The sequence below is a fragment of the Mustela erminea genome, chromosome 8, assembly GCF_009829155.1.
Source record: "Mustela erminea isolate mMusErm1 chromosome 8, mMusErm1.Pri, whole genome shotgun sequence".
NCBI lineage: Eukaryota > Metazoa > Chordata > Mammalia > Carnivora > Mustelidae > Mustela > Mustela erminea.
In genome coordinates, this window is record NC_045621.1 from 67,733,509 (window position 1) to 67,877,687 (window position 144,179).

Sequence of the window (144,179 nt, forward strand, 5' to 3'; positions counted from 1 at the left end):
TGTTGGTAGCCAGGGTGACACTGTGTTCTGGCTTTTCTGAGAGGGCCCTGGATATGCACGTGGTCTGTCCTCTTGTCAGACACTTTGGACTCAGATGCTTGGCATGAAAACTAGAAGAGATGGAAATGCTCTGAAAGCGGGGAGGAGAGAAGAAAGAAACCCCATCGCACCACACCATTGGCCCCAGCATCTTCTTGCTGCCTTTTGAAGAGTGGAGTTTAAGAATTAATGATCCAGGGGGTGTGTGTGCCTGGGTGGCTCAGTCATTAAACATCTGCCTTTGGCTCAGGTCATGATCCCACAGTCCTGGGATAGAGCCCCACATCTGGCTTCCCACTACTTCTCTCTCTCCCTCTGCCTGCCACCCTCTGCCCTCCCTGCCTCTACTTGTGCTCGTGCTCTTTCTCTCAAACAAATAAATAAAATCTTAAAAAAAAAAAAACCCACAACTAAAACCATGTAATGATCAAGTCCAGTCCTCTTCTTTTTATGGATGAGGAGGTAGAGGCACCTAGAGAGCCAGACTGGCCTAGGATCACCGCTGGTGAGCCAGAGAAGCAGTCTGAACCCTCAGCGCCTGGCTGCCAGGGCTGGCGTTCTCTCCTAGCGTCTGCCTCCTCTCTATGCTGTCTTGCTTTGGTCTCTGGCACAACTACGCAGGAGATAATGAATTCTCCAGGGCAACTCCTGCCTGGTAGACTTCCCAACAGCTGAGACTTAAATAATAGTAAATACTCAATTTGTACTTACATTGACTTGAATTCAGGTTCATATCAGAGGGTTTGAAATCTAGGGAAATGAGCCAGGATCTATGACTAAAACTATGAACCCATTATATACATTTAGACAGGATTAGAAGGGAACACAGAGAAATGGAGGTAATTTAATTTGATGGCTGGCAGGACTACGGGTGTATTTCTTTTACTTGTGCCAGATGTGAGGATGGCCAGCTAATAGAATTAACTGGGGTCCAGCTATCTTCTGTGCTTTCAATTTAACTGAGAACAGCTTTTTTTCTCTCTTTCTTCCAATTTTCTTTTCTCTTTTTCTAATTTCAAAGTTCAGTGATACCAAGGTTCTATCTTCTTTGAAGTTCCTTCTAATCTTCCCCTACCATTCAAAACCACCTCAGGCCTTTGAGAGTCTAACTCACATTAAAAATTTGTTATTAGTCATATCAGCAAAATGTAACCTGTAATTATAGGCAGCATGATTTTAAATACGGTAGAGCGTTTGCAGAAGCAAGGACCTTGCCTCAAGGGTTATAATGTACCTACTCCACATCAATATGAAGCATGAATAAATCCTTTTAGATAAGATGACTTTTGGATCTCAAAGGTAGAGGGTTCTTCAATTATGTTCAATAATAATATAAATCAATTTTTTAAAAAGAGACCATCCCCAAAGGACAGAGAACAAAGGCGAGGAGGCTGCTTTAAAGAAAGGCTTGAAGAGATTGGGGGAGGCATGACTCATTGCTCTAATGCAATTGAGAGCAAGCCAGGCTAAAGCTATGGGGCATAAAGTTGCCAGCATCTCAGAGATGCCATCCCTTGAAAGAGAGGATCTATGGTCTTTCTTCACAAGATTTGGGGACAAGAACCAGGAGCTGCATGTGTGTGAGAGAGATCAGTCTGATGTTTTCACTTCTTAAGCCTTAAGATCTGGGCAGTTTTGAAAAGCCATCATTTGCCAAACCTGCCAGATCACAGTGTGGGGCAAAGAGAGGAATAAAATGCTGCTTTCAAAATTTTTAAATCACAAGGAAATTTAAGAGTCAGCTTTGTATTTTTTTTAATTTAAAAATTTTTTAAATTAACATATAATTTATTATTAGCCCCAGGGGTGCAGGTCTGTGAATCACTAGGTTTATATACTTCACAGCACTCACCATAGCACATACCCTCCCCAGGGTCCGTAACCCCAGAGTCAGCTTTCTTATGGGCCTTGTTTGGAATCTTGTTGTGTAGACCTTGTTGGATGGGGGCCAAGGCTGCCCATAAGGTCGAACAGTTTGTGGACTGCGCCAAGGTGATAAATTCAGCCTGGCTTTCTTATTGAATTCCACACTGGTACCTTTCTGCCACAATAACTTTCCTTAATGGAAAACCTCTTCTGCCTCTCTCCTCCTTAGAACTCTACTGGTCCTGATTTGAGGTCAGAGATCTTCCTGATCTGGTCCCCGTACATCTCGCTTCCCACTGCCCATCCCCTTCATATTTTCCAACAACTCCCACCAGGAGGGCGCTGCTCCTCTTCGCGCCTTCCTCCTTGTCTTCTCCGTGTCTCTGTCCAGGATGTCTTGCTCTACTAAACTTGTCCTTCACAGTTTTGCTTCCCTGAGGAAGGCTTCCCTTACAGATTTACTCTTTCTTTTGTGCTAGCTCAATGGCTTGGACTGTTCAGGAACATAGTTCTCTACGTGTCAATCTTCCCTCCTAGATGGGGTTCTGTGAGGGTTAATTTCATGAATCATCTTGACCGGCCTGAGGGATTCTACACAGCAGGTAAGACATCATTTTTGGATGTGCAGAAGAAGGGAGTGTTTGCTTTTTTTTTTTGCTTCTGATTGGAGCTGAGCGGTTGAGCTTCTGCCTTCAGACATGGGTGCTCCTGGTTCCTGGGCCTTCTGACTCAGACTGGGACTTTCACCGTGGGCTCCAGTAGTTCCCAGGTCTTTGGAGATGGCAGATTGCGAGACTTCTTGGTCTCCCTAATCATGAGAGCAAACTCAAATAATAAGAACCAATAACAGAGATATCTTACTGGTTCTGTTTCCCTGGAAAATCCTGACTCATTACAGGCTCCATACGTCAAGGGTAAAGTCCTGGTCATCGATGTATAACTGATACTTGTCGGTTTCTGACCTCATCAGCCTGTGCCTAATTTAGAAAGTCATCTAGTGTATGTCCTGTTTTATACTCAAATGGTAATGGTTTAGGTCCCTTCCTGTCCACTTGCCAGAAATGGGCTTTCTTTCAAATGGCCCTTCAGGGATTTTTGAGGAGTTTCTCAGGGACTGCTCCCCTCTTGCCCTTATTGTGATTTTGGGGTGAAGAAGACCCAAGCAGACACCAGGCTACAACTGCTACCAGAGTAACCATCTTTAGCATTTTTATGCCGAATGGGATTTCAGAGCCCCCATCAAATCCCTAGAGAATCTCTCAGGATCTCCAAGCTAGTGATAGGCCATTTCAGCTATGAGCCGCCCAACCATGGGCTGGCTAGGACTAGCAGCCCAAAAAAGTTTTCCTGGGAAAATCAGGTGTTCTTACTTGGGACCTTGAAGTTCAAAACACTGAAATAGGTTGCCAGCGGGTGGCAGGGGGGAAAGGATGGAAGGATCCTAGGTGGTAGCTCCAGGACCCTAACCCACCAAATCGTGGCTAAATCCCTGAGGTTAGAAGCCAGCAAAACTGTGAGCGAGCAAGGGAAGTGAGCTGACAGAGACGGAGAAAGAAGCAGACACGTGGAGGGTAACAGCGCTGGGAAGGGTGGGACACCAGTGCAGGCAAGCTTAGGTCTTTTGGCTGCTAACCTCTCTAAAGGTGCCTAGAATCCAGAACACCCTGAAAGCCTAGTTCCCATGAGAACTGCTGTACTGTGGCTCAGTATGAGATCCTGTAACATCCCGGGGCTCCTTCCTTATCTTTTATTTATTCTTAGAGTGACACCCCCTCCCCCGTATTAATCAGGTTGAGCAGATGGCTGTTCCTTCTACCCCAACAGTATGGTCCCACTGTTGGGGCCCAATTAACACTCATTGAATTACACCATAGGGACTTAAAAAGGAGAAAAAAAACAATGTGAGTTGCTGTGGTCAAGCAAGGCTTTTTGGGAAATTTAAGGGTTGGGGGAGATATTCCAGGCTTGGGACAGAGCACGGGGAGTAATCCAAAACTATGCCAAGGAAAAGGCTGGTTAGAGAGCAGCGATTTGGGACTATGGTAAAAAGCTGAAGCTGGAGAGTCCTCTCGTGCTTTTTCAGGCTGATCCTCTCCCTCCCTCCCTGCAATTTCCCCAAGTCATCATTTGGATTAGCCTGACCCCAAAACTTGGGGAAGACAAAGGATGACTACTAAAGAATCACACTCTGCCGTGGAAGATGGAAAGGTAAAATTGTGCTGTAATAGTCCAGACAGAATAAATGTTGTAGTGGATTATTATGTTGTCTAAAAACAGTCTTTGTGAATGGTGAATGACACTTGGGAAATTTTCAGCGATTTACTTTGCAGTGCTTCCATTTCCATTCTATTTGGAGTGATGGTTTCTATTCCAAAGCCTCCCCTTTTCCTTCATCTTGGCAGTGGAAATGGCCTGACAAGGTGCATTCAGGAACTCTCTCAAGGTCCAGCCACTCAAAATTCTCCAGAATTCTGGAAAGTTCCACTTCTTCAATTGTGTTAGTGTGTGTAGGAGGGGCAGGGAGAGAGAGAGGATGGGGGGAGAGAGAGAGAGAGAGAGAGAGAGCGCGCACAAGCAAGAGAAAGAATGGGAGCCAAAGAGAGAAGAGGCAACACTGGCCAGCTGCCATGGAGACAGACATCAGTGAAGAGGCATTTATACAGAAACATCCCAAGGGTGGGGGAGATGCTTGAGGGCAAAACCCTTTAACTGCTTGAGCTTTGTACAACAAACCTAAATGTGGCTTATGCACCCTTCTAAATCTAAAATTTCCCATCATTTTCAATGAATTTTTAATATTTCATTTACTTTAAAAACTCAATAATGTGCTCCTGGCACAACATATAATATTTATGTGAGAGTTTGTAGTGAAAATGAAATCACTTTCTCATTTCTATGCCCCAGTTCATCAGGATCTCACGATTTTTCTTTGGAGACAAGCTTTAAGGTGTGTGTGTGTGTGTGTTTTGTTTGTTTTTACTTGACTTCCAAAAACAGCCCATGCATCAACTAGCAAAAATATATATATCCCTTTTCCTCTCCTTTTAAAGGTGAATGATAGCATACTATCATTTTCATTAATTAATATATATCTTGGAGATGTAATTCCAGGGAGTATGATTTCAGGACTTATAATGCTGCTTTATTTTTTAATGACTACACGGTATTCTACCATAAGAATGCACCACTCTCTGTTTACCAGATTTTCTATTAGTGATGGTACGGGCTGAATTTGTATCCCCAAAATTCATAGGTTGAAGTCCTAATGCCCAGTGCCTCAGAATATGACTGCATTTAGAGATTGGACCATTAAAGAGGTAATTTAGGTTAGTTGAGGTTGTTGGGATGGGCCCTCCTCTTATGTGACTAGTATTCTTTTTTTTTTTTTTTAAAGATTTTATTTATTTGTCAGAGAGAGAGAGGGAGCAAGAGTGAGCACAGGCAGACAGAATGGCAGGCAGAGCAGAGGGAGAAGCAGGTTCCCTGCCGAGCAAGGAGCCCGATGTGGGACTTGATCCCAGGACGCTGGGATCATGACCTGAGCCGAAGGCAGCTGCTTAACCAACTGAGCCACCCAGGCGTCCGGTATGTGACTAGTATTCTTATAAGAAGAGGAGATTGGAACACAGACACACAAACAAAGGGGAGACCATGTGAAGACACAGAGAGAAGACTGTTCTCTACAAGCCAAAGAAAGAGAGCTCAGCAGAAACCAACCCAGCTGACACTTTGGACCACTAGCTGCCGAATCCTAAGAAAATAAATATCCTTTTGGAAGCCACCCAGTCTGTGGGGCTTGTTATGGCTGCCCTAGCGAACACCAGTGGGTAGCCATGTTGCACTCAATCTTTTGCTATTACAACTATGCTTGAATAATTAACACTGTTTATATATCTATATGGTAAGTTCTAGAAGTAGAACTGTCAGGTCAGAGCAAACCTGGGCTAAAATAAATATACTCTTATTTATAGAAGTATGTGAAGGGAATTCAGAAAGTAGATAAGCCCATTTTGTTATATATGTTGAGGTCCTGTTTAGTTAAAAAAAACAAAAGACAAAATATGAAGTCCACCAAGAGCCAGAGTGTAGGGAAAAAAAGAGGGCATTATAGTTGATAGAGTGTTAAAATGGAAGAAAGACCCATAGAAACGATGTAGTTTCAGTCCCCTGATATACAGACAAAGAAACAGTCCTTAGATGATCACAGTGTGAGCAAAACTGGGGCAAATCACAACACCAGCCTCCCCACTCCACACTACAACACACCACACAACACAGCCAGGACTCTTGATGTCCTGTTGGCATGATTTTCCACTAGGCTCTAATCAATCACCTGAAGTTTATTTGGGGGGAACATAAGGGATGATTTTGCTATGGGAAGAATACGACCGTGGAGCCATTCTAAAATTAAGTCATGAAACGTCTCTTCCAAGGAAATATCTACAGGTCCACACTTCAAGCCTCCAAATGAAAAAGCTGCAATATCATTCATCAAGCTCAAAAGCCAAATTTCTTGGAACAAATGTAACAGCTCAGCACTTTGACAACAACTGTTAAGATCTACTGTTTGTCAAGCACCTGCTGTAGGTCAAACGATGCCAGGCCCTCCTGTACACTTTTTCTTGATCTCATCACCACCAAAACTCTCATCTTCGGCTTCTTCGTCTGTGAACAGGAGACGGCAAGGGTGCCTACCTCATAGGTAAGGCTGGCCTTAGGACAAAATGAGGTAATCCATGTATAGTACTTAGTAACACGGTGGGCAGCGCTTGGTACTTCTAAGTGTCAGTTGTTCCTATCGGTATCTCAAGTGTTTCTCAACAGAATGCAGTGAGGTCGGGACGTCTGTTCCTGTTATAGGGATGAGTAAACTAAGACTCAGAAAGTTAAGTAACCTGCTGTTATGTTGTTTCTAATTATTCTCATAACTTCATTATAAACAGCCTGATGCAGTTGCCTATGTGAGATAAATTTCATCACCCCTAGGCATTCTTGGGGAACCCCAAAAGCACCCCATTGGAACCCTACCCTCTAAAGCTGGCTACGGCAGGGGCTGCAAATATCGTTATCGATATCCTCAGCAGGGCTTCTGTTACTGAGTGTAAGACATATCAGAAATGGGTTTTCATTGGTGAAACGAGTGGCATGCTTCACAGTCTGTAGGACAGAAGGACTGCATTGCTCTTTCCGCTGCTATAGGAACAGGATACGGAGCTGGCTGGGCACACCCAGTGGCCTGACACTTATTTCTGGGACCCTCATATTCACGGAAAACTGTCCCTGGGTCTGTGAGAAGATTGGCTGACCTTGACTCACAATGGTTGAATTTGCGTTGAATGAAGTATCATTGGAAAATCTTGCAGGTGCACCTAAGGACATCATCCGTCTTTAGAGGTGTGGGCTGTGTGACAGCTTCTGTCCCCTGTGTCAGGAGTGTGTGTGTTTCTGCGGGTTGCTTGCCCTGAAGGATGACGTGTGGGAGGAGCCATGGCACCCAGCCACCTGTAGGAGGGGCAGGCCACTGGTGGCCAGAGCAAGTGTTAAATGGCCTTACTGCCTTGGATTACAGATTGTGGCAGAATTGGAATGAGAGCCTCAGCCTAGCTGACTCCAAAAGTGTGTGTTCTCAGCAAGCTCATCTTTCTACTTGATGATGGAAATGAGTGAGGACACTTCTGATTGTTCAGTTCAGGGTCTTGCCATATAAAAGGGCAAAAAATATATCATAAAGTACTAATAGTTTCTCTGAAGTGGGAGTTTCTCTATCTGAGCATCAAGGATTTAAGGGGCCCATGCTAAGTTTCGGAGTTCCAGGAATTCCTGAAAATTGTTTGTAGCAGTTTTCGAATTACGTAACTACGTGGAATCATTTTTCATGATCAGAGTTCATAACCTTTCTAGATAATCTCAAAAGGGTCTGTGACTCTACTGCCTAGAAATGTTTACTGTGGTTTTAGAAATCAGTTCTGGACCTTTCATCTGCCCTCTAAAGACATTTTCCTAGACATGAGCACATGAATTTTCTCACAATTTTGTTAGAGATAAATGGAGAGGGTCATTGTCCTCATTTGGCTTGGCAAGGAATGGCCAAAAAGCTCTGATGGTTTGGGTCCAGGGGTCGAGCTGCCTGGTCCTGGCTCTGGAGTTGCTCTGGAAGGAGTCCATCATCTCTGGCTTCTTAGCTCCTTGGTGACACCGTTGATTGGCTGGCCTCTAAGTCTCCCCAGAGAGAGCCTCCCTTGGTTCTGCCTCTGTGTTTCCTGCTCAGGCGGCTTCCTTTGCCCAGAAGACTTTCAGTTTTTCTCCTCCTGCGAGGCCTGCCTAGAGCTCACCCCTAAGGAGCAGCCTCCCTAACCCCCGGGGGAAAGCGCTGGTCTCTTACACTGTACCCAGAAAGGCTTAAGTGTGTATGAGTGGCTGAGGGTGAAGTGTTAACCATGGACTGCCTTGGATTGTTTCTCATATTCTTGTTTTCAGCTCTCACTTGCATCTTGTTTGTTATTGGTGTTTGCTGGATCACCACAGTCCGCCATGTTTCTGGAAAGCTAACAGTGTTGTGTTTCTTAGGCTCCATCCTCACCTGGCAAGGCAGGTCCTTCTGTCTCCCTTCAGGTCATCCTTATTGTTTCTGAGAGTCCCTATGGTGGCCCATGTGTGGCCTGAACACCATCCCCACCTTTCTGCACTGACTCTGGCCAATGGTGACCTCAGCGCCACAGTAACTCTGACCCTAGGTAGGGCTTTGAGCCAAGAGGTCTGGAACCCAAGCCCTATAGACTGCAGACCCTTGAGTAAACCAGAGGCTTCTGGTATGACCTCTGCAGAGGCCCTCATGCTCACAGAGTTCCTGAAACTTGCTGCCAAGGAGGCCTGCCAGAGCCCATTGGCACCAGAGCCACCAGAGGAGATGACTCTGCCTTTTCTGTGCATACTGCGGGAGTCCCTCAGAGGCCGACTTGAATTGGCCTCTCAGCTAAGTGGGGGCTACCCCTGATCTTCAACTCTGTGTTGTTCCTTGTTTCACGAGTCTTGAGCAGTGAGGCTTTGCTCCCAATGGCTTTTGGATTTTTATCTAGAAAGCTCTCCCCTTTTCACTTGCCGGTCCCTCTCCCAACATGCAGGTGGAAGGCTGTGGGGGTGGGTTCTTGGGCACCCTCTCTTTCTCTTTGGGTAGACTCTTTGTATTTTCGCAGTCCCTCATGGAACCCTTGCAGTAAACTTGTGAGTTGGGCTTCCCCTGTATCTGGATGAGGAAGCCAAAGCCCAGAGTGGGGAAATGACTTGCTAAAGTTATCTAGAAAATTAGCTATAGAACCCAGCTTTCTGACTCCCAGCCTACTGGTTCTTCCTCAGATCAGTGGCTTTCCAGCTTACTTTCTTTTTTTAAACCCAACATATCTCTTTCTTTAAATGAAATCATTCGAGAAGCACAAGATGTAAAAAAATATGGCAGCAGCTGCTGTGGGCGAAGATGAGGAGAGCATGGCTGTTCCTTCAGCTCAGCTGCCACTTCCTCAAAGGCAGCTGGGCCCTGAGCTTTGCCTGAGGAGGGACTCTGAACACACTACTCCCAGAGTCCCTGGTCTCACCCAGAACACCAACCAAGCTCCCCGTTCCATCTGAAAGGGTCATTTCCTACCCCCGAGGGGATGCAAGTTCATTTTTCCACAGGCCAGTAAGAAATGCAGTGTTTTCTGGTGGTGGTTTATTCTTTCTTTCTCCCTGCCATGTCTCTCGAGTCCCATCTCCAGTACTCTGAGTCTTTAATCTTTCACTTATCCCTCTTCCCCATGAGCTACTTTAGCCCAAAGGCTTTCATCCTGGCAGATGATCACCACAAGCCTTCAAGGGGTGGTAAAATGATATGGAGAAATAATCAGAGGCCCCAAGGCTGCTCTAGGTGATGTTTGTCCAGTCTCACGCACCCTCCCTCTGAGCTCTGGGTTTTCCATTCAGGCTCACCAAAGCCACGCCCGGGGCATTCCAGCTGAGCTCTCTGTAGCCGAGCCAGGGTTTGTAGACAGCTGGAGAAAAAATGTGCTGAAGAAGCAAGACCTCCATGTTGTTATCCTGTTGGGACTCACCCCAGTAACTTCAGTCAGGCTGAGCCTGACCAGGTGCTGAAAACGGTCTGCCCTGGATGGTGACAAATGTGAGGCTAGTGAGCGGGACCCAGCGCCTTTGGCTTCCGTCTTCCTCCCTCCCTGAGTCAGGCATGACTGCAGGATGAGCAAGCATTAAGGCTAGAGGAAGGACCTGCCCGAGTGAGAGAGGTATGTGTGAGCCATTCAGGATGACTCACGAGCTTCCCACCTGATAGAGGAATGTCCGCTCTTCCTGGATATGCTGTAGGAGACCATCGCTCAACTCTTAAAAACCCTCCCAGATGCCGGTCTGCTCCTGTTTTCCAGGTAGGGAAAGACAGGACTACAGAAGGGAAAATGGATTCCAGAAAATGACATTTGGAGACACCTTCATGCTTCGGGAGCAGATTCTAGGTTATAATGGCTGTTGGCCCCAGAGAAGATAGTTCAAGAGTGGGATCACCTGTCTGCTCTTCCTGAGACTACGCATTCCAGAGTTGACAGCTATTTCTGTTTCCAGATGATAGCTCCAGGGACTTGAGGAGTAACCATAACCCACATGTGCCTGGCAGTTTCTAGATCCAGAAGCACTTTTCCATATATATATAGCAGACAGAGTTCAGCACAGGCAGCAGAATTGAGTTGTTGAAGCAGACAGAGATTTAATATAGAGAAGGAGGTGCACAAGGAGTAGGCTTCAGGCTAGTCGTCCAGGAAGGGGTCCCAGAGCTGGCCTGCTCAGAGAGCATCTCCTTTTGGCATAGTCAGGAAGCCACTGCCAGAAATTCTTGGCTCCAAGAATATGCTACCTTCCTTATAAAGTGGGGGTCGGGGCTGTGGCTGCAGTGTCATGTGACTCCAGGTTTGATTGGTGCTAGCAGGATGCATACCTCATGTTCACCCCTCTCCCTTCTTAACTTTTTACATTCAAGCCCAGAGCGGGGACGTCTGATTGCTGGAACCCCAATCACATCTGGGAGCATAGCTGCAAGGGAGTCCGGAAATGAGATTTTTTTTTTTTTAGCATTGCATTGCAGGAAGGCACATGGAAAATTGGAAGAGACTTCTCTTCTGTATCTGCCCACACAATATCTCACTTAATACTCACAGGAAGTCTGGAAAGTGACAGAAGAAAGGGTACCCTCATGCAGCCCATGAAGAGAGGGCTCATGATGATGTGGTTAGAGAGAGAGGAACAGGGAGGGGAGCAAGTGAAGTTTGTGTTGAGGTCTCCAGAATGTGAAGGCCTCAGCTCAATGAGGGGCTGAGCAGGGAGAGTGTCCCGGGCCAGCCGACTAGCATGCAGAAAGCTGCTGAGCTTGGACGGAGGTGCAGAGCAGAACTGGAAGGAGCAAGTGGGTGTGCATGAGGGGGAAGGGAGAGGAGGACATGGAAAGAGGCTGGAGAGGTGCCAGGGACAGATGGGCAGGCCCTGGAGGCCCCATTGAGGAATTTGGTCTTGGACCTAAGAGCGATGGGAAGCCACTCAAGGTTTTTACAGAGGGGAATGTTTGGTGAAGTGTGCATGGGATGAGATCGTATTTAATTTTGCAGAGGTCACTGGCCGCCATGTGTCCCAATGTCATGCCTATATTCACTTTCCAAGGTCCTCAGTTTGCCACCCAACCAGTACTCTCCTATATTCTTAAGGGGTTTATTTCTACCTTGTTCCCATTCTTTTATTCCAAACAACAGGAGAAGGAAACAACAGCAAGATGACGTCTATAAATCTGGGAAGGTATTTATAGGTTTTTTTTTTTTTTAATGTTTATATAAATAAAAGGCCCTGGAGAAACCATTAATTTCCTTTGTCGCTGCTCTAGGAAGGCATTCAGTGTGAGCTATTTGAAATGCTTCTGCAAGTTGTTCCATGAGTTCCTTTCAGTAAGGTGTGGAAATGAATCAGTGGGCGAGGCTCCTGATGTGCCTCTGGGTCTCTAGAAAGTGGTGAGCTCTGGGCTACTATGGCCCCCGGTGGGTGATAGCTTGGTGGGGGTGTATCTCCTCTCACAGATCAGCAATTCGGGGGCTTGCCAGCCCATAGTCGGGGGCCCACTTCAGAGATCAAAGGGCAGACATTTAAAAAATTGGCAGATGCAACCAGGCTCTGGAAAAGCCACTGGTTTTAACGCAGTTGGTCGCTGAGACTCAACTTCCTCCAGAGCCTTTCTTCCCACAAGAATCCAGCTCTGCTAGCACCTTCCTCTAGGAGGTCTGGAGACCCAGCCTCTGGGTCCTAACTTCCTAAACAGCCTGTGAGCTCCTTGCGGGAAGGGATCACATCTTTTATATACTTTTGTATTCCTTACCACATTCATTTTGGTTGGTTCATGGTCTGAATTCAAAATAGTCACCAATGAGAAGACCACCATTTTTACTCCCTTTGGGTCATGGCTATGGGATAGGGTGTCCACGGACCACAGGTTCAAAACATTTAAATCCTCAAAAGGACGTCTTAGAAGTTAACTTCTTTCTGATTCTCCCAAGCCCACACCCTGGGGAGTTGTCCACACTGATCCTGAGACCAGTGGTCAGGAGCAGGCAGTGAGGTTGTGAGGTGACCCCCAGGATGGTGAGGGGAAGCAGCTGAGTCCTTGTGGGCATGGTCTCCCCCTTCCTGCAGAGCGGTGCAGAGCCAGAGTTGGTCTGCTGGTGCATTTTGAGGCAGACTATTAACAACCATTCAATGTGTGGGCCAAAGACATTGATGTTGATTACTTACCCTGCTTTCCTGTCATTGGTTTTCCAGAAAAACTGCCAAGGTAGGAGGCCTCCAGTCGTGCTATGGCTCACATGCCAATTGCCTTTCAAAGCCACCATTCTCCACCGGGGGAAAGTATTGGATTGTAGGAAACTGTTGTTTCTTTGTATGAGCGATCACAATGTGTTGGGTTGGGTACTCAGGAGCTGACCTCTTTGCTCATTTGGAACACTCCTTGGTCATCTCTGCTTCCCCATCTATGGCTACCCGATAGGAATAAAAACTCCAGAGAACCAATTCTATGTATATTCAGGGGATTCTTGGTGGGGGGGGAAGACACCCAGGAGCCATAGATAACAATGAAGTGATAAATGATTAATGAAGTAAAACATGATGGAAGATAGTTTAGTCAAATTCATAGGGATGGAAAGTAGACTGGTTGTTACCAGGGCTGGGGGGAGGGGAGAATGGAGAGTTGGTGTTGAATGGGTGCAGAGTTTCAGTTTGGGGAGATAAAAAAGTGCTAGAGACGGATAGCGGTGATGGTTGTACAACAGTGTGAATGTCCTTCATGCCACTGAACTGTGCACTAAAAATGGTTAAAATAGTCAATTTTGCGTTATGTGTATTTTGCCACAATGAAAAAAAAATTCAATAAAACCATTTGGACAGTGTTGTCTCAATGAGGAGATGCTAAATTTATTGACTTGAAGCTGGGGTGCTCTGTGTGTGTGTGTGTGCGTGCGTGCGCTCGCGTGTGTGTTTATATTAAAAGTAACCAGTTTCCTGAAAACATATAACGTACTCCTGGCCAAGAGGCTCTTTTCCTGTGCCTGTGTGCATCCTGAAGCTGTCTCCACTGTGAGTTGGTCAGGAAGTGAGTGACTCATGGGACCTTTATGACAGATCCCTGAGTCACACACACACACACACACACACACACACACACAGTCACCTCCCCCCACACCCACAGGCTTCTAATACAGACGGTGATTAGGATGCCAGAGACCTGTATCTGGGGCATGGCAGAGGCTGCCTGGTGTGGTGGCCACGCATGTTCTTGAGTTGCCCTTCCGGAGCTTAGCAGCAAACCGCAGCTGTGGCCATTCTTCTCAGCCCCAGGCTCAGCGTTGCCTCCCTCTCCGTCTCTCTTTAAGGCCCAGCAGAATGGCAACAACCAGGGAAAGCAGTTGGTACCAGAAGTGCCCGGTGGCCACCTGACCACTGGGGTCACGCCTGTTCTAGGGGGTCTCTTTATACTCTTGTGCAAGGGACACTGCATGTAGGAATATGAAACAGCAGGTGTATGGCAGGTGCCACAAGGATAACGGTCAGGTTAACCACAGGGCTGGTGGGACATCTCAGTGGTCAGGAGTGGGTGTAGGAGCTACTCAGTGATAGAAAGAAATGGAGGGCTGAGCTCGATGTTAGGAGACCCGGGTCTAGACTGGGCTGTGACACTAGTTAGTTTCATTTCCATGGTAAGCGTGTAAGTTCTCAATGTCCTCCTCGATCAGGATGGGCGTTCATAGCGCCTGTGTGGCTTACCCTCCTGGACCCACAGCAGACACCGTTGGCTTCTCACAACACTTTTCCCTTGGAGCCCGGATGTCATCTTGTGGTCCTGCTCAGACAGCTTCTCTTATCATTTTCACTGAATCAGAATAAGCATGTAAAATGACACCTATTTGCCATCTTAAAGGCTAAATTGTTGGTTCTCTATTCTGACTACACATTAGAATCACTGAAAAGTGTCTACAAAGTACAGATGTCTGAACCGTACCCATAAGGGTTCTGATTGAATCAGTCTGGGATGAGACCCACACACTGATCATTTTAAAGGCTCTCCAGGTGATTCTGGGGCATAGCCAGGAGGGCCACTGGGTTAGATAATCACTCAGGCCCCGTCCAGAGTTCACATCCAATCACTCTACCAACAAGTGTTGGAACTAAGAAGGCAGACATGATTGACCAGCTGAAGCAGGAGATCTTGTTTTTGTTTCTGGTTTTTCGCTCCTGATTCACTTGCGATCTTGGGTGAGTGTATTTATTCTTTGGGCATTTTAGACTCCACATGCATAAACTGGGAATCATAATCTCCTGGGCTTCCTATTTCACCGTATTTTAGAAGGTTGAAATGTTGAAAGATGTATGAGGAGAATGCTATGTAATATACTACATAAATCATTCCATTTTTATGACACGGATGCCCCCAAATACTTCTTTAAAATTTTATTTTTTAAACTTTTTTAAATTTTTAAATTTTAAAAAATTATTTATTTTATTTTATTTTTAAAGATTTTATTTTAGTGTAATATTTGTCTCCAGAATAAGAGTTAGCGATTCATTTCCCTGTAACCCCCAGTGCTCATCACAAGTGCCTTCCTTCATACCCACCACCCATTAAGCCCTTCCACCTCCCCTCCAGGAACCCTCAGTTTGTTCTCTGTAGTTAAACAGCTCTTATAATTCACTTCCCTCTATTTTTCTCCTTTCCTTATGTTTCTCTGTTTTGTTTCTAAAATTCCATATATGAGCAAAATCATGAGTCTTTCTCTGACTGACTTGGTTTCACTTAGCATTATACCCTCTAGCTTTATACATACCCTGCAAATGGCAAATTTTATTCTTTTTGATGACCGAGTTTTATATCTATATATCTATATATCCCCACCCCCCAACATCTTCTTTGTGTATTCATCAGTCAGTAGACATTTGGGCTCTCTCCAAATAAGCACTAGTTTGGCTATTGTTGATAATGCCGCTATACACATTGGGGTGTATGTGCCCCTTCAAATCAGTATTTTTGTATTCTTTGCGTAAATCCTAGGAGTATAATTGCTGGATGGTAGGGTAGCTCTATTTTTGACTTTTTGAGGACCCTCCATAGTGTTTTCCAGAATGGCTATACCAGCTTGCATTCCTACCAGCAGTGCAAGAGGGCTCCTTTTCTCTGATCCTTGCCAACACCCATCATTTCCTGTTAATTTTAGCCATCCTAACCAGTGTTAGGTGGTAGCTCATTGTGGTTTTGACTTGTATTTCCCTGATGATGAGTGATGTTGAGCATCTTTTCATATGTCTGTTGGACTTCTGTATGTCTTCTTTGGAAAAATGTCTACTCATGTCCTCTGCCCATTTAGTAAATGGATTATTTTCTTTTTGGGTGTTGAGTTTGATAAGTGCTTTATAGGTTTTGGATACTAACCATTTGTCAGATATGTCATTTGCAAATATCTTCTCCCATTCCGTAGGCTGCTCTTTAGTTTTGTTGATTGTTTCCTTCGCTGTGCAGAAGCTTTTTATCTTGATGAAGTCCCAATAGTTCATTTGAAAAAATTTTTAAATAAACATTTGAATCTATCCCTTATGATGATTTTGTAGAGAACTACTGAGATAAGTATATACAGCCACACCCAGCCTGGGCCTGCTAGCATACAAGGAAAGAGCTTGTTTGAAAAATTTTTTAAAGAGATTTTATTTAAGTATTTGTTTAGAGAAAGAGAGAGCTTCACTGTGGGGAAGGGGAGAAAGAATCTCAAGCAGACTCTGTGCTCCACGTGGAGGCCATCCTGGGGCTCGATCTCACGACCCTGAGGGCATGACCTGTGCTGAAATCAGGAGTCAGATACTTAACCACCTAAGCCACCCAGATGCCCCAGTTGTCTGAAAATTTTGGTGGAGATTACTATAACAGTAAATCACAAAGGGAGTTTTATGTGCCTTCAGAGGAAGGATAAGCTCATTTCTGTGGTTGCTTTGCTAGAACTGGAACTGTATTAGATTTTTCCAAGGTAAAAAATATGAACGCTAATGCCTGGAATATTCTCATTATAAAATATGCAAATGATAGAGAAGTAAAATGAGCAAACTATGGAAGTCCTCCTTGTCTCCCCCATCCACTCCTCCCCTCTCTGGAAGTGGTCACCAATAGTAATTGAAGTGTATCTGTCTGGGCCTTTTTCTCACACACACACACACACACACACACACACACACATGCACGCACACTTGCAAATATTAAATCTTTTTTCCTAACAGAAATGGGATCTATAGAGTATTCTCTAATTTGCTTAACAGTGTGTTTAGGGATCATTCCATGACTTCTGGCACGTTACTGAATCTTCATGCCTTTGTTTCCTCATCCGTATAACATAAAACTGTTTTAAGGACTGAATTGGTTGAGGTACATAAAGCGCTAAAAACAGTGTCTAGCACTTTTCTGTGGTTAAGCTCACAGTAAATCTTACGGAAATATATTTTATTAAACGACTATTTACTGGATAGGAATTTAAAAATAAAAAAATTCTTTATCTTCATCTGTGCTGAAATTGGGGCTGATGGTAAAAAAGTAACCAGCCCCCACTTCCAGCATGCAAGTTGAAATTTGATTAGTAGGTTGTTCTAGAAGTATGCGCACCCTTTACTGATTCTTCATGTTTCACACAATGAATGGTGGGTACTGGAGACTCCAGTGATTTTATCTTTTTTTTTTTTTTTTTTAAGATTTTTTGATTTTTATTTTAGAGAAAGAGAGAGAGTGAGAGTGGGGTGGGTGGTTAGAGGGAGAGAGATAGCATCTCACGCAGATTCCCTGCAGAACATGGAGCCTGGGGTGGGGCTTGATCCCACAACCCTGAGATCAGACCTGAGCCAAAACCAAGAGTTGGATGCTTAACTGACTGTGACACCCAGGTGCTCTCTTCTGTGATTTCTTTTTGTTTTCTTTCTTTTTTTTAGAAAAAAATTTATTTACTTATTTGACACAGAGAGAGAGAGAGCGAGCATGAGTGAAGGGGAGAGGCATAAGGAGAGGGAGAGGCAGACTTCCTGCAGAGCAGGGACCCAGATGCAGGGCTCAGTCCCAGGACCCTGGGATCATAACCCGAGCTGAAGGCAGATGTTTAACTAACAGAGCCACTCAGGCACCCCCTCAGGGATTTCATCTTAATGGATATTTTGATCTTAGCCTTTTCCAGTTCTATGTCTCAGTTTCTCCACCAGAAAGCTAGGCACAGTATTATCCAGGCAAGAGGTGACCAGAAGAAATGGACTTGAAGTGGTTACAGCTTATGGTGGTTTATGACATTGCAAGGTGTTCACCCACACTGCTGGTGAGCAGAAGGTCATGACCTTGTCTTTAACTTCTCTTTGGGTTTTGTTAGAGAAAGTACAAGAGAGAAGGTGTTGGCATTTTGCCTCTAGGAAGAATTTTGATTAAGGATAAACATATTCCAAGATGCTGTGAAGTTGAAGTCACATGAATGCTAAGTGATTTCTTGGCATCAAAAATCAATCTCTTTCATGTCAGTCCTAAAAAAAATAAACACTTTTACTTTCTTTGGTACTGGGAATAGCCAGGTTGGCTTCAGCTATTACAGCAAAAGCTTTTAAAATAATTACTTCTAGAATACGATAATATTAATGATTAGCTTTGTGTTAAAATTGAAGAGATAAGTAGTTAACTACGAGGAATAATAAACCTTGGAAGTGTCATTGTGTAATAAGTTTGCCCTTTAAAAGTATCATTTTTCAATGATTTTGCTCATCGTGAATAGTTCAGGAAAAATTAAATCCCTCACTAAATAATCCTTTTTCTATAATCGAGGTGACTTCTTAAAATGATCTTTGATTTTTCATACATTACAGTCAGTCTCCTTCAAAACAACAGTTTTTTTTTTTTTTTTTTAAAGTAATTACATTCTCGTTTTTGGAGTACCTTCCCTGGGCTGGGCTGCATGCCGGCACCATCTTATTAACTCTGCAAGCAGCCCAGTGGAGTGATAATGACTATTATCATCCCATTTTAGAGATGGAAAAAACTGAGGCTTAGAGAGGTTAAGTAATGGGCCAAGTGAACATAATACATAAATGGCAGACCTGAGATTTGAAGCCAGGTCTGTCTCCTTAGGAAACAAAGTATCTGACTTGTTGCTCCAAGATCTAGAGAGGTCTGTTATTATGAGGCTAATTGCCGAAGGAGTCTGGCTTTATTACAAGCCTCATCAGTCCCCAGGAACATCAGAAGTATGTGTTGTAAGGAACATCAGAAGTACGTGTTGTACAAAGTGTGTGTGTGTGTGTGTGTGTGTGAATGCGCATGTGTGTAATAACGTGAAGGATAAATGGAGTGAGAAGAATGGGAACCTGGTGGGCTTATCAAATGTAAGTCTCCTAGGACTTGTTTCTGCCTGGGCACAGACCGACCGGCAGAGGGTGGAGGACAGCGGGCAGTTTCCCTCAAAGGGGGCCTGGCATGGACTGCTGGGAGGCCCCTGAGAAGAGCAAATTTCTCTGCTGGGGATGTTTTCTGTAATTAAATTAAGGGTCAGGGAGACTTTCTTGAAAATTTTGTTTGGTGGCTGAGAACTTAAACTTCACACTGCTGCTTCCCGCTCTTTGATTATTGCTGCAACTAATATAATACAAGCCAGAATTTCTTTTCTTCTTCTTCTTCTTCTTCTTCTTTTTTTTTTTTTTTTTAAGATTTTATTTATTTATTTGACAGAGAGAGAGAGAGAGATCACAAGTAGGCAGAGAGGCAGGCAGAGAGGGAAGCAGGCTCCCTGTTGAGCAGGGAGCCAGATGCAGGGCTTGATCCAGGGCCCTGAGATCATGACCTGAGCTGAAGGAAGAGGCTTTAACCCACTGAGCCACCCAGGCACCCCTCTTTTCTTCTTTTCAAAAACATTTCTTAGGTAAAAATTCAGAGAGGTCTACATTTGCTTTCTTTCTCTCTCCACACATACACACACACATACACACGTACATAGGCATGCACACACGCATGCACATATACACACATGGGAATTGATGTGTTGAACTGTCTCCCCTTCATTGTTTATCTCCTAAAAGCAAATTAATTCTCCTATGATCTCTTATATTGATCACATCCAGTAATTTAAACATTGATCTATGAGGAGTACCATTATCCAATCTACAGTCCAGATTGAAATTTCCCAATTGTCCCAATCATGTCCTTTATAGAATTTGTCAACAACTTTCTCACTCAGGATTCCACAAAACTTGTACATTGAATCCTTTCATCTGCTACAGTTCCTCAGCAATTTTTTCCCCTATTCTTTATGTCATTGACATTTTTGAAGTGTCTTAGTGACTCATTTTGGGAAAATGTCTATCATTTTGAATTCAACTGTTTTCTAGTGATTAAATTAATGAGACCCAGTTGAAAGAGTCCAGTGACCCAGCTGGTGTTTTTATATTATATTTAGGTATTATATATATTTATGGGCAAATAGAATATATAAATATATATTATTAAAATCATATAATTACATAATTAGAAAACATAAATGGCTTTAAAAATTACAATGTAGCAAATGAAGTTCCCCTGCCCCTGTCTCTTTCCCTGAGGTGACACTGTTGACAAGTATCTGATTTTGTCCTGAAAAATATCTATGCGTACACCACCATATCCATCTCCCTGTTTATATGTGCTTTTTTATTTACCCCAAAGAAGTTTTCATGCAATGAAAAGCTTAGACCTTAAAACCACCTTTGTGTTTCAGTGAGGGAAATTTCCCAGGATGAAATGAATCTGAAGGTTGTTCCCTGGTTTGAAGAAAATCTCCGTGTGATCGCTTTCCATCACCTTTGTGCAAAGCCTTCGTGGGCTTCCATGGAGACAGCGACCTTTGGATGATTAATACAGACCAAGGTCACTGTACACAGTAGTTGTCTGGTATTGGCTCACTTAATCAGATGGTTCCTTTATGGGGTTGATTGGGAAAAATTGGTCGTTGATTAACTCAGGGAAGCTTTTAACAAGGCTGAATTCAGGAATGAAGGGAAGGAAAGTCTCTGCTGAAGATGATGGTTAGTGTGGCTTCCTTTTTTTTTTTTTTTTTTTTTTAACCCATTTGGCTCTTTTAAAAAATGTGGTAAAATTCACATAAGATAAAATCAACCATGAGTGATATTTAGTAAATTCACACCCTGGTGTAACCATCACACCGTCCGTCTAGTTCCAAAACATTTTCGTCTCCCCAAAAGGAAACCCTGCATTCTTGAGCAGTCAGTCCTCACTTCCCCCCTCCTCAGTGCCTGGTAACCACAGATCTGCTGTCTGTCTCTATGAATTTGCCTATTTGGGATCTTTCATATAGCGGTTTCATGTAATAGGTGACCTTTTGTGGCTTCTCCCACTTAGCATGACTTTTTCAGTCTTCATCTATGTTGTACGTATCAGAGTCTTTTTTTTCCATTTTTTCCTTTTCCTCTTTTTTTCCTTTTCATGGCTGGGTAATACTCCTTGGATGGTTGACCGCATGAAAGAAATTAATCTGTCGACAACCCACTTTTGAATATTGCTGCCGACCTTGGACCTAAGGGACCCTCCTGTGTGGAACTGCTTTAAATGGTACAAACCATGAGCCATGCCAGTAATTTCCTTGGGTCAAGAGTTGGATAGGCCAAATAAATTATGGAAGAATCATCAGGTCTCTGCTGACTAATAGCTGATTGTCTCTGGAAAGCAGGGGAGAGAATGACTTCTTGACTGGAAGCAGAGCCTCTAAGGTTTGTGATGAGTTCTTATTTGCTTCCTATTCTACAAGCCCGTCTACTGCGGGCCCCGCTGGGTGATAGGCTCCCCTAGACCTCACGCTACTCAAATAATCGCCTGAGTCAGGCGTAGGCTGGAGTGGAACAGTCATTCCTCACAGGGTAGCTTAGGGATGGGGCAGCCGTGAACACAGTAGCTGAAGCCAGCTCCCTCGGCCCCACCAAGAACTGCTTCCCTTGCTTCCTGTCTGCTTATTACTTGAAACACCCAGGAAAAGTCCTCTTCTTTGAACAAAAGATTTCAGAATTTCTGCTGTCAGTAACCGACTGCCTACTATTTACTCCAGTCTGCATTTATACTGCGGTTGTGTGTGTGTGTGTGTGTGTGTGTGTGTGTGTCTAAAATCACCCAGACGGGGATTAGCAAGAAACTCCTTAAGAATTCATTTGATGGCTAATGATGGAAAATCCCAGGATTTAAAAGGAGCAGGAAAAAAAAAAAATAAATGCCCGCCTTGTTTTCCAGACAGATGCAAAACCTTCACCTTCCCTATAATTAAAGTCTCAAGGTCTAGCGTGGCGTGGGGGGGTGGGGAGAGAGAAGGAAATACAGGCCCTGAGAGCAGGAAGATAATGTCAAATTGCTGATCTCTCAGTGGCATGGAGCATTGTCTCACAGATGGAATGTGATGAGGAATAACCAATTTCCCCTCTCCCCTCCTCCCCGCTTCTACTCAATCTTTCCCATACTTAGCATTTTAAAGACTTCAGCAGGAAAGGGCATCCTGCAGGGAGCTAATGGGGGCATCCTGAAGGAATGCTCCAGGGACTGCCTTCCATATTTTCTGCATTGTAAATCCCCCTGTTCCACACACACACACACACACACACACACACACACACACGGGTTCTCTCCCCCCCCCCCCTGTTCCCCACCCCCAGCCATCTGAGTCTTTTGCACCCACTCCCCTCTCGATTCATTTATCCGCTCCTTTTCTTCATTTTAACTTTATTTATTGAGTTATGTATTTATTTATTTTTCTAGAGAAGAGGACACAGAGAGAGAGAGGGTGGGGTAGGGGCAGAGGGAGAGGGAGCACTGAAAGCAGACTTCGCGCCCAGCATGGAGCCAGATGCCAGGCTCCATCTCAGGACCCTGAGATCATGACCTGAGCTTAAATCAAGAGTTGGACACCTAACCAACTGAGCCACCCAGGCACCCCTTCCTCTTTCTGAGTCCCTCTCAGAAGCCTAACAGTCACACCCCTCCTTGCTCATGGCGTCATACCAGAAGTTGGTCTTGCTTTCTCTGTGGACCCCATGGCTGGCCATGACTGAAACAAGCCCCATCAGCTGTCCTTCCCAGGTCTCAATATTAAGGGCGGCTGGTGCAGTAGGAGGGAAGTATTTTGCTCATCATACAGCTTTGGCTTGGAAGGTTCTAGAAAGTTAAAAATGAACAGAACAGTCTTTCTTACATGGCATGTTTTTTGAGAATCTCTTGGGAATTTGGGTGGGGTAGGTAGGAAACAGGTGTCTGGCCTATCCCAGGGGATATTAGTCACCCAAATTAAGTTTCAGGATAAAAAAATATTAGACAAGTATGTACATGGTAATAACTGTCAGACTGGCCACTCCCTGTTGATGCTTGAGGTTTTGGAATTCTGATCTGCCTTCTCTCAAAGAATTTGTTTTTCAAAAAGTAAGAAGTACCACGGAGAAGTATCCTGGATTTTAGAAATGTGATTTCCTTACTCAGGTGTGACAACAGTTTAAAAAAAAAAAAAAAAAAGGTGGTGGGGGGGGAAGGCAGGGGAACACAGAAAATGCAGGCATGATTGAAATAAATGTAAACCCCAAGGGTAATCTCTGCCCTGAATTGTGTCTACCATTGAAATGCTGAGAGCTACTGTGGTCCTTGTGTATCAAGAGAGACTGAGAAGAACTACAGAGAAAGCAAACACTGAGACCAAAAGGGGCTTGGGGATGTGTGAAAGCAACTGTATGTTTAAAATCTTGGGTTCTGAGAGGTTGGGCCTCTTTATGGAACAGCTCGAAGATTTCATTAGGGATCCGGTCAGAGATACCCCGGGGGCCCAGACCTCTGATTCGCCAAATTCCAGAGACTCAGACAGGAAGTCCTAATGGGAATAACTCTGGCCCATTGTAAAAAAGGTTTCTGCATAAGAGACAACTAAAATGTAAAAGATTTATCCCAAATAATCATGCACATTGAAAAAGAGGACATTCAAGCCATGGGTGATAGATTCCTATCATCTAAGGATGAGAGTATAAGGAAAAGTGGTTTCTGTTAAAAACAAAACAAAACAAAACAAAACACAAAAAAACCCTCTCGTATCTTCAACGTTAGCACTGAGGTGGTTTTGGGTATTCACCCTGACCGTGCGGCTACACTTCACCTTCCTCTAGAGTTGTGTTCTCCTGCATGTAAGCCACTGGCCATACGTGCCTATGAGGAACTTGAAATAAGCTAGCTTTGTACTTCAAATATCTATAAGTACATGTGTTAATTATTCCCAGTTATTCCTCAATGAAGTTAAAAAATAAAGAAATGTATCTAGTTTGAATTGTGATGTGCTATGTAAAAAATACACACTGGATTTCAAAGACTTACCGTGAAAAAAGAGTATAAAATATCTTACCAATAATCTTTTCATATGGATAGATTAAAGTGATATTATTTCAGATCTACTGGGCTGAATATATACATCAATACATTAATTTCACATTTTACTTTTTTTAATATGGTGACTAGAAAGTGTAAAAGTTACCTGTGTAGCTTACATTTGTGGCTCACATTCTATTTTTAGTTGAGAACATAGTTTGGAGTCCTTTGCTAATAATCCCAGCGTGATCACGCTTAAGGGGGTTAATGATAACATTGGCCCGAACATGTATATCACTGACTTGTGGCATGGCTGGAATGTCCAAAACTACTGAAGGCCAGGGACACACCAGCAAGGCAGAAACAGAATTTTGTTGATGAAAACAAGGTTTTAAAAACCTTTCTTTTTGGAGCTACTTTAATTGAGACCAAGCTTCCCAGCTTGAGGGCATCTAATGGTAGTGTTGGATTCACTCTTTCTTTCTTTTTTTTTTTTTTTTTTTTTAAAGATTTTATTTATTTATTTGACAGAGACAGAGAGGGAATATAAATAGAGGGAGTGGGAGAGGGAAAGCAGGCTTCCTGCCGAGCAGGGAGCCCCGATGCAGGGCTCTATCCCAGGACCCTGGGATCATGACCTGAACTAAAGGCAGATGCCCAATAGCTGAGCTACCCAGACGCCCCATAGGTTCATTCTTTAAAGGCATTTAGAACAGTGCCCATGGTAAATGCTTCACAAACATTTGCTATTATTCATCCTTTTCTTGTGTGAAAATGAAACTCTCTAAATAAATGGGTTTCCCTGGCACTAATAATATTTCTTTTTAGAAATTAAAAATTAAAACAAATTTTTTTTAAAGATTTAAAAAAAACTGATTTGACAGAGAGCGAGAAAGAGACAGATCACAAGTAGGCAGAGAGGCAGGCAGAGAGAGAGGGAAGCAGGCTCCCTGACGAGCAGAGAGTCCGATGCGGGGCTTGATCCCTGGACCCTGAGATCATGACCTGAGCTGAAGGCAGAGGCTCAACCCGCTGAGCCACCCAGGCGCCCCCAAAATTTAAAAATTTTAAAAAAATCTTTTAAAAAGGATTTTATTGATTTATTTGACACACAGAAAACACAGGCAGGGAGAGCTACAGGTAGAAGGAGAGGGAGAAGCAGGCTCCCCACTGAGCCAGCAGCCTGATACCAGGCTTGATCCCAGGATCCTGGCAGATGCTTAACCAACTGAGCCACCCAGGAGTCCCGATATTCCTTTGTTCTTGCCCCAGTTTTTTAGTATGGGGAATAGTGACCTTTGCTTTCCCTATCTACCAGCTAGAAGGGCCTGCCCCCAACTGGTACATGAACCAATGGTGAAATATAGACCCCTTTTCTAGTGAGTAAGTTTCAGACATGATCTGTGGTTGGTTCCCCCATGTCCCTCTCTGGGTTTCTGGGTTGGATTTAATTTCTGGGGCACCACTTAACCAATGGGTGTGGTCCCCTGTCTCATTTCCCTAGTGTCCTGCCTACGCTCCTTACCCCAAACATCTCAGTCATGGTGTCTGGCATGTCTGGATCCCAGTTAGCAGAAAGTACCCTCCACCTCATCACATAGCCCATTTGTTAAATGTGATCAGCCTGAATGGCAACTACTTAAAAATTGTAAAGAAATTTGGTTTGGAAGCAGCTACTCGTAACTAGGGAATGTGGATCTCAGCTGTTCAGCCTCTGTTAAAATTATTTAGATCAATGGGAAAGCTTCAAAACAACCTGGGAGCATTTTCCAAGGACATACTCTTGGGGCCCATTTTTAGAAATTCTGATTTAGTGAGTCTGAGGTAGGGCTTTGGCATTAGCACTTTTCAAAAGCTCCCAAAGTGAGTCAAGCGAACACGCTTGATTGAGAGCCATTAGCTTGGCAATCATCGGAACAGATATTTTCCTACTATCTTAGGGAGTTAACCAAGTAATATATTTAATGTCAAGATTAGATGGTTAATATTTCAGTTCAAATTTAACAGGATACAAATTTGTGTGTTTATATATATTTCGTGTGTGTGTGTGTGTATTTTTTCATTTTACATTCCCAGCCATGAGCACACTGCCCGGCAGATAGCCAGTTCTAACTAAATGATTGTTGCATTGGTGACTGTGCATATCAAATATGTATTTGCAGAGAAAATATCTTTAAAATGTATTTCAGGGGATTTTTAAAAGACAGCCTTAAAATATTTTTTTAAATGTTTTGAAGGTTCCCATCACAGTTCATATGTTTTAAATAAATGAGAAATTCGCTTTGAAGGAGTCGGGCAGGTGGCGGCCGTGTGAATGCGGGCTTCGGGGTTCTCTCTGCACGGAAGACTTGGAAGGCGAGGCGCGCTGGTTCACGAACACACAGCAGGGCTGCCCCGGCCAGAGTCAAGGCCCTTGGCAACACCAAGCTCCACGTGGTGGCAGTTACTGGCTGCTTCCTGTCTCGCTAACCTGGGCAGCCCGGAGCCTGCTGCTTGCACGCCACTGGCCCTGTTTAAGGTGGGGGACAACCAAGAAGCCGGTCTGCGCGAGGCAAGTCTGCTGCAGGGATCCTGGTCTGTGGGGCACCCTTAGATCCAGGAGTGATTTCCACCCTCAGCCAAGCTCATGGGGCCGCCCCGTGCCGGGCACTGCGGGACCATAAATGCAGCCGTTGGCCTCTTTACCCGAGCTCACCTTTCTTGACCTTGAGATCTCTGACCCTGGATTGTTCTTTGGTGGTTAGGTCTGATGTTTCTGCAGGCCTCTTTGAGCTGCCCCTCCACACCCACACATTTCTTAGATTTTTCAAGAAGAAAAAACCCACAAACATTTAAAAAAACAGTTCAATGGTTGCGGAATTCTAAAAATGACTGAAGAAGAACACTTGCCGAGTATGAACCTATGTCCAGAGCGGCGTTTTCAAGGGCCCTGTGGGAAATCCACGCCCACATGGTGGGCGAGCTGCATCTTTCCACCTACCAGAGTGGGTGAGTTTCATTAGTTTTCAGTTTAGCAAGAATTTGTTTAGGGATGTTCCACTTTCACCACCAGTTTGTCAGAGTGGAAAGAAGGGCCATGTTCTCCAGTTGCTGGCCCCTTTCTTTGTTAAAAACCGTGTTGTCTCTTCCTTGCTCAGGTACTACCCTCCCCACCCCCAGACCCCCATGAGCCTTTGTACCTGCAGGGGAAGGAGGGGCCCAAAGTGGAAGGTCAGTGGAGGCAGAGAGGAGCTGGTGCAGACTTTGCACGGGTGACTTGCATGTCCCCGAGTTCTGCCTGGCACCACCAGTCCCCATCCAGGCTTCACTGTCAATGACAGCAGGTCGGTGCAAAATAATCTTAAGAACCCACAGGCTGCCTGAGGGACGGTCGGCACCTCTGGCTCGACGGAAAATTATTCTCTGCAAGGAGTGGGCAATCTATAGGCATGGATGAAAATTGGTCTCAGATTCAGAATTTGAGAAGGAGCAGGCAAGGAAGTCTTCGGGGATGCAAAAATATTGGAAAATCCTAACTTACAAGTGGGACATTGGCACTTTCTTCCTCTTACTGCTGGGTTTTGTGAGAGGGACGACTGTCCAGTCAGCACATCTTTACTGGGTGTCTGTTGTGTCGGGCTCTGCGCTAGCGGCTGGGGGCACGCTGGTGAGCAGGAGCCCTGCTTTCACAGAGCTCAGAGCGGTGGCCTCCAAACTTGTCTTTGTACATCCCTGTAGCATAAAAAAAAATTGAGCGTATCTATACTTTTTAAATTTACTTATAAATTATGTAATGTATTGCTATTATTTACATCATAAAATATACATTATAAAAAGGACATACAAAATAAATTAATTAAGATGATGTAAGTAAATATATACATAAAGAGAGAGATAAACTTCATACATTCTCCCCTCCCATGACTTATCTTGCACAACTTCTGAGGGTGGGGGTCAGGCACCCAGTACAGAGACCATAGATGGGATTAAGAGTGTGACCTGGAGTCAGATTTCCTGGCCCCAGAATGTACTTTTCATGTGGCCCAGGATTTGTTCTTTAATTTCTCCGAGCCTCAGTTTCCCCATTTGTGAAACAGGTGTTGTAATAATGACTTCCCCGGAGTTGCAGTGAAGATTAAATGAGATAATCCACATCAAGCACTTAGAAGGCTTCCTGGTATTTGGAAAGAGCTCAACAAATGTTAGTTATTATTATAATTATTATAGGCTCTTTGGGGGAGAAAAACATTAATTAGCCAACTAAGTACTTAATTTCAATTGTGATAAGTGTCACGAGGGTAAGTATAGGATGCCAGGAGGATGTGCACGAGGGGAACCTAACCTGTCAGCTTGGAGCTGTGTTCTCAGTTTAGGAGGGAGCCAGGGTTTAGAGCAGGGACAGAGCATTCTTGGCGGAGGGGTGAGCCTGGGTGAAGGCCTGGGGCAGGAAGGAGCTAAGGTCCTTGGGGGAGAGGGACAACCGCCCGTGAGAAGCGAGGACACCAGCAGGTACAATGAGAGTTGCACGCTGCCTGGAGATCAGGGAGGGCTCCATGGGCGTGGTGTCTCTTAAGGACCTTAGTTACCAATGACTAACCCCCTCACTGAAGCTGAAGTGGAAAAGGACTTTATTAAAGGGTATGAAGACTCAAAATCTCTGGGAGGGCCAGAGAGTCAGTCAAGTGTTGAGGTCAGGAAACCAGAAGAAGACTCAGACCAACCACATCCCTAGGGGGAAGCAGTAAAGGGCCTGTGCTGCTGCCTCCAGGTCTAGACCCCAGAGCCCAGCTCATGCTGCTGGTGCCCCTGAAAGCTGGATGCCCACCGCCACCCTTTCTAGGAAATGGATTTTGCACACTTGGCTTCCTCTATGGCTCATTTCCAAATGAAGCCTTGCGTAAGAATCTCTGACCGGCAGAGCCCAGATCCCTCGGGTGAGGCCTCGCTGCAAAGGGGTCAGGGAAGGTTTTTGTTTTCTACCAAGAGGAGGGGAGCCCTCTTAAGGTGGGACGTGCCTGAGATGGAGAAGCAATGTCAAGGATTTTGTACTTACCGGCTTTCATGTCATCAGCTGTTTGCTTGGCTGTGGTCAGTAGGACTTGAGAGGCAGAGAGATTCATGTTCTTTGCAGAAATGGAAGAGAAAAAAGTCTCAAACAACCAAATCCCAAAGGCGACCATTTAAGAAACAGAGAAACTACTACCTCCTGAAAACCGTGTTTCTTTATTTGCAATGAATTTAACAAACCTTTTAAAAGAGATGATGTTGAAGGGAGCGATTGCAGGGGTTTGGATGTATGTGAAACCAGTGCTGGACAGACGTCCCTGTTTGAAGGGTGTGTCATTCCAGTCTACAGTTTCTCTCGAGCCAGTTGTAGGTTGTTTTTCTCAAACTTACCACCTGGAAAAAGGCCTGCCTCAGGTGCCAACATTAGCTTTTTCTATGGAGTTCTGGGTCAAGAACTGGAAGGACCTGAAGGTACAGAAAGAAATATGAGATGGAGGCATTCGCATATCAGGTAGACAGGGCAAGGAAATGAGGTGAAGGATGAACCGGGAAGCTGCTTTCTTAATAGAAGCTGCTTCAAAAAAAATTTTTTTTAGTTTATTTTTTTAAGGATTTATTTGCTTTAGAGAGAGCGAGTAAGTGTGTGTCTGTGGTAGGGAGGGGCACAGGGAGAGGGAGAAACTTTTTTTTTTTTTAATTTTTATTTATTTGTTTGAGAGAGAGAGAACAAGGAGAAAGCATGAGCAGGGGGAGGGAGAGGGAGAAGCAGACTCCCTGCCCAGCAGGAAGCTCTGTGCTGAGCTCGATCCCAGGACCCTGGGATCATGACTTGTGCTGAAGCAGACACTTAAACAACTGAATCACCCAGGCACCTCAAGGAGAATCTTTATTTTTTTAAATATTTATTTATTTTTATTATTGTGTTAGTTAGCCACTGTGTAGTACCTCGTTAGTTTTTTATAGTGTTCAGTGATTCATTAGTTATGTATAATACCCAGTGCTCATCACAACACCCTGTTACCCCCTCCCCCACCCCACTACTATATCATTCTTTTTTTTTTTTTTTAAAGATTTTTATTTATTTGACACATAGAGAGAAAGATCACAAGTTGGCAGAGAGGCAGACAGAGACAGGAGGAAGCAGTCTCCCCACGGAGCCGAGAGCCCGATGCGGGGTTTGATCCCAGGACCCTGAGATCATCACCTGAGCTGAAGGCAGAGGCTTAACCCACTGAGCCACCCAGGTGCCCCTACTATATCATTCTTAAAGAGTCTATCCAACAAGAAAATCTAATAGTTGTAAATATCTATGCCCCAAAATGGGAGCAGCCAACTATATAAGCCAGCTGTTAACCAAAATAAAGAATCAGACGGACAATAATGCATTAATAGTAGGGGATTTTTAACACTTCACTCTCAGCATTGGACAGATCATCTAAACAGGAGATTAACAAAGAAACAAGAGTGTTGAATGACACATCGGACCAGAAGAACTTCTTAGATATATCAAGGAGAGAGAATCCTAAATGGGCTTGATCTCATGACCCTGAGATCATGACCTGAGCTGAAACCAAGAGTCAGACAGTTAAGTGATTGAGCCACCCAGGTGCCCCCGCCTTTTTTTTTTTTTTTTTTTTTTTTAAAGTATTGCTTAATGCTATCATTTTTTGTTGACTCAGGAAGCTGGTTGAGTTGGCAGAGCTTTTTTATATTAAAAGAAACAAATTACTGCTTTAGTTCAAGTAATAAATAATGCATTTCTAAACACAGAACAAGTATATATAAAAAATAGCTGAGGGAAAAAAGGTCAAAAGGAACCTGGGGCAGAATGATTTCTGCGTAGCTCAGTATTTTCTGCTTAGTGGTCTGACAAGGCCAAAAGTAGGATTCTCACTCAACTGTATTATTCAAAATAAAGTGTCACAGTGCTTCACCAGTGGAAGGTTGATCAATTCTCTAGGATAATATATGCCACTTTAAAATAGTAAATTTTAAGTCATTGTTTGAATGATTTGATTGTAATCAGAAATTCTCAGCTGATTATCAAGTTAAAAAGATACTACAAACAAGTTAAAAATATTACAAGCTGGTTGAACAGAATGAGTTTGTTCTTAATCACATATATACACAAACGTCTTTTTTTTCTTTTACTTTAAAGCATGCTTTTGTGGTCAAAGAAAAAAAAGAAAAGCAGATTGGTTATGTTTTTGGTATCAGCATCTCCCTGAGGCTTGTACTAACTTTGGTTTAGTGTTTTTCTCTTAAAACAGTGTTTCTTCAACTTCTGGGGGCTCATAGATCCCTTTGGTACCTGATGAACATTATGGACACTTTACCTAAAACAGCATAGTCCCACCTTCGTCCTGCAACAGATCGAATGGAAAGGAGTTTCAAGGACCCCAGGTTCAAGTCCTGCTTTAAATCCTAGCTTTCTTTCTACACATCCTGGGGAAGGGAGACAACAAGCTCAGGCTGCTGGGTGATGATGTCTGCCATGATTAATGGTGGTAGGGCTCCTTGTAGGTAGTCCCTGGAAATACTGGATTGGTGGTTCTGACTTAATGGTCAAGAGGAGTTTTGCACTAGGAACTAATCACTTAGTGTTTATGGATTGCAACGGGTTAGGTAGAATGGAAATAAAGAAGACCACCAAACTGCTTCCTCCCAGGCAGTCTGCTGTGTTAACGGTTTTGACTGATAGGATCTTGTTAACTTCTTAGTAATGGAGGATAGCTTCCTTTCTGAGTTTCTACATCCAGGTTAGGCCTGTGCATTTTGAAAGGAAGCAGACGTTAATGTCTTAACCCAAACGTGTATCCTCTCTAACAGGTCTGGTTGGTGGAACAGAGGCTGGGAGCAGTTTGGGGATGGTCCCTTTGTCAAAATCCTAAAACTCCTGAACTGAAGACAAAGGCTTATAGTTGCAAAATTACACAGAGGAGTGAAAATGAAATACCTTTTTGGACTCTTAATAGGAAATATACATTTCTACAAGGAGGAAGTGGCTGAGAGCCATTCTTTTTCAAAGAGGCTGTGGCATAGTGTCAGGGCAAGACTTCAGGATTGAGAGTAAAAACCTGGTTCAAATCCTGCCTCTGTATCTTAACAAGCTTCTAGGATCCTTGGAAAGTGATTCCACCCAAGCATATACATGCTTCATTTTTTTTTTTTTTTTAAAGATTTTGTTTCTTTATTTGTCAGACAGAGATCACAAGTAGGCAGAGAGGCAGGCAGAGAGAGAGGGGGAAACAGGCTCCCTGTTGAGATGAGAGCGCAATGGGGGGCTCGATCCCAGGATTCTGAGATCATGACCTGAGCCGAAGGCAGAGGCTTAACCCTCTGAGCCACCTAGGTGCTCCCACAGGCTTCATTTTGTGCCTTCGAGTTCTGAATGTTGCTGGTGAAATTGTGACAGTAGGAATGTCAACACTGCAGGCTTAATTTTGGGCAAGTTTCTCAACTTCCTGAGCTTAGTTTCCTTGTTTGTGAAATGAGCCTAACACCCGTCTCATGGTGTCGTTACATGGGATTCAACGAAATGACATATACTGTGAATTTCCTCAGTTCTAAGACACGTATTCCCCTCCCTCTGACCACCCCTGCAATGCTAAAAATTCTCTGAAATTGAGATGGCCTCTAGGAGTGGTCCAGGTTTTATGCCACCTAAACCATATATATATATATATATATATATATATATATATATATATATACCTTAGATTATTTGGGGACTTTATAAAAGAAGAGAATGTAAAATAATGCATACAAGATTAATTAAGAATGTGAATATTTTTTGAGATGAGAAAAAATATGGCAACAAATTAGAAAGTTATAAAAAGTTGACATAAATCACAAACACCATAAAAATCCACAAAACACCATAATATTTATATTAACTTCACATGTCTGACACACTTCTGTAATACCTCTTTGTCTTTTTTTTTTTTTTTGCTATATAATTGGTGATTTTGCCATGACATTTTCTATAGAGAGTTTAAGTAGACCAGTTCAGTCTTCCTTCTCTACAGTTAAGATTTTTAACCATATGTAATTTACAAAAGTGTCTTCCAGCTTTACTACTTACTTTAGGTAATGCCAGATAAATTTTCCAAAGTTGTCCTCAAATTTGGGAAAATCTCTGTGCATTTTCTTTCAGATGTGAGATGTAAGATTTGGAAGAATTTTTAACAGGTTGATTTTTGGCCTCTTATACTTTAAACCTTGTTCCTTTGCTGTTCTCAATGCTCAATGCCGTATATTTCTGGTGTGCATGGTGGGACATGTTTATATTAGATACAGTCTTGAGCCTGGCACCTCCCACTGTCAGGAGGGCAGACATGGTGGAAACAATTGCAAAACAGGCTGACTAGCAGTAACTTCACCATATGGATATAACTCTGACCACATAGACTTTATCCCACTGCTCCCAGACTAAATGCATCCCCAACTCAACTTCCTCTTTTGGAAGATCCCCAAAATTGCCCATGGTCTTGCCAGGCCGCCCAACATGAGGGGAAGTGTGGCAAAGGGGAAGTCAGAGTAGAAGGAGACAATGGTCTGAATGCAGTTAAAATATCTTTTGCACATTTTACAAAAACATATGGTCATGTGGACACGTTGCAGAGGCCCCTCTGGAAATCTTGGAAGCATCCGTGCAAATGTGGGGGCCTTGAGGCTTATTATTATTTCCTTAGCTTCACAGTGAACGCACCCTGGATGGTATCTTTCTGTTCACTGCTAGTGTTTTTGCTTTCCTGGCGACACGTGAGCTAATGGGTGTGTTACAAGTGATGGAGGCTTAGCTCCTACAGAGTATGTGTACAGCATCTGACACAGTGCCTGGCACACACCAGTGCATTAGTAAGTGTTCCTTCCTTCCTCCCTTAGTAAAAAACCAAAACACAGGGTTCCATCAGTGGCAGGGGGCGATGCCTTTCAAGAGTGTTATTGAAGAATCAGCTTTATATATGTTGATATACCATTAGTTTGCCTATAAAAATTTTAAATTGCAGTTTTTGAATTCATGTGTCTTCATTCAAAGTCAATAAAAAGTGATGGATGGGTAACCAGCAGGTGCCCAGGGACAGAAGAAGTCCCGTTGCTTTGCCAGTGGTCGATGATAATGTACTCGCTTCTAGCCGATTGCTAATAAGCCAGGCCCATTGCTAAGAAATGGGAGAAAAATGGACAACAATGTATTGAAGACACCTGACTTTTGCAGAGTGAAGGAGAATTCCCCCAGAAACAGTCTTGACCTTGCTCCTCCACCTTCCTGAGGGCATGTGAGGACAATCTGAGCTCAAGTCCAGTCAGGATGCAACGAAAGCCATTATGTTCTTTTTGTTGCTGTTTCCTTCTTCAGCTTCTCTTTCGCTTTTTCCTTTCCTCCATCCATTTTGCCCACATTTTCTAAATTGCTTACCTGTTGTCACTTCCGGAGAAAAGAGGAAGGATTCCATTTTTCATTGTGTGCTAGTGCTTGTAAGTATGCTGACTCGCCTGGCTCCCCACCCCTCAAAACTATATATATAATCTATTTGTAGGAGTACGTGGGTGGTTCAGTCAGTTAAGTGTCCCACTCTTGATTTTGCCTCAGGTCATGATCTTAAGGTTATGAGGTCAAGCCCCAAGTTGGGCCCCATGCTGGGTGTGGAGCCTGCTTGAGATTCTCAGTTTCCCTCTGCCCCTACCCCCTACCCTTGTACTCAGACTCTAAAAAAAACAAACAAAACCCAAAAAACAAAAAACAAACACCAACCAACTGTTTATAAAATTATATATATGTACACACACACACACACACACGAGATTAAGGCATGGAATACTGAAATACAGTGGCTTTGGGAAGTCCATTTGTGAGTCAGTTAAAAGGCATATATATTTCTTCCTATGGAACCAGCTCAAATTTGCTGTAATTCTGGGGCTGCCTGCATGTTTCGTGTAAGACCGTATGATGAGGTGGCCGCCAACCATGGCAACCTCACTTGTCCCGTACCCTGGGTCAAGCTCCATTTCAGAGTAGGCATAATTATGTCTGTGTTATTTCATGAACAACATAGGGATTGTGAATATTAAGATTCATTCCAGAATGAGCAAGAAATTTACCAGATTAAAAGGATAAAATAAAAAAGCAAGAGTTCTTTCAATTTTCAATGAGGAGTTTGGTGTGTCTGTAATCTGATTTTGTAACAGTTGTTTTCCTTAAAGTAATTAGGATGCTATGTTGGTTCTAAGTATTATGATTTCCTGTTTGGAACCCAGATACCATCTTGATATGTCCCCAATACTGTATTTCTGGAAATGACTGCAACCAATTACATTAGCTCTTACTCCCTCATTTCAGTGTGGTTCACCAGACAGGAACCAGGCTGTCCAAGTGTGCGACGCAGATAGTACAAGGCGAGGCAGTGGGTAGAAATAGTCTAAAATTATGCCAAGGTGCTGTGTGGTCTGAAGGAGGGTCTAAGTGGAGGACTGCGACGTAGCTGCAGGGTGGGGAGGGGGCCCTGTGTTGGATGTGTTGAATGTCTGAGATGTCTTACCCAACTGGGCTGATACTTCAGGGCTGATACTGGGGACTCTGTTTCATCTGATACCAGATCCACTTCTGGTGTTTGACTAGTGAGGATGACTATTACCACATCGATGATGAAATTTATCTTAAAAAAATTTCCCTTAAATGTAGTAGGTGTCTCAGCATTAGAACAAACTTGAGAAGTGTCTTTACAGTCCTTACAATAGTAGTGACTCCTTAATGTCACTACTGTTGTAAATTGTGATGCCTTACTTACAAAGCCCTTTTCCATACTATACAGCAGGTATCATCATTCCCATTTTACAGATGTTCAAACTGAGGCACAGGGAGGTTTGCTTATGTATTCAATGTGGCTTACAGAGTAAGCAGCGGAGAGGGGAACTGCACCCCGTTCCCTGACTCCATTTCATCCTGTTCCTGCTGTCTCCCCCATGATAGCACATTCCACACAGCAGCCATGGCAGGGGTTCATGGGAAAATGACATGGGTCTTTAGTACACACAGGGTCCCTCTATGCTCTGTGAATCTGCCAAGAAGCAACACCCTCCAGTGCTAAGGGGTGTGGGCCCTCTCCCCATATACATGCTGGTGGCAGGGGAACTGAGGAAAGTCCATGGGAGACGGATTTTTTTTTTTAAGATTTTATTTATTTGATGGACAGAGATCACAAGTAGGCAGAGAGGCAGGCAGAGAGGGGGGTGGGAAGCAGGCTCCCTGCTGACCAGAGAGCCCGATGCGGGGCTCAATCCCAGGACCCTAGGATCGTGACCTGAGCCCAAGGCAGAGGCTTAACCACTAGCCATGCAGGTGCCCCGGGAGACGGATTTTTATAACATCTGCACTGACCTGCTCAAAGAACCAGAAACATCTTCCGACTACCCAGGGTGAGCTGAGAGTTAAGGCATTTAGCATGGAGAAAACACATTCTTCTCGAATCCGTCTCCACCACTGAAAAAGGAGAGAAAGATTGAACAAACCTACTTTGGGCCAAATTAGGGTGTTTGTGTGTGCATGTGACTCTCCTTCTTCCTCCTCTGAAACAGAAGACAGGAGGCACACTTCAATGGTGTCTTGTCCTCCGGATACACAGAAGAAATACCCAGAAGAAAGGCACTGTGGGGATCTTGCGAGAAACTTCAGCCTAGGAACGGGCAGAGCGACAGAAAACAAGATACTCAGAAAGCACAGACATTTTCAACCCCGTTTGGTAAAAGTAATGCTTTCCAGTCCCACTTAGTTACAGGATGCAAGAGCCGGGAGACAGCTCACTGTAAAAGAAGTGGTTATTTACGGTAGATAATAGCCCGGCGGGTTTAATTTCCCCCAGTCCTATAAGAGCGTGTAACTTGAAACCGGTTTAATGAAATAACTCCCGGATTTCAATGGCTGATGACTGGGGGCCAGAAAGCCCGGAACCAGCACGGTTACTAAGGATGTGGTGGACAGGGGGCTGGGAACCTACTGGTTTTGGTAACCATGGGCCAAAGCAGGCCTTCTTCAACGATCCCTCCAAAAGTTTTCCTCCAGGCCTGGGAGCGGGGAGGCCTTTGAGAAGGCCAGGGAGGGCTGCCAGGAGTCACAGCTTCGGACTGTGTGACTGTGCTCTGTGCACGAACCCAGTCTCGTCCCCCACTCCGTGTTCCCCTGCGCGGAACACGGTGTCCCCAAGCTCCCCTGTGCCTGAACCCCTCCCCCCAACCTCTGCCAGTGCCCCCCGCGCCGGCACCCCATCACCGTGGGCCGTGGACTGCTCAATATAACTGTTTGGTGGTTCTCCCTGGGCTGGGGCTGCTGGGGAGGCAGGGAATCCTTGGGGCTTTGAAGGCCAACAGGTTTGGATTTGGCAAGGCTAAGAGGTCTCTGGATATAGTCCAGGGCACGGTGCTCATGTGTGGGCAAGAAGTTCTCACCTTGCCGTGAACAGGGCCGGGCGTCTCTCCTGCTCTCCCAGAAGGGTCCCAGAAAGTCACTGACACAACACGCTCTTCCTGGTGCCTGACGTCCAGGAGCTTGGAGCCAGAGCAACCAAATTTCAAAACCTGCTGCCCCCACCCAGCCCCTCAGAGAATTACTTAACTTTTTTTGAACTGTCATTTCTTCAACAAGAAAATGAGGGTAATGATAATTGACTTTGTGGAATTGCTGAGAAGATTAAGCAAAATAAGATATGGCATCTTATTTCGCTTCTATGGCCAAAAGTAGGCCTCTGCTCATTTTGGCCATGGGGAAAGATGCCCCCTGCTCAGCTGGTTGATGTTTGCCGGAAGACACCTTAATATGTTCATCTTTGTTAAAGGAAATTGGGAGCAGAGGGTCAATCCCCCATTTTTCATCAACTCAGTTTATGTGACATATATTTACAGCATCTTCTAGGCCAGGCACGGCGGGCCCAGAGATGAATAAGGCAGAGCTCTGCCCGTAGTAGGAGTGTAGAAGTACTTTCTGGCACGGTGGGTTTTAATTATGACCCATGGTAGGAAATATCACAGTGCAGTACACATTCACACACACGGTATTTATACGAAAGCTGAAACAAAAGTTTCTTGAAACCATACTTGCCCTTGCGTGCAAAGCACTATGATATTTTTATGCTCTTTTGTTTCATTAAAAATGCTGATGGTGACGCACTACATTGATTTTGTGCCTGCTTATGGATCATAACCTTCAGTCTGAAAAATACTGACTCTGACCTTCGGAACAAGTGGGGCTGGAGCCCTTGTGAAAACTGTATGGGAGTGTAGGAAGGCGGACACTCAGAGGGAGCAGAAGGGGGTCTCGATCTTGATGATTCTAAGTCAGTCCTGAATTCCGTCTCCTTTGATTATTGGTTGAGGGATGGACCTGTGACACTCTTCTAGCCAATGAGATCAGAAGAGACATCTTCAGATGAGCTCCCGGGAATGGTTTTCCCTGATCCAAAAAAGGGGCACAAGGAAGAGGCGTTCTATTTCTGACCCTGGGCATGGTTGTCTACATGTGTTGCCTGGACCTGGGGCGGGACCATAATTATATACAGAAACAGCATATGCAGGCCCCAAACCTGGTCATCACAGTGTGTGAATGAAAGGGAGAGACAGAGTTCCTGATGAATTCTGAGCCGCTGAATTATCCAACTTTGAAATGGTCCTTCTTTTGGACCAGTTATATGAAACAATGTCTTTTTTCTTATTGTTTTAACTCCTTTTAATTGGGGTCCTCGGTTGTTTCTATCTCGAACGATGGAGTGGTTTACCTGTCTCTTGCTTCTGGAGCATGTGCCTATGAATTTTTACCTTTGACTCACCTGGGAGTGAGTGAAAGTCCCAGACTTTTACTGGGAGTCAGTAAAATTAAGCTAAGGCCACTGAACTATTCCTTCAATGTTGTATTTAGTCAAGTTCACACCATATAAATAGAAACTTTCTAATTATTTCTTGTAAACTGCAAAATGACCAAATCAATCTTAAAATTTTAGTTAACCAATGCAACACTAATTCAGTGGTGTGATTTGGGGCAAGTTACTTAACCTCTAATTCAGTGGTGTGATTTGGGGTAAGTTACTTAACCTCTCTGTGTCTCAGTTTCTTCATCGGTTTATAAGGCCAGGTTATTTGACTAGAGAGGATTCTCACCTCTAAGATTTTGTGGTGCTATAGAGTAAGTGCCTGAATAAAATTCCACAAGGAAAGGAGTTTGCCTCTACGTGGCTGTCGTGACTATTAGTGGGGCCTTCCTACTCGAACAGGAAGTCTGATTTGGGAAGTTGAGGGGTGGTGGTGGTCCTATCTTGAGATTTGATAGGGTAGGGCTAGCAATCAGAGGATTTGGATTCTGTGGCCATAAAAATCTCAGAGGCTACATCGTTCCTGTGTAAAAACTGTCTTGGACACTTCACTCTTTTATGGGCATCGGTTTCCCCTGCCATTTAATGGTGATAAGGGTGCCTCATCTGTTGACTTTTCAAGGTGATGTAAAAATCAAATGAAGGAATATAAGGACAAGCACTTGGTCAACCACTAGTGTGTAATGCAAAAGATTTTGCTGTTTTGGTGACGTTAAACCATAAGTGTGCATCTAGCTTGTGAAATTCTGTGCTGTGTATGTAAGAGATTCACAGAAACTCTTTTGATCTGATTTTATACCAGGGGAAATCACTGTTCTCCTCGGCTGTGCCCTCGGACTCTCTTTTCTCTGTCTCCTTCTGGAACAGACTGTTGATGGCTGCACAGAAGGCACAGTCCCCTCATTTTATTCCACGCCTTATCTCACTTGCTCATAAATAACTTGCCTTATCTCTATAACAAGGGAACAGAGAAAATGGGTTGAGGGTTAGAGAGGTGTTTGGGGTTGAGTGTAGAATTGCCTGGGGTTGATTTTCTCTTAGAAAAACCCAAACTTTCATTCAAATACAATTTTGGCTCAGAAATCCAAACACCTGGTGATCCTCTGTAGGCAAGTCAATGAATTAGACCTAAATTAAAAAACATGTTGATTTGGTGATCCCTGACAATGTGGTCTGGTTTTAAAATAAAAGGGGACTAACTTAGGGGCCTCTGGGTGGTTCAGTGGTTAAGCATCTGCCTTCAACTCAGGTCATCATCCCAGGACCCTGGGATCGAGCCCCACATCAGGCTCCCTGCTCAGTGGGGAGCCTGGTTCTCCCTCTCTCTCTGCCTGCTGCTCCCCCTGCTTGTGCTCACCCTGTCTGTCAAATAAATAAATAAAATCTTTTAAAAAGCAGGGGTACTAACTTAATTATTTCAAACTAACTGCGTACATTCAAGCTCTTCCGTCCTTTCCTCCCCCAGTATGAAATTCTACAGGTCTTACTCATTCTTGTTGGTGATCTAATCTAAAGTACTGAGAGATTAAATTATTTCCCTAACTGGCGAGTGTCTCTTACAAAACCTGTCTGTCTTTCGACCTGAGGTTCAATGCCTGGGTTCTGCTCCTAATGACCATCCCGTATGTCTCTATAAATAGACCATTATTGAATGCTTTTTATCAGGCTTCAATTGGACAACAACCATGACTCTCAACTTCCCTTCCTTCCCTCTCATCTGATTTTAAATTATCTCCGACAGTCAGGATATGATAAGTCTACTGTGTTCAGAGTTCAGAGTTTTGAACAGATTTTTCCAACATAAGGCAGGCTAGAAATACATATTTTAGACAAAACATGGAAATCCTACCAAGTGGTGGTGAATTCCCTCTGAGTTTCTCTCTTCCCTTGCAGGAAATGTGGCTCAGGTCTCCCGTCCTTGTTAACACCAGCTTCTCCGGTCTGGCTCTAAATCATTGCCTTGGCAACGCCACTTCCCACGGTCCACAAAGCTTTGGACAGGCGGTCTCTATTTTGCCTTTGTCTCCTATTCATTGGCCAGTAGGGTACTAAAGCCTGTGACCTGGCTCATCCCAGCTTTGTTTTGTCCAAACTCTTTTGTGCAAAGTGGAAAACCAGGGTTTTGAAGCATGCTCTGGGCAGGGCTGGCACAGCACCCTGCAGAAAATCACAGCTCCTGGATTTTAGAGCAGGTGAACATAAACACTTTGGACAGAGGAGAATCTGGCCAAGACAGGACTGGAGTGGGACAGGGTCATTCTTTTAGAATGCCTCTTCTCTGTTTTTAATATACCCTGAGTCCCCCTCCCTCCCAGGCAGCTGCTGAGATGAAGGTGTCCCACAGCACGCGTCCTGCTCACAGGCCTGTGCTGATGCTGCAGATCGTGCAAAGACTGTATCTTTCCAATTGACTTGCACATAAGGATGATTTATCATGAACTCTGCAAAAGTCAGGAGAGGAGGCTTAATTTAGTAAAATTAATTATAACATAAACACTACATAAGTTTGTTCTAATCAACAGTTTCATCTTCATTGAGCGAGGCTTTACAACTGGTTCTAGAGGGGAAAAGAACTGACATTTCCTGAAAGACCCCTAGGTTCCAGGCTCATTAATTCTCCCAACAACCCCATGAACCCCTCACCCTTTTGGAAGTCGTGCCAAGAGTCTGTGGCGGTAGTGGATGTTGATGCTGGCGAGAAGCAAGGAGGGAATTTCAGAAGCAGTATCTGAGCTGCAAGACACTTCATTGACCTGGGAGTCATCCCTGTTGAGTGGTTACACCCACCGGGACTCCGATGGCCAGGGGTACTGGCATGACTTCCCATAAGCACTTGGAAAACACACTGTATGACCCCTTTGAGTTATGTTGACCTCAACTGCATGCCTACATTGTGGGACACAGTTGGTTCAATCAACTGTATCTTAGAGTAACACCATGACTTTTTAAGACCTTTATCTTAGTTTCAGCTGCTGTACCAGAAGGCCACAGCCTGGTGGCGTAAACAACAAACGCTTATTTCTGACAGTTCTGGAGTGTGGCAGGTCTAAGAGTAAGGTGCTGGCAGACCTAGTCTCTGGTGAGGGCACCCTCCTAGGTTTGCAGACATCTTCTTGTTGTATCCTCATGCAACCAACAGAAAAACCATCTCTCTTGTGTTTCTTTTTATAGCAGTATAAGCTCATGCACGAGGGCTTCATTCTCATGGCCCCATCTCTGAACACCAACACACCACGGCAGGGGGGGTGGTTGATTCCCACGAATGAATTGTGGTGGGGACACAAACATTAAGTCCATGACAATTTGGTTTCAATGTCTCTGAACGTATCAGATTAATCAAAGGTACTTGAATACTTGAGTATGGTTACATCTATAAGACCTGACTTTCCATTCTGTCTGGCTGGTAAGAGCTTAGGAGTTGGAGTAGGACAAGGAATTTTCTTCTGTAGAAAAGTTCTACATGCAAGAGGCAATAGCGTATGGCACTTACTAGCACAGATTTGGGGTCAGTAATTTTGGATTTAGATGGAGGCTTCTCATCCAAATTCTCCCGCTTGTTTCTTGTGTGATATTAGGCAAGTTACTTAACCTATTGGTGCCTCGGTCTCCTCATCTATGAAATGGGGATAATGAAAATGATGCTTCCTTCCCACAGAAGTTATGAAGGCTATATGACATTCAAAGTAGCTCCTACCGTTTGGCAAAGCCTTTACATGTATTTGTTATTACTGTTGTTATGGCACCTGTAATGGTTTGCCGGGGCTGCCATAACAAAGTCCCACAGACTGGTTGGCTTAAACAACAGAGATTTATTTTCTCTCAGTTCTGGAGCCTGGAAGTTGGAGATCAAGGCTGGGTTTCTTCTGAGGGCCATGAGGGAAGAATCATTTCCAGGCCTTTCTCATTGGCTTGTAGATGGTCATCTTCTCTCTGTGTTTGTATATGGTCTTCCTTCTGTGCTTGTGTCTGTGTCCACATTTCCTCCTCTTATAAGGACGTTTTCCATATTGGATTTGACTCACTCTAATGGCCTTATTTTAACTTACCTCTTCAAAGACTCAATCTCTGAGTAAGGTTATTTTCTGAGGACCTAGGGGTTTGCAATTCAACCTAAACATTTTTGAGAGCTAGAATTCAGCCTATAATAGTGTCTACACAAGGTTCTTGGTCAGAGTCACATTCAGAGTAAATTTTATTCTTGCAAAGTTGCCTCCCCCCCCCCCCCGGTTTTGAGTAATCAATATAAATTTTCTGCCTTTCTCTTGCTATCTCCTACTTACAGAATACATTTTTTCAAAAGATTTTATTTATTTATTTGACAGAGAGAGAGATCACAAGTAGGCAGAGAGACAGGCAGAGAGAGAGGGGGAGGCAGGCTCACTGCTGAGCAGAGAGCCCAATGCGGGACTCCATCCCAGGACCCTGAGATCATGACCTGAGCTGAAGGCATAGGCTTAACCCACTGAGCCACCCAGGCACCCCATTTTTTTTTAACTTACATAGATATCTTTGTCAATGTTCCATGGGTGCTGGAGAGGATGGATTGAATTGTACCGTCCCCCAAAGAAAAGTCCATGGAATTATAGGTTAAGCAGTAACTCAACACCTAAATCTAGGGCAGGGACATTATAATATACCTAAGCCATTTTTGGTGGACTCAGATTATTATTTTATGAATGATAATTAACTATGAGCAATCACTTTTCCAAAGGGTTGTTATTCGTTAGGAAATATCATGGCAGTTGAGTCCCCAAATGCTGATGCCTGGCAGGAAGAAATACATCTGTGTGTGAGCTGGGACCCTTCAGGCATGGCTGAATACTGGTGGAATTTACCTGGGCTTTGACAGTCTTAGGTCAGTGATTTTCACACAGGCTGGGTGTGAGATTCTTTGGGTGGCAAATCTCAGAAAACACTTCCAGCTAGCTCAAGCGAAAAAAAAAAAAAAAAAGCTATTTGGGGAACATACTAGGAAAACTCAAGGAGTCCTGGAAATCCCTGAAATTCCTAGGATTCAGGAGACTGGGACCAGTCCAGGCCCATGCTTTCCCATATGCCCTTCCAGTCCATTTTCTTACCCTACTTCCTGTTTCTGTGGACCGTATCAGTGGGCTCTACAGACTACATCAATGGCCTCCTACTCTTTTGACGTTTGGTTGGGTTTGGCCAATGGTTTTTCCTGGAAGGAGCTCAGAGAAAGAAAGGAGAGTGAGGTCGGGTGTTGCTCCCCCTAAATCCTACCTTGGGGAATACCTTGGGAGGGCCAAGTCTCTTAGCCAGTAGTCTCAGGTCATCTGATGGTAGCCTTCTCAGCATGACTCCTTTTATGTTCTAGTGACCTTCTTTCCTTTCATTCCTTTGGCCTTCCTGTGGTAACAGCTCTGTTTCTACCACCGCCCCCAGGGAGCTGCGCTATCACTTGTGGTTTCCCTATACCTTGATTAGGACTGTGCTGGGCTGTATTGGAACTTGAGGCAAAAGGAAATCTCAGTAATACTGAGTCTGTCTTTACTTAAAATGTTGACATTCTGTTTATCATAGATTTTATTTTTTGGTGTTAACTTTGATTTTTTTTTTTTTAAGATTTTATTTATTAGAGAGAGAGGGAGCTCACAAGTAGGCAGAGAGGGCAGGCAGAGAAGAGAGGGGGAAGCAGGCTCCCCGATGAGCAGAGAGCCTGATGCCGGGCTCGATCCCAGGACCCTGAGATCATGACCTGAGCCGAAGGCAGAGGCTTAACCCACTGAGCCACCCAGGCGCCCCTTTGATTTTTTAAAGTACCGCATTAAAATATCATTTGTCTTACTTACTGAGGTTTTTGGTGTCCCCTAAATTTTGCCTCAGAGGCCAGTGCCTCGCTCACTTTACCCTAGTCCCAACCCTGCATTACATTTTTGTAAATTATCCTATTATGAAAATTCTCCTCTCTGAGCAAGCAATTTGTGTCCTCCTGGGACTCTGCCTGGTTTAGAAACCTTCTCAGAAGCACAGACTATAAATCATTGGCCCTCAGGCAATATTTTACCAAAGGTATGATTTATATAACCAGTGTAGTTCTGAAATTAAGTTGACAGGTTAAAAAAAAATTAGAAGGTCTACACATAAAAACCTAGATTTCTGGTTTCTCTTGGAAAAAAAATAAAATAATATGGCAACATTAGGCCCCTCTCCTGCTGGGCAATGATTGGCCAGAGCTGAGTGGAAGCTGCCCCTTTAGATTGGCATGTGTCTCCTGTTGGACATAGTCCCTACCACTCCTTAGTAGCCTCCCCAAAACAGAGTGTCAGTTGCCATTATCACAGTGGACTGTTGTGTTTATCACACAGTCCTGCTTTCCCAGCTAACCCCTAGAAGGTACTGATTTTGAGATACCTGTTCTAGCTTGGTACTAGACTCTCCCTGCAATTCCCAACCTCTGTAACTTCTGGTTCAAACATGACATTCCCAGGAGAGGGGATCGGATTGTCTGCACCTGAGGCAAGTAGCTGCCTCGGCACTTAGCAACTGTGATCAGAGGACCCGATCTTGTGGTTGAGTCCTTGCCGGGGGCCCAACCCGGGAGAGGAAGAGCAGAGATTTCCAGAGACGAAGAATTGTTCCCAGGAAGGAAGGACCCGCTACACTGCTGTGCTATTTCTTGGATCAAAGTAGTATTGTACGCATTTTAATCTTTACTCAAACTCTGTTATTCAGAGTGAGTGACCGATGCTGTGCTGTTCAGTGAAGTCTGCGGATTAAATGCTTCCAAGGACAAAAATGGCAAAGATGGGTGCCACAGGCTGGTTCTCCAAAATTCCATGTAGGACACAGATCTGTAGTGATCTAGTTTGAGGCTGATGGACTCACACGTCTGAAATGCCAGGCTAAGGATGGCAAGTGTGCAAGCCTACCATTCTGCCTTTCGCCTGGCCCATGGCAGACGTGGCTGGTAAGCTGCAGGAGTCTTTACCACTAAGGGCCAGAATCCTTCAACACGGCTGTCCAGGAAAGCTGCACTAAGCAGGTAGCACATGAAAAAAAGTAAAATATACCATTTGCCATTCCTGCCCAGAGGGCTCTCTGGGGGACCCATCGTGAAGCCTCCTTGAGCTGCTGGGGCCAGCATTTTATTGGCTCTTATGAGAGTTTGGATGGTGGCCACCGTTCTGAACAGATTAGAGCAGGATGCTCTCAAGTCATCAAGGTAGCTCTACCAGCTGGGATGTCGCTATAAACCCAGGGAAACCAGTCTCTGTCCTCTCCTCCAAGATGCCTCAGACAGACCTGGGCTGCCTCTCATTTAGTTGAGAGCACACACATGGTTCGGCTGGGCCACAGCTGGGAAGGTGAGGGAGTGGACCCTCAGAGGCCTCTGGGGTTAGGCTGGAAGGGGACTCTTCAGAGAGCCCAGAAGGCATGACTTCCTGGGGCCTGGGCTGGCCCAGCTGAGGAAGGGCCATCAGGGAAGCCTGCTTCTTCCCTCCCAGTGACAGGCTCTCCATCCACAGTGCAGATACGACCATTGCACAGATGGGTACAGAGCCAACCTGACCGCCTTATTCCCCTGGCCTCTTCCCTGTTTCCTGATAGTAAATCAACAATCAGATGTGGATTGATTTTGTTTGAATGAAAGCCTTGGAATTAAATGTCCCCGCAGACATTTGCGTGTCCTATCTAGGGCTCATGTCTTAATTTCATGGATCCTCTCCTGTGCCCATCCTTCACCACCCCTTGCTTTGAGAAAGGCTTTGGGGCAGGTAGGTATGAGGAGACTGGAGCTGTTTCTATCAGCCCGAGTGCCCCATTCGAGTGCCCTTGTGTCTCTGGGCCTCTATCATCTCATCTTTAGAATGTGGGGCTCAGCTGGGGTGCCTGGGTGACTCAGTTTGTTGGGCAATTGCCTTCAGCTCGGGTCATGGTCCTGGTGTACTGGGATCGAGTCCCGCATCGGGCTCCCAGCTTCACGGGGAGTCTGCTTCTCCTCTCTCATGCTCTCTCACTGTCTCTCTCTCAAATAAATAGATAAAATCTTAAAAAAAAAAATGTGGGGCTCGGGACTGGCAACTAATTTCCCCTCAGCTCTCATAGCCATCAGTTTAGCTCTGAGCTGTCATTCAATGCTCTGACCCTCTCAGTCACTTAATAATAATCATACTGAACAGTGATTGAGACTTACTGTGTGCTTAAAGTGCTAAAAGTTTTATATACATCCTCTCATGGAGTTCTCACAAAACCATGTTGGGGTAGTTAATAATGTCTCATGAATCAGTTACTATTCAGTTCAGCTGCTTATGCAGAAATCTCCTAAGCAATCATGGCTTAATTAAGATAGAAGTTTATTTTCCTCCTATGTAAAAAATAAATCATCTGGAAGTAGGCCAGGCCACTGTTGATATGGTGGTTTTGTGGCATCACCAAGATGTCATCCTTTTTCTCCACCGTCCTCAGCACATGGCTTCGAGGTCACTTCAAGGTCCAAGATAGCTGCAGTAGCTCCAGTTATCACATGTCTGTTTCAGATAGCTGGAAGTAGGAAAAGAAGATAAAAGGGTCACTTTTTTTGAAATGAAATTAAATTTTTTTTCAAGGGCCATGTTTTTTTATTTCTAGAAATCCCAACAATATTTCTGTTTGCATTTTATTGGTCAAAACTTAGTTACACCTAGTGGCAAGGGAGAGTAGGATATAGATAGTCTACTGTTTCGCAGCCAGCAATGTGAATATTTGAGTTCTGTTATAAAGAAGAAGATGAGCGAGGATACTGAAATAAATTCTAAGTTTCTTCCCATCATGTTTGACCAGGGAGCAAACAGGGCCCAGGGTGGTTAAAGCTCTAAGATGTAGAGTTGCTGGTGATTGAGGCAGGATTTGGAGCCAGTTCCTCAGCAGGCAGAGCCTGTGGGCTTCTGTGCCGTGCGTGCTGTGCTCTTAGGTCCTTCTGGGAATCCCCTTGCTGATTCTTTGACTTAATCAGGGGCTTCACGCAGCCTCTGCTCTAAGCTTTCATTCTCTTTCTGTGTCAGAAAAACCCCTCATTGAGGCCTCATGTCCAACCACCTCCAAAATGCAGAGAAGTTGGGCAGGGCTGCGAGCTGGGGGCCAGACTGCCCTTCATCAGGGGTCTCCTGTAGCCAGGAAGGCACAGAACACCAGTGGGGTCTCCTCAGCCCTGCAGGCCCAGCCTTCACCCCGGCAGCCCTTGGTCCCTCCCCATTTCTGCATCCCTGAGCTCCCTCTGTGGGATTCCAAATACCCCGCAGTGCCCTCCATTGCTGCTCCCTCCTAACTCCTGGAATACATTGGTGTCTCTCTTCTTAGAGGGTTCATAGTTAAGAACACAAAGGAGAAACTTTCTTTTAATAAAATCTCAGGTAAGTTTTATTGTTTTTGTTTTCTTTTCCTTTTTGGAAGTGGGAGGTGCTTCCTGAGCAAAGCCCTCAAATCCACTGTTGACATCTATTCAGGCTGTCTTGTCACCAAAGCCACTGCTGGGAGCGCCATCCCCTCCTCTTCTTGTCTGTTTGGTGTGGTCTAAGAGCTGGACCCTCAGGCTTGTTAGGGGACCAGCAGCTTTGGGATCATCGGGGAATTGCTGGAAGCACAGGACCTCACATCCCACTTTCGACTTCCTGAATCAGAATCAGATTTAACAAGGCACATCACAGGCCACCAAAGCCCTGGCCTAGGTCAAAGGGGATGTGGAGTTCTTAGTGAGTGATTATGAATTGAAGAAATTCACCCAAGTAAGAGTTTACTTATTAAATACGTTGCTTGCTTTGGAAGAAACTAGACCAAGAAAAAGAGAGCAAGTAAGAATCAGATACTGACATAAATAATTGCCATTTTTGGCACGGCCACAGACTTCTGTCTGCCCAGTGCATCACGCAAATGTCAACAGCTCATTGACTGATTGATATATTAGAAGGGAGAACAAGACAAGAGTAGATAAAAATTCTCAGGCGTAGATTTCTTCTTAAGATTCCTTTGAAAAATTACCCAAATCTGTGCACTTAAATCTCCAAATGGCTTTTGCAAACCCAATAGGCTTGGCGTTTTGGGTTCACATAATTGGCCGGGTTAGCTAAGAGACTGCTGAAAGCACCGTTGTCTAAACAACTATTTTAGTTTAAGGGTCCAATCTAGATTTAAAAGCCAACATGTGACTCACTTTAAGATTGTTAAAAGCTCAGAGGAGAGAGCTGTTGTATTCTCAATGTCTTTTTTTTTTTTTTTTTTTTTTTTTTATCCTATCTCTGTCCAGACACCTGGAAGAATAACAGAACAATTTACTTCTGTGAGCCCAAGCTTAAATTGTGGAGAGCCTCAAAGAATTTCACATTCGGTACTTTTGAAATGCTTGCCTCCTGGTTCTTCACGAACAGAGGCTCATGAAGAGATTTTTACTTAAGTAGACAGCATGACATAGTGGTTGTAAGTGTCGGTAGTCAGGACTCGACCAGCTGGGCTCCCATCGAAATTTACCAGCTCTGTAAGCTGGGAAAAACAACCTACTCGCTGCCACCAGTACTGAGTTAATACAAGTAAAGTCTCAGTACGGTGACTGACAGGTAGTAAGGATCATGTAAGCATTTCGTGGTTCCTCTGCCTTCCTACAGTATCTAGACCTTTGGCTCATGCTTTTTATCTTACAAAGGCGGAAATGGAGACCTAGAGAGATTCAGGGTCTATCTGCTTTGGGGTCCGGGTTGGGAGCCTTCCTTGCCCTCTCTGCTCTCTTGGGGGTGGCTCTTTGCTGGGTCAGCAACCCCCTCAGCGGCTCTGTGGGGGTTCTTTTCTTCCTTTTCCATTTCACACACGCGTTTCCGTGCCCTGGATGAGGGTCAATGGCAAGAACAGAATCTGAGGCTGATTCAGGTCCCAAGTGTTCCTTGTATGTTGCTATGTCTCATCACCCCCACCCACTCCAAGCCATTTTCACCTACTCACCCCTGACCAGGCAGGTACGGTCTTAGGAGACTGCTGGAAACCAAGCCGGTCTGTGACAACTGAGACGCTAGACCAGCTACGTCGGCTGTTAGTAACAGCAGAACTGTTTTAAGTGACTACACTCAAAGCTATTTTTTCCCCAGGGTTTTGATAATTCCTCCTGCCAATTATAGCACTTTGCTGAGTTTAACTAATTAATCCTCACCATATACCCAAGAGACGAAATTAAAGATAATTCTTTCACACATGTAAAGCACTTTTATCTAAGGATTACCAACACGGCTGCATTTGTCTCCTGTGACAGTATTGCAAGTCTCAGAGATGACAAGGAAAATCGTTACCATTTCCAGAACTGGGGACAAAGAAGACTCCCCTCCAGGACCCAGGGGAGGAGATGGGGGTCTCAGAACAGGTGTACGTCAGCAAGATGGGCACTGGAAAACTACACCTATGTTCCCGGGGTGAATGGAACATTCCAGGTGGGGCTGTGACCACCCTCTGGCCACCTTTCTTCCAGAGGTTCACAATTACCCCGGGAGCTACAGAACAGGAGCTAGTTCCCTGGGGGTATCCAAGCCTGTGTTTGGCTTCCTCCTCTCCCGCTTGTCTCCAGAACCTAGGTTCCTCGTCATCTCTATTTGCCAAGTTCTATTTGTGACTGAGATGAAGAGGAGCCAGTAGCCTAATCCTGCGGAGGACAGAACTGAAAAAGACATTGCAAATCGAGGACTTCAAAGGGGGGGGAGGTGGGCGGGGTGGCAGAGAGAAAAGTCAGTCTGCCAAAGCTCTGGAAACACCATTTGGGGAAGAGGGGAGAGAGCAGTCTGTACTTCAAGACCCGATGACAGCTTTGCTCTGACTTCCTTGTAATTTTTTGGCAGCACAGACAGTGGCTATGGACCTGCTGCTGAGTCGGGGGACTGTGTTGGGGGGGTCTTAGAGCATGGGGGCTCCTCTCTGGGGGGGGTCTCACAGACACTGACCCCCACACAAGGGCTCACTTTGGAGACACTTTCCCCATCAAGGCCAAACGATTGTGTTTCTTCTAAGCCTCAGATTATTGGCACAGACAGCACTCCTGGGAACAATTGGTGGTTTCCCCTCCTGATGACAGCTGCACCTGCGGAGCTCGGAACCCTGGGACCGCTGGGTCTGGAGCCCCCGAGGCTGCCACAACTCCCTCCAGGCCTCGGAGCAGTAGGGGTGTCAGAAGAAGAGGCTGTTGCTTATCTCAAAATTCAAGAAAGAGAAACTAAAAGAAATCTAAAAGAAACTCTCCTGGGAGCCTGACCTTATTTAAGGCTTCTGAGAAGCATGTAAGGCTAGGACACCCCTTCTTTTGTCAGCCCAGCATCGCTCTCTCTGGAAAACTGCCTTTTCTCCAATTATTGCTTCCAGTGGGGCTGCCAATCACAGGATTGTCCCCCTTTGAAACCCATTTGACGTCCCACATTCAAGGTCAGACATATGGCTCTGGCTAGGCCACTGGAATCTTTTGGTCAGAGATTTGAAACTTTGGGGACCTCCCCTGGGAGAGAAAGATGTTGAGTTGTGCAAAGAGAGAATGCCTGCAGGCTCTTATTACCAAGATCCCCAGGATGGCCCCAAGGTGGACCGTTCCGCTCTTCTTTCCATCATGTGGGTTATTTTCATCTCCTTCCAATACCGTTGTCTTTAGCGTATGTGAGCTGGAGTTCGCCAAAGAAGCCTATGTTGTAAACACCCCCTAGTTACAAATAGCTGGGAGTCAAGCCCCGGTCTTTCCCCACCAAGTCAGCTACATTTCAGCACAAGTAAATGCAAAGATGCACAGCGTCTTTAAGGAGGGAGAACTGAGCTGGTGTGTCAGAGGGGTTGGAAAGGGGGACAGTCCTGTGATTGGCAGCCCCACCAGCTTTTTACTACTTTACTACCATGTAAACGTCCTGAGTCTTTACCTATGGAAACACATATGCCCATATTAAAGCATAAGGCCCTCTCTCCCTCTTGTGACTGTTCTTGTACTTTCTGCAATGGCATTTAATTAAGGATGGAGGATCTCTTTTGTGAGCTGGATCTTTTCTAGATCAAACCTAGGAACACTGAACTCCTGAACGGTGAACCTATTTAGAGTATCTCTGGCCCAGGACTGGATCCCAAAGGGAATCAGAAGGGATCCTAAGACTTTTGAAGCTTTTTCTACATAGTAATTGGATGACTGAGTGAGTGGATGGGTGGAGTGCACAGAGGGCAATGCCAGGAGCCCAGAATGCTAGATCTGGAAGGGAACTTGCAGATCACTCAGTATAACCCTGCATTGGTTGTCTATGATGCATAACAGATCTCCATTGAATTCCAATTCTTGGGGGCTTACCACAATAATCATTTATTTTCTTTTCCCCATAGTTTCTGTGGGTCATGAGTTCAGACCCAGCCTGGCCAGGTGCTCCTGGCTTGAAGTCTCTCAGATGGTTGCCGTCAGACGTCACCTGGACTGTGGTCACCTGGCAACTCACCTGGGACTGGATGATCTGATTCCCAGGTGGCTTGCTCACCTGGCTGGCAAGGATCTTGGTGGGAAGTTTCAGGTCCTCTCCGTGTGAGCCTCTTCACAGAGCTGGGTGAGTGTCCCCTAGCATGGCAGATGGCTTCCCCTAGAGCCAAGGGCACAAGAACAAGGCAGAAACCATAGTGCCTTCTATGACCTAGCATCAGAAGTCATACACCAGCACTGAAGGGAGGGAATCACACAAGGGCGTGAATACCAAGAGGCCAGGATCACTGGACCATCTTGGATCCCTACAACCAGAAACCCTTTCTCTTAAAATATGACTGAAATTTATCACAAAATATTTTCAGTACATAAAAAGAATAAAAACAATTAAATGGATACTTATGGACCTGTTCAAGAAAGAATGTTCCTAACATTTATCAATTCAGTTGACACCCCCCGTGCACTCATCCTGAGTTCATATCTGCTTCTCCTGTCCCACTACCCTTAAAAAGTTAATATTCTGAATTTCATATTTATCTTTCCATACATTCTTTTATGCTTCCACAACAACTTTGTGTCCTTGAACACTATGTGGAGTTGTTTGGCATATTTTCAAAAGCTAGGTATGGCATCACCCTGTGTGACTCTTTTGCAACCTGCTCTTTTGTTTCCAGGGTTGAGTTATACATTAGCCTGTGTGGCTCTAGTTCATCTATTCTAGTCACTGTATGGCATTGTGTCACGTTAATGCATCGTTTACCCATTCTCCAGTTACGGACATTCGGGTGGCTTACATAGAGATATTTTTGGCTATTACACAATGTTTTTATTTGTTTGTTTCTTTTTAAAAGATTTTATTTATTTATTTGACAGAAATCACAAGTAGACAGAAAGGCAGGCAGAGACGGGGGTGGGAAGCAGGCTGCCTGCTGAGCAGAGTGCCCGATGCAGGGCTCGATCCCAGGACCCTAAGACCATGACCTGAGCCGAAGGCAGAAGCTTAACCACTAGCCACCCTGGCGGCCGTCTTATACAATGTTGAGAGAGTTCTTGCCAGCTCTCCTTGTACCCAGGTGCAAGAGTTTTTCCAGGGTATAAATCTAAAGGTAGAAGGGGTTAGCCCATATAGTATGTACATTTCAACTTTATTTGCTAGTGTCAAATTCTCTAAAACAGTTGCATTAATTTATACTATGACTAACAATGAAGGAGTTTCCTTGGCTGTTCATTCTATTCAAATTAAAAATGCCAATGCCCTCATGCCAAGCTGAGGGACGTGAAATCTGTCCATTTATGGTTTTTAATGCACCTTTCCTTGAAGACCCATGGGGTTTATGATTATTATTTTCAAATATGTTTGGTTTCTTCTTCTGAGCACTGCTTGTTTACATCTTTTGCCAGTTTTTCTATTAAGCTACTACTCTTTCTCATATTGACTTGGAAGAGTTCCTCGTAGATTCTGGATACCAACTTTTGTCAATCGTACATGTTCCTAACATTTTCTTTCCTGTCCAATGTTTGTCTTTTTTACCTGTCTGTTGTCTCTGTTGAGCAGAATTTTTAAGTTAATTTAATTAAGTGTATCCGTCTTCTCCTTTCCGTTGAAAATGACAGAGACTGCCAGCTGTCCACGCTTCTGCAACAACTCTCTTTTCTAGCACCAGAGTTGTGGCTGGTGGTGTGTGGAGCGCTTCTAGAAGGGATATGGGCAGCGTCTGCCTCACTTGCTTCTGAGATGTCTTTGTTTCTAGATGTCCACCCTTTCCCCCAGAAGCAGGCCAGTATGGTGATAACCGGAGAGCCAGGAAAGGCTCCCTCTGATGTCGGTGGACCTGGTGTCAGGCTGGTTCTTAGTTCAGCAGCCTGGCCTAGCAAGGTCATGCAGATATCCTCTATGTGTGCATCCAAAAGTTTTCAAGTTTTTCCTTTCACGTTTAGATCTTTCATCTGCTTGCATCTGTTGGGAAGGTCACAGATGATAGAGTCTTTTTTTCAAATGGATAAATGACTGTTCTGATACCCAACATTTTTCTTTTCTTTTCTTTTCTTTTTTAAATTCCCTATGTGAATGAATCCCAGAGAAATGAAGGGACTAGATCAAGTTCACACAGCTAATCAGTGAATTGTAGGTTGTGTGAAGAGCTGGCATTGACAATATCCTTCCCTAAAGCCCTGTGGAGTAGGAAGTAGCATTATTATCCCATTTGCCTCTGTGAAAAAGTCAATGCTACACCGCCAAGGTAAGCACATCATCTCCATGCCCTCATTCCTCCTGTTCTGGCCTTTTCCATGGTCATCATGCTTTAAGAGAGAAAAGCAGCTCAAGCAAATCCAACAAGTATTTATTAAGCACCTCCCACACGTAAATCCCTGTGCTAACATGCACGCCAGGGCGAGTAAGACACAGCTGCACAGCCCATGGTCTGAGGAGCTTACACGCTGGTCAGGGGACAAGGCCAAGCCACAGGTGTTAGTGTGTGCGTCCACTTAGGCTATCAGGAGAGGTCCTTCTAGTATTTGAGATTCCATCAGGCAGCCTGGGGGCAGGGGATTTCTAGGAGCCAGGAGCAGTCTGAACAGAAGCACACAGAGGGAAAGCACAGCCGTGATTGGGACCCAGCCAGACAGACCCTGAGTTTGACTGGTGCCAGGTCAGGTGTGAGGTTGTGGCCAGTGACCCTGCACCATTCCAGGCTGGATCCCCCACTGGGCAGTTTCTGGAAGGAGTAGTAATGGTGGCCAGAGAGGTGTGGGGCTGCAAATTACAGGGACTGTGGGGGGAGCACTCCAGGGGGAGTCTTGCCTTAACTGCCTTTGAAAATACACATGTCAAGTCTATATCCCTATATTCTGGCAGGGGTTTCTGAACTTTGTAGAACCTCCTATCAAAGGCAGTTAAGGAGGTTGCCAAAAATTTGAAAGAGCTTGGGATTTCTCTTCCAGAATCACTTTCCCCTCTTGGGAAAAGGGCAGAGTGTGTATCTGTAGATAGAGCCTGAGAGACATGGCTAAGGTCTCTAGCTTGATATCAACTACTTTCAGCAGAATTTCTCGGCCCTCTGAATTTCTCTACCAACTCACGCTTGTATACTTCTAAATGTGACCAGTCTTCTCCAGAAAACTCAAGGCGTGGAAATACTGCCTTATTCATGTTCTCTCTCCCATAAATAAATAAATAAATAAATAAAATCTTTAAAAAAAAAAAGTGCATGGAAGATTCATAATGACCAAACTCATAAGAACATGCCACTGTTCTTTGCATTTGAAGATAAGGCTGATTTTCATGCTGGCTCCGCAAAATTGCAGCCTGTAGGTTTTAATATCAGTATTGATACGTTTGTTCAAATGTCGTGTTTCTGTCTGTGGATCCCCAGATTCATGTGTCTGCCATTGTGTCTCACATCTGTGCTACATCTCATGGCAGGGACAGCAAGCTGTTTGCCAATATCTAGTATCTCTAGGGGATAAGAGGATAATAAGTTGGTGCTGGCTGTCAGAACGGGCTGCATGTTTTCCAGCTCCCTTTGCAGCTAGGTATGGCCATGTGATGCGGTTCTGGCTCATGGGATGTGAACAGAAGGGATATGTGCAATTTTCTAGTTGTGCCCTTAATTGGAGGAGGATGCCCCTCCCTTCTGCCTCTCCCCTCTCCTTCTGCCTAGCCTGTGGATCTAATGGGGGGAACCAGTGGATAAGGCCTCCATCTGGGAGCAGTAGGACAACAGAGCAGAAGGCACCTGGGTGTCTGACAGTTCTGGAGAACTGAGCACAGACTGACTTGGACTTTCACATGCACGAGAAAATAAACCTCTATTTTGTGGAAGGTGGGCCTCCACCTCCACCCTCCAACTCAGCATAAGGCAGCTATCTGGGCACCTGGTCTTGGCTGTCCTGGGCACAGCTGTGCCACGACAGCCGCTGTGTGCAGCTTCGGGGAATTTATTCTTCCATTCCCTTCTACCACATGTGTGTGGAGCACCTGTCTTGTGCCAGGCAAGTTGGGAACATAACAATGAATAAGGCAGTATTTCCACGCCTTGAGTTTTCTGGAGAAGACTGGTCACATTTAGAAGTATACAAGCGTGAGTTGGTAGAGAAATTCAGAGGGCCGAGAAATTCTGTTGAAAGTAGTTGATATCAAGCTAGAGACCTTAGCCATGTCTCTCAGGCTCTATCTACAGATACACACTCTGCCCTTTTCCCAAGAGGGGAAAGTGATTCTGGAAGAGAAATCCCAAGCTCTTTCAAATTTTTGGCAACCTCCTTAACTGCCTTTGATAGGAGGTTCTACAAAGTTCAGAAACCCCTGCCAGAATATAGGGATATAGACTTGACATGTGTATTTTCAAAGGCAGTTAAGGCAAGACTCCCCCTGGAGTGCTCCCCCCACAGTCCCTGTAATTTGCAGCCCCACACCTCTCTGGCCACCATTACTACTCCTTCCAGAAACTGCCCAGTGGGGGATCCAGCCTGGAATGGTGCAGGGTCACTGGCCACAACCTCACACCTGACCTGGCACCAGTCAAACTCAGGGTCTGTCTGGCTGGGTCCCAATCACGGCTGTGCTTTCCCTCTGTGTGCTTCTGTTCAGACTGCTCCTGGCTCCTAGAAATCCCCTGCCCCCAGGCTGCCTGATGGAATCTCAAATACTAGAAGGACCTCTCCTGATAGCCTAAGTGGACGCACACACTAACACCTGTGGCTTGGCCTTGTCCCCTGACCAGCGTGTAAGCTCCTCAGACCATGGGCTGTGCTGCTATGCTGATGTGGGGCTGGATCCCAGGACCTTGAGATCATGACCTGATCTGAAGGCAGACGCTTAACCGACTGAGCCACCCAGGTGCCCCTCTTCCATGTACTTCGGAGAGATGAAGTGGCCAATCAAACATGCTTCTGCATCACAGCTCTAAGAACAATAGTGAGGTGAAGGGGAGAAATAGTGCCCCATGCTTGGGTAAGTGTGTGCTGGGGCATACCCCTTTTTAAGTGATCAGCCCTCTCTTACCACATGTTTTTTTGAGGGGTTGGTGTTGGTATTGTCCACCAAAGCTGTCCTCCCCTTCTTCCTGGGTCCACGACTAGACTGTATTTTCCACCCACGTTGGATGTAGTTGTGGCAGCATGATCAGGTTCTTTCCGTGGAAATCTGAGCATCGTGTGTTATTCTAAGGCCTAGACCTGAGGACTGCGTGTGCCCCTCCAACATCTCTTCTCCCTTTGCACCATTGACAACACTGATGTGAAGCAATCTGGCTTTAACCAGATAGATGACAATGATGCTGTAGGATATGTGGCAGACAATAACCTGGAAGGAACTGGGCCCATGACTGACCTCATAGACAACAGTGGTCCACCAGCCTGCTATGCTCATCTGGGACTATTACATAAGAGCGAAAGAAATTTCTTAGCTTTCTACTCCATGCTATTGCTAGGTCTTTTGGGTATAGCAACCTAGCCTTTTAGTTTAACTAATACACATTTCATGCATGATCTCCCCACCCCTAATTGTGGGACCATGGATAGGAAGTTATCTGTCAGGGCTCTATGCTCTAATTCCTCTATCAGTGAAGGAATGAGGTTGTTAACCTGCCATGAGGTTGTTTACCTGCCAGGCACCCCTGTCCAGCTTTTTCAATTGTACTCTTGAAAAAAAAAAAAAATCTCCCCTCAAAAGAATTCACAGTAGCAGTAAAAATAAAGTACCTTGGAATAAACATCTCAAAGGAAGCATACAGAATTTATATGTGGCAAATGGTAAATACTTTGGGGTGCATAAGAGAGACTAAATTTAGAGATAGACCACATTATGAAAGATTCAGTTGTGAAGATGTACTTTCTCTACCTATTAATTTGTAAGTGCTAAGTCATTCTAATAAAAATTATTATGAGATTGTTTATGGATTATAATAACAATGATTTAAAGTTGTAAGAAGAATAAATGGAAGAGGATAACCAAGAAAATACAGAAAAATAAGAATTTGGGGGAGGGTTTTCCCTACCAGACGCCTGGATGGCTCAGTTTGTTAAGCATCTGCCTTCAGTTCAGGTCATGCTCCCAGGGCCCTGGGATCTAGCCCCATGTCTGGCTCTCTGCTCAGCCAGGAGTCTGCTTCTCCTCCCTCTGCTCCTCTTCCTGTTCATGCTCTCTCTCTCTCTCAAGTAAATAAATAAAATCTTTAGAAAAAAAAAAGCTAAAAAATTGTTAGAATGTTACAATATATAAATCAACATTGTTTCAAGATTGGACTTGCAAATTAATGGATATATGATAGAAAATCCTAATAATTGTGTACACATACACACACACTTATATGAATTTTGTGCATTTTAAGTGTATGCTTTATATTAGTAGGAAAAGTTTACACTCCTCAATGGTCATAGGATGATTATTGGTTGGCTAAGTAGAAAAAATTTATATACTTATCCCCATAAACAATAAGACTGATTTTTTAAAAAATATTTTTAAAATAAAGAAAATATATGTAAATCTTTATCTGATCTTGGGATGCCAGGGTGACTCAGTTAAGTGTCTGACTCTTGATTTCAGCCCAGGTCTTGACCTCAGGGTTGTGAGTTCAAGCCCCGCTTTGGGCTCCACACTGGGCATGGAACTTACTTAGAAAAAAGTATCTGATCTTGCAGTAAGAAAGCAAAAGATGAAATCATAAGAGAAATAGTGACATATTTGACGACCTAAGAATTTAAAAATTTGAGTAAAAAAAACCCATAAGCAAATCTTAAAGATAATTGACAACTGAGAAAAAACCCCAGAAAATAAGTAAAGAGCTTTTATATATAAAGAGCTCTTCACATCAGTAAGAAAAAACTCCATGAAAAAATGGACAAGAGACCTGATCAGACAGATTGCAATAGCCAATTAATGTATGCAAAACTCCACCTTCACTAGTGACTAAGTAAATGATAATTCAAATAACAATGTAGTATAGGGCTTCATTTATCAAACTGCCAAAAGTTTTTAAAAATTGTTACATCGGGTAGAGAAATGGAAATCCTTACACATACAGAGTTATAATTCATCAGACCTTTTCTGGGCAAAAGTGGCAATGTGTATCAAAAATCTTTTACATATGTATATTCTTTTTTTTTTTTTTTTTAAAGATTTTATTTATTTATTTGACAGAGAGAGATCACAAGTAGGCATAGAGGCAGGCAGAGAGAGAGAGAGGTGGAAGCAGGCTCCCTGCTGAGCAGAGAGCCTGATGTGGGACTCGATCCCAGGACCCCGAGATCATGACCTGAGCCGAAGGCAGCGGCTTAACCCACTGAGCCACCCAGGCGCCCCATATGTATATTCTTTAACCAAACAATTACCTGTCTAGGAATTTCCTATATGGACAAAATCAGAGATTGCCTAAAGATTTATGTGTTAAGCATCATGCTATTGATACAGAGAAAAATAATTTTTAAAACCACAATAGATATTGTTTGAAGGGCGCCTGGGTGGCTCAGTGGGTTTATTTGACAATAAGTCAAACAAAACAGGATACACACTGGCTTACATGCCTTCCATAATCTGACCTCCCCTGCACCCTCACCCTTCACTCTGCTCCTTACTCCCTCCACTCCAGCTACTCAGGACTCCTGAATCTTCTTCTGACAGTTGTGGCCCCAGGACTTTGTATTTGCTCTTTTTCCTCTGCCTAAAACACTGCCCCGAGATACCTTAGAGCTGCTTCTTCATTTTCTTGAGTCTATGGTAGAATCACCTTGTTGACCAGATCAGCCCTAGCTTTCGTATAAAAATAGTGGCTACTCACTTCTACCCCCACCCACTGCCACCCCATGCTTCCTGCCCCCACCCCCGACCTTATGTTTCTCTATTGCATTTATTGCGGTCTGTCACATGGCACATTTTCATGTTTATTTACTTATTGTTTCCCCATGAGGAATGCCAGCTCCATGAGGACAGGTGACTTGTCTGATTTGCTCATTGCCTCCTCCGCAGAGAAAAGTAGGTCATCAATAAATATTTGCAAGATGAGTAACTCTAGTAATGATATTATATGGCTTTGATACACAAACCTTAAGTTTTAGGTAGCTGCAGCTCTAAAGGACGAGGACAAGGCACACCAAATATTAAATGTAATTATTCTTTTGTGGGTGATTCTTGCCGGTGATTTTGATGATCTCTTTATAACTTTCTGTGTTTTTGCCACTGTTGGCCATAAACATATGTGGTAATAATGCGTTGTTATTATTTTAAAATTCCATGATTTGTAAAAATCACTCAATACCTGAGCTGGCCAAATGTTCCAAAGTGTAGAACAATTCTCTCCTTTTTTAAGGCCTTCTCACTTTTTCCATTTTACGAATCGTGCGCCTCTTCCACAGGCTATATTTTATCAGCCACTGCCTCCTGCTATTTCCTTCCTCTGCCTTCCCCACTGCAAAGAGCACCTCGATGATGTGGAATTTCTTTGGGAGCACTTTTTAGTTTACAGAAGCAACGGATTACTCTTTACATCCAATGCCCTTGGCCCCATGCCAAGCCTTCCTCCCGCTTCTCCTCTTCCTCTTCCTCCTTTTCCCCTGCCCAGCCTCTTCTTTAAGTTCCTTCCTGGGCCCAGCACTGGCAGGTGCCTGGAGGCCTGAGGGAGTGGCCTGTGGGACCTTTGGGTCTCCAAGGGAAAGAAAAGCTTACTTGAGGGTAATTAGCTGAGAACCAGAGAAGCCTGGTTTGGTGAGGCCGGCTTGTTTATCCCCTTAAAAGACGTCCCTGTAGGGCCTATCTCTGGAGTTGCACCTGCGTGAGGACGGGCAGCTAACTACTGTGAGGAAGCCGTGTCCCCGCAGCCATATTGATCCACAGGGGCTGGAGCTGGAAGCTTCTTTCCTTGGAAGGACGGTGACCCTTAGTCCCAAACCTCAGGGTTCCCTTTATTTGAACGCTCATGTGTTTCTCTAGTCTGGCGTACCTAGCTACGCATGGTGAATGAAAGGTTATCCCTCAGGAACAGGCAATTTTTTCACATCTCACAGCACCTCATTTATTTAAAAATAATTATCCAAGTACAGAGAGTGGCCACTCCTTGAAAACCAGAAGCACACCCACAATGACCAGTGGGTGCCCAGGCCTGTACTTGAAGGGAGGCAAACACCAGAACTCGACAGGGTGATGCTCCTTCCCCAGGGCACTGATGAGGACAGAATGAGGAGGGTGGCAAGCATTCTGAAGGTGAGGTGGATTGTGGGCTCAGCGGAGGCTGCCAGTGCCTGAGGCTGTCAGGGACAGCACTGGCTTTGTTCGAGGGAAGGTGACTGTATGCAGGCTGGTGGGAGGGTGTGCTCCTCCCCAGGACTCCAGGCTGTCTGCCCAGAGGGAGGGCTTCCGCTTCCCGGCCTCTTAAATATGGGTTCCAAGAGTGGTAGTTGCACCTTCTTAGACCGTGTCTCAGTGTGCTTGGCAGTTCCTGGTATTTCTGAACCACAGCTGCCCTGGAAAAAACCGGAAAATGCATCTACTGTCCTAGGTCTGTCCTCGCTGCCATATAAAAATCCTTGAACTGCATATGAGTGAAATTGTAGGTATTTGTCTTTCTCTGACTGACTTATTCCACTCATATGTGGAATTTAAGAAACAAAACTGATGAATATAGGGGAAGGGAAGGAAAAATAAAATATGAAAACAGAGAGGGAGGCAAATTGTAAGACACTCTTAACTCTAGGACACAAACAGGGTTGGTGGAGGAGAGGGGAGCTGGGGGATGGGGTAGCGGGGCGATGGGCATTAAGGAGGCACTTGATGGAGTGAGCACTGGGTGTTGTATGCAACTGGTGAATCACTAAATTCGACCTCTGAAACGGATAATGCAGTATATGTTAATTAAATTGAATTTAAATAAATAAATTAAAAAAATTCCTCAAACCTACATCAGACCTGTCATCTGCACTTTCTGAACATGGGGCATGTCTCTGTGTGCCGCTCACCATATATGAGTCATCTGTTCATATGTCCTTTTCCTCTCCTAGACACTCTCCACTCATATTTTAGGTACAGTGTTTGGCACACTTGAGGCGCTCTGTAAGTGTTTCATGAACCTATTTTTGGAGTCCTGTTTTGAAAGTTCATTGTAAAACCTTCCAAACCATGGTGATTCCTTGGAAAACATTTCATTTAGGGCAAGACTCATGGGGATACTTCTGGGGATTGACTTCTGAGTCTTCAAATGGTGAAGGGGAAGGGGTCTTCAAGGCATCAAGGGGTCTCTGAGGCACTCAGTGTCTCAGGTGGACTTTGTTACTATTATTTGATACAATGATTGTCACAATGGAAATCTCTTTCATGTGTCTAACACATCATAGTTTAAAACCCTTTTAATTTTCTTATCACCTATTATTATGTTCTGATCTCAGAGACATTATCTGGGGGGCCGTATTTAAAAATCTTATAGGGGTTCCTGGGTGGTTCACTTGGTTAAGCATCTGACTTGATTTTGGCTCAGGTCATGATCTCAGGGTAGTGAGATATGGCTCCCACTTGAGAGTCTCTCTCTCCCTCTCCCAGTGCCCCTCCCCCAGTTCCTGTGCATTCTCTTTCTCTCTCTCTCTAATTTTAAGATTTTATTTATTTGTTTGACAGAGAGAGATCACAAGTAGGTAGAGAGGCAGGCAGAGAGAGAAGGGAACCAGGCTCCCTGCTGAGCAGAGAGCCCAATGAGGGGCTCGATCCCAGGACCCTGAGATCATGACCTGAGGTGAAGGCAGAGGCTTTACCCCACTGAGCCACCCAGGAGCCCCTAAAGTAAATATTTTTAAAAAGTCTTACTCTTTGCAATTTATCTGAAAGCCTAGTTTTAGAATTAGGCACGATTTTTCAAGACACATTTATTGCATATCTGTTATGAGCCAGGCACTGTATAAGATGCTCATGATACACAGATGAAAAGTCACAATTACTGCTCAGGTTAGAGGCATTGATACAAAGTGATAAGGACGATAATGAAAGGGTCATTAAAAGCTCTGGGAACTTTGGGCAAGAATGCTTGACTCTGCCTGGAGAGCAGTGGGGAGAGGTGTCAGACCAAGATGATGTATATTAAGGATGGCAATGCGGACGGTGGTGGTGAAGACAGATAGCATCAGCAATATATGGTTCTTACCGTGTGCCAGGCACGCTTCTGGGTGCCTCACCCATATTAACTCATTTAATCCTCACAACCACCCTGTGAAGTAGGGGCTCTTGTTGTTTCCACTTTACAGATGAGAAGATTTAGGCATATGGAGATTAGAGAAATTGTTTAAGATTATATCAGAAAGGGGTGGACATTATCTACTATTCCTTGGGTTTCTGGACCAAAACCAGCAACAGTAATACTGGTAAAAAACAGGCTCTTTGGCTATCGCCAAACCCCACTTTCCATGGTTTCTTAGCTGAGGTGCAACCCACTTATTTCTTGAGCCAGTCCTTGAACTTATCCAGTACTCCAAGGGCCTTCCTATACAGATGGTAAGTCTGGTGTATGGCCCTGGCCCCATGTACTCAAACAGCCCCACAGGGAAAAAGAGAAATGGTTAAGATACGGGGTTTCAAATGAGACAACTGTGGCTGGACCTCTTGTCCTGTCAATTCTTAGCTATTGACCTGTGAGCTGTAGGTTCCCCACCTAAGAAATGGGGATCATAGCTGTATCTGTGCCTCTATGGCCTCACATGTCAGCTACTTCTTGTCAACCCCCTCGCCAAAGATGAGGCCCCGGAACCACACAGATGCTGAAAATGAGCCAACCTGGAAGCCTGTGGAGTTCCCCAGCATGACTGGAGCCATTGTTGTGTTGAGGGGGAGGGCCCTCTGGCTGGGGAAGCAGGGAGAGAGGCTCAGTGCCCTCAGCCGACATCTGCCTCAGAGATTTCCTCTGCCTTGCTGCCTGGAGGTGCAAGCTCTTCCTTCAGAGGCTGAAGGGAATGAGGCTGAAAGAAACCACTTCATGGAAACAACAGTTGTGCCGGACCAGAGGCCTGGCAAGAGGGTTGGAAGTGGGCTTTGCCCAGCCGTGTGTCCCTGGGGTACAGCTCAGAGAAACCTTGGGGCCAACAGCACACACTCTGTTTACTCAGGGGTTTCCTCGCTGAGCCCGCTGAGGAAACAGCTTTGTAAGGAAAGGGAAAACAGATGGGTTAGGCAAGGGACCCAACGGGCCTGACGGAGCCCAAGGGGCTGCCTCCAAGTCGCCTTCTACTTCCGTGCCAAACGGGGCAGAGTGCCGTGCCGGTCCCGCCCGCGGGGGGGCAGAGTGCAGTGCTGTTCCCGTGGGCGTGGGCGGGGGTGGGGGGCGGCTGTGGCCCTGCAGGCCCTTCAGAGGTGCTGGCCTTCTGGACGCCACCTCCTGGGTGCACCAGATGCTTTTTAGGGAGGGCCATGAACTCTTTGAAGCCTTTTGGCCCTTAAGTCATTTTGAGAGGAAGAAATTTGCCTGTCTGTGACAGAACTGTCTCTTCACTTCTCGGTTCCACTCACCCCCCGCCTCACAGTTACGCTGCGAAGGATTATGATCTTCGCAAGAGCCAGGTTTGTTTGTCTGATGAGGGTTGCGCTTGGAGAAGCGAATTCATGCAGCTCTTTGACAATGAAGGGCAGGCTCTAGGGGCCCCGCGGCTCTGGGCCTTGGTGGTGCTGGCGGTGGGGGTGGAAGGCAGAGGGCGTGTGGGAGGGAGGGAGGGAGGGAAACTGAGGAAGCAGGAACTTAGGCACATGTGGAGTTTGACTCTGTGGGGTCTGCAAGGCGACTCGGTTGGAAGGAAATAGATGACTTTGTCATCTTCTGGACTCCCAGCTACCTGTGATCAGCTATGAGAAACTTTGGCTTCTTTCTGGAATTGGACTGTTTTAGGGGAGAGTACAACAGACCTTAACGCAGTGGCCCCCGTATTCGCTGTGTGCTGGCTCCGTGCTTCTTGGGAGGAGAGATGGAAGAACATGTCAGGTGCTGAAGGGCTGGTGTACTTCCTGGAGGCGTGGGGGTGGGGAGGGGGGAGAAGTCCTGCCGTCAACAGCAGGAGCTAAGGAGCAGTGAGGGCCTCCTGTGGGTGATGGTCAAGGGAGGAGACACGGAAGAGGCAGGTCTCCTGGCCCTGAGGGATGACGGGACGGAAACAGGGAATGGGAGTTGGGGTTGGGCCAAGCACACCACATTCCAGAGCTGGCTTTCCAACCTGGCTGTAGCATAGCCTTTGAGGGGAAACTTTCCCTGCCTTCAGATCCTCCTTCCTGTCAGGGATTACTGTCCTCTGACCAGTCAGTGTGCAGGACTGGATCCAGGCTGCAACGGCATTGAAGAGCTTGACCAATCTGGGTTTGATGGCTCAGGGAATTCTCTGGACTCTGGACTCCGTGATGTTGTACAAACCCCAGTTGTACATATGTGCTGGGAAATGAGGGAAGCTTATCCCTGTGCCAGGAATATGTGCCTTATGCCTGTGCTGAGGAAGACACTGGCAGAAGCTCAGGAGGTTTTGGCTGATGGGAGAACTAAGCATGCTGCCCACTGGGAGTGCAGGCAGCATCTCCGCCCAGACCCACTGCTGGGGGGTTACAGCTGAGCAGAGAGGGTGGGCGGCGCGCAGAGCTTGAAGGCTGGGCTGGGCTCGAGCATGTGCTCTTGCTCCGGGAGGTTCTGCTGGTGCCCAGATGGCTACAGAGCGCTTAGTATACCGCTCAAGTTCTGATGTCCAAGTCTGAAGAACCTCCCGGTCCCTCCTGCAGGGACTTCCTCCAGATAGATACAGCATCACATGATCTGGACTGTTCTCCCCAAGACCAACACCCACCCTGCCCCACCTTGTTTATCTGCCCTCTGTCCCATGGGCATATTATACCTCCCGGAAATGTATTGCTCCTCCCCCACTCCTTTCTGCAACTATTTCAAAAATGTTCTCCCTTTTGTTTTCTCCTTCAAGAATTTCATAGGACAGAAGAATCTCAGAATGGTTGGTGCAAGTAAGGAGAAAAGCCCGATGGGCTGGGTAGTTACAATGTCAGGGGATTTGGAAGAGGAAATTCTTCTTTTCTCTTGGCAGTTCACGCAGCAGGTAAATAGCTTTAGCCACTCCAAAAATGGGAGTGTTGCAGAGGATTGAATGTGACTTGGTAGCAAAGCACATCATATATGGTATCTTGTATTCATAAGCAGATTTTATACATAATGAAGAATACCACTTTGAAACCAGGGCAAGGTGTCAGATTGATCTTACACGACTACAACCAGCGTTTGCTAGCATGTACAAGGCATCCTGAGGTCAGAGCTGAGAGCTCTCTGGTCTATAGCATCCAAGGGGAAGGATCCAGAGAGGGAAGATTAAAAAATTTTATTTATCTATTTTTAAAAAAGATTTTATTTATTTATTTATTTATTTATTTATTTATTTGACACAGAGAGAGAGAGAGAGTGTGTGTGTGAGGAGGGGGAGCAGCAGGCAGAGGGAGAGGGAGAAGCAGGCTCCAGCTGAGCAAGGAGCCAGACGTGGGACTTGATGCCAAGGACCCCAAGATCATGACGTGAGCTGAAGGTGGATGCTTAACTGACTTGAGCCACCCAGGTGCCCCAAGAAATCTTTCCTAGATTTTTTAGAGTTGAACAGCAGACCTTAGAATTTAGGACTTTATACTGGTTTAGTAAGACCATGATTGCCATATATATATATTTTTTACACTGTAGACGATGTAGAGTTTATAAGACGTGTTTTTAGAATGTCATTTAACGTGTGCTCTGATACCACACTATTTCATTGCTGGGTTTGTTTTTAGGATCTAAGTGTGCTTCGCTCCAGTTCTCTGTGGAGGGTCTCTGTTAAGGCCTTTGATACTTAGCATGTTTATTTTTTATTTCCAACCAGAAAATTCTTAGTAACAGACTCTTTTATTCTTTTTGTCCAAATGAAGCCCTATCGATGCAAAACTTTCAGCAAAACAGCTCCATTTGCTATTGCCACATTGGAATGTGCACGTGATCCGACCTCTACTTTTTCAAATAGTTCAGGTCCCTACCATCTCTCCCTTTTATTATTGTAATTACATGACTGCTTTTCTTACCTCCACTCTTATCCCCACTCTTGTCCATCAACCATACTGTTGGTAGGAGCTATTGAAATGAATGATGGTGTTTGGATGATGGCATCTGTAAGAGCCATTTGCTAGCTGCTACCTTAGAATCCATTCCTTTTTGCTCCCTCCTAATTAATTGTTGGTTGGTATTAACCCCACTCTCACCTCCAGGGAGTGAACCAGTTGGTGGGAGCTAATCAGTCCATCCTATTTCCCTGGCCTCAGAACTGTTTTGTGTAAAATGAAATCTTGTCCATTCAGAATGACTATGAGGCCGGAAGAGCTACAGCCATGGGAGATAAGCCTGGAGCTTCTAGGAGACCAGAGTGGTAGATGCTGGGAAGGTGCTAATCCCATGATTTGTGGCTGGAGGAAGGAGCCCACTGATGGCAAGCTAGGTGACTTGTTTCCACTGGTTTGAGGTAAGTTGTCTTACATTACCGGCAGGATCCTCAGTGCTGAAGAATGCTGAACAGCCTTGAAAGAAAATGAAGTTGATCTGCTTTTGTCCATGAAGAATTACCTCTGTGATTCTTCGTAGAGTGAAGGTATTAAACAATAAATAGAGAAGATATTCCCTTCTATATAAACAAAAGGCTGTGAGAATGAGTGCCTGTGTGTGTGTGTGTGATGTGTGTAAGTGGTCTCAGCTATCCATGCAGTGCCTTTGAACAAATTAGGAAAATGTACTTGTTCTGGTGAGTCTGATGAAGCCATGTCCACGGAGCAACTTGGCAAGCAAGTATGCAACGGGCTCATCCCCTGGGCTGGGTGGTTTTGCACAGTACACAATATGCTGTGGACCTTTATATATATGCTTGTATATACCTCTGGTAGAATATATGTGAAACTAGAAATAGAGGTTGCTTCTGGGAAGAGAAGACTCAGAGTTCCGTGCTAGTGGGGCAGAGAGGAGTCTTGTCCTTCCCTATTGCTCTTGAGGGGGTGCCTGAATTTTGCTACCATGTATACAAATAACTTTTAAAACCTTTCCTTTAAATAAACAAGTAGGAAAGCGAACGAAAATATAGGTTTGATCTTAGTTACTCCCTTGCTTAAGAAAGACCTTTAATGAATTCTTGTGGAGAAATGCCAGATCCTCTCAATCATCATGCAAAGCTTACAGCTGGCCTTGACCTGCCACCCTCCCTCCCTTGTCTCTGGCTGCTGCCTGCCCTCTTTCTCCCTGTGCTTCAGCAAGGCAGGTGTGCCCAAGATTTCTCTAACAGCACGCTCCTGGGCTTCTGTGCCTTTGCACAGGCTGTTCTGCTCTTCCCCAGGCTCCGCCCAAAGGATACTTGTGATCTTCTGGGGCCTGCTTCCTTGGAAGCCCCTGCAGACCTTGGTGCTTTCTGCTCTCTTGCTACCAATCGCTGTTCACTGTAATTAATTGCTATCTGTGAGTGAGCTCTTTGAGACCACTGACGGGACCTCGGATAGTCAGTGCTAGTGACAGGATGGGAAGAGGCACCTCGTAGCTGTTCTGTGAACAAAGGGAGGTCAATTCCAATTCCAGCTGTCTCTTCACTGAACTGTTCTATCTCTTTCAGGTTTCTCTTCTCTTGCGGCTGCAAATTCTCATCTATGCTTGGTCTCCTTGCCCCGTAGCAATTAGCCAGGTTGTAGCAGAAGGAAGGTTTCCAGCCCAGAGCAGACTGCATTTCCTCACTCTGAGTGGCTCCGCATGGAAGCCGAGGACAGGAGAAGAGCCTTTGTAAAGATACAGTCTGTCCCATCCAGCAGTCTGCCGGCTTGGTAAGCCCGGTGACCTGGAGACTTGTCCAAGGGCTATTACGATGGAGCCTCCATTCCTGGGAAATAATTACCGCGCCCAGGACAAATCTGCCATCTGCCCACCAACTCAGTGAGGCAGTGTCCTTCCAGGAAAGGGATGGGATGAGGCAACAGTGCACCCCTCACTGGCACACAGGAAAGAGTGTTCATTTCTCTGGTGGGCATGACCCACTGAGAGCTCAGCTCCCACTCAAGCTCTCAGCTGGGAGCCATCATGGAGCTTGTGAATGGCACAACCACACTCATGGCCCAGAAGGCATAATGCTGGGGGCATTTAAGAAAGGTGAGATGAGAGAAAAGTAAATTGGTAAGTGATTGGTCTTGCCATTATTTAGGGTTGTTTTTCTCAAAGTGCGGAACTCCTTATCAGAATCACCTCAAGTACTTGACAAGAATGCATATTTCGGGGACCCGCCTCGGAATAACTGAATTAAGCTCTCCAAAGGGTGAGACCTAGTAATCAGGATTTTAACCAGCACCCCCCAGACATTTCTAATGCCCACCAAAGCCCACAAATTGCTGGCTTAGCCACTGTTCTGTCAGAAGTCCTTGGGATCTGTGTGCCTGGGAACCTAGAACTCTGACTGGACAGAGGAACAACAGACTAGGCCTCCTCGGAGCTCAGCAGTGTCCTCTCATGGGTCCTTGAGGACTCCCTGAAGGCCGCTTCTCTGGAGTGAGGGGCTGATGTCATTGTTTGTTCTGGCACCACTGCTTGGCTCTTTCTAAAAAGCACTTTTAAAAGTATCAGCTTTTAGGATAAAAACTCTAGGAATCTTGAAACAAAGAGTGGGTAGGACTCATAATGCCACGCTTGTCCTTCCTTCTTTCTCAGCCTCAGGCTCATTTCCTGCCTCCTGGTCCTGTGGTAGAGAATGTTTCGCCCTGCATCCCTTTAAAGGAAGTCTTCTGGAGACACTTTGTTTCCATCTCCCATGAAGGTTAAATGATATCCTAAATTCCAAGGGGCTGATCAGTTTGCTTTGTTGAGCTGGTATTTCTGTCATTTTGAGTAATGCTTGAAATATGAATGTGATCTTCCACATCAGACCACCCCTCTTTTATTTAGAGAGTTTCGCTGGAGGGCAATTTTAGCTGAACTCACATGTACAGATAGATACCCACTGCTCAGGGCCACAGCTCAGCCTTCCTCCCTTGGGGGATGAAGTCATTCAGACACATTGTTCACTACTATAGAAGGAATGTTTATGTCCCCTCAAAATTCATATGTTAAGTCCCAACTTCTTATGTGATGATCCGTTGGAATTGGGGCCTTTGGGAGGTGATTAGGGCATGAGTGTAGAGCCCTCATGAATGGAGATGAGTGCCCTTATGAAAGAGATCCCACAGAGCTCCCTTGCCACATGCTCCCCACCCCCTGTGAGGACTCATCAGGAAGATGGCCATCTGGGAATCAGGAGCCAAGCTGTCAGCAGACACTGAGTCCACCGGCTTCTTGACCTTGGACTTCCCAGCTTTCAGAACTGTGAGAAATTGAATGTTTTTTGTTTAAGCCACCCAGTCTATGGTGTTTTTGTTACAGGAGCCCAAACTAAGACATTCACATTATTGTCCTTCTGTCAAGCACAGTGTCAAGATATGCTAGTGTGAGAAGTTGAGCATGTGCCCTGCCTTCAAGGTGTTTGATCTAGAATTTCACTAATACGGTAGCCACCAGCCACATGTGGCTATTGAGCCCTTGAAATGTCCCAGTGGAGATATGCTGGAAATGTAAAATACATACCAGATTTGAAAGACCTCATAGGGGAAAAAAAAAAAAAAGCATGTGAGAGATCTCATTAGCAATTGTTTTATATTGATTACATGTTGAAATAGTATTTTGGATATATTGAAATTCATTAGCAAAATTAATTTTACCTATTTCTTTTTACTTTTTTTTCTAAAGATTTTATTTACCTATTTGTTTTTACTTTTATTCCCTAAGGACTTCATTTATTTATTTGACAGAGAGAGAGAGAGTGCACGAGGGGCTACAGGCAGAGGCGGAGGGAGAGGGAGAAGCAGGCTTCCTGTCTGAGCAGAGAGCCCGACTTGGGGCTCAGTCCCAGAACCCTGGGATCATGACCTGAGTCAAAGGCAGAGTTTAACCAACTGAGCCACCTATATGCCCCTCTTTTTACTTTTTAAAATGATTCCACTAGAAAATTAAACATCACAGATAAAGCTCACGTTATATTATTATTGGATGGCACTGCTCTGGAGGGTGGGAAAGATAGGTAACTGACAATTATAAGGCCATGTGATTACTGTTGGGGGTAGTAGGACAGGGCGAGCCAGGAGCAGTTTGAAAGAGCCCTAACTCAGCCTTGGGAGCTAGGAAAAGGCTTCTGGGAGGAGCTGATATCCACCTGAGACCCAAAAGCTGAGTAGGAGGGATGTGCAGAGTGAGGTGGAGAGCAGTGCTGGAGGTGAAAAGAAATGGTACAATTGGGGAGCTGTAAGCCCTTGGGGGAGGCCGGCTACAGCTGGATGGTAAGGATGGGTGAGAAATCCACTGAGGGAGGAGGGAGGAGTCAGGCTATGGGGAGGGGGCACTGTGCTTCTTTCTGCATGGGAGCTCTGACCTCCTTTTCCTGGAAGTGGAATTGGAGGTGTTAGAAATGAACGGATATTTGGTTTCCTTTCCACCTGGGGTGGGCAGTTGGTGGTGGGGGAGGGGGAGGAAATGCTCAGCAGCGCTGAGGGTAGGAGAATAGTGTTTAAGTATTTGACTGTTTTACCATGTGTGGAACTGAGGAACAAGAGCAATTCTTATCAGTGAGAGCGTATATATGTATATGAAAGTGCTTTGTCCATGTAATGCTCCTGTATAATATTGCTTTATTAAGCTTTAGTTGGCCCTTGATCTTTCTATAAGAATGTTGAAATTATAAATTCTATGTTTGGGAAAATTGCAACATTTGCTTCAGATTTTAGCCCATTTTATTTTTAGAGGAGGTGATTTTCAGTAACAGCGATCCTAATAATGATCATAATAATAGCAATCCTTTTTAAAGCAAAAGAATCCAAAGAAAGTAACAGTTCTGATGCTGAAGATTCCCAGTGCTAGAGGAATGGCACAGGCCAGGTGGTAAACCAAGGATATCATGCCATGTTACCTTCTCTCATAAGGTACAGTGCATCCAGAAGTTCAAGACCAAAGGTTTTCACATAGAAGATCCATCAGAGCTTCTCTGTTCTTACACAGCTTGTCTTTACTCAGATGCCTATTGTCATCAAAATTCCAACAGAGTAGTAAACTGAATGCTTGGCGTGGGATGTTCAGGAAGTTTCGCTTCTGTGTGTGGTTTGGCTTTGCTCTTAAAGCACAGTAAAACTGTTAGCGTCTGGGAGCACACTTATCTGGAGGCGGTTAGTTTGCACATTGCCTTCTTTGCTTTGGGTTTTCTCTAGGGATTGGGGAAAGGCAGAATTTGTTCACAGCGGATGGCTTTCCACAGATAAATATCCTTTGGCCCCTGGAAGGCTCAGAACTGGATTACTTCCTCCTAAGAAAGGAGACTCTACAGAAAAGGAGATGATTTGGGCGGCTTGGTCCTTCACCCTTTTTATTCATTGAGCACCTATTATATGCCAGGGACTGTACTGGTCCCTGAGGAGAGATGAATGAAAAAGGAGCCCTTTCTTGGATTGAGCTCATAGCCAGGTCAGAGGGATGGACATAAATTCAAACAAGTCAGCTGCTCTGTGGTTTAATGTCACACTGAAGGTTAGGGCACAGCGCTGATGTCTGTGAAGGAAAGAAGGCACTCAGGTTCCGTCCGGATGAGGGCAGACAGGGCAGGAGAGCCTTCACCTGTGAGAGTACATGGCTTCTCTGGGGAGTTGTGGGCTGAAGGACGAAGGACATGAAAAGAGAAAGTGTCTGACAGGACTGGCCGGTACAGGAAGAACCAGGAAGAACCTGGTATATGGGCACGGACTTCTTCCAGGACCTTAGTCACCAAGTAGGGCTGTCTCGGTGAGTCTCAGTGTACAGCCTGCTCTGGCAGGTGGTGTAGGGCCCGGCTCTGGTGCCTGTATCTCTAGGGCCTCCGGAGAGGCCGGACACTCTCCTGGGTGATGGTAGGCCGGCAGGACCACGACTGAGTGGCAGGAACCTTGGTGAAATGGGAAGTTTCCGTTGGCTGCCGGCCACTGTTCCCACTGCTCGCTGACGCTCCACCCAGAGGCAGGATGCCCTGCCCTGCGGAGCAGTGGGAAGTGATAAATACATTTGTTTTTGAATTAGAAGCTTTCCTGGCACTGGGGGGAAATGCATCTGTGGCCGGCCTGGCCTCGCCGTCCCCTGGCTCGCTCTCCTGCACAATCCAGAGCCCTGGGTAATGATTACACAGGCTTTTGGGAGCCCAAACCTCCAAGGACGCTGGTACTGAGATGAAGGGCCTTGGGACGGCTTAAAAACATCAAAGATATCCTAATCACGCCGTGCTTGGTAATCAAAGCCTAGCCCCGCCTCTCCCCTCATTTCCCTTATTATGGCAATGCCTCTGCTTATCTCAACCCTGTGAGTGGCTGGCGGGAGGTCAGATTGCCCAAAGGTACTCATCCAGGCAGGGAAGCAGCATTATTTCAGTCGTCCCTCGCTTGGCCACATTGAGCAATCCAGTGCATTTTCTTAAAAGCACCAGAGACTTCTGTGATCTCTAAAGCTGTGGGGCACTCCTGAGAGCAGAATTGCCTTGGGCAGGAGCCTGCTGGCTGGGAGAGTTGAGCTTGCTCAAACAGGGGCAAGGGGCTCTTCCAGCTACTCGGCTGGGCAGCTGTCCCCTGCATTGGAAACTTGTCCTTGTGCAGCACACCTGTAGACAGATACTTGCCGGGCACCCGTTGTTACCACCTGCTTTTTGTGGAACAAAGAAACTACATGGGTGTGTTCTCTTTTTCCCCCCTTTTAAAGTAATCTCTGCACCCAATGTGGGGCTCGAACTCACAACCCTGAGATCAAGAGATGACTGCTCCATGGACTGAGCCAGCCAGGTGTCTTCACCATAGTTTTCACTTGAGCTGTGCTATGTGCTATTACCTAGGCAGTGTTTTGGAGAGCCAATTATCTTTGGTTATTACGCTTTGGCTAACTTCTTAGGATGGAGAAATTAAAATACTAATAGTTGTTTTGCTTTTCACTGTCCCAAGCTGGTAAGATAGGTCGTCTGTTGATAAAGAACAAAACCCAGAAGTGGACTCTTCGTTTCTAAATCACAGTTGTTCTGTTTAACTTAAAAAGGGACTGTGGACCACAGATTTGCTGAACCAACAAACAGTATAGCATAGCAGTTAAGAACATTCAGTCTGAAGACAGCCACTAAGCCAGAGCTTCCCAGATCTAACCCTGGGCAAATTACTCTCTTTCCTTAAGTTTCCTTTTCTATAAAAGAGGGACACAAATATTCACCCTCTCATAAGGCTACTGAAGATTAGGAGGAAATGGGGGTAAAGGTCCTGGATCAATGTTTGGTAACATTGTTACAGGCTACTCTGTGCTGGAATAGGTGAGCATAATTTGACTCCTTTTTATAGGAGTTCCAAGTCCAGTGGGAGAAGCAGAAACTGACACCTATACTAAGCGAGGAAATACAGGCATGTACAATGTGCCAGTGGACTAAGGAGTGTTCATGGGGTCATTATGGAAGACTTCATGGAGGAGGTAACCCTGAACTGACAATGCAGACAAAGATGGGGAAGAATCCTCTGGATAGTGCCAGCAGCTGTACAAAGAGAGGCAGGAAAGAGCATGGCCCAATCAGAGAACCACAGGAGTTATCGAAAGGTTTAAAAATTTTAAGGGCCTGGGTGGCTCAGTGGTTAAGCAGCTGCCTTTGGCTCAGGTCATGATCTCAGGGTCCTGGGATGGAGTCCTGCATCAGGCTGTCTGCTCAGCGGGAAGCCTGCTTCTCCTCTGCCCCTCCCCCTGCTTGTGTTTCCTCTTGCTGAGTCTCTCTCTGTCAAGTAATAAATAAAGTCTTAAAAAAAAAGTTTAAAAATTTTAAAGAATAAAATTATGACACTCATAGAGTTATAAATCAAGTGTCTGTCAAAGGGTTAATTTAACTCATTAATTAATAAGGAAACCAGGAAAGATGTCACAAATGGTTCAAAAGAGAATTCAAAGAACATCTATATGTAAGTGACCAGAAAATAATTTACAAATAGACACAAAACTGGTTAATATCCGCAGGGCGAAAATCTGCATCTCTGGGGACACAGTTTGCCCTCCTATGACCAAGAATCAGTTACCTTGTGTTCAGTAAGTACAAACAGAGAAATAAAAATGTAGCCTACATTTATGGAAATAAAACATAGTCTACAAATTATAGAAAGAAAAGGGCTCAAAAACAAGGAAGGATGAAGGTAACTCAGTAAGATATGCAGAACAGGACACCCAGTGGTGGTTTTTGGCCTGTTTCAAAATGTTCACAATTTTCCCTGTCAGTGGGTTAGTTTTATTGGGGAATTAGAGGGGAGGGTGGGAAGTAGGTGAGAGGGGGATGGGGCCTGAAATGCAGACCGGGACCAAGTGTCTAGGTCTGACCTCGTTGCTGGGAAGTCAGAAACGTACTCTGCAGCCCGCACTGCCGAGGGGCGGCTAAGTGAGACAGGCTGGAGTGTGAGGCCCGGGGAGGAAGTGAGGAGGTCTTGGACCAGGTCTGGAGAGTGGAGATGAGGCATGGGAGTGAGCTGGGTATGAAATGAAGGGAAAGCTGAGGAGACTCTGGTTTCAGGAGGACAAAAGAATACGCCTGAAGAGATTTTGAGGGAAGAGTCCTTCTGTTTATATACCTGAGGGCACTATTTTCTCAGAACACCCTCATGGAGTCATTTGAAGACATGGACCTTCGACTCTGACCTGACCTCTCAGTTAAAGAGAAGAATATTTCAGATAGCTTTCTTAGGAGAAAACACAGACCTTGATTTTTCTGTCCAGATTTTCTAAATACTCTGATTCCCAAGATAAAGTGTGGAAAAATCCTGTATAACAACTTCTTTCCCTAACCCATTAGGATCCCTTGATTCTGTCATGGAGATGGGAGCTCATTTCGCTGGTGTCCTTACACTATTGCCCTATCCCTGTCCATTATTCTCACCTGGCTCCCTTGCCCTTTGCCTGGAGTGAGGAGGGAGAGAGGCCAGGACTTTGTTTCCTCCCTGCTTTTGGTGGTTTCTGGCCCTGCAGAGCCCCCCATGACAACAGCCACTCTTGGGCTTCAGGTCCCAGCCAGGCTGTCCAATGGAACTTCTCCCCGCTTCTCGGGCCCTAATGTGGTATAAGATGAATCGTGACCCTCCGAAATTCCTGTGTTGAAGTCCTAACCCCTAGGACCTTAGAACATAACTGTGTTTGAAATAGTAAGATATAATTGCAGATATAATTAGATAAGATGGGGTCATACTGGAGTAGGGTGAGTGCCTCATCCAATAGGGCTGGTGTCCTTATCCAAAAGGGGAAATCTGGACACAGACACATAGGGAGAATGCTACGTGAAGACTGGACTTATGCTGCCCCAAGCCAAGGGACTGCCAGCGTCTAGGAGAAGGGCATCAAACAGATTTTTCACCAGAGCCTTCAAAAGGAGCATGGCCTTGTTAACACCTTGATTTCAGTCTCCTGGACTCCAGAACGGTGAGACAATAAATTGCTGTTGGTCAAGGCACTCAGTCTGAGGTAACTTGTGGCAGCTTTGGCAAATGAATACAGGGTGGTAACGGCTCTCTGCTGTTATGGGTTCCTTAACCCTACCTACACCTCCAAATACCAGTCTCTTCATTAAAAAGTCTCTTCAGAACTTCTAGTTGAGAGTGGTGTCTCTCTGGCCATGACCTTCATGACAGATTCTGTATTGTGCACCAGGTATAGGACTCCCCCGTCCCTCTTTGCCTTCCCTGCTGAGAAATGGTATGTTCCTGATCTTTTTGTGCTCCTCTGAGCTATTGCCCACTGGACTCATTGTTGTGGAGAATAGTTCGCATTTGCTGGGCTCCACCTCCGTGAATGGCAGCCTGTGAGAGGAGAAGGTGGTGGCAGGAGACACATGCGCCCCTTCTTTGTTGTTTCACAGGCAGACTCTTGAATGGTGGTGCCTACCAACTGGATGACCGGCATTCTAGACCCTCATGCTTGGATTTCCATATTGGGATCACGTCCACGTCGGGGTCTTCACCTTAAACTCCAGGAAAAGCAATATTAGACCTAAATAGACACACTTGTTTGTGTCAAGCCTCAGTGTCGCCAAAGGGTTTGTTGTGTGCTGTGGAGTGGTGCGTCCTGTCTGCTCCCCCAAGCTGGACACACAAATATCTCTTTATCCCAGCAACACTCTGCTCTCTTCTTATGGGCCTCTGAACAAAGCTTAGCCTGTATTCTTTGGCTGGGTTTCCAGATTTCTCCCCTCACCAGCAAATGAAAAGATCTCTTCTTAGCCCAAGAAGGCTTATTTATTTTCTCCAGTTAAGGCTAGACACATCAGCTGTCATTATCGGGGGTGATAAAGTGACACTTGAGCAAGGTCATGCAGATGGCAGATGGCCATACAGTTAATTTTCTCAGATTTGAAATACCAACATCTGTGTTTTTAACTGTGGAGTGGCCCTTATGTGTTTAAAAGATGGTTCGATTTATCTCATTTCTGGCACTTTCTCTCCATAGAGCATTGTGCCAAACAGGTGGATCTGTGGTGGTTGGAGAATCCTTGTAGCACTGCACTCATAAAGTTTACAATAGTGAATTTCTTTCATATTGTTACTTAATGTTTTCCAGTAGTTTTCAAAGTGGTTCTGGTCATAAAAACTCTCTGGCCTGTGAGTGGTTGATCCTGCCCCAGTGTACCAACCATCTTTTTCTTGGCCATGGTATTCCTGATTTATAGAGAGTAAACTCTTTTATTTTAGCATTTTTACTCTTGTCTTCGTGGTGGGTGATCTGACTTTTCCATTGGGCGAGCATTATAAAACTGTTTTTTATTTTTTTAATTAATTAATTAATTAATTTATTTATTTTTAAAGATTTTATTTATTTATTTGACAGACAGAGACCATAAGTAGGCAGAGGCAGGCAGAGAGAGAGAGGGAAGCAGGCTCCCTGCTGACCAGAGAGCTCGATACGGGGCTTGATCCCAGGACCCTGAGATCATGACCTGAGCCAAAGGCAGAGGCTTACCCCTATTTTTTCTTTATTTTTAAAAATATTTTATTAATTACACAATCCCAGGACCCTGAGATCATGACCTGAGCTGAAGGCAGAGGCTTACCCCACTGAGCCACCCAGGTGCCCCTATAAATGCTTTTTTTTTTTTTTTTAAGATTTTATTTATTTATTTATTTGACAGAGAGAAATCACAAGTAGATGGAGAGGCAGGCAGAGAGAGAGAGGGAAGCAGACTCCCTGCTGAGCAGAGAGCCCGATGTGGGACTCGATCCCAGGAACCTGAGATCATGACCTGAGCCGAAGGCAGTGGCTTAACCCACTGAGCCACCCAGGCGCCCAATATAAATGCTTTTTTAAGAAGAACAGGTGATGCACAGATTTGACAAATCTTTTTGATGGTAGAATGACCAAAAAGTATAGGAAATCCTGGTCTTTGAGAACGCAAATGCTTCCTTACTCAGCAAATAGATCCGGTTGCCCAGAAAGATTTTAGTGCAATCCAAATAAAAGTAGGCTAGAAAGAAAAGTCAGAGGCTTTTTCCCTATGCCCAGCCTTAATGGAACATGTGGGGCAGTTCTCATGGTTGTGGCTGAGCCACTCCAGCTGAACTCAGCATCTTACAGGTACATTTAGAGACCCATGCACTCTCTGCTCAGGGCACCATCTGGGTTCCCTTCTCACACCCAGGAGTATGCCTGGGAAGGACTTGCTTGGATTGTGGGCAATGCCTTCTTGGGAAGCTGAGGCTGTGGCCGTCTCCTGGTAGCTCCTGCAATGAACCTAGCCTGACCCAGGTGTGCTGGGGGTCAAGCTAGCTCTAGGCTGCACAAGGCTGTCATAGGGACCATCCAGTGTTCACATGCTGTGTTGGTTCCCTATGGCTGCTCTACCAAACTGCTACAAACATGATGGTTTAAAAATAGCAGATATTTATTCTCTTACAGGTCTGGAAGGCCCAGGACCTTCGGAGGACCCAAATCCAGCTGTTGGCAGGGTTAGTCTCTTCTGGGAGTTCTAAGAGAAGAACTAGTCCAGCACACTCTCAGAGCTTCTGGTGTTTGCTCACCATCCTGGTTTTCCTTGGCTTGCGTGTGCTTTACTCCAGTCTCTGCTTCTGACTTCACATGGCCTTCTCTATCTGTCTGTCCAAACGTCCCTTTTCTTAAATGGACAGCAGTCATTGGATTAGGACTCACCCTAATCCCAACTGAATGTATCTTAACAGGATTCCATCTGCAAAGATCCTGTTTCTCAATAAGGTCACATTTACAGGCACGAAGGGTTAGAACTTAAACTTTTTTTTTTTTTTTTTTTGGCAGACACGGGTCTATCCAGCCAGCGTGCATGGTTAACTAGGAGCCACAGCATTTTAGAATTGAGAAGTGGTGCTCAAGTGTTCCAGACAAGAGCGAGATAAAATCCTGGCTTTCCACTCTGACTGCGTTGGGGGCTGACTGTGCTCTGTCCCTGCTTCCCTGTCAACCAAGGTGAGACAGTCTTGGTGGGGCCTGCCCTGGGAGGCTGTGAGGGGATTAGGTGAGAATATCTGGGTGAAACCCAGTGGCCGGCACAGAGCAAAGCCCCGATCAGTGTTATGTAACTTTATATGACTTCCCCATACGTCCAATCAGCCTCTCATAAACAAGGAAGTGTCATGAGGGATCCCTGACCATAAAAAATGACACTTTCCTGCTGATCTGGGAAATGTAAGTAAGCTTTGGGGATCAGGGATAAGTGCTCATGTGTGGTTATACTTTGATTTGAAAGAATAACCATTTTGATGGTTATACAACACTGTGGTTTCTTGTATAAACTGTCAAATGATAATCTTCTATTTGAACAAGTCTTCTCAGTTTTCAAAGTTTTTTCATGTCATTCTTGCCCAGACCCTAGGAAAGTGGCGGGGTAGGTATTGGTAATCCCATTTTATAGATAAGGAAACTAAAATGAGGGTTAAGAGATTTGCTTCAGATCAGTGAGTGTAGCCGAGATGGCCCACTGCCCACCTGATCTATATTCTGTCCTTTTCCTTGCTAACAAGACCTCTGTCTTGTTCAGATGGTGATATGTCTTGCTAAAAAAGAACATTCCCAGACTCTTTTCCTAACAGGGTTGGCCAGTGATGCGTAAGCAGCAGCAGAGGACAAGGGAGATCCAAGACAACGTTTTAGAGAAGGCCCATTCATCTGGCAACAGACCAACCACCACCACCCTGTGTGTGTGTGTGTGTGTGTGTTTAACATTTGAAGTCCCTAATTAAGAATCCACACCCATGGGCAGCTGGGTGGTTCAGTGGGTTAAAGCCTCTGCCTTTGGCTCAGGTCATGATCTCAGGGTCCTGGGATCGAACCCCGCATCGGGCTCTCTACTCAGTGGGGAGCCTGCTTCCCCCTCTCTCTCTGCCTGCCTCTACACCTACTTGTGATCTCTGTCTGTCAAACAAATAAATAAAATCTTAAAAAAAAAAAATCCACACCCAGGGCCTGGTGGGGGGTCCCAATCAGCACTCCCCAAACGTGGCTGAAGACAATCACTTGCATCCTGACTGGAGGGTCTGTTAATTAACATAAGGATTCTCAGGAATGAAAGGTGGATGGGCCAGAAATATTCTAAAGAAACCCATAAGCTTGCATTAGTGTGACATCAGAGCCAGCCCTCCAGTTTAACCTCCCTCAGAGAGATGCTAGGAGGGGGCTCTTAGAGTTCTGTTCCCTGATGCGAATCAGAGGATTCTGCCACGCACGAAGCTAGAAGCTGAACTAATTCTGTTATTGGAGCTCTGTCACTGCTGCCTTCCTCGAGTGAACTTTCCACTGAAAGTGTTGTCGGTTGCTGCTTCTCTGAGCAAATATGAACAAGTAGTATCACGTTTTCGTGCCTGCTTATTTGTAAACGTTGGTGTGTATGGCAGAATTCTGAATGAGACCTGCCCTCATTTTGACACCCCTCAGAGGGAGGTAGTTGAGGAGGGGAACGGTAGCTCTCAAGTACCTCAAACCAGTGGGGGTCAGCATTATCTATAGACAAAGAACCTGGCGAAGATGAATGATCAGATTGACTGAGGGCAGTTGTCAACACCTTGGCAGCCATGTTTGAATGGGTGACCGTCCCCTGGCTGTGGTTACTTGGAACAGAGGGAGACACAGGCCCAAGCATTGGTAGTTGGGTCCTTCCTCTTGCAATTCTGTAACAGAGACTGAAAAATACTGTTGTCAGGCTCTACTTATTGCTAAAATCGAGGTCGTGTAAAGGCAGGCATGGTGGGGAGGCCATGTGGATGGACAGGGAAGGAAGGAGGTGGGCCAAGAGAGAAGGAGGGGGCCGCACATGCCAGAGACAGGGATAAGAGGCTACGTGGCCCTTTGGAGTGAGGATGGCAGAGGGCAAGACTGTAGGAGACTTCCTTGTTCCCATCAGCTTGATTTTTCTGGGTCTCAGTTCCTGGGGAATGTCTGACTGATCTTGTCCCAAGGTTCTCTGGATCTTGAGAGTAAATTACTCCTTATAGTTGCTTAAGTGTATTTAAAGTGCTCTCTTACTTTAACCAAAGGGACCTTGATGCAATTCAATATCATGTTGGAATGTATATAAATACCTTCTTAAAAGGTTTGTATATCTGTGGGCTCTATTAATATCCATTCCTCCAAACTCCATTAACATACATCATACATCTTGAGCACACACACACACACACACACACACACGCACACACACTCTGCACTCGGTCTGCTCAGTTCAGTTCCTGGACTGGAATTCCACCCCCATACCTTGGTGTCTTAGCACCACATTCCTTTCTCAGACTCCATAGTACTCTTGAGTAGGTTTTAAGCAGATCGAATAGATCAATGAATAGAACAATATTGCTAAAGTTTTCTTGGAGGGGAGTCCTCCTTCTCATCATTAAATTCAGCTCCAGGGTGAGTGTGAGGCAGACCTCCCAGCTTAGCTCTTGGACTGATTCCCGTCCTTTCCCACACAACATTCAAGAAAAGGAGGCACGTGTTAAACACAGCTCCATTCAGTAGTCATTCCCTCATTGCACTGGCATTTCTTGAGCCTACTGTGTGCTCTGCTCTGTTCCAGATGCCATGAGTCCAGGGGTGAGGGAAATTCAGTCCCAGTGTGTTCACACCCAGGGTGATTTCTTGAGTCTAAAGTGCTACTTTCATTTCTCAATGATATTTTCTGGTTTTCCCTTGCCATTCTGCTCCCACTGCTACAGGTTTGTACCTCCAGGTTCTCACTTTTTCATTCTTTCTTTCTTGAAGTTTAATTTTTTGCATCTTTCTGGAATCGGGGAATGGTAACTCTCCCTGACTTAGGATTCTTTCCCCAATATGTCATCCATCAGGAAGTATGTGTCCTTGACAGGACCACACACAGTCATCTTGGGAACTTCATCCTGGCTGTTCCCTCTGCTGGGAAAGCTCTTGCCTGGATATCTCCCTGGCTCATTCCATCACCTCCTTTGAGTCTTTGTGCAAACATTACCTTCTCCTGATCACCGTCCTTAGTGCTCCTGATCCCCCAAAACTTTGTTTTTTTTTTTTCCCCAGAGTATCTCCCATCTTCTAGAATGCTATATACTATACCTATTTTTAATGTGTACTGCCAGCATGTTAGCTCTCCTAGGGTAGAGGTCTTTGTTTTCTTGTTCTATATTCCCAGAACAGTGCCTGGCATTCAGTAGGCCTACAATGAATGTTTGCCAAGCGCATGGGTGGTGATGTGGGGGGCAAGTCTGCTGGGTGAGACACAGAGGCAAACAGCTGGAATCTACTTAAAATCAGGTGTTTGGATCTGTACTCACTCAAGTGACTGTAACAAAGGCAGTGTTACGATCAGAAAGCACAGAGGTCAGTTGGAGCTAGTTTTGTCAAGTTGAATGAAGTCAAGTTTCTGCAAGTGCACAAAGCATTTGACATCCATGGGCAGAAAATACGTGTGTCTGTGACATGCTTTATGAGAACATGGGGTGATGGAAATATTGACGGGGAGTAGTTTCAATTGTGTATTATATTAGTGTCTATATCTAGTCATGCAATATTTAAGATTGTGACTTTCCCCTTGATGTATTTAGTTAGTAGGTTTATGTTAAGTATTATTGCTGTTAAAAAAGCAGCATTTAAAAAGAAAAGAGGAGTGTCTGGGTGGCTCCGTGAGTTGAATATCCAGCTCCTGGTTTCAGCTCAGGTCTTAATCTTAGGGTCATGAGATCAACCCTTGGGTCGGGAACTCCACTTAGAGCCTGCCTAAGATTCTCTCTCTCCCTCTGCCCCTCTACCACCCCCTCTCTTAAAAAAGTTTAAAAATTAAAAGAAGGGCGCCTGGGTGGCTCAGTGGGTTAAGCCGCTGCCTTCGGCTCAGGTCATGATCTCAGGGTCCTGGGATCGAGTCCCGCATGGGGCTCTCTGCTCAGCAGGGAGCCTGCTTCCTCCTCTCTCTCTCTCTGCCTGCCTCTGCCTACTTGTGATCTCTGTCTGTCAAATAAATTAAAAAAAAAAAAAATCTAAAAAAAAAAAAATTAAAAGAAAAGAGAAAGTTGGGCTATGATGGGATGAGCACAGAAGATCAGATTGTGATGTGTGCATAAGATATTTACTGAACATTGGTTCTGTGCAGCATGGTAGCGTGGAAGGTGCTAGATTTGAGATGGGAGGTCCAGGCCAAGTTTTGGCTTGGCCTCTTCCTTGAGTTTTTTGGGTAAATCATTTCATCTGTTTGGGCTTGCCTAGACCCTCTGCAAAAGAAGGCGACTGAACCAGATAAATGTGAAGATCTCTTACAGCTCCTAAGGGCTGTGATGGGGAATGCTTTGGGCACTGTGATGTATCTGTGGCCAACAGAAGAATGGAGCCAGCCCTGAGCCCTCATGGAGGTCAATGTTCAGCAGGTGAAATAGCCATCAAATCTAACTTAGTTGATGAAGAGACAAAGTGCTATGGGAAAACATTTGTTTCTTCAATGATTATTGACTTAAAAATGTACCATGAAGTATGAGACCATTTTAAGTTAAAAATGGAGACATTGATCATCTAAGGAAAGAAAGATCATCTAAAATAAAGATAAGGTAGAGAGACACGAAGAGAACTAGAATTTTCCCTCCTGCGATGGACTGAATGTTGTGTCTCCCTGCTCCAAAGTTGTATTTTGAAATCCTAACCCCTGGTGTGATGGAATATGGAACTGAGACCTTAGTTCATGAGGGTGGGGCCCTCATGGACTGGATCGGTGCCCTTATAAGAGAGACGCCAGAGAGCTCTCTTGCTCCTTTCACCTTGTGAGGAGTATAAGAAGTGTGCAACCTGGGGAAAGTCCTCGCCAGAACCCAGCCATGATGGTGCCCCAGTCTCAGATTTGTGGCCTCCAGAATGGGGAAAAATAAATTTCTGTTGTTTGTGAGTCACCAAATCCATGGTACTTCATTATAGCTGCCCAAGTGGACTAAGACACCATCTCCCCATTATGGGCCTTGCTTTTCCTTCCTTCTATATTCTTTTTTTTAAGGATTTTATTTATTTATTTGAGAGACAGAGAGAAAGAGAGAGTGAGAGAGAGCATGAAAGGGGGAGAAGATCAGAGGGAGAAGCAGACTCCCCATGGAGCTGGGGCCCCGATGTGGGACTCTATCCCAGGACTCCAGGTTCATGACCTGAGCCAAAGGCAGTCAGTTAACCAAGTGAGCCACCCAGGCATCCCCTTCCTTCTATATTCTTAAACACAATCATGTAGAACTCTTGTTTTTCTTTCCCCAAATCACCATGTTTAACTATTTTTAAGCTAAAAAAAAGAAATGCCCTTTTAATGGAAAATCTGAATTTCACATGAAAGATGAAATAAAGTAAGGAGAAGAGCTAGGTCACAGGGCACCGGGCAAGTATTGCCCCCCGCCACACCCCCCACCCCCCACCAGGGCCAAGGCCACTTTTTTATAGAACTTATTGGAGAAATGGGGGTGCTGTACACCTACCTCACTTTGTTATTATTATGAATATTATCTTTAACACAATGGGCAATTTAATTTAATTTTATGTTAGTGATAGTTTAACAATTAACAAAAAAAATTTTTTTTAATAAGTGGAAGCCCTCCTCTATCCCTAATTTTTACAGGAGGAAATGAAGCCCAGGGAGGTAAATTAGTTAACCCAAGAGCATACATCTGGTACCTGGCAGAGCCAAAGTCAGATTCTACCACTTTGCTCTGTGGACTACGGGCCAGCAGATTTCTGCAGACCAAGTGTGAAATCCACATAGTGAGAGAGGACTTTTGGTTAAGCATGGCAGGTTGAAGACGTTCTCTTCCCAAATCCCAACTAAACATTTCAGTAGAAGAATAAAAAAGGTATAAATGCATAGAAACCAGATGCCCTGGAAGGGAAACTATGCAGGTTTTGAAAGGGCTACATAGTTTTGGCAGATGGGAAGCAGATGGAGAGGTGGTGACTAGTTTAGCCAGCAAGAAGGCATCCCAAGAAACCCCAGAAAGCCTGGGATTCTATGGCACCTGGTAGGAAGGTGTGCAACTGAATATAGAGGATTGTTGGGAAGTTTAGGTCTAGAGCCCCAAGTGTCCTCCCCTACCCATGCAATCAGACAGTGTTTCACCCTCTCCCTTCCTCCGCCCCCTACTTGCATTGCCTAGAAGGTTTTTTCCCCCAGATGTATGGAACCAAAAAGACTCTGAACATAGCCACATTATACAGCACAGGCCAGGAGTGAGGTTTGGGGTTGGTACCAGCAGAAAGCGAAAATCAGTACTGAAGTCATCATGGAATGACAGAATGACGGTAATTCTGGCACCCAGCCCCTGCCTCTGCTGGCATCCAGCATCTTTTCTAGCAGGACAGCAGGGGTTCCGCCCTGGGGGAAGTGAGTGACTGCAGAGAGAGAAAAGCCCTGCAGAGAATGTCACTTGGGGTCCCACCCTGAAAAGGCTGAGCTCACTTCCTTGGCTCTGTCAATGAAATTCACCAGCTGATATGCCCTGCCCAAGTGCCTCAAAGCAAACCCACAAATCAGATTGTGTGATTTTAGTCTTCAATGGGAATGAACATCCAGGGGTTGTCTGATTCTGGAGGAAAGGCTTCAACATGAAACAGACCAAAATTATTCAAGCAGGAAAAAAGATTTAGGAGGAAACAGAAACGAAGTAGGGGAACAGAGTAAAATTTCTCAAACACACACCAAACATGTATTTAATATTCTTAGGGAGATAAGAGGTGGTGGTGCACCCATTAATCAAAAACAGAATGCTTTAATTCAGGAATGATCAAAGAAGAAGAAAGGAGAGTTCTTAGAAATTAAAAATAGAAGAGCTTAAAAAAGAAGATTTGGCAGATGATAAAGTGGGAAAATCTCCCAGAAAGATGAACAAAAAAACAGAGATGGCCCCTAGGAAAGAAATGATAAAATTAGACTGGTCCAGGAGGGTTAACAACATTTACCTAGTAGGAATTCCAGAAAGAGGGAATAAAGAAAATGAAGTTGAAAGCCTTGGGAAATCATATCATGTCCCTAGATGGATGAAATAGCCTCTGTTCAAAGGATCAGAGCTGAAATGGCCCCGGGGGCTTCTCAATGGCAACACTAGATGCCAGAAGACCAAGGGACTCACATTATAGTTTGCTGTGGTCCTCAAAAGTGAGCAGTATGGGACAAATAAACATGGATTGTCAATTTCACCAAAAGTTGTAACTCATCTATACTGAGAGAGCAGGGGGAGGAGCATAGGGAAGAGGGTATCAGAGTCTTCTGATGTAATAGGAAACCAATAGATGATGTCCCAGACGGATCAATTGATAGCTGTATAAGCTTATTATTTAGAAATCTGGAGGAAAATACAAGAAAGAGATAAAAGGGGACATATTAAAGGGGGGCAGAAGACTGTTTCTTATGTTATAGGACTTGTGTTATTGGACCATTTCATCTACTTGCATGTTCAGATGAGAAAATCCATGGGAGAACTTGGAAAAAGATCCAATTTCCTTCTTCCCGTTCCCTGATCTTGGTGGCTTTGCCTTCTTGGAGGAGGCGGCCTAACTCTGGCTATGTCATAACTCCTTTGATGTTAGGTGATCTGGGCTCCCCTGGCTTGGGTTTCCGTGGCTTGCCTTGTGGCATAGTGTTGTCACATCATGTGGAGGAGAAAGAAGTCTCCAGTATGGCTTTGTGCCTGAGCTCACATGGGTAGATAAAATACATGGACATTGTTCTTTGTTTTCATGGTGATATTTATGCAAAGTTCTTTTCCTTCTTGGTGTTTATCTTTTGGCCGGGATGGACTCAGGTGGTGAGTACTGGCTGAGTCCTATTGTTTCCCTTCCTGGTGACCCCATGAGAGCCTGAATCCTGGTAGCAACTTCATGCTGTCCAATGGGGTAAAGCCTGCCTTGCCTTTGATGTCCTATGAGTTATAAGGGGTTTGTTTTTTGGCTTTGATGTGAGCATGAATTTGGCTTTGCAAACTCAACGCTGGACAATGTCACGATAAACCGAAGCTTAGAAGTTACACACAATGGAAATAAATCCTTGAAAAAGTTGGGGTGAGAGGAGGAAGCTAGATTAGGCAATAAACTATAGAGCCTCCCGATTTAGGTTTTTAATAGACCCCTCAGAAGTGCTATAGCTGAGGGAAAGGGAAGAATTAAAATATGGATTGTGGAGCCTTATCCCTTTGGGGTTTGTGTTATCACACCTATGGGGAAGGGGGATCTCCCTCCTATGAATCACAAATTCCTGGAGCGCCTCACAAAGGGGGCTACTTCCTGGACCCTTTATTTTGTGGGGAGGCTGTACCCAGCAGTGGGCAGCCCCAAGGGAAGACAGGAGAGGCTGCTCGGAGCGGAGGTCTCTTAGCAGTCAGCAGTGAGGCTGCAGACCAATCACGCAAGGGCAGTGGGAGGGGCCCTCGGCGGGGGGTGGGGGGTGGAGAGTGGAGGGTTGGGGGGTTGGGGGGGCGGTACTTCCCGTCCTGGGGGCTTTCTTCTTCCTCCAGGGCTTCAGGTCCATTTCACTGCACCAGGCCGGGGAGTCCACAGGAATGTCCGGCCGCACCACCCACTCCCCGTTTCTTGTTCCGTCCCCAGCGTCCTCTCCTTTCTCATCTCTCCGTTCTCAGATAATCTGGTACCTTTTTTGGCTACGTGTTGAATTCTTTGGACAAAAGCGATCTGTGGGTGCTCCTGGTGAGTTTATTGGGACTGCAGGAAGTGAGGAATTGATAGTTCCCAAATTTGACTTACGTACAGCCCTCCTGGTGACTTGGGAGGAAAGCACCAGGCCTGCCCTTAGATGAGATCCTCGCTGAGCTTCCTCCAGGGCTCGGCCGTCTCCCTCAGGCTCAGACCAGGGTGTGTGGGAGCAGAAGTCGTGGTGAAAGCCTCATTTATCTGATTAAGAACGCTCATGAACATTTGAAAAAGCAAACCCGGGCTTGTGCTCTGCTTCTGCTTGTCTGATGTCAAGAAGCTTGTCCAGTCCCTGATTTTCTCTTCTAGAAGATTCCTCTCATGACTCTTATTTCTGCACCTGTCAGTGAAATTGATCACCCTCATCTCTTATAGGACCGTCTAGAAGATGCTCGTGTTTTTATGGTGTTTGCCACAAACAAAAGCCAATGCTTTCAGCGGCTGCCCAGTCAGAGGGGTTGTAAGTTCCAACATGTCTACCCTAAATTGCTGACCACCCTCCCTCCCTGGGGCTTTCCAGCCTCCCTAATAGTAGCCCCAGCCTCTGATGTCAAGATGGGCCTTTCCTAGCCTCTCCCTTAGAGTGAGCTTTCTTCCTTAAGAACAAAGGGAAGGATGTACCTCTTTCTTACCTCAGGGGAAAAGAAGTATTCAGTGTGCAGCTTGGGGAAATGGTATGGTATTTAAAAGAAATCATAGAGTTTTATGTGGCATTTCTATAGTATTGGCCACAGAATGCCAAAATTTCTTTGTTCTTTATGCAGAGAAACCAGGAATAAGAGAAATTCAATTCCATTCAGTTCATAGACAGTTTTCTTTTTTTAATGTACATTCAATTTAATTACCATATAGTGTATTATTAGTTTCAGGGGTAGAGGTCAGTGATTCATCAGTTGCATGTCATACTCAGTGCCCAGCCCATCAAGTGTCCTCCTTAATGCCCATCCCCCAGTTACCCCATCCCCCTAGCCCCTCCAACAACCCTCAGTTTGTTTCCTGTGGTTAAGAGTCTCATATGGTTTGTCTCCCTCTCTGTTTTCGTCTTATTTTATTTTTCCTTTCCTTCCCCTATGCTCATCTGTTTTGTTTCTTAAATTCCAAATATGATTGAAATCATATGTTTGTCTTTCCCTGACTTATTTTGCTTAGTATAATAAATACCTTCTAGTTCCATCCACGTTGTTGCAAATGATAAGATTTCATTTTTTTGATGGCTGAGTAATATTCCATCACACACGCACGCACGCACGTGTGCGTGCACACAACTTCTTTATCCATTCATCGCATAGGCAGTTTTCTTAAACATAACTGGCATCAGGATAACTTGGGAAACTAATAAAACGTGTCGGTGAGACTGCGTTTTGAGAGATCTTAACTCTCCAACTTATGACTTTAAGTATCACAAAATTGGACAGGGTCTTAAAGCTCCTAAGTTTCAATCCCTCTTTGACAGAGGGAAGACTAGTTCCGAGACCTGAAGAGACCCTCCCAGGCTTCTACAGCTTTCATAGCCCATGTGGTTCCTGGGAGGCAGAGGCAGGTGGTGGTCTTGGTCCTGGGCTCCCTGAGAACCCCGCTCCGCCTGGTAACCCCAACTATCCTGTGACCTCATTTATTGTTCTCCGCCAACCTCCCCCATTCCTGCTTCCTCCCTTGTCTTTATTCTCACTCAAACCAGAATACTTGACTTTGGTCCTTCCTTCTCTCTGATTTTATCCTACCCCCTGGCCCCACCCTCCTTACCATTCTTCTTCACATTCTCCTACCACACTGATGGAAAGGACCCCTTTCCGCTACCTGATGAACTGCTACTCAGCCTTCAACACCTAACTCAACTTTTATTTTCTGCCAGTCTTTCTGAGGCCCCCATCAGAAACTCGGGTAATTTCTCCTACCACTTAAAATTTCACGTCATAATGGTATTTCTACAGAGAGCACTCCTCCCACTGTATTTGATCTCTATTGCTTGTCTGTCTCCACTAGAGAATGAGCGCTTTAAAGGCAGCTACTCTGTCTCTCTCCCTGTGCATCCCCTGTGCCTTGCTGTTCTGGTTAACTCTTGTGGAAAAAAGTACCCCAGGGCATAGTGGCCTAAAACAACAAAAATGATTTAACAAGCTCATGCGATGTGGGCAGGGTTTAGCTGGGACAGCTCGTCTCTGTTCCATGCCCTGTCAGCTAGGGTGGCTCTGGGTGACATTTCCAATATCAGTCACTCACATGGCTGGCCATTGGTGCAAACCGTCAGTTCCTCTCCACACCGCCTTCCTCATACAACAGTGTCTGGGTTCCCAAAGCAAACATCCCGGGAGAACCACATGGAAGAAGCTGTATTGCCTTTTATGACCTGGCCTTGGAGGTCAAATGATGTCTAGTGTGGTAGGGAAGGGAAGGAGGGTCCCACTCCTCCATGGGAGGAGTGCCAGCGTGTCACTGAGAGAAGAGCTTATGGGTAGGAAATGTTGGAAAATGCACCCATCACTCTAGCACAGGGCCTAGGGCATGATAAAGGATTGGCAGATGAATGAAGAACTGAATGAACAAATAAATGGCTAAATAAAGCCAAAATGCCAAATCTTTGCAGTACGAGAAGGAACAGTGGCTCCTAGGGGGTTCTAATAGGTATTCGGTCTCTTAGACTCTTTGTAGTAAATGTAATTTTCTCAATTGTTTTGGATGTATGGAGTTTTTATATAATTGGTGAAGAAAATGGGTTCAGAGAATCTCAGGATGCCTTCTGAATTTTAAATTCTCATGCAGAGATATGGGGTGTCGATGGCATAGGATTGGAAGGGAGATTAATTTTTCACTCTTAAACCCTTGAGTACAGTTTAGATTTTGTTCCATGAAAATCATGTACAAGTATATATTCCTTTAAGTGTTAGGTCCTAAAATGAAATTTAAAATTAAATTTATTGTAATGGCCATCATCATCACTTACTCTCAAACGATTCAGAGAAAAATATGTATATAAATATGGAGAAAGACAGAGAACAATAGAGCAAATGGGCGAAATGTTGACCACAGAGACCTTTGGGTAAAGGACACATGAATGTTCTTAATGTTTCTATTCTTTTGTATGCACAACTTTCCTGCAGATTTGGCATTTTCCAAATAAAAAGTTTTTGAAAATCCTGATGGGATGAACATGGACCCAAACTTCGGGGAGACCAGCATGGCAGCTTCTTTTTGGGAAGGAAGAGTCTTCTTAGCTGTTTTTGTGGTTGCTTTCTTAATGCAAGTTTAGGTTTTCATTCACACACCCTCTTCTTTTTAAATTTTTATTAACATATACTGTATTATTTGTTTCAGGGGTACAGGTCTGTGAATCGTCAGGCTTACATACTTCACAGCACTCACCATAGCACATACCCTCCCCAATGTCCATCACCCAGCCACCCTACCCCATCTCTACACCCTCCAGCAGCCCTCAGTTTGTTTCCTGAGATTAGGAGTCTCTTATGGTTTGTCTCCCTCCCCGGTCCCATCTTGTTTCATTTTTCCCTCCCCTCCCCACCACAAACCCTCGCCCTGCCTCTCAAATTCCTCATATCAGAGAGATCATATGATAATTGTCTTTCTCTGATTGACTTATTTCGCTTAGCATAATACCCTCTAGTTCTATCCACATCGTTGCAAATGGCAAGATTTTGGGTTTTTTTGATGGCTGCATTGTATTCCTATATATATGTGTGTGTGTGTGTATAGATACACCAAATCTTCTTTATCCATATATATATGTATATATATATATATATATATATTCCACTATATATATATATATATATATATATATCATATGTATACACACACACACACACACACAAATATATATGAATACCGAATCTTCTTTATCCATTCATAATGGATGTTGATGGACATCTAGGTTCTTTCCATACTTTGGCTATTGTGGACACTGCTGCTATAAACATTCAGGTGCACGTGCCCCTTCAGATCACAACATTTGTATCTTTGGGTAAATACTCAGTAGTGCGATTGCTGAGTAATAGGGTAGCTCTATTTTCAACTCTTTGAGGAAACTCCATGCTGTTTTCCAGAGTGGCTGCACCAGCTTGCATTCCCACCAACAGTGTAGGAGGGTTCCCCTTTCTCCACATCCTTGCCAACACCTGTCATTTCCTGACTTGTTAATTTTAGCCATTCTGACTGGTGTGAGGCAGTATCTCACTGTGGTTTTGATTTGTATTTCCCTGATGCTAAGTGATCACAGACCCTCTATTAATAATTTTCTGGAATAAATCCTTTAGTGAGTTTCATAGTAGCAGAAGTGAGGAAAACACAGTTAATTGCAACAAGGAATCCTTTCAAAATTGGTGGCATCAAGACTAGCAGGTGACATTAAGGATAGACAGTCCTATAAGCTTCATGTCTGTTGAACATGGCCTCCCTAATATTTAAATGGAAAATTTCATAAGAGAGAAAGGGAGAAGAGAACTCATATGGACTTAGTACTTTCCGACACAAGCCACTGTGCAAGGAATTCTAAATGTATTAGCTCATTAACTATCCTCAAAATCCTTTCAAGTAGATTTCACTATCCCTCTTCTGTAACTGAGGCAACAGGCAGTGGTTGTGTCCATTCTGATGCCCTTGGCTTCAAGTAAGAGAACTTCAACTTGACTGGCTCACACAGCAAGGACATTTATTCTCTCACACGCAAAGAGTCTGGGAGCAAGGAAAAAGGACTGATCATATGCCAAGGATTCTGCCAGCCTTGACAAGATGAAGATGAGGAGACCTAGCTCCTGCTTATGGGAATTTATAAGAGTCGTAACACCGGAAAGTGAATTTTCCCGGTGTTTGCCATCACCTGGTCCTCCGTCTTTATGGTGATAGAAACACGTGATTATTATTAATGCGCTTATAGCTTAAAGATAGCTACTAAGTAAGTCACTGCTTTCTAAGAGAAATATTTGCATTTCAAACCAATGATGTATTTTCTCACCAAGACTAATACTATTTCTGTGTATCTACATATGATTTTATTGGCTTATATTTTGTGTAATCTTAGATTATTTTGCTTCTTGGCCTTATTTGCAAATAAGGCAGCTTTCTGGCCTGAAGTGTCACTTTTATGTTAGGTCAAAAACAGTTGGAAGGGTGCCTGGGCGACGTAGTTGGTTAAGAATCCAACTCTTAATTTCAGCTCAGGTCATGATCCCAGGGTCGTGAGATTGGGCTCTGTGCTCAGTTGGGAGTTTGCTTGGGATTCTCTCTCTCCCTCTTCTCCGCCACTCCCCCACTCACACGCACTTTCTCCATCTCTCTAAAATAAATGAATAAATCTTTTTTTTTAAACAACCTGTTTGAGTAGTTTTAACATTTTTAGTATTAAAAATACAAAAAAATAAGAATTCCATCCATTTCCTGGTAAACCTTATTGTTGCATGGAAACTAGTCTTGGTCCTATGAAAAACAGATGTATTTAAAATCAGCACCACAATGCGTCATTGACATTCTTCAGAAGTTCCCATCTGACGTCTCTTTTACATCCTTGCTTTTTTTCTCATGATCTTCTACGAGCCTTTCCTTATCAGATTCTGGCTTCGATCTCTTGCCACTCCAATTTTCTCACACTTGGTTTGTGGAAAGTCCATTGGACTAGCAACTGGGAGACCTCAGTACCAGTTTCAGATGGCCCTGATTGGGCCAGCACTGGGGCCTCAGTTTTACACCACGTGTCTGACCTGCATGAGAGGTGCAAAGTAGATTGGGCCTCAGTTTTTACACCACGTGTCTGACCTGCGTGAGAGGTGCAAAGTAGATTGGATCACAAGACCTGACTCTGGTGGGTAGTGTGGCGGGTAGTTATTGAGATATAACACGTATTTAAAGCACAGTTTGATAAATTTTGTCATCTGTATTGTGTTAGGGTTTTCCAGGGAAACAGAACCCATCATGTTTAACTTACAAATGTTGAAGCATGCATCCCAAGGATAAACCCTATTTGGTCATAAGACATTACCCTTCTTATATATTGTCGGATTTGATTTACTAACATTTTGTTAAGAATTCTTGCATTTTTGCATGAAGAATATAGATCTGTACTTTTCATTTCTTGTAAGAGCTTTGTCAAGATTTTGGTGTCAGACTATTGCTGACCCCATAGGAAGGAAAGTATTTCCTTCTCTTTAATTTTCTTGGAACATTTGTATAGAATTTATATTATTTCTTCTCTAAACATTTGGTAAACTTACCAAGTGAAGGCATTTGTGTCAGGAGTTGTTTTCTGGGGAAGGGTTTTAGCCTCAAATAAAATTTATTTAATAGGGCTATTCAGATGATCTGTTCCTTCTTAGGGAAACTTAGTGAGGGGGACTGATGGAGTGTTGAGTCTAGGGTTAGTTTCCCCCATGGCTGAGTTGACACCATTCTGAGTAGTCTACCCTATTCCCTGGTCCTGCGCAGTTTCCTGTCAGGCAGACCCAAAAGAACTTAACTGAATTCTTAAGGAGGACCCTCTGCAGAACTCCAGAGTCCTTTCTCTGTGCAGTTCTCCACCCCTCCCCCCATCCCCTGTGGATTCCAGTCACCTTGGCTTCTCCAGTTTTCTCTACTCAAGGATGCAGCCAGACTCTATCCAGTTCCCACTCCTTGTGCAGTGGCCTGGAAATTCTCTCAGTGCAATAAGCTGGAGCAATTTTAGGGCTCACCTGATCTGTTTCTCATCTTTCAGGGATCATGGCCCTTCACTACCTGATGTCCAATATCTTGAGAGCTACTGTTTCATATATTTTGTCTGTTTTTTCAGTGTTCCGGATAGGAAAATAAATCTGGGTTTTGTTTCTCCAGCTTGGATGGTGCAGAGTGTAAGTCTCCAGGTTTGATAATTTTTTCAGGGTTATTTAACATCACGGTTCCAAATCTCCACCGTCACCTTCTTGTGATTTGGAACAGAATTTTGTTGCTTAAGTTCCTGTTGTGTTTGAGAGTTCTTTGCTCTAGTGTGTTCTCTTTTATAGACAGATTTTGGTATTCTGCTTGGGCAGAATGAGTACACTTTTAAAGGAATACCGGAAAGTTCCCAACCTCACCGGTGCTTAACCTTTCACCATCAGCCAGCCTTTTCTTTGGGTAAGGCAGCCCTCTTCTAAATTTCTCTTCCATAATCCAGATACCTCCAGGGAAAAATAATATACGTTAAGTCCTTAACGTATATTTTTTAAAAGGTTTTATTTATTTATTTGATGGAGAGAGAGAGACATTGAGAGAATGAATACAAATAGGGGAAGTAGGAAAGGGAAAAGCAGACTTCCTGTTGAGCTTCTTGGCTTGCAGATGGTGGCCCTATTTTTTTTTTTTCAAGATTTATTTTTTGATTTGAGAGAGAGTGGGAGAGATCACAGATGGAGAAGGAGAAGCAGACTCTCCGCTGAGCAGGGAGCCCACCAAAGTGTTGGGTCCCAGGACCCTGGGATCACGACCTCAGCTGAAGGCAGACACTTAACGACTGAGCCACCCAGGGGCCCCAAGTTCTTAACATCTTGATGTTAACGAATTCATTACTTTTTTTTTCTCAATAATTCATTTATAATTATGAGAATCCCAGTGTCAATAAGTAAGTATAAAAGATGGGGAAAAGGATACAGAAATGGTGTTACCTCTAGGTCAGCTTTCTTTGCAAACTGAATGCCAGTAAGATTAAAATGTTCTTAATACTCCAAGAAACAACTTCATGTGGAAAGAGTGTGGCTTGGTTCTGACCCAAGGATCAAGGATTAACTCATTTCTAGAATTCTCCTGTTACTGAAGTGCTCTACCTTGGACAAATAACTTACTCTTGCGGCCACAGAGGGGTTACTTATGAGAGGGTGGGTCAGTGTCTTCCGCCATGACGGAGGACACACGGAACTAGGTGAACGTGCTTTGAATTCTTCAGAGGCCACAGGCAGACACAGAATATGTGAAGGATGCGTTGTCAGTTTTGCTTGCTATTGAAACAAGTCTGCGGACCCAAAATTAATTTTTATCCCTCTGTTAACAGATGAAGAGTCATCTCGGGCACAGGAATAAGATCTCATTTGTTTTTGAAGGGAGTGGTGACTTCGGCATTCCTGTGAACTTTCTAAAAATAGAGTTGAAATTAATTCTCAAAATCTTCACGTTATCTTATTTTCTAAACAAGTAAAATGGAGATCAATGGCTACAGAGACCTTGCTACCCCAAAAGAAATCCATAGGCTTGTGCCACCCCAAATGGGCAGTAAACTATCACGTGGCTCTCATGGGATGGGAGTCGGAGGGGGGAAGGGCTAAAAATTCTGTATAGAGATGGGGAGGGAAGGTGGTCCACGAGCCTAGGTTTTAAGGTATCCTCCTTGTGCAATTATCCTACCTACTGCTGGGACTTGATAACGTGAAGTCAGTGAGAAAGAAATGGACTCCTGCCTCCAAATATTAATTATCTTAATCATTAAGCTGACATTTTCAAAGTTCTTTGTATTTTTTTTTTTTACCCCACAGAAGTCTCATAAGAAAAGATCTGCAGGTCATAGGGTACAAAACTATACCCTACTGCCAGATGTAATTAGTCACACCCACACTGGGTCTTACAACTTTAGTGTACCTCACATTTACCTGGGGGGCTTATTCACAAGCCAGATTTCCAGGCTCTCCTCTAAGAGATTCTAGTCAGAAAGCTTGGGGTGCAGCCCTTCACCGTTGTTTTTCACAAGCACCCCATGTTTCTTTTTTCATTTTCATTTTTATTTTAGTTATTTAAGTTAACTCTACACTCAGTGTGGGGGTTGAACTCATGACCCTGAGATTAAGAGTCACATGCTCCTCTGACCCAGTCAGCCAGGTGCCCCAAGCACCCCATGTTTCTGATGTAGACCTCAGTTTGGAAACACTGACCTTGATATTTTAAGCTACTCAGTGATTTTTACTGAGTGTTTCAAGTTTCCCAGGAAAGGAGCTTTTCAGGACATGAAGAGCTGTAATAACTGAGGCACAAAAGAATAATTAAAGAGAACCAACTGGTAGGAAATGCTGGAGGGTGATTCTTGCATGTATGTGTGTATGTATTTATTTATTTGAAAGGGAGCATGGGCATGAGTCGGGGGAGAGGCAGAGGGAGAGGGAAAAGCAGACTCGCTGAATATGGGGCTCCACATGGGACTCGAACCCAGGACCCTGAGATCATGACTTGAGCAGAAGTCGGATGTGTAACAGCCCCCACCCAGGGGCCCCCAGGAGGGTGATTCTTGAAGACTATTGGAGCTGTGGCTCCTGGAAACTCCAGTCTCCTCTTCTCCCCTGTGTCCAAGCCTTGGACCTGGGTTGCCCCAGGTCCTACGTGACAGACTGTGAAGGTGGCATGGGCTTGCGGAGAGTGGGGGCAGGGGTGCCTGTGTCACAGTGGTAGGATGTGGAACTTGACCGTGCTTATCCACCGAACAAAGGCAGGACCTGTGACCGAACACGCCAGCAGCCAAGCTGGTACAGCTGTCCCACAGAGAGAGGTGGCAGCAGGGCCAGCCAGAAAGTCATGGGAGAGCTCTGTGTGTAGATAACGAGCCAGGGTGGGGCCCGAGTTTGGCAACCGGTCTGCTGGACATTTGTAAGGGCTGTTGGCAGGACGTTGCATGCCAGGGCTGGAAGCCAGGCCAGGCTGGTTGGTCCCATCAGACTGGGAGACAAAGGAGAATCTAAGGTTAGGGGTCTTTAGACGAGGGTCATTTTTTTGGTGACCATGCCAAGCCTTGGTTTCATCTGGAAATGGAGGGTGTTATACTGGAAGGGGTTCCATGAGGTTCCTGTCCAGCTCCCTGTTTTGCGAGTGAATGATGTTACCTGTAAAGTCCTCATAACCTGGAAGCTGTTGCCCGTGTCTGGAAGACACCAGACATGGTCCTTGGCTGCTGTGGTATTTAGTAGGTCCGCAAACTACTTGAGATGTTGGTGTTGGGCAGCGATGTGGGGAACTCTGGGAACATGCGGTAGAACGTGGGGTACTGTGCTTGTACCTGTGTGTCTGTGAGGGTGAGAGAGTGTGAGTGTGTGTGTGTTTCTAACCTAATTTTACTCATGGGGGAGCTGCAAGAGGAAAAGGAAAGGATTCTTTTGCCATGAGAACAACTTGGGTTATACAAGGAGATTTCATCTAATGCAATTGGTGGATTCTGTTTCCAGGAACAGGGGCCCTACCCAGCCTTTGTAACTACTACTCCATTGTTCCCGCCACACCCACACCCCCCTACACCCCACACCCCTGCTCAGCACACTCCTCCCCCAGACAGATATTCAAGTGGCTCTGAGATAGTCCCTTCCCCCCCCCCCCCCCCCCCGCCTCGTCCCCTTGGCACTTTTTATTTCTGTGGATCTTCAGTTTCCTTTCTCCATAGCTCTTCCCTTAAAACTTCTGAATCACTCTGGAAGCCGTCATTGGCTGGGAAGGCAGCCACTCAAGTGGCCTCTCTTAGGTTTTATTTGTTTTATAAATATCAGAGCTCTGTGGCCGGGGGGGGGGGGGGGGGGGGGGGGGGGGGGGAGGGTGGTAAACTCTAAGAAGAATCCACTGGTCTCTTTGTTTTCTCCACAGACTGTTTTCCCAAGTTGATGTCTCTTTTGCTTGCTGCTATACCAGGAAAAAATAAATACCCGTGGAAGAAGACAGGACACTCTAGGTGGGACATAGCGGGGGTGGCTATGGGCAAGCTGGGGAGAAGAGGTGGGGGGGGAGGGGCTATGTTTACATGTCCGGTAAGGACCAGACGGCAGGGGAGAACAGAGTCTCTGTCGGGACAAAGGAAATGGACAGTCTTTCCCAGCCTCGTCCAATCAAGTTTCCATTGCTGTGGGCAATGTACTTTCATTCAAGGTGGGCTCGTTCTTCCATGCAAGGAGTTATGATTCCAGCAATTTAAACATATTCATTTCACAATGTCCCCCAGAGCCAAAAATGTCTTTGGATTATTAGCTATTTGGGATTATCTGTATCTTTTTTATATGAGGAAGGACATACTAGTGTTCAGATCCTCGTCATGGCTGATGTGAATGTAAGTAATGGCAATCAGAGCCAGCTCAAGGGGAAATGGGAAATTTCTCATAGGAAACAAAGATGTTTCAGGAAGATAAGAATGTCGCTGGGACCCCGTGGGGGCCTAGAACCAGAGAGGGCAAAGCTGTTAGTGATCGGGGCAGCCATCTTCTCTGTCCCTGGGGATAGGCACACGGGATATAGGGGGCTGCTGTTCTCTGTTCTCTTTGTCCTGCTCTTTCAGAGGAATGCTCACCTACCCCGAGTGTAGAGGTACTCTGGATGACAATTCCAAATTCCCAGGAGAGAGAATTTGGCTCAGCTTGATCAGATATCCTCTCCTGTTCCAAACAGCCATGGCTGAGGTCGAGAGTGAGCAACGGTGAGCAAACATGGTTGTGGTGCAGTGTCTGAGGGGAGAGGCAGTTCTCAGAGAAAGCAGGTTATTGTGGGCAGGATGGATATCCCAGATACGTTTTCTGTCGCTGTTCTTATTTTATGTGTAACCAATGTATCCCTTTTTCCTTTCTCCCTCAATATTTATATTAATCATTTGTGCAGCTGGGTGCATCTTCATGTTGAAAGTTCTTGGAGACCAGGCCTACCCAGTTCTATAAACAAGCAGGTTGCCTCATACAACGTCTTGAACCTTATGAGGGTTACAGTAGAAAACACATGTGGGGGGGCGCCTGGGTGGCTCAGTGGGTTAAAGCCTCTGCCTTGTGCTCGGGTCGTGATCCCAGGGTCCTGGGATTGAGCCCCGAGTTGGGCTCCTGCTTAGTGGGGAGCCTGCTTCCCTTCCTCTCTCTCTGCCTGCCTCTCTGTCTGCTTGTGATCTCTGTCAAATAAATAAATAAAATCTTAAAAAAAAAAAAAAAGAAAGCACATGTGGAATACCTAACATCTCCAACTTGTGCTTCACTAAGGTCAGACACACTTTGGTCTAAGACTTAGCATCTACAGAATTTTAAGAGATTGACGATTAACAGAAGGAGACTTGCGTTCCTTTTCCAAAGGTAAAAATAATACTATGAGGATTATTTTATTGATTTAATAAAATTAAAGAGGGTTTCTTTGATATTCGCCTAAGGAAAAAGGGGCAGCTATTAGTAGCAAGGACTTTTCAAGATTTCTTCCAGCGGCCAGCTTCATGGAGCTCACGTAAGAACTTACACATGGAGGAATTAAGTCATGGAGAAATTAAGAGGCATGGTTTTGGAGCACTTGTTGGTAGAACTAAGACTCAAGTGCGTTCTTCTTCTCAGGTGCCCTGCTCTATCCTTTGGTCTGTCCCTAATGAGCTGGAGCTCCTGCCATTTGGAGCTCCTGGTAGACACACTGCCCTCATAGGCAAGGCAACAGCCTTTGGGGTTGCTGACCATGGCAAAGTGAGTGACTGCCAATTCTGTGCAACCAGCAAACAACTGGAAGTCCATTTTAAAAAGGAGACAGAGTCGTTACAGCTTTTCTTACTGGGTGTTTTGTGGGTGGTGTTAGTGATATTGTATCACTAAAGTTTACTGAAATGATTTGACCTTCAAATTTTTTGCCCCTAAGACTCCTTAAAAGAGCTAGATACTGGAGGAATGAGCTAAGCTCCACCTATCTGAGAATAAACTGGTGAAGTTGGAAGTTGCTAATGGCTGTTTTTATGTCATTGACTGGTCATCTTGCATGTTGCTTGTGTCTTTAAAAAAAAAGTGGGTTTGAAATGCAGCGTTTGAATGGTAGGCTTGGAATATTGACCCTATTGAAGAGAATGAGTACTTATCCCATGGAGGGTAGATTTAAATTCATTTAGACCCAGGTCTGATCACATCCCTTGAAACATAGCTATATATAGTGAAGGCTGACATTAAACCCTTTACTGATAAGGCAGGTGTCTGTTCTGTCCCCCAACACCACTCCTGTATCTGTGACCTCTGAGCACACTGACCTTGGGAAATGTGCTTCCACACACTCCTTCCATTACGCAGCTTGCCTATGTGCCCCTCATGGTGTTTGCTGAGCAGTCACAATGAGGATTCCAACCCCTGCCTGTCCCCGTGGCACACTGGAAAGCCACAGATAGGCTTCAAAGCAGCAAGAGGGAGCAGAGGAACATCACTGGAATGTTGTCATCAGCTCTTGGTGTCTTATGTTCTTTCTATCCTTGGTTCCTCTGGGTCAGCCTTGAGTCCTTCATGTCCATTCTCATGTTTGACCCCATTGATAAAAGCCAGGAGCGTTGCTGTCTTCATTCAGGCAACTTTAAAGCACATTAGGAGTGATTCAGACTGTTCCTCGTTGACAGGAGATAGGGAAAGAGAGAGTGTAACAAGCAGGTGGGGTGCGGATCTTGGGGGTATCCAGAGCAGGAATGTGGCCCAGCCTAAGGACTCAGGCAGCAGATTGGATGAAACAGAGAGGGTACAGGGCTCTGCCCTGCCTGGCCTTGCATCTCTTTTATACCCTATCATCTGCATCTTCAGGGGGTGAGGAAGGGCCTGACAGGTCATGGAGTTCAATACCGCCCGCCCCTCCCCAGCTGTGTCTTATCTATTTCATCCTTCTGATGGAATGCTTCCAAGGGTGGGACTCCCAAGGCATACCATTCTGTGTCTGGAGCTGGTGGCTAGAAAGTTCTATTAACCTAGAAATAACATGCATGTCTAACAGTAGGGGAATGGTTGAATGAGAAATAGCATATGGGATATTCTGTAGCTACTGAAGATTGTATTTTCAAAGAATTTCAAAATATTACGGGAAGATACTCAAAATATTAAGTAGAAAAAACAGGAAATAAGAGTTTTTTTTACAATACACATATGTGAGAACTTATATGTGATCATATGTGTTTATTTGAACACACATATGTTTGCATTAAGGGGATTAAGACAATCTATTGGTAGTTGATTTACGGTGATTTTTTCTTATGGCAGATACTATTGAGATCTACTAAAATGTCATTTTCTTTTTCTTTTCCAGCTTCACACTATATAGGCTGGAAAAGCTAGATAATCCTTTTCTAGTCTCTCTTGTGGGTAGAATTGGCCACATGACCCAGTATGGCCAATGAGATATGAAGACATCTGAGAAATTATTTACCTTTTGACAAAAGTCTACCACCAATAAGGAAAAGGTCCTCTTTGTTACATTACCTACCCCTTCATTATCACCCCCCACCCTTGCTTTGAATGGTGATTTGTTTTTGTTAGAGCTTTAGCAGCCATCTTGTGACCATGAGGCCTCATAGGAGGGTGAAACCAGCACCCTGAGGTTGGTGGAGAAGAAGATTGGAAAAAGCCTGATATTTTAATCGTGGGCTATTTCTAGGCTTTTATTTAAGTAATGGAAAAAAATTTTAAGCTATGATTAATCAGATTTTCTATTACTTCCAGTTACATAAATCCTAATGGATACATTTACTTTCTTTATTATATATTATTCCACTTGCTCCCTGAAGCAGCCACCCACCATCTTGATTTCACTCCTCAGGGCTATCCATTATAAGCCCAGTCTCCTTTTCACGAGGCAGAATTTTAGATACTTATAAAGAATTCTTTTTTTTTTTTTTTAAGATTTTATTTATTTGACAGACAGAGATCACAAATAGGCAGAGAGGCAGATAGAGAGAGCGGGAAGCAGGCTCCCCGCTGAGCAGAGAGCCCGATGCGGGGCTCCATCCCAGGGCCCTGGGACCATGACCTGAGCTGAAAGCAGAGGCTTTAACCCACTGAGCCACCCAGGTGCCCCTTATAAAGAATTCTTACTTCTCCCCTGATGCTTCTTTTCTCCGGCAAAACAGCACTGTTCCAGTCTTCTGTGGATTGGAGTTCCCTGATCACACTGGTCATTCATTCTCTCCAGTTTGCTTCCTTCTCAATGTACAAGTGGACAGACCTGGAGTTGACATTACAGGGGTCTAGCCAGGAAGAATGGACCCGATCACCACCTCCTTCTTTCACATCCCATTTTTCTATTAGAATAGTTTCAGATGCCACCTGCTTTGAGGTATTCCCCATCTGAGTCAAACCCCTGACCCCTTTTTATGTGCTTGGTACAGATAGTTCGTTTTTTTAAATCTCAAGTGCAGGACATTCCCTTTGTCCTTATTAAGTTTCCTCTTATTAAATTCAGGCTGGCATTCTAGCTTGTTGAGACTTTTGTGGATTCTAATTATGTATTTGCTGTTCCTTTCAGCTTCCTGTCCTCTACAAATTTGATAAGCATGCCTCCTGTGTCTTCATTTCAACTCCTTGATAACAAGTATAACCCAGATGTCAGCTGACGTCACCCTGTCCTTTGAGATCTAAATAAAATTAGCTCAAGCCCCCTATCACACATCCTGTGGGAAGTCAGACGCCCTCCCAAAGATCTTTTGGAAACTCCCAGGGCTTCGTCACTTGTGGTTCCACGTTCCTCCTCCTGCTGGCCTCTGGCTCACACACACCCCACGTCTGTGGCTGCTCTCTCCTCTCAGGTTTGTGCGGACCAGGCCCTTCCCTTGATGGCTTTAAAGAAACAGACATTTAGGGGGTGTGGCAGATTCTGCTCAAGACTTGCAGAGATGGTATGTGTGTAGGCGTGGAGTCATGGTTGCAGAATAGGTCCTCAAATGGATTTCATAGGTCTCCTTGTTCTGTCCTTAAAGTCCCTCAGTAACACCACTGCTGGGACTTTCTTCCTGGTCTCCTTTCTCCCATGTTTCTCAAAACTACACAGAGAGCAAGGCCTTAGGATTTCCTAGGAGCAGCCTTTGTTCTGGAGCAGAGAAGGGGGGATGGGGAGACTTAGGGCAGACCCTGGACAAATATACAAGTGCTTTTAAGATGCCCCTCTCCTTCCTTTTAAATTTATATTTTAATAATAAATTCCATTTAATCCCAATTAACCCCAAATTTATTTTACCATCTATTATGGATTGGATTGGATTGATTTTCCCCCAAATTCATGTTGAAGCTCAAACTCTTATACCTCAGAACCTCAGACTGTGAATACACTTGGGGATAGGGGCTTGGAAGAGGTGATATTAAGTTAAAATAGGCTGTTCACCTGGACCCTGAGCCAATTTAACTGGTGTCTTTATGAGCAGAGGGGCTTTGGACACATGAGTGACCTCCAGGGTGTGTGTGCATGGAGAAAAGACCGAGTGGAGAGGCAGCAGGAGGGCCACCATCCATAGTGCCTGGGTGGCTCAGTCAGTTAAGCGTCTGCCTTCAGCTGATGTCATGATTTCATGGTCCTAGGATCGAGCCGGGCGTCAGGCTTTCTGCTCAGCACAGAGAGTCTGCTTCTCCCTCTGAGATCTCTCTCACTCTTGCTCTCTCTCAAATCAATAAATAAAATCTTAAAAAAAAGAAAAAAGAGGGCCACCATCTGCAAGCCAAGGAGAGCCCCCTGGGAGGACCCAAACTTGGCTGCCATCTTGATCTTGGACTCACAGCCTCTGAGTCTGTGAGAAAATAGATTTCTGTTGTTTAAGCCACTGAGTCTGTGCATTTCGTTATGGCGGCCCTAGTGAACTCATACCCTATCACCAACGCTAAAAAAAAAAAAAAAATCAACAAGTGTCGTGAGTGGAAAGTGGTCCCCTGAAAGTTTTATCTGCGTCCTAAACCCTGGAACCTGTGAATGTGACCTTATTTGGAAGAAGTATCTTTGCAGGTGGAATTGAGTTAAGGATCTTGAGTTAAATCATGGGATTATTGGGCAGTGTCTTAAATCCCATGACAAGTGCCCTTATAAGGGACAGGAGAGGAGACACAGACCCCAGGGGGAAAGCCATGAGACTATGGAGGTGGAGGTCAGGTACGCAGCCACGAGCCAAGCCTGCCACCAGCCCTCTAAGGGAGTACAGCTTTCAGGCCCCCAGAAAGGTGAGAGAACATGTTTCTGTTGTTTTAAACCATCAGATGTGTGGTGATTTGTTACATCAGGACTAGAGAACTAATATAAGGGGGTGCTTTATATGCTTTTTCATACCGTGACGTGTGGGAGATATTTTGTATTTCCAGCGCAGCTTGATTCAGAATGCCCAAAGTGCATGCAGATTTATTTGGAAAGCCATCCCAGATAGCTAGAATGAGGGAAAGGATAGAGAAAGAGGGGAGGGGGGAATGAAGCATTCTCAAGCCCGTCACCACTACACCCACCCTTCCTTTTAGAGCTCACGTTTCTATTTCCTGTGCCCTTGATGGTCAGTGCCTTCTGGTACAAGGTGACTCCCAGGACTCCCGCTAATGCCAGGGTTCCCCTCCAGAGCAGTGACTCTTTCATCCACCAGGAAACTACCTGAACAATCTTTCTCAGGCTGCCGGTACCCCAAACTAGTATGTGAAGTTTCTCTGGGGATGTTTGCATGCTGCCGCTTCCCATCAGTAAGGAATTATGGGGAGTCAAGCCTCCCCATAATTTTTTCCTCTGGTATTGATTTGCTAGGGCTTCCGTAACAAAGTACTGCAGACTGAGTGGCTTAAACATCAGAAGTTTATTGCCTCCCAGTTCTGGAGGCTAGAATTCAGAAATCAAGATGGCAGCAGTGTTAGTTCCCCCAATGGCTGTGAGGGAGGGCTCTGGTCCAGGCTTCTCTCCTTGGCTGGTAGACGGCTGTCTTCTTCCTGTGTCTCTTCACATTGCCTTCCCTCTAGGTGTGCTCATTTCTGTGTCCAAATTTCTCCTTTTTGTAAGAACAGCATTTCTGTTGAGTTAGGTCCCTGAATATGACCTCCCTTTAACTCGATGCCCTCTGGAAAGATCTTATCTCTAAATAATGTCCTATCCAAAATATTGGGGTTAGGTGTGTGAGGGCTCCAACATACCTTTCTTGGGGTGGGGTGGGGTCACAACTGAACCTGTAATAGATACTTTTGAATTTCACTTCATCAACTGGCCCAGTGTTCCTGGATTTTACTTGATATATTTATGGGCCACTGTATTTCTCTAAGTCTAAGTTTTGTTTCCTCCTTTCTAACACGGGAACAATAATACTTGTTTCAAGTTATCATGAGGGTTAAATGTGATAAAAATTGGAACATGTCATACAATATGAGCTGGTGTTATTATTATCTCCCATCACCACCTCTGGCCCCCAAGTACCCTGGAACAAGGCCAACGGGTTCCTGGAGTCTATCACTAATAGTAAAATAACCCAAGATTGGTGATATAGCATCACGTGGAAATTTTCAAAAGGAACAAAATAAAACACAACTAGACACAAAATCATAGAAACATAAGTATATAGAACACCTTTGATGAATTTAACAATAATGGCCTTGGACTGGCTTGGCGGGATTATGGCCTATGAAGTGGCACCTGCCAGCCCTTTCCTCTGCCTCAGCCCTACTGCCCTCATCACCACCACCTCCCCACCCCCGCAGCAGGCATCCTTAGCTATGCCGATGGCCCAAGATAAGCCTGGATAGCCAGTCTTGTGCCATGATTCATGGCCTCCCCGCTGAAAGGCTTCACCGTGGTGGAGATCGGTGCTCCTGTTTGGCTCATTCTTCACTTCCTTCCCTGGAGCGGGGCAAGTCCCTTGGAAGCCTCATGGTCCAGCCCAATGGAGTTTTGACAGAGCCTGCTCTGTAGGGACCCACTCTCTCTAGAGTATTTTCTTGAGTAAATGGGGAAAATAAAATCTTCATTTCTTAGCCCCCTGTAAGTCTTACTTCACCAGTTGTGTTGAGAATATACTTTCATATACTCTCCAGAGTGGAGAGACAACAGACATGGTTGAATATTAATAGAAATTTGTGGGGCTATTTTCCCCACTGGGGGGAGGGACTTACTGTCATGGTTTCGTGTATTTATTTTTACTGAGATGAAATTCATATAACATAAAAGGAACAATTTTCAACTGAAAAATTCACAGTATTATACATCTACCACCCCTGCCTTGTCCAAAACATTTTCTGTACCTCAGAAGGAGACCCTGTACTATTAAGCAGTCACCCCCATTGTCTCTTCCCTCTACCCTCCACTGGCCTGTGGTAGCCCCAATCTTCTTTCTGTTCTGTGGTTCTTTCTACTCGGAATATTTCATATAAATGGGACCTTATGACATGTGACCTTTGTGTCTGGTTTCTTTCATTTAGTGTCATATTTTTAAGATTCATCCATGTTGTAGCATGTGTCAGTGTTACATTCTTTTTTAAGGCTGAGTAAGATTCCATTGCATGGATATGCCACCATGATTTTATTTTGCTAAGTGAGATATGCAAACTGAGCACCAGAACTGACTTCCCCTGGAGTTTCAGAAACTGTGTGAGGGAAAAGAGAGAGGAAGGAAAGTGAAGTGGTGACCCACAGAGAAAAATGTTGAGAAAAAATTATTGATGGTTAAAAAAAGTCTTCTATGAAGGGTTCAGTGTGCAGTATAAAGTGAAAAGTCTTTTTTTTTTTTTTTTTTTTTGCCTTCCTGTGAAATCTTCATTGAAGTTGATGTGACTGATGTTTTGTGACCTTATTCTTTTTTCCCATATAACAAACTGCCAAGTACAACCTGAAGGTATGATCAGGGCAAGAATGGAAGTTCCTGAGGCCAGACCTAGGTCATCTGCTTACCTGGGTTCATAGTTTGAGTTAGAACCAACTTTCTTCTGGAAGGTGAGTAAAGGCTTAGCTTCTCAGTAGGGCAGGTACAGATGTTGATGCTGCCACAACCTGCTAAGAGCTAAGTCCAGTTTTGGCATATCAGACTATCATTTGGCTGCTAAACCAATAGACAAATTTCCTTTTTTTAATTTTTAATTTTTTTTTGAGAGAGAGAGAAAGAGAGCCAGGGGAGGGGCTGAGGGAGAGACCCTGAGATCATAACCTGAGCCAAAATCAAGAGCTGGTCTCTTAACTGACTGAGCCACCCAGGTGCCCCCAATGTTCCTTTTGATCCTGTGTAACTGGGCCCATTCTCTTCACCCTCAGCCCTAATATAAATGACCAAGGTGGTGGTGGGAGGAGGGGGGATAAGACCTTCTGTACCAAGAGGAAGCTTCTCTGAAAGCACTGAGTTGTTTTACTTCCCTCCCTGAGATGGGTTAGAGAAGAAAGAACTGACTTTCCCATTCAGATTATATTGCAGGGAAATTCACTGTGGCACAAAAGCATAAACCTTTGGCTTCATGTTATGAAGGCTTTAAAAATCTGATTAGGTGCCTGGAATTCAGAAACATTTAGTGCCTATTGTACAAAATGAATAAAAATGTGCTGAACTTCAGCTGCTTAATAGAACAAATAAAATTATAATTTACTGGGCAAATATATCACAAGAAACAAGCTGTTTCCCTTTGGGGAATCTAGAGACCTGTGATTCAGGAGCCTAGAGACTCATTCAAATTCTGAAGAACCCATAACAACAGGCTACACACAGGTCACAAGCCAGACAGCAGAGCACACCCTTTCCCAAATTCCTCCTCTACTCGTGTTTACCACATCTGGAGCACACCAGTTCTAACAATATTTTTATAGGATTGGCTCATAAGACAATAACCTTACTACATTTGACTCTTACTACCCAAACTATTCCACCTAGAATGTATAAAAAAGCAGGGGAAGCTGCATTCGACCTCACCTTTCCATCTCTAATTTACTTCCTTTCTAGCCAGTTAATAGGCCCCAAGAGGATGCTTTAAGACAGCATGTTCAGAAGCTCTTGATTTTATTGATTCTGCTTGAAATCTGTTTTCTCTGATCCACAGTATCACCTTTCCACCAACCCCTGCCAAAAGAAGCCCCCCCAAACCATTCACACACACACACACACACACACACGGCTATAGCTTTTCTTTAATAAGAAAGAGGAATAGGGGGAAGCTAGCTAGTGTGGGCAGAGGAAGGCACATGGGCTTGGAACTTAAGTGATGAAATGTATGGCCAACAAGGATGCACAGAGAGCCTGGGTAGGATCTGCCTAACACAATCCAGTCTCTCCCTGTGAGGGCCATCTGCCTCTGAGCAGTAGAGAAGAGACATGAATGCCTGAAAACCATACATAATGGGCCATCTTGGACTTGATGTTGATTGTCCAGCATTACTCCTTAGAGAAGGAACATAGACAAATGAGCCCAAGTGTAGAAGTGGGGTTAAGCTTTAATACCTGGCCTCTGTACCCTGCCTTCATCAGTCACAAAGACACCCAGGCAAAGGCACCCTCTGCTGCTTCAGTAGAATGGATTTTGCAGCCTTACAGCCATGGAAATCTGTTGTGTGAACATTTATTGGCTAAACAGGCTGTCAGGATGCCCCCATGGGCAAACCTGTTTGGGTGTTTGCTTTCGTCTTGGGTGAATCCAACATTGGAGGACGTCTCCCACTACTTTCCCCTTGGGTGCTCTGGTCCACTCCTACTGTTCCTTGAACATACCAGGGAGGCTTCTACCCCAGGACCTTTATACTTGAGTGTTCCCCTAGCCACAAGCGCTCTCCCAAGGGCTATATATTTGCTCCATCACCTCTTTCGTTAGATCTTTCTTCAAATGTCACCCTCAGAAAGAGTTCCGTCCCTCCCACCTCTGGCCCCTCAGTTTGGCTTTATCTTTTATTCACGGATTTGTTTGTTATCTCTTTCTTTGTCTCTGAGAGAGCAGGGAGTTTTGTCCTTTTGGTTCCCTGCTGTATCCTCATTACCTAATTTGTGCCTGACATGTAGTGTGCACTAAAGAAGTATTTGTACAATGGCTGGGCCAGTGAATGAAGGTCCTCCTGAAGCCACTTGCCTTGAGAAGATTGGCAGTTCTTCATAACATCAGCACATTTTAAGGGGATTATCATCTAGGGCCTCTAATGTACTTTTGTTACTTCCATAATCAGCCCTAGTCTTGTTTTTTAGATATATTTATTTTCTGGATAAAAATCAGAACAACAGGAAAGTCATCCAATCATTTAGCAATTCTTCACTGAGCACTCACTTTATGACAGATCCTCTTCTAGGTGCTAGAAATTCCAAAATTAAGACATAATTGTTGATTTTTAGAAACTTCTAATGGGGAAAGGAAAACCAGTAAACAAAAAAGCAAATAATATGTGTTACAGGGGAGTGTGTACTATATTGGTCACGGTAGAGGGATAAGCAGCTATAAAAACAGACCCAACAATTCGGTGGCGTAAAAAATTGAATTTATCTATCTCGCATTAACAGAGAAGGTAGGTTAGGCAAGTTGCTCAGCTCCACAGTCCTTGAGAAATGCAGTTTCGCTTCCTATTGCCTTCCTTCCCTCCTAGGACTTAACTCTTGTCTGCATGGTTGAGTTGGTCAGATTATTTCTCTCCAAACCTAAGTGGGAAATACATTGTGCTCTTCCCCTTGAATTTGGACTCCGTCATGTGACTTGCTTTGGCTAAGGTTAGAAGGTTCATAGGTATGGCTCAAGCAATCAAGCAGAACTTTGAAATGTGTTCGCATGCGTAAACTTGCCCTCATGTCCCTGCGCTGTGACAATGAGACTTTACCTTGGTAGTGGCTGCCCCTCCAGCCTGGGCCACAGAGTGAACCTGTGAAGCAGATAGGACCTCAAGCCCAGCAAGGAGTCAGGTCCTGCCAGACCAACAGCTTGGAGTGGAATCACTTAGCTGACCCTTGGACAGATCAGATGATTGTTGTTTTAGGTCTGAGCTTTGGGGTGATTTGTTACAGAGACAACTCACTGATACAGTGGTCAAAGCTGAGTCATGGTTCGTTCATGTCCCAGCTCACCTGACGGGGGTAGAGCATAGAGGAATGATGCTTGAAAGCCTGGAAGTGGCATGGATCACACCTATGTTCTATGTGGTCACACATAACTGGAGACTGGGTGTGGGCTGGGAAAGTAAGTCACTGGCTGGGTGACCCAATGTCCAGTTGCCACTCTGTTAAAGAAGAGAAGAATGAATTTTAGGGAACAACCAGCAGTATCCACCATATGCAGACAATGAAACAAATGCCTTACTTTGGAGAAGGGAGAGAGAGAGAGAGAGTCAGAAAAGTTTCCCCAGAAAGGCAAATTATTGAGCTGAGGTTTTAGGGGATGAGTAGGAGTTCGCCAGATGGAAAAGGACTGGGGAAAGCATTCTAAACAGAAAAAACACAAAAGGGAAAGGCAAATAGGAAACCTCGGCTTGATCATGGGGCAGCAACAAGCGTGGTGTAATTGGAATGTCCTCGGTGCTGCTAAAAGAGAGATAAGTGTAGGCATAGCATGACTGGGACACTTTATAGCAGACAGAGCACATAGTTTGTTTGATTTGACTTTCTTTCCTTAGATCTTCATGATTTTTATATTGTCACAGAGAAAATGAGAACTGAGGTGTAAGCTTTATAATGGACAAGAACTGTGTGTGCCCTTTTTCCATTCTGATTTTGCCCCCTAGCAAATGGGGAGCTGGAGATGTGCTCCAAAATGGGTGCCCCCAGGAACCTTTGACATGATCCTCACCCTGGGGCTTTAGGGAACCACAGCACATCTTCTCCAAATCTCCGCACTCCCAGTTCAAACTCCCCATCTCCCCTTCTCCAGATGCTGTCTGGGAAGCACCCAGAGTTTTCTCCCCACCTCGGTAGCTCCAGACTTCCATGCAGAAACTAAATGAAGCCGAAAGATGAGCCTTCGACCAAGAAATGGGGCTTGAAATTTTCAATACCTCAATTACTGAATACCGTGAACCTGTTATAATGTAGCTTGTTACATGGGATTTGTAGGTTCATACCTTAGGCTGCTCTCCAGATATTAGTCTCATCTCTTGTGTCCTGGTAAGTCCCTTGTAACAGGCTTCTTCTGCTTTGGGCTTTGTTTCTTCTTGCTCCTTCTCCCAGGCCTGGCTAACAGAAGCCGGAGCCCACATTTTATGTGGCTTCCTGATCTTTATTCCTTTTAAGTGCTCTTGGGGTGGGGTGGGGGAGCTCTATAGAGAGATGAATTTATGTGGTGTCCGCAGAATCCAGCTCCAGATGCCGCAACGCTGAAAGAATTCTCTGCGGCAGGTGCTCCTATGCGTCTGCTTCACTTAGGAGCTGATAAATCACAGATGTCTTAAACATCTGCAGCCATCAGTATGAGGTCCGGGTATAATCGTACCGCTGGACTCCTGTACTCGTCTTCTCAGCAATCTTATAAAACAGCTCAAGCTTCAGAACACTAAGCCAGCTGAATTACATAAATGGGGGAAATTAAGGCTCCTTCTAAGCCCATTATTTTCCACAAGGAAGCTCATTCTCCTGGTGCATTTTTTGAAACATACCCCCATGATATAAGGAGCCTGAAGCTATGGCAGGAAGAGATGGCAGGGAAATATCCTGCCCTTGGTGCATGCTGTGTGTTTGGAAGAAACTCTTGGAACCCGGCTTCCAGACAGCATGATCAGTTGGCTCCTTTGGAGCCAGAACTGAGTTGGTGGGCTTCTGGAGCTGATGTAGCTGTAATGGGAAGGTTAGACCTGTGTCCTGGAAATGTCCCGATTGTCCACCAGGGTGCCTAGCGTGGCAGCCCAATGTGGTGTCCTGCTCATCGCCAACTCGCTCTGCTGCACGTGAGAGCTGCACCAGGAGTTTCCACCCCAAGGACTGCTGCTCTGCAGGCTTGCTGGGCAACAGTGGTAAGGTGGGGGCTGGTAAGGATGGAGACTAACTGGGCCAACCAGAGCCATGTCCTACCAGGATTTGACTATAAAACGCAGCCAGACGGTAGGGATCAGGCCAAGAAGACAAGCCTGAAGAGAAGAAGAAATGGAGTGAGTGGACGCGTGTCACGACTGCTATGTCCTGGAGTAGGAACCAGTGAACTTCTAAGCCTGAATCAACAGATAGATAATCTGGTGTCCAGAGTGGCATTGTCTTCCAGTCCAGGGCTCTGTGCACAAAACAAAAATAAGCAAACGCTTGCATAGCACTTTGTGGCAGTCGCTGTTCTGAGCACCTTCATCAATCCCCTCATTCAGTCCTCACCATCCTGAGCTAGGTGCTTTCACCATTCTCTCCATATGAGAGGGAAACGGAGGATACAGATTAGAAATTTGCCTAGAGGCACCGGGGTGGGTCAGTCCGTTGAGCAGCCCACTCTTGATTTCAGTCCAGGTCGTGATCTCAGGGTCGTGGGATGGAGCCCCGCATGGAGGTCCAGGCTCTGCAGGGAGTCTGCTTGAGATCCTTTCCCCCTCCCCCGGCCCCTCCACCTGCTTGTACATTCTCTCTCTCTAAAATAAATAAATCTTTATTTATTTTAGGAAGGAAGGAAGGGGGGAGGAAGGGAGGGAGGGAAGGAAAAAGAAAAGAAAAGAAAGGAAAGAAGGAAGGAAGAATGGAAGGAAGAAAAGAAAAAGCAAAAGAGAGGAAAGAAGGAAGGAAGGAGAAACAAAGAAAGGAAGGGGGGAGGAAGGAAGGAAAGAGAAAAGAAAAGAAAAAAGGAAGGAAGGACAGAAGAAAGGAAGGAAGAAGGGAGAGAGGAAGGAAGGAAGGAAGTTTGCCTAAAACCACACAGTTGGTAAGTGACCAGAGGAAGACTTAAGGTTTGCCTTCTGGTTCTGGAATCCACGCTTTTCCCCATTCCACAGTGCTATCAGTCAATCCCCAGGGGCTTTAGTTTCATAATTTCTTTTCTTGTTGCAAAGGGACTACATACATATTTAAGAGACAACGTGCTTTGATGCAAGCAAAGAAACTGATTGTACCAACTTGAACCAAAGGGAATCTATCTGAAGAGAACGAGACAGCTCAGAGAATGCAAGGAAACACCGAAGGCACAGGCTTGCGCCCCACAGAAGCGAGGCTAGCTTGCAGCTCTTGGCACCAGAACCAAATACACACTGCCACAGAGGGTGGAAGGAGCCCCAGGCACTTCTGTTCTTGCACATCCCAGGGAGACAGCGCTGCTGGTCCAGCCTGACTTCCACATCCATTCTTTGACTTAGGAGAGCAGGGTGCGCAGTGAATGGTTCCTCTAAGACCATGTGCATGTGGGGAGCAAAAATTTCCAGAAGGAAACTGGGAAGGCTTTCTGTGGAAGGGGAAAGATATTGAGTAGGCAAAACCAAACCGCATTCACCGCAGGATTCCCACATGAAATTTTATAAAAATGGTCATCACTCGTGCCCACCACCCTCCTCTCTTCCTCTCTTGTTCTCACTGAGGTCCAGAGCCTCACAGACCCTGCTGACCTCTTCAAAGTCTTTCTTCATCACTGCCCCTAGCTAAGTGTTTCTCTGAAAATCTGTGATGAAGAGCCAGATGGGTTTTTGCATTTTTTTAAAAATTTCCAGTCTGACCTAATATTTTTTTTATAAAATACAATAAAGTTAATTTCCAGAGACTGGAGTTTTAAAATCAGACACAAAGGACACTCCCCAATTTTTTAATTATTATGCCAGCAGACATAACACAAATTTGTTAAACTGTTATAAAATTGCTAAATGCTTAATTATCAATTTCTGTACTTAACCAGGGAAGACTGTTCACAAATAGACTTAGTGCACTGACACTTCTAAAAATTCCATTTATTGCAAATATAATTAACATACAGTGTCATATTAGTTTCAGGCATACAATATAGTGATTCAACAATTCTATTCATTACTAAATATTCATCATGGTAAGTGTAATCTCTCTCTCTCTCTCTTTTTAGATTTTATTTATTTATTTGACAGAGAGAGATAGAAAGTGAGCAAGCACAGGTAGGCAGAGAGGCAGGCAAAGGGAGAGGGAGAAGCAGGCTCTCCACTGAGTTGGAAGCCCGATGCAGGGCTCAGTCCCAGGACTCTAGGATCATGACCTGAGCCAGAGGAAGATGCTTAACACACTGAGCCACACAGTGGCTTAACACACTGAGTGTTAACACACTGGGCCATGATAAATGTATTCTTAGTCCCAACCCCCGTCACCTGTTTCACCCATCCTCTCCACTAACCTACTGTCTGGTAACCATCAGTTTGTTCTCTATATTTAAATACCTGTTTTTTGGTTTGTCTCTTTTTTCTTTGTTCCTTTGTTTTGTTTCTTAAATACCACATATGAATCAAATCATATGGTACTTGTCTTCTTCTGACTGACTTCTTTCACTTAGCATTATTCCGTCTAGATCCATCCATGTTGTTGCAAATGGCAAGATTTTGTTCTTTTTTATTGTTAAGTAATATTCCATTATATGTATACCCATATCTTCTTTATCCATTCATCTATCAATGGACAGTTGGGTTGCTTCCATATCTCAGATGTTGTAAATAGTGCTGCAGTAAACATAGAGGTGCATATATCTTTTTGAATTAGTAATTTTATTTTCTTTGGGTAAATACCCAGTAGTGGAATTACATATGGTAATGCTATTTTTAATTTTTTTGAGGAATCTTCATACTGTTTTCCATAGTGGCTATACCAGTTTGCCTTCCCACCAGCAGTGCACAAAGGTTCTTCATTCCCCACGTCCTCTCCAGCACTTGTTTCTTATGTTTTTGATACTAGCCATTCTGACAGGTGTGAGGTGGTATCTCCTTGTGGTTTAGAGTCACATTTCCCTGATGATGAGTGATATTGAACATCTTTTCATGTGTCTGTTGGCCATCTGTTTCTTCTTTGGAGAAATGTCTATTCATGCCTTCTGCCCATTTTTTAAGTGGATTACTTGTGTTTTTTGGTATGGAGTTATATAAGTTCTTTATATATTTTGGATACTAACCCCTTATTGGATATGCCATTTGTAAACATATTCTTCCATTTTGTGGGTTATCTTTTTGCTTGCTTTTTCCTTCACTGTGTAAAAGCTTTAAATTTTGATGTCCCAGTAATTTAGTTTTGCTTTTGTTTCCCTTGCCTGAGGAGACATATCTAGAAAACTGTTTCTATAGCTGATGTCCAAGAGATTACTGCCTATGCTCCCTTCTAGAAATTGTAAGGTTTCAGGTCTTCCACTTAGATCTTCAGTCCATTTTGAGTTTATTTTTGTGTATGATATATGAACATGGTCCAGTTTCATTCTTTTGCATGTAGCATGTAGCTACATTTTAGCAGGTAGCATGTAGTAACATTACATGCATGTTACTACACAACATGTAACTGCTATGTAGTTTCCCCAATACCATTTGTTGAAGAGACCAACTTTCTACTATTGCGTATTCTTGCCTCCTTTACTGAAGAATTAATGGACCATATAATCATGGGTTTACTTCTGGGTTTTGTATTCTGTTCCATTGATCTTTGTGTCTATTTTTGTGCCGGTGCCATACTGTTTGGATTACTGCTGCTCTGACACTTCTAAAAATTCCTAGGTATATCTTGAAATCTGGGTTTGTGCTACTTCTGGCTTTGTTCTTTTTCAAAATTACTTTGGCTATTCGGGGTCTTTTGTGGTTCCATATAAAGTTTAGGATTATTTGCTCTGGTTCTGTGAAAAATGCTGTTGGTATTTTGATAGGGATTGTGTTAATTCTATGGATTATGTTGGGTAGTATGGACATCTTAAAAATGTCTGTTCTCCTAATCCATGAGTATGGAAAATTTTTCCATATTTCTGTGTCATCTTCAATTTCTTTCATCAGTGTTTTACAGTTTTGAGAGGACAGGTCTTTCACCTCCTTGGTTAAGTTTATTCCTAGGTATATTTTATTATTTTTGGTGCAATTGTAAATGGGACTGTTTTTATTAATTCTCTTTCCCCTTCTTTATTATTAGTGTATTGAAATGCAACAGATTTCTGTATATAGATTTTGTATACTGTGACTCTGTGAATTCATTTCTCAGTTCTAGTGGTTTTTTTGGTGAAGTCTTCAAGGTTTTCTCTATATAGTAGCATGTCATCTGCAAATAGTGAAAGTTTTACTTCTTCCTTCCCAATCTGGATGCCTTAGTGGACACTGAGTAGAATTGTCTAGATAACTTTAATGCTTTCTTTCCTTCTCAGCTTAGTTGTCACTTTGTTCAGAAGTCTTCCTGGCAGCCCTCCTCCAATTGCATGTGGCTGGCTGGTCTCATAGATTTCTATGAGAGCAGTCACTAATCAAGCTGTGTTCTAAACGAATCAGTCCTACTTAGTTGATGGTACTGCTGGTTACTTCTGAATGTGTCAACCCCTTGCAAAAGTTCAGGCTCCAAAGCCAGCAAGGTCACCACAATCCCTTCAGCAAGCCTATTGGTCAAAGGAAGTAAGTCTATGTAAACCTATTTGTTTAAATGAGAAAAGAAACAGCATGGGTCATTAACATTAAGATGCCAGAAATTGTAAGATGCATCCCTAGTTCTGGAATGTGAAAACAAGAATTGTAAGACACATCCAGATTTCAGAAATGTTAAAATGCAGCAATAAGTATCTTTGAACAGATGAAATGTGGTTATTAAAATCTTAATATTCTCACCCCCTGGTAACATTGCCGAGAGCTATGTTGGGAAGATCGTCCTGTAAGGCAACTCAGGAAACTTAATTAACCGGGCAGGTCTCATCCTGACTCTATTTTTCCATCTTCATATGGAAGACTGATGAGTAAGGGTTAGATAGAAGAATCCGTATTGCCTAGTCTGGGAAACAATTCATTTGAAAGGTTCATAAATTGATCTATACCTATTATCAGTATTCCAGAACCAAACAAGGGCCTCGGTGACAGACTCCAATGATATATAAGCATGACTCCATGTTAATTTGAATGTGAGAAGTACCCAGAAATCTCTTTGTGGCCAAATGTATATGTATTTTTTTTTCTCATCTTTGACAACTGATCTTATAGCTTCTATTACCTCCCAGATATCATGAATATATTTTTGGAGATTGAAATATCTATTAACTAGAATGATTTGGAATTTACTCAACTTGATCCAAAATGATGTTTGACCAGGGTGTGGGTAATCCACGCATACTGGGGATATCAATATGTAAGTAGTTCATATTAATATCATATTAATTAATAGTTCATATTAATATCAATATGTAAGTAGTTCATATTAATGTTGAAGAAGACCACAGATGTCAGCAACAATGCCAAGTCTTTCAGTTAGATTTCGTGATGCCAGAAGCAATGGAGGAGGTAGAGAAGTGGAACATTTAGAAAATGGTGGTCCAGAAAACGTGTCAATTCCTCGATACTAGAAAACAATGTTGCCATAAAGACAACATTAGACAGATCATTAGAGTTCTAGGCCTTCCCACGAACACCTGTGTACACATCAATGAAGCCACCCTCTTATCTAGATATCACTAACCTGATCTCTGGCAGCTGGGACCCAGGGATAAAGAGGAGGAAGGAGGAGAAACAAGACATTTGCCCCAGATCTTCCTTTATTCCTGTCTTTCACTTCCTGGAGCACCCCCACTCCTGGGTGGCAGTGCTCTCAAGCGATTTTATGGAGATCTACCCCAGACTTGCTCAATTTCCCCATGGGCCTCAAACATTTCAATTACTTCCTTCTTTTTTGCCCAGGCAAGACTTGCATTCCCCTGTGGCCGCTGGAAAGCAATCTGATTGAACTGATTGGCACCAGTTTGTGTTTCACTGATCATTCCTATATCAGTCTATTCTCCATGCCTGCATTATAAAAAGTCTCCTTCAAATTATGTCCAATGGGTGGACTTCAGGCACTGAAACAGACAGAAGGGAAAAATATTCAGTTGTACAGTGGGATGCTGTTTAGACACATACCCATAAATACAACGTGTAAATAAATATAGTGTAAGTGTATATTTACATTGTATATCAATTATGATTCTTAGGTGCCAAGCAAGAGAAAGAAATTCTGGCTTACAAACAGAAAAGGCATTTACTTAACGGCTGTGGAGTAAGTCATAGAATCAAAAGGGAAGTTCAAGAAGTCAGCATTGGACAGGCAGGAATTGTGAAGTTTAAGGGGAAGCAGAAGGCCTGTTCTAAGCATTAGGATTGTTGATGCTGTCCTATTAGGAGAAATTGACTCTAACAGTGACGTCATTTTGTTCAAAATTCAGATTCCTGAGAGAGAGCATCTAAATAGTCTTGCTTGGGTCAGAGGCACTCTCTTTGGCTGTATGTGGGCAAGGTGTTTTGACTGATGACCCCAACCAAGGAGAGACGCTAGGTTGCTAGGGTAAAATTAGAGAGTACTGCTTCTAGAAGAGTGGATGGACCCTGGTGAGAAGAACCACCATCTGCTAAGTGCTGTAGGTGCCAAACTCCTTGAGCAGCAATGCCTGGGAATGTGTCCTTGGGTTCAGTTCCCTATTCTCTAATTTTCACAGCTTCTACCTTTTCTTATTTTAGAACTCACAGCTTCCTAAAAGATCCAAACTGGTTTACACAATAGTTTCTACAATAATAGTAGCTCTAATAAAGTGCCTGGTCAGCCTGTCCTGCCCTTAATTCCCAAGTTCTTGGTGTGTATAGGCCATTGGAAAGTCTGACTTGTTCATGTGAGCTTGGGAGGGGGTGGGGGCAGGGTGGGCTGGGTTGATTTCCAGGTGTAGTAGTCTTCATTTTGGCCCTCTCGCCAGTGTTCCAGTTAAAATGAGAAAAGCAGGATAAAATCCAGTGACATTCCCATTGCCCTATAAAACTCCAGAGTCCTTTATCTGTGACTGCCAAGTATCTGGCCTCTTAGAATGTGAAGAAACCCTTGCTTTGTTTAAGATAGCCTTCCTGGGAAGTGACTGTCGGAATTACTTATTTAAACAAAACCTAATTAATGCCCAAGGCAGGAGCACAGCCATGGATTAATATTTAACCATTTGGAACGGGTAATTGAGTATATAGGGTTTAGCAACGGATTTGCAGCACCGGTTGATTGGTCTCTGCCTGGTCAGCGCTCCTGGGGTCTCTGTTCCCTGGACCACATTCTTTCTTTGCCTCCTCACCCTCTTCCCCATGAAGAACCCAGGAGGAAACATGGAGGGTGAAGTGTCAAGCTGGAACTTGCTAACCAAAGGCGTAGCTGAATTTAAGTTTAATATTTACTCAGCCAGGAAATGCTCTAATTAAAACAAGCTCTTTCAGTATTAAAGCCCTACCCTGGAAGGACAGAAAAGAGCTCTCCCAAGAGGGTTCTGCCCTCAGGGATGAGTAATCCTTTTCTGCCCTATACCCAGATGTCTTAGAGATCTTCCTTCCAAACTCAAGTAAGACTATAACTGGGATTGTGGATTGAATTTTCATGGGATGTTCAATGGTTTCCAGAATAAGAGCTGGCTGTGTAGCTCTCCAATCCTAGATGGCCAAAAAGAAAAAAAAAAAAAGAACGAGGGCAAAAAGAAGATTTTTCAGCGTGGGGGAGCAGATTCATATAGGAATAAAAGTAGAAGTAAGAAAGATGTCCTGGGTCAAATGTTGACTCCACCAGCGTTTCCTGTGTGACCTCAACTCTCTAAGCCTTGGTTTCCTCTTGGGTAAATTGGTTCTAGAATGAATCAGACAAAATAATCCAGTAAAGTGTTTAATACATAATAAGTGCATATGAATTTATGCTACCATTAGTTTGATCATTCATGCCATCACTCATTCAAAGAATATGCCAAATGTCCAAAGCATACCAAATAATGAGCTAGGTAATGGTAATACAAGAAGCTGGCCCTTTCCTGAAGGAGCTCACAGCTTAGTACAGAAACAAATATATAAAGTTTCCTCCCGTGTTGGGATAATTGCAATTGTGACAGTATGAACTAAAATGTTATTAATATGCAGCGAGGGCATTTTTTCCATGGGGAATTTCAAGAAGGCTTCCTAGTGACATTTAAACTGGGTATTTAAGGAAGGTTAGGACTTTTTCAGGAGGAGAAAAGAGAAAAGTTTATCCTACGTAGAAGGATAGCACAAGTAGGAGCACAACAATGGAAAAAAGCCCAGTGTGTATGGGAAACAATAGGAAATTTGGACAGAATGCCGGAGGTTCTAGGTATAAGGCGGGCATGTGAGCGAAGAGGCTAGAAAGCCAGGGTCAAGGACGTCCTGGGCTGTATCAAAGCATTTAGACTTTATTTGCATGATCAGATCTCTATTTAGGAAGATAATTCATAATTGGACAAATAAAGAGGGGTTTAGAACAACAAGAACAGAGAGAAGAGTATAGCCACAATCCAGGCAGGAGATAAAGAGGGCCCAACTTAGGGCCTCAACAAGAGGAAAGGTGAGCAGGTCAGAATTAAGAGATACTTCAGTGAGACACTTGTCCAGTCTCCTTAGAGCAAATCACTTCCTTTGCCACTGCTCCTGGTACCTTATATCTAAAGCTGGTGTTAAGAAAGTGTTTGTTGGGGCACCTGTGTGGCTCAGTCAGCTAAGCGTCTGCCTTTTTGCATGATCCGGGGGGCCTGGAGTGAGCCCTGTGTCAGGGCTCCCTGCTCAGTGGGGAGTCTGCTTCTCCTCCCTCTGGCCTTCCTCCTGCTTATACTCTCTCTCTCTCTCTCAAATAAATAAATAAAATCTTTTTTTTTTTTTTTTTTTTTTTTTTAAATAGACAGTTTCTGAAAAAATGTCTGGAAACAGTTGAGTGTTTCAGAAGAATATTTATAATGATATTTTGGGTAATGATTCATCCATATTTTCCCCAAATGATCAAGAACTGTTAGGCAAATTTCCCAACTACCTCCCACACAGAATTATATCACTTAAATTTGACTTGATTTTATTTCCTTCCATCTTTTCCTTCCTCCCTTCTTTTTCTTCCTCCCTCCCTCCCTCTTCCCTTCGTCCTTTCCTTCTTTCCTTCTCAGTGATTTTTAACTAGAGATTTTGTTTTGCCTGTTCCAATCTCTCTATTAATTAGGACTCTACTGCAAGTGGCAGAAACGAACTAGCTTAAGTAAGCAGAGTTGGCAGGAGGAAGAAGAAGAACGGGTGGGGGCAGGGAGACACTGATTACTTACCTGCCTGGGAACTGCGAAGTGCAAGGATCTAGTCTCGGCTGGATCCAGGGAGTCGCACACAGATGCCACAGACCAATGACTGTTCCCAGAGGGATGGAAGGAATGCTCTAATTTGGCAGAACTGAATTATAAACCCACTTCTGTGGTCAGGAGGCCTGGACCAGTTACCAAAAAATGGGTGTGTATGAAATTTTTAGACCCAAAGAAAAAAATTTTGAATGAGACTACGGTCCACTACCTGAAAAAAATTGCTGAATGAGAATTATGGCAGCCCCTTCTTTTATGTCTTTTGATCCACAGTCAAGGATATCTTCAGGCTACAGAAATATATTTTCTTTGCTAAAAATTCCAGTGTTGTAAATAAAAACATAGTGTCCTCTGCGTAATTTCGCCAAAAGGATTGTGCTAAAATCCTAGGCTGTGGAGAGGGGTCAGCTAAGGTGGGAGTGCCTTTCCACTTTCAGCCTGTCACCAATGTCACCCACACTCTCGGGAGTCTTGAATTTATACTCTGGCTTTTGTTTTCAGTCTGGAGTCCTGATCTCGTTCAATTTTTGTTCTATTCCCTAGGCTTCCTGCCTTACTCTGGAATTCTTTTCAAACTCAGAGGGAAGGGTTCTAGAATTGGCACACTCCTTAGCCTAATTGTCCAGACCTCAATTAAATTCCATGTGCGCGTACACGCATGCGCACACATTCACACGTGCACACACATGCACACACAAGCACACACACACAAATGCACATGTCGGTGTGCTCCTGAGAGCCAGCTCTTAAATTTTCAGGAAATTGGGGTGCCTGGGTGGCTCAGTGGGTTAAAGCCTCTGCCTTCAGCTCAGGTCATGATCCTAGGGTCCTGGGATCGAGCCCCGCATCAGGCTCTCTGCTCGGCAGACAGCCTGCTTCCTCCACTCTCTCTCTCTGCCTGCTTCTCTGCCTGCTTGTGATCTCTGTCTTTCAAATAAATAAATAAAATTATAAAAAAATTTTTTTTCAAGAAATTTTCAAGCCAATGGCTAAACACAGCCATGACTAAAATTTACATAAACCTCACAATTAAATGAATTATTTTAAAAGCAGAATAAGAAATACTCAAGATCCATCCCTTTTTGATGATTTGCATCTATTATATGTGTATGCTGGGGACACTATATAATAATGTGCTACCATATATTTCTTCCCAGCTGTGTTCAGTGAAGTCAACCTCTGGTAGCTTGAAATCACCTACGGTGGGAGTATTTACATCATGGGAATCTGCAAATGCTACAAACCAGGGCTTTATATCTCACAGGGTTGGTGGTTAAACATCTACCAGCATGCCCCTGTGTTCACACAGGCATACCCTTTTCTGCTGTAGACTTCTTCTACATCCTTCTTAACACCTGTGTTACTACCTTTCATCTGAGCACAACATATCAGGGAAAACCTTGTCATGCATCAAAATATTGTGCTATGCACATCAGTCACAGCTAGGATTTCTTACCGAGATATTTACCTTTCTGCTTATTGGGGCAAGTAGATGAGTATTACCAGACACCACAGTGATTAGATTCCACCTCGACTCCCTTTAAGGAAGTGCCTGTTGGGAGAGACCTCATCCAAATAAGATTCTTCCATCTATTTTCTTAGGTCTGGCGTTTTCCCCCTCTAAGATTGTATTTAAGAATATTGCTGGCACCGAACCACAAGTCTTGTCAATTTCCCAAGTCCTTGGAAGAGTAATCACTTAGGAGCCAAGGATAAATTTGCATTGGATGGCTCCTTTGGCCTGTCTCACTAACAGAAATACACTTATGAATGCAGTGGCTTCACTGTTATATTATTTCCTTGCTTTGTCAAATGAACCCAAGTAGAAGTTCACCATAGAACAAAACCCTGAATAAATACTGTCTTAAGGTTGATACAATTTTTAAATTTTTTTTTGCAAGATGCAATTGAAAATATGTATCTAATAGATCTGCCGAATACGAGGCCAGTCAATGCTTTAGACTTTTAATCTATTTAATGAGATAGAGGTTAGACGTAATTAAAGGTCTTGAAGCTTGCCTCTCTCAGTGCAATAAGCAGATGACTGAATTAAATCCATCCAGGGGATAAAATAAAAACATTTATCAAGGTAGCGATTTTGAAGGAATAACTCTCCTTCTGGTTGAACTTAAAAATAGTTTAGTATTTTGGCTAAATACCTGAAAAATACGTATCAGTTTTAGTATATTAATAGTAAAGGCATTCATAAACAGAGTGGATAGAAAGATGAATTCCCTCATCTCAGTCTTCCCTGAGCCCCAGAATTTTTCCGTTTTTTTGGGTGGTAGCCTGGGGAGGGGTGTTGTTTCTTCTGTATTGTCTTGTGACCTTTTTGGGAGAATGTTGAAGGCCTTGAAGCAGCAGATGTCTTGGAATAGCAAAGGTCCAGCATTCTAACTCTGACACACTGCAGATTTTCCTTCAGCAGATCACCAAAGGCACTGAGGACAGGCAAAGCCTCTGCTCTGAGAAGGCGATCTGTTGCTAGAAGGAAGTGCTCAGCCCCTGAAATGGTGATGGCTCCCCATGGTCAATGAAGCCCAATTCCAGGGAGGCGCTCCCAAGCACATATCCTCTTGCCTCAGACTCTGTTTAGAACCACTGCTCCCAGATCTCGGTTCCAGTTCAGCATGGAACTCTCTGGGCCCATGACAGCTGACCTCAGTCACCTCAGTCACCCTGTATCCTACTCTGCCTGAGCAGACTGGTTGGAATGGCCGCCTGTGCCAGCGTAGCTTGGCATCCCAGCTTGACGCTCTTCTCTCTTGCCTGTGGACAGAGAAGAACTCATCTCCCTGCTGTCCCATAAACCAAACCAGGCAGAGAGTCCTTCCCTGAGAGAGTCTGTACCGTGTCTGCATAGAGACCTGCACTGTTCTGGGCCAGTGGCTTGAAGGTCAGAGGAAGGGAGTGAGTGAGTGACGGGAGAGAAGAAGGGGGCCAGGGAACCAGCGTCCTGTGCAAAGGCAGATCACGTGAGTATTATGTGAATGTCAAATCAATTACCATTAGCTGTACTAATGCCCTCATCTCTAATGTCCTAGGCTTCCCTTCTAACTTAAAAACTTAATCTTTTTTTTTTTTTTAAACTTAATCTTGAGGGCCATTTTTTTTTTTTTGCGTCTTAGAATTAGGGAATGAAAGAAAGGGTAGTGGCCAAAAGATTTGTCCTCGCTTCTACCTTCCTCTCTTTATACATATGCGCGCGTGTGTGTGTGTACATATGCACACCCACATACACGTCTACAAGGGCACATGCACATACAGACCTGCACTCGTGTAAGTATGTGTAGTCCCAGTGTTTGTTTCTGACCATGTTGTGCATTTTAAGATACTTTCCTGGATGTCTGCTTTAAGAACTCCCTATTATATTATACTTCCGAGTTATGACCTATGTTAGCTGATCTTTTACCTCTGTGCATTTTGAGGCGCTGATCCTTGCCACTACGTTTTTAATATTCTACATTTTAAATTCTATCAGTGTGCTCTGTGTAACAGAACTTGTTTGGGGAGTGTGTGCTTAACAATTGAGTAGATTCTGTTTCCTGGTTGACTCACTTCAAGCCCTAGAGAATGGAATGCCTGGCCCTCACAGGCTGCCTGATAACGCCGAGTGGCACTGTTTGACTAGGGGGATGGGGAGTGGACACAAGAAGAAGATGCTATTTAAGCTGTGATGACCACGTCAAGCCCTTCCCTCAGCTCAAACTCCCTCAGAGGAAATTCTCCCTGCGGAAATGCAGGGATAGAAATTTTTCATGAGACCTAGAGGAAGAGGAGGCGCGTTTATGACTGACAAATGGGGAGGGACAGACAGAACTGTGGTTTGAAGGAATTGGGCCCAAGACCAGGGCTTGCTGGGTGAGAGCCAAAGGTGCAACTGCTCCTTCCACCAGCCTGGGCCCCTACAATGCTACTTTCTGCCCACTCCTGGATCAAATATTTCCTATGGCCAGACCTCTGGGATGGCGCCATCTTTGAACCCCTGGAAGTCCTAATTCTGGGATGTCTGCTTGGTTTCCTAGGGCCTTAAGCATGTCTTTCCTGGTGTTGAAGTGGTAACCCAACCCAGTCACGCTTTTCAGCATTGTTTCTGAAGTCATGGAAAGGAAACGAGGAGGGGGGTGTGATCAACATGGTGCCAGGGGTCTCTGGCCCTGGTGCCTTTGTCCAGACTGATGGACACTGCTATTCCTGCCCTGAGGCCTGAGACTCTGGGGGAGTCCTCACCAGTGGGACCCCTACGGGATGGACCTAAGGTCTGAGCTGCTGGGGAGTATTCAGGCAGTGAGCAGCGGAGAACCCTGAGTTGGTTTAGAGCCTCTGAGATAAAGGCTGCTTATCCGCAGCCACCACTCTCACAGGCCCGCTGTCCTTTAAAAAACAGCACATGTAACTCCAGCAGCTGGGCTCTTTGGTGCCAAACCTGTGAAACCTTGCCCCACACTTTTCCCCACCGGCAGGGCTCTCTCAGTGCTTCGAGGTGATGGCCCTCAGCTTGCGTCATCTGCGATTTCTATTTAAAGGCAAATCCCAGACAGTGAAGTATTTGCTGTAAACTCTCGCAGCAATGTGACACATGGCTTTTCTGCCACTCAGGTCACTCGGCCACAGGCCTCGTGCTTCCTCCTCAATCGTGGCTCATTCCAGGAGGTTTCCTCCATTTCAGCCATTCTGGGGCAGAGCTGCTGGCCCAGCCATTTATCACTGGTAATAACCAGCAGAGCTGTGATCTTTCACATCTCCCCACAATGACCTGAGTCTTGGAAGGCGTCCTAAACTCCTGGATCCCCTCTGCCTGGCCAGGGCCTCTCTTCCTTTCTAAGGGCAGCGGATCGAGTTCAGAGGCGGGGCTCTCCCGCTGCGTAGGCGCTTGTGGGTCACGGGGAGGGCCAACAGCCTCATTAACATAGCAATCGAAGGAGAGAAAAGAAGGCCGGGTTATTCTGGTGAATGCTGAGCTTGTTCTAAATCCTCATATAGAATCCTCCGAGGCCCACAGGCAGAGGATTTGAGGCACTGTGTTGCAACAGAATTTCTGAGCCACAAAGGCATGGGAATGGAGCCATTAGGAAGGAAAGCCAGGCACTGCGAAGACATACTGCAAACACGCTCAGCTCTTACCTTATGGGATGCCCTTTCAGAACCGGAGGAGCTTCCTGCAACTTCTAGACATTTCCATAGTGTTTGCTGGACTCGCCCTGGCTTTGAGCGTGGGTGTCTCGCTGCAAACTCCCAGGACCTACATTTCTTGGGGAAGCAGGCCTGAGTGTACCTACATTTATCTCAATTATTTCCTCAGAATTGTCCGGCCTGTGAGTGGCCTTTTAAGACAGGCACCCCTAGCTGGCTTGCATGGTGGCCTGTGAGGTTTTGCCTGTGAGGACTCTGGGGTAATCCGTAGCCAAGAGAGCATCAGCACATAGGATCTGAGCAATGAGCCATCTTGAACTCATAACTACATTTTGGGAACAAGAACTGTGCCTTGAGATTTCAGGAATTCAGCCTTCAGATACAGAGAACAATGCTATAGGAGAGGGGTGGGGGGCTGCCTTTTGGCCCACCTACTTCTCTTGGCCACAAATTCCATAAAACTTTGGGAATTGCTTATAAACAACTCCATCGGAGAAGTCTGAAACGTTATCTCTAGTGGTGTATGTGTATTTGCTGGCCACTTTCTCATACACGAGTGTACTGTCCAAGTACCAGATTTGGGACTTAAAGAAGAATCCAACAGACCCATCACCCCACCCTACTTTGTGACTACTTGTAATCATACTAGTAAGTTGCATTTTGGCTTTCGAAGATGTCCAGTTTCTCTCTTTCCTATTTATTTTGGCAATGAATTGCTGTATAGACATGTAGTGATAGATGTGTTTGCTCTCTCCTGGGCTTCCCTCCCTGCTGTTCTCATCAAAGAGCAAGCTGAATACCGATGGCTGTGCTGGTCCCTCGTGAGGGGGCCCCGTGTCACACGCTCCCGACTCAGAAGGGGCCAGGGTTGCCATTTGTCAGTGGCTCGTCGTCACGGCTGCCTCAGGTCATTGACCTGGAGTCACAGCCAAAGGGGCTATAATGGGAGCAAAGAGAGAAGGCTGACTTTCGTGTTTGAAAGTGACCAAGTTGGGGCTGTCTCTTGGAAGCGCAGTGAGATGGCCAAGGTTGGAGACACAGGTCAGGGGGACGGCCACAGCCGCTGAGGAATGCGCTTTCCTGCCACTGCACCTTCTAAAAGGCTATCGGGCAGGACTGCCTTGCACAACTCTGGGGGTCCCATTCACCCTGGAACTGGGTCATGCTGGCTCTGAGGTCTGTGGCTTCTCGACCTTGTGCCTGAGGGGAAGACGGGAGAGGAGTGGGCAGACCTGTGACTCCGCGCCCGCTCCTCCTGCAGGTCCTGGCATGCTTCCGTTCAGACATTGAGCCCATGTCTCAGGGCCAAGGTGTGCCCCTCCTGGGGGGGAGTCTCTTCTGGTTTTGCCACGTCCTAAACATATGGCAGATTATTCTATTGCCCCCATAGAGACCCATGACCAAAAGAAGGCTCGTGAACAAAACTGGCCTTTTATTATTATTCTTTTAAAATATAAAGATTTTATTTATTTAGTTATCTATCTATGGGGGAGGGGCAGGGAGAGAGGGAAAAACAGAATCCCAAGCAGACCCTGACACAGGGCTTGATCTCACGACCCTGAGATCATGACCTGCGGTGAAATCAAGAGCCCGACGCCCAATTGACTGAGCCACCCCAGCGCCGCCATCTTCTTTCTATGCCAAGGGTTTCTGCTAGCCCACAGCTCAGGGATGTTCACTGACTAATGTTTACATAGAACTTTGGTTCACTTGCGGACTCTGCTCACTGCCGATCTGTGCTCTCATACCTTATATTCAAGCATCTAGAAGGCACGGAATGTGACTGGTCTGGGTTTGTCACCAACAGTCCTCTGGGCTACGCACCAGTCTGTGGATTGCCTGCCTAGTTCTGTCTCCTTGCAGGAGGCTCGGGTGCTTTCCCCAGTGGAAGACTGCGAGCTTACCGCACTTGATGGCTCCCTCCAGAACGTAAGACCAAAAATGAGAAGAAAGAAAGTGAAATTTGCTATAATTCCGCAGCAATCCGACAGCATCCCTGATGTCAAGGCATCCTGGGTGGCACTATTACGGAGGTCCCTGTTATGTAGATGGCATTTCTACCAATGACAGAGCCTGCAGGTTGCTGGCCTGAAAGCAAGGCTGCCTTCGTGTAGAACAGCAACAACAAAACCCCCAAACTTTCACTCGAGGCTGTGACTACTCACATTTGCCAAAGGAAGCAGTGGGAACCGCATTACTTAAATCCTTTCAAAATAGCCTGAATAAAGCACTTCACTCAAGTAAGCAGAATAGACTGCCGCTGACCCTGCGGGGCATCCATAAGATGACCTCAGAGCTTTTTTTTTTTCTCGTGTCTGGTTTCTATGAAGGAGAAAGACTGGAGCTGAACCATGAAACAAAGAAGGAAGTTCACCCGCCCTCCCACCCCCTCGCCCTTCAGTCCTCAGTTGCGTCCTGACCTCTAGATGGTCTCCACCAATGAGGTTGTAAGACCGCTCACACATACGGCCGTCCTGAAATACCGTAGGATCCTCCTTGCCACTTTAAAGACAGAATTTGTTTCAAAAAGCCTTTCGTGGTCCCATTTCTTCTTCCATAATTCCTGCAGGTGTCCTTGTGAGTGGGCCCTGCGTAATTCTCCCGATGGGTTCCGGCGCCTCCAAGTGCGTCCCCTACAGCCGCCAAACAGGGTAAACTGCCCCTTTGCACCGCTTTACCCTGTCGGTTATGGAGTCAGCCTTGTTTGCTCTTTGAGATCCAAAAAAATCACAGGGCAGCGTCTTGGGCAGCAGCTGGAATACAAAAAAGTGAAAGCAGAAGGAAGTGGACATCTTTGGCAGGAGGTGTAGTTTTGCTTTCTTTTCTCCTTCTTTCATTCATCTTTGTCTGGAAAACAGATAAGGAGGCATTATTTATTGAGAAGGAAGTGTGTGCATTAGCTACCATGGTAACTTATGTAACTATTGGCACTGTCCGGGCTAATTAAGGCCCTTTCATAATGCTCATTTTCTTTCTAGAGGCTGAGAAAACCACTTACATAAGAGACTGATAAGTATTTTACAGGCTCTGAGCATGAGGCTTCAAAGGTTCCTCTACCTGACTCTCCCGGCAATCTGGGCACAACGGAGTTCCATTTATTCCAAGTCTCTGGGAGGACCCTGGGCCCCAGGAGTGCCCACCTGCCGCTTTGGCAGGAGTCAGTCTTGCCACTACACCTTCCACACCTGCTACCCATTCACTCTGCAGTTAGATTCTGAGCCTCACATGGCTGGTGCTATGGAGATCCTCCCTCCCTGAGCTCTTTGTCCAGGCCCTTGGTCCCTGCTGTCATACATCTTTGGTGCTAAAACTGTTGGTCTGCCTCTGATCGATTCATCCATCCATCCGTCCATCCCTCCATCCATCCATCTATTGATTACCTTCTTACCACATGCCAGGTGTGGGGGATACTGAGATGAATAGGGCATGGTTTCTGCCCTCAAGGAACTTACAGTTTAATGGACGAGGCAAAAAGGCCAGTGATTTTATACATGAACACACAAAATTCACAGCATATGGAAGATTTAGAGTGAACCGTTTTATTCCCATTCCTATTGTGCAGATTCCCAGTTCCCCTTCCCACTACCTTCAACCACTTAGTTGAAATGCCTCCAGGGATGCACATGTAAACACACGCAAGTACCTGGGGATTGAGGGTGGTGACATACAGTAGATGTCTTCTGGACGAGAGGACCCTGATTGAAGAGGGAAGTGTATGGTCACTCAAGCAGTGTCCCCAGCCCTTGTACACTGGCAAACACACTTTGATTTTTTTTTACTCTCATTTGTACAGCTGTAGGTTAAACCTCCCAGTACTACTATTACTACCTGTGATGTGTACTGATCCTTAATTGCCTACTGACCTTGATATGTAAGTTTCCTTAGCCATCTGTTTGGAGGTGGCGCGAGGCCCCCTAAGATGTGCATTTCCAAATCCTACATTCCATATCACTTCCGTTGCTCCTTGGGAGGCCCAGTGCCATAATTTCACACCTTATTGGCCATGGTGGGTGTTCGGCATAATGTAAAATGATGGGCAGGCAGAAGGTCCATCTTGCGTTAAAAGTATGTTTGTTAACTGAGTGCTAGTGACTCGTGGCATGGAAAAAATACATACTAACAGAAGATTTCTGGTGCATAAATTTTGAATTGTCAGTGGATGTTCAGCTCTTACATTCACCTAGTATGTACTGGGACAATACACTGGTTGTTAATAGCTGGTGTATTTTCTGATTAGTTGGTGTCATGCTATACAGATTGGAAACATTTCTGTGACTCACAACGTTAATATAAATAAGTATTTCATGGGACAATTTTAAATGAAGAATGCTGTATTTTATGCGTAATCCATCACATATATTGGGCCTGGGATTTTAAAAGCATTTCTGAGCCTCTTTAACCTTTCCTTGGCTATTGCTCAAGGCAGCCTCTTTGGGTAAAGAATGAGGCCAAACAGGCAGGTTGGCATAGAGTCTCCCTCTTTCTCTTGCTTCCACACTCTCAGAGCACTGGCTCTTTTGCACTGAGTTCTGAGTAAGATTTCTTTTGAAGAAAATGCTCTGCTAATTAGACGTAAGGTTGACACCCCATTCTAATACTCAGGCAGTGTCTCCATGAGGGCCATGAAGATACCTGAGGAAGGACACCTAGTCCATTTTTGAGGGTCAGGAATGCATGGGTTAAAGCTTTCCATGATAAAGTGATTCCTGAATGTGTGTGTAAGGTCAGGTGAGGAGGCTGTGTACCTCCCAGGCAGAGATAGCCATAAGTGGGAAGTCCCAGAAGCAAGGTGAGGAAAGTTTAGCTTCTTCAGGAAAGTTGCAAGGTATTCAATATGGCTGGAGTGTCTGGTTTCAGATGAGACTGGGGAGGTGAGCTGAAGTCAAACCTATGTTCTTGCCCATTCCACTTTGTCTGTTTCACTTGCTTTGACCAATGCTCTGTGTCTGGATGATGTCTCTCAAACTCTTGAACTTCAAATCTAATGTGGGTATCATCTGTTCCTCTCTATTCTTCTGGCACTATTGCACTTTGACCCCAACCCACATTCTCAGACCGTGTGATCTAGCTTGAGAGACCTGTCATTGACCAGTCAACTCACCCTTGTATTTGCTTTTCTGAAGTCTGTACTAATTCAGATACCAGATTCCTAAGCATCAAGCCCAGGACCTGATGTGTCTAAATCAAGTGCTGAACTTTTACTGGCCATGACCTTGCTTTTTGGCTCTCATTTGGTTTCTTAGTCAAGTCTTTGGATAAAAACCTTGTAATGGGATGATCCTATAGTAAGCAAACATGGCATCCATGTTTTGAAAGCCAGCCTTTAGTTACCTACAGTTTCATCTGGCTAACCTTCAAGAATTACTGTGTCCTTTCTTCGGCTTGTGAAGCTATTTCTTGTACTAAGTTGTAATCAAATTTTTCATTTGTGGGAAATGTTCCATCCTTTCTTTATCACACTGGACTTCTCTTAGCCGAAAGGGATCTCCATGTTGTGAGAATTGAAAATGCCAGAAATCTCCACCACCATGGTTGCCAGCAAGGGACCTCTGGGCTCATCAAAATCAAAGAGCTCAGTTGAAAATCTTTAAAGAATGTCCTTACTGGTGGAGAAACCATCAAGTTCCACATTGCTTATTATGGTCTCCAAACTGTTGATTGTGACAAAGCAAGTTTTATGTACAGGAAACAACCACTTCCCTTCTCCCTTTGGAGGACCTAAAAAAGTTTGATCTTAGATAAGAAACCATAAATAATTACATAAACAATTACTCAGCCTTTGCCTTTCTTCTTGTAATCCTATAATGGTACTTTAGCAATAACATCAAACACCACTATTTTTCTTAAGTTTTTACAGTGAATAAAAATAGAAAATTTAAATATGATAAGTACTTGGTGTTTAAGACTTTCATTAGTTGTGAGAAGACACTGTTATTGATGAATTGCTGGCCCCATGCATGACTAGGACACTGAATTCAAGTTTTTGTTTTCCTCAACCAAAAAATTAGACCATTTTTACAGTGTGTCATTGAGGACATCAATTTTCTGGCTAAATGAAGTGTTTAGATGCATTTAGATGTGAACCCTAGCTCCAGTATTTAGTTTTAACTATCAGAATTTTAGGTTGTCCCAAACCATAACGAAGTTAAAAGCCAGGTCACTCCCTAAACAGAGGCTGGTCTTGTCCTTCCTTCCTTTCTTTCTTTCTTCCTTCCTTCCTTTCTTTCTTTCTTTCTTTCTTTCTTTCTTTCTCTCTTCCTCTTTCTTTCTTTTTCTTTTTTTAAAATTTTATTTATTTGTTTGAGAGAGAGAGTGAGTGAGAGAGAAAGCACAAATGGGAGGGGCAGGGCAGAGGAAGAAGGAAAAGTAAACTTCGGGTATGTGCTTTGGTGAGTGCTGTGAAGTGTCTAAACCTGGTGATTCACAGACCTGTACCCCTGGGGATAAAAATATATGTTTATAAAAAATAAAAAATAAAATAAAAAAAAAGTAAACTTCACACTCAGTGAGAAGCCCGATGTAGGGTTTGATCCAAGGTTCCTGAGATTATGACCAATTAAGACACCCAGGCACCCTAGGTTGGGCTTTCTAATATGCTGTTATTTTTTTAATGGGACAAAAAGTGATGCAATACTTTATAAAGAGTAAGCTAGCTTATTTTATGTAGCATCTTATGGGAAGTTAGGAATAAAAATGTTAATAAATAAATAAATAATTTTAAAAGTTAGGACCCCATCAATGTGAGCAATAAATATTTGCCCTGGGCTTAGTGACAGATTAGACATGAACTGTTTGGCAATGTTTTAGAAAAAAAGTTTTAAAAAGGAGGGTGCCTGGGTGGCTCAGTGGGTTAAAGTCTCTGTTTTTGACTCAGGTCATGGTCCCAGGGTCCTGGGATGGAGCCCCGCATCGGGCTTTCTGCTCAGCAGGGAGCCTGCTTCCTTCTCTCTCTGCCTGCTTGTGACCTCTGTCAAATAAATAAAATCTTAAAAAAAAAAAAGTTTTAAAAAGGCAAGGCCATTTTACTATGGAGAATGCGACTGCCCATTAGAATGTTCCCTGGACTTGAAGTGACATGAAACAATTCATTTAATATTTAACATTCATGTTATATACATTTTTAATATTTTATAACCACAAAAATACTTGATATAATCTGAATGTTACAATGCTGGATAATACACTGTGACTAGGAAGGTTCATTTTATAAAAGTTATCAAGGTGTGAGCTTCATTTAATGCTCTAAAGGAATTGTGTAATTGTACCTTTTGTTCTCTTAAGGCTATTTGCTTCAGAATAGTAGAATTAATCACATAAACACCCTTCTCCATGTCGCCCTATGCTCCCTATTCATTCAGTCTCTGACTGGCCTGTTGAGCATCTACAGGGTCAACCCATTGTGTAAGGTAAGAGGATGCAGGATTCCAAGATGAGTAGGACCTGGTCTTTGCCCTCCAGTAGTAAAAAACAAGTGGAATGGAGTGTTTGCCTAGCTTTGACATAAGTGCAAAAAGAATGCAGTGGAACTATGGAGGAAGGGGCCTGGTCTACATAGACAGGGACCTGGTCCTCACAGTCCTACAATGAAGGATTTACCCATGACAGATGATGAGAAGGTGTCAGGAAAAAGACCCTGCACTGGAGATTAGGTTTGAGTTTGGCTCCTTGTTCAGTTACTTCCTAGATTTATGACCCTGGGTAACTTACTTCAATTCCCCAAGTTTTCTCATCTACAAAATAGAAATAATAATAGCTGTTCATTGGTCTCATAGAATCTTGGTTTTAAGGCTCAAATGAGCTAGTGCAAATGGAAATCCTTTTTAAAGTTTATATATATAATCTTATTAGAACTAACAGATGAGTTCAGTTAAGTAGCAAGATATAAAATTAATATGCAAAAATCTGTAGCATTTGTATACACCAACAACAATCAGAGAGAGAAATTAAGAAAGCAATCCCGTTTGCAATCACATCAGAAAGAATTGAATACCTAGGAAAATATTAAACCAAGGAGGTGAAAGACTTATACTCTGAAAACTGTAAGGCACGATTAAAGAAATTGAAGAGGATGCACAAAAAAGGAAAGATATTCCATGTTCATAGGTTGGAAGAATCAATATTGTTAAAATGCCATATTACCCAAAGCAATCTACAGATTCAATGTAATCCCTATCAAATACCAATGGCATTTTTTTCACAGAGATTAAATATTCCTAAGTTTTGTATGGAACCACAAAAGACCCTGAATAGCCAAAACAGTCTTGAGAAAAAAGAACAAATCTGGAGGCATCAACCTTCCTGATTTCAGACTATGTTACAAAGCTTTAGTAATCAAAACAGTATGGTATTGGCATAAAAACAGATACATAGATCAATGAAATAGGATAGAGAACCCCAAAGAAAATCCACACATATATAATCAATTAATGTATGGCAAAGGAAGCAAGAATACACATTGGGAAAGGACAGTATCTTCAATAAATGGTGTTGGGAAAACTGGACAGCCACATGTAGAAGAAAGAAATGTGACCACCATCTCATACCATAACACAAAAGTTAACTCAAAATAAATTAGAGATTTGAATGTAAGACCTGAAACCATAAAGCTCCTAGAATAAAACAGCTAGTGATCTCCTTGACATCGATCTTGGTGATGATTTTTTTGAATCTGACACCACAAGGAAAAATAAATAAGTGGGACTACATCATACTCAAAAGCATCTGCACAGCAAAAGAAACCATCAATAGACTGAAAGACAACTTACCAAATGGGAAAAATATTTGCAAATCATATATTTGATAAGGGGCTAATACCCAAAATATGTAAAGAATTCATACAGCTCAACAGCAAAAAGCAAAAACAAAAACAAAAAGCAATCTAATTAAAAAAATGAACAAAAGATCTGAGTAGACATTTTTTCAAAAGAGACAATACAGATGCCTAGCAGGTACATGAAAAGATGGCCAAAAGTAGGGAAATGTAAATCAAAACCACAATAAGATATTACCTCACACGTGTCACAATGGCTGTTATTGAAAAGGCAAGAGATAACAAGTGTTGGCAAGAATGGAACGGAAAGGGAGTCCTTGTGCCTTGTTGGTGAAAGTGTAACTTGGTGAAGCAACAGGGGAAAACAGCATGGAGTTTCCTCAAAAAATTAACAATAGAACTACCATATTATCCAGCAATTCCACTTCTGGGTATTTATCCAAAGAAAACACAAAAACACTTGAAGAGATAGATGCTTCTCCGTGTTCACGGCAGCCTTAGTTACAAAAGCCAAGATATGGAAGCAACCTAAGTGTCCATCAATGGACACTTGGGTGTCCACTGGGTAAAGAAGACGGGCGTACACATTTACACAAATGGGTAAAGAAGACGTGGCGTACACATTTACATGATGTAATATTAGCTATTAAAAGAGAATAAAATCTTGCTATTTGCCATAACATGGAAGGGGCTCAAGGGCATTTTGCTAAGCGAAACAAGTCAGACGGAGAAAAACAAATGCCATGCGATCTCTCTTACATGTGGAATCAAGCAAAACAACGACGAACAAACAACCGAACCAAGGTCACAGATACTGAAAACGGATTAGTGGCTGCCAGTGGCAGGTTGTGGGGGGTGGAAGAAATGGATGAAATGGGTCCAAAAAAAAAAAAAAAAGATTGTACGTATGTATAATTATATCATCTAATTGGGGCACTGGTATCGGATTTCAGGTATTGTGACTACTCCTGGATTTCCTAACAAGGGTGGGAGGCAAAGAGTTTAGAGGGGGCTTAGAAGAGATGGATAAGAAGATAAAAAAAGATGAAAATGGGAAGCCCGAGACGACATGTACAACAGACACAGGAAGGACACCAGGTGTTTCCTATCTTTGCCAAGACCCAAACACGAAGAAATGAATTCACACAGCAGCACGAGGGATTCAAGTTAGGAATAAGGATGACTTTATTTTCTCTAAAGAGCTGTTAAAACACTAAAAAGGCCAGTAAAGGAGGGCTCTGGTTCTCCTCCTCTGAGAGTCTTTAAAAACAGAAAGAACGGGGAGCCATCCTCCAACAGTGCAGAGTTATATGAAGAGAGTTCAAGAATAAGAAGTCCATAGGGGATGCTTGGAACATGCTCGACCTTCAATTATTCCTTTGGGGAAGAATCAGTATTGGGAGAATGACGTCAGAGCCCCATCCACCACCTGGACAGAGTGGATGGAACAGACCTGCCTTCTCTTCTGCAGACCTCTGTTATTTTTGCTTTATTGCTTGGTATAACTTCAGGTGTTTTATGACATACCTATAGAGCCTGAGGGCCGTAAGTCATTTGCTTAGGACCCACCAAATATACGACTACTTCCTCTGAAGCACTTGTGTTGATCCTCATTCTTGCTGGGATTCTAGAATTTCATCCCAGTGCCATATAGAGAGTCGTACAGGCCTCGTGGACACTGGACTAACTCACGTCTCTAAGTTTCAGTCCTTAACCTCAGTGGAGTGTATTTCAAGGATTCCTGGTCTGTGGCTGGCGAGAAACCAGGTACATTGGGACCTAAAGACTTAACTTGCTTATTTTATTCACTCTATAAAGTGAATAAAGAGGAACAGAATCTTTAAGGCAGCCAGGTACAGACCTAGTCTAGGCGGAGGCCAAAGGATCGTTTGCATAACCAGGCCAAACGTACTTCGAAGAAACTATTAGTGCTGTTGGAATTGATTTGGATTGTTCCTGAATCTATGGCATGGTTACACCTGGCTTCCATTCCCCCAAAGAGACAAGATCCTACACATGGTCAGAGGCCTGTGGGGGGTTTGCCCCTCTCGCTGTGGTTCAGTCCCGCCGTTAGTCCTTCCTCTGCCCTTCTCTGGCTGTGGGAGGTTAAAATTCGGGGCCAGAGGACACACTGATGGGTCCTCTACTGTCCAGGTGTGAGATCTGGGTCATCCCTATTCTCGAAACGGCACTAGTCTTCCTCATTTCCCATCTGATTACACTGCAGCTTGGAGCTTGTGCTGCTTTTTCCACCCTTCCTGGTTGGAGTCGGCCTCCGTACTTGTGTAGCCAACAGGGAAAATGGCAGAGGAAGGAGGGAGTTTCTGTTGTAACCGTCTATTTTTAGTGGCTCATAAACTTCTCCATATTCCTTTGGCCTGAAGCTACATATGCTTGGTCTCAGCCCAAAGGGAAGTTATTTTGGAAAGTCTGAGCAAAATCCTCTCCACTGCTGCTTGCATTGGCTTCAAGGAGACAGAAAAAAAAATGGGCTTTTGGAAAATCAGGTCTGTAACTTTGGGGTTGGTGTAGAACTGGCCACTGGCCACTCTGTCCATCTCCCACCAGCCCCCATTAGAGGCCATGCCACTGGGTGGAACATTTAGGGGCCCTTTCATAGGCTGCTGTCTGGTCACGGAATAGTGACGGCATGGCTGTCCCGAAGCTGAGGGCTGATAGCAGGGCCATCAGTAGGCTGTGCTGTGGTGTGAAAGGAGAAGGAACTGGACCCAAACTCAGGAAACTCTTACTAGTTGTGTTGGCTTGGACAGATCTAGTGGCTTCCTGGAGGAAGCAGCTAGGATGGCTCTCCGTTCCAATTCTGCTCCAGAATAAGGGGATAGAAATATATCTCTTCTTGGGATGAAAGTACTCAAATGATTGGGGGGGAGGGGCAGAAATTGTCTTCATCCCTAAGGACACGGCTGGTAAGAGGCCATGGAGACCAAAGGCAGGCTTTTCCTACAGCTCATACGAGGGAGAATAAAAACTTGAGGTTCTCAAGCACAAATTTATAGAGAACTTCCTGTTTGTGGAGGATGGAGATGCAGGAGAGATATAAACAAAATTGAAATGATGATTCTCTTGTGGCCATTCCGTGTCGTTTCCCAGAATTGAAGCTATTTATCCATCAAAGCAGATGAAAGTCAATCTCAGCTGTTCCGAAAATGTGAAAAAAGCTCCCTTATTTATTTATTCAACTATTTATTTCTTCAACTAATATTTATCACATGCCCCCTGATTTTCACCCTTTCCTCTGCGAGCAGGAAAGGCAATGGACAGAGGAAGAAAAAAGTAAGAGAAAAAAACTGGTTGCCTGGGCACAGAAGATGGGCTTGGGGCTTAGGGAGCACCCCCAAGGTGAAAAATGGCAACCCCCATGGAGGACATAGAGCACCACTGAGCAAACAGAGCGACACTTAGATGATATGTTTGTGCTTCTTTCATGCTTCCAGGTTTCAGAGGCAAATCCCTCTCCATGATTAGTGGAGGTGCTGGGGCTCTGTGCTCAGTGTTGGCTGGCAGGAGGCCACCACACCTACATCAACCTTCTCGCTTCCCTGTTCTGTCATCTATTCCCATGGGAAGCTCAGAGTTCCCACACATCCTCAGCCAGGAAGGTCAGTGTGGACACATCTGTGTAGATGGTGGGGTGTGGCTGATAAGCGCCAGCTGCTGGACCCTGCTTGGCCCTGAGCACCACATCCTCTTCCATATCAGCTCTTGCAGCAAACTACAGATCCCATCCCACGAGCCCCCAGGGCCAGCTTTTAAGAAGGGGAATGTGAAACAGCTCAAGGAACTTGACTGGGGTTCTCGCCACCCAGGCAAGACCTGGTGTGGGTTCTGCTGCTGTCAGAAGCAGAAAAGGGGGAGTGGTGGCATCCTATTCCTGAGGCTTTGATGTGAAACCAAGAGAAAACAACACCCCTATTCTGGCCCACTGGAGAAAATGATGCAGAGCCTAGAGCCATCCTTCTCAAGCTTTCATGTGTGTACAGATCACTTGGGGGTCTTGTTGGAAAGCAGGCTCAGCAGATCTGAGATGGGTCTGAGGATATCTATGTCTAACAAGCGCCTAGTAACGCTTGCATTGCTCGTCTGTGGCCCTCCCTTTGAGAAGTGAGGCTTTATGTTCCGTTTCCTAGCACCCCTCCTTAGGGGTAAGAACTTGAACATGAACCAACAATAATATCCCAACACAAGTCAAGGGGTGGTACATGACAGCTGTGTGGCCCATCAGAGTTTTTGCTTTTTTTTATTGGGGGGGTTGGAGGGTGCAAAATGGAGGTGGAAGAAGGAAACCCTGTCCTCTTTAGTTGCTAAAGTGTGAATCAGAGCTGCTAGGCCCAGAGATTCCCATCTCACAGAAGAGTTGTTCTGAGATGTAGCAGAAACATGGAAGAAGTGAGCTGGGGAGCAGAGAGATCTTCACAGTGTTCAGTGTCCTGGCTCTGGTTGTCCCTTCGGGCAACTCCACTGGGCCCTTCCTCTGGTTTCCCTCTGTGAGTCTGCAAATTACTCTCTCTTGCTTCAGTTGGTGGTTCTCCATCTGGCTGCCCATTAGGCTGATGCTCAAAACCCCCTTCCTGGGGACTCTGATTCAGTCAGTCTGGAATAGGACTTGGGCACAGGTCGTTTTTAAAGCTCCCCAAGTGATTCTAATGTGCTACCAAGATGGAGATCCACCGCTAGGCACATTCAAACTGGGTGTGGATCCAGCAGCAACTGAGAGAGTGAGAGAGTCCTAAAGTGGGTTCTTGGAAACCACTGAACTAGAAGATTTAGACTGAGCAAGAAAACTGGGGCAGACTCCTGAGAAGACAACATCCACAGAGGGCCTGAAGAAAGGGAGGCTGAGGACCACACTCCAGCCCTTGGTGACCTCTCCAGTCCCTAACCTGTAGTGTATGCCATACTAGATCTGAATTATGTGTAGAGCTTGTAATTTGGTCTTTTTTGCTGAAGAGGGTAGGTCTCATTCCAGACGGTATGCTGCTACAGGGCAGGGATGGTCATCTGACGCCTCTTTCATTTCTTCCAAACACCAGCCACTGTATGTGCACTTCCTGGTATCCCCAAACACGATGAGATGACGAACAGATATCCAGATGTGCGTCATAACGGGTTAGTCTCATCTTTCAAAACCAAGTTTCCCCAACTTCCTCCATGATTTTGAGGAATTCCTGAAACCCTTCACTATGTTCCCAGCTTGTGTTGGGGGAGGGGGAAAGGAAGGTTCATCAAGTGCTTATTTTATAGTCCTGACCCACATCTTAGTCTTAAGAGTGGATGGAACGAGCCAGAAGTGGGCAATTAAAGGGTTTGTAAACTCTCTTGTCACTTCAGAGTCAACAACTTGTTCTCTTGAAATAGAAATAGTTGTTGGTTTTGTGGGGTTTTACCCACCCCCCCAAGGTCAGGCCCTTTTCTCAGAAATGCAGTTGCCTATGGAAAACTGACACTCCCTAATGAGTCCTTACCAGCTGTCAGCCTCATAGGAACAGTAATTATTCTGCAGGCTTCTTGCTAAATTCCAACGATGGTCTCTGCCAGAGCCTCGGAACACAAGCACACTGGAGATGGCAGGAACTCACAGAGCTCTTTGGGTGGTATTCTCTTCCCTTCCCTCAGGAGGACTTGCCCTGGGAGGCTTCCAGGCGGCCCCTCCACAGCAGATGTGAGGAGACTGGGAAGTGCGAATAGATCTCTCAGGCTGTACTTTAGGGCTGTTCATCCTGACCTGAAGAACCCGAACCGCAGAAAGGGACTGAGCTGATAGCCAGGAAGACATCAACCTTAACCTTATTTTTCCCAAGGAAAAAATAAAGTACACAAAAGCTGGTGAATATGTAAGAAAATCTTTCACAATGTAAACAACTATCATTCTTTCTTCTTCCATATTATTATATAGGAGAGAACCTTTACATATACAAGACACGTTTGGACCAAAGTCCTCAGATAGGAGTCCAGAGCTCAGCTATGGTCTTCTACACCTCAGTCTACCACTGCCTTCCTGTGTGACAGTTCAGTTCATCCGTCTGGGCCTCAGACAGCTCTTCTACAGTGAGCAAATTCCTCCTTGCATGTGGTGTCAGTAGTCAACAGCCTTCCAATGCCACGTATGGGAAACTAATTATGATTATCGGCAAGAATGGTAGGGGGCTATCTCCAAGTGACTTGAGTCCACATGGATGGCAGTTCTTTTATTTCATGGAAATGTGGTCAAAATGAAAGGCTCATCGGGAAGAAATTATAGCCTTCTGGGAGCCTCAGTCTCCTAAATGGATCCTCTTGGGCTTAGCAAGATGGGGAATTCATTTTTCTAACTCATTTGAGAATTTCTGTTGTGCTCTCTTTCTCTCTCTTTTCCTTAAGAGACTTTCCTTTCCCAGACTCAATGGCTTCCGGGGGTGGGGTGCAGGGGTTTGAGCGGGACATCTGGGAAAGGCCTGGGGGTGTTGGGGGGGTGGTCCTAATGCAGTCAGCTGCTGCCTACAGCTCAGGCTGAAAGGGGTTTCCGCAAATAGCGTGAGATGCCTATCCCCCAGAGCCGCCCCTCCCAGGCCATTCCCTAGAAGTGGAATCTGGCCAGTTCTTCCCAGCTGGCTCTGAAACCCGACGCCCCCGTGATTGATTTCACCATCTGACTCCAGAAGACTTGCACACAGGGGTGAAATGGACGCCTCTCAAAGTGTGATAATCCACACTTCCTGGTAAGGTTCCCAAACACCACTCTTCCTGGGTCGTCTTCTTACTTGGTCATCGATCTTTCTCTCGAGTCGGAAAGCGCTCCTCGGGCTTTGTGATGATGGCTTTCGTGCTTTTTCCCTTCATCTGCTCATAGCACCTGGCGCAGAATTTTGTCTGTGTCACGAATCACTACGTATCATAATCCCTTGTGTACTTTTTCATCTGACAATGACCTCCTGAAGGTGGGAATTGTGCCTTGTTTATTCCTATACGTTCAGCCACTAACAGCCTGTAGTTCTTAGTGCATAGTAGGTCTTAACTATACGTTATTTTTTTTTTTAAGATTTTTATTTATTTATTTGACAGACAGAGATCACAAGTAGGCAGAGAGGCAGGCAGAGGCGGGCAGGGGAAGCAGGCTCCCTGCTGAGCAGAGAGCCCGATGTGGGGCTCGATCCAGGACCCTGAGACCGAGACCGTGACCTGAGCTGAAGGGAGAGACTTAACCCACTGAGCCACCCAGGTGCCCCAACTACATGTTACTTGAATGACTGCTTCGCATGAACGACCTCAGGGCGTTTCGGTGGCTTTCCAGGAAAAGTGAGACCACCAAGAGTCAAAATATTTTTAAAACTGCATGGTTTCCAGGTATCAGGAGAGGAAACGCTATGAGTTCAGAGACTGGGTTAACTTTTGGTGGTGATGTAATAAGATTATTGGTTAAACTGGCTTTCTTTCTTACAAGTAAAATTCTAAAGTCTCCCAAGATAACATGAAATAGTCCTATGAGGCCTTAAGCATGCAGAAGGAAAAAGCCTGTATGCTCATGTCTCCATCCAGAAGTATTTGCCAAAGTATTTGCCAAATATACAGAAGATATGTAAATTCCTTTTAACTTTCTTTGAACTCCATTATTAAAAGAAATACCCTACCTTTAAAGGCAGTAATATTTATAAACATAGCATGGTGTGTGGCACATAAATAGTAGCTGTTTTGATTATTTTATTTTTTTTTATTTTTTTTTTGTTTTGATTATTTTAAATATTTTATTTATTTATTTGACAGAGAGAGAGAGATCACAAGTAGACAGAGGCAGTCAGAAAGAGAGGAGGGGAAGCAGGCTCCCCGCCGAGCAGAGAGCCCGATGTGGAGCTCCATCCCAGGATGCTGGGATCATGACCTGAGCCGAAAGCAGAGGCTTTAACCCACTGAGCCACCCAGGTGCCCCACTATTTTGATTATTTTAATATAGATAATGAAGTGGCATGCTTCCTCCATCATTGCAAATCATGGTTAACGCCAAGAAGTCCCCTACCCTTTTGTTAAATTAAAAGTATATAAAAAGAATGATAAAAACAAATACAAAATAACTCTTGAAAAATTCTCTAGTTAAACACAGAGAATAATTTCTTGTATCTGAAGGCCATTTTGTTTTGTAGTTTTCATTCTTTAGGAACGCCTTCACACAGCAAGGCAAGAAAGAGTACCTTCAATGTATACGTGAAAAAATTGATGGTTTAGCTGAA

At 44.6% G+C, this 144,179-nt stretch overlaps 1 long non-coding RNA gene across 1 annotated transcript; it reads left to right on the forward strand.

Moving 5' to 3' along the window:
• Window positions 1-14,440: 14,440 nt before the first annotated feature.
• Window positions 14,441-103,745, forward strand: LOC116597776. Its single transcript, XR_004288777.1, has 4 exons — window positions 14,441-14,727; window positions 51,994-52,208; window positions 79,417-79,584; window positions 103,468-103,745. It is a non-coding gene; the product is annotated as an uncharacterized LOC116597776 (long non-coding RNA).
• Window positions 103,746-144,179: the final 40,434 nt, after the last annotated feature.